Genomic DNA, 139,040 nt, shown 5'->3' with positions numbered 1-139,040 from the left:
GGGCCAGTCTCAATAACAGCATGGCTAATTTTAAAGAATGTAAAATGTTAACCCTTTTTTTCTTATTTTTCTTTTCTGCCTCTCTTTTTCTCTTTTATTCCAATTCTTTTTCCCCTCTCTCCATTTCTCTTTCTATAAATGAATTGACATTCAATTTACTCCTGTAAATTAATTCCTTCTCAGTCCATTTATTTTGTGATTCTTTTATCATTGCTTGCCCTCTTCATTCAGGTCCAAGATGTCCCACTTCCTTTGCTGCTCACACTTTCAGCAACTTTGTGGGCAAAAATGTTTGAGCAAAAGGATGCAGGAGGAGCAAGCCTAATTAATAGCAGATGGTATAAAATGCCCCACTATAGCAAATTTTGACCCAATATTAATTCACGCCAGTGATTTACCTTCTCTGGGTTGTTTCCTTTCACCAGTTTTTTTTTAAATACAGGCTTATGAAGTGATAGAGAAAAGATTTTCACCAGCAGAAACAGTGTTATCTTGGACTAAGTTCCTACAAAAGAGCTTTAATCTGTTGAATTTGCTTGACATCCTTTTGATGTGATCAGCTGCTTGTGTGGATCAGAAGATTAAGAGATTAGATCTGACTCAAAGAATTTGTGTTGATCCTTAAAAATTAAAATTAGAGCAGTGCGAGGGCTAAGTTGCAGCATTTACTGAAGATGTCACTGACAACGGAACATTCTGTCATGCTCACACTCACTTTCTGGAAGGTCTTCCTCTTTACTCATTCTCTTTACGCTGAATTCCAGGCCAAATATGTAGATCAGGAAGACTCAGCCCTTCTGGAGGGGTCTAAGATCCAAGCTCATTGAATGGAAATGGGTGAAATGGCATTTTCGGGATGGCAACCTGTAACTAGTAGAGTGCCACAAGGATGAGTGATGGGGCCACAATTATCTAAAATATATATTAATGACTTAAATGAGGGAAGTGGATGAGCTGTCGCCAAGTTTGCGGATGACACAAAAATAGGTAGGAAGGCAAGCGGTGAAGATGACACAAGGAGTCTACAGAGGGATATAAACAGGTTAAGTGAGTGGGCAAAAACTTGGCAGCTGGAATATAATGTGGGAAAATGTGAGGTTATGCACTTTGGCAGGAAGAATAGAGGAGCTGAATATTATTTAAATGGAGAAAGTCTGCAGAAGGCTGCAGCACAAAGGGATTTGGGAGCATTGTGCATGAATCCCAAAAAGCTAACATGCAAGTTCAACAAGTAATAGGGAAGGCAAATGGAATGTTGGCCTTCATTTCTAAGGGAAAAGAGTATAAAAATAGAGAAGTCCTGCTAAAACTGTACAAGCCACTAGTTAGATCGCATCTAGAATAATGTGAACAATTTTGGTTCCCTTATCTAAGGAAAGATATAATGGCATTGCAGGCAGTCCAGAGAAGGTTCACTAGGTTGATCCTGAGTATGAAGGATTTTCTTATGAGGAGAGGTTGAGTAGGTTGGGCCTGTACTTATTGGAGTTTAGAAGAATGAGAGGTGACCTTATTGAAACATATAAGATTCTTAGGGGGCTTGACAGGGTAGATGCTGAGAGGTTGTTTCCCCTTGTGGGAGAGTCTAGGACAAGAGGGTATAATCTCAGAGTAAGGGGGCACCCATTTAAGACAGAGATGAGAAGGAATTTCTTCTCTCAAAGGGTTGTTAATCTGTGGAATTCTTTACCGCAGAGGGCTGTAGAGGCTGGGTCATTAAGTATATTCAAGGCTGAGATGGACAGGTTTTTAACCAGTAAGAGAATCAAGGGTTATGAGGAAAAGGCAGGAAAGTGGAGTTGAGGGTTATCAGATCAGCCATGATCTCATTGAATGGCAGAGCAGACCAAATGGTCCAAATGGACTACTTCTGTTCCCACAGCTTATGGTCATTTGAAAACAAAGTCCATCAAATTACTTCCCCAAGTTGGGTCAGGTTGGCAAATTCCTCCAACCACAAGAGCATGCTAGTGCAGCTGGGAAAAAAAATGTCACGAACGGTTGACAGAAAATGGTCTCATTGAATCACATCACAACAGGGAACCATCCTTCATTTTATTCACATATAAAAGAGGCTTTTTTTTTGCAAAAATATACTTTATTCATAAGTCTTCAAAAACATTTCAAACATTTTAAATCACCATTACAAAAATACAAACAGGTTCAACTTTTACAAACTGAAACACAAGGTGTATCAGGAAAAAAAAATGAATATTTCAATCATTGGCAGACATACATTTTAATCTGTACAGACTGAGGGGCTCTTTACAGTTCCCAGTCCCCCAGTGAACTGTGGCAGAAAGGTCTTACGCAGCGACCCTTCCCCATTGCGCCTTTGTGGCTGCTGCCCCAAGCTTAACTGTGTCCCTCAGCACGTAGTCCTGGACCTTGGAAAGTGCTAGTCTGCTACACTCGGTCGGGGACAACTCTTTGCGCTGGAAAACCAACAAGTTTCGGACAGACCAAAGAGCGTCTTTCACCGAGTTGATGATCCTCCAGCTGCAGTTGATGTTTGTCTGGTGTGTGTCCCTGGGAACAGCCCATAGAGCACAGAGTCCTCTGTCACAGAACTGCTTGGGATGAACCTCGACAGAAACCACTGCATCCCTCTCCAGACCTTCTTTGCAAAGACACAATCTACAAGGAGGTGAACAACGGTCTCTTCCCCACCACAGCCTCCTCGAGGGCAACGTGCAGAGGGGGTGAGACTCCTGGCATGTAGGAAGGATCTTACAGGGAGGGCCTTTCTCACAACCAGCCAAGCTACATCTTGGTGTTGGAAAGTTCTGGTGATGAGGCATTCTGCCAAATTACTTTGTCAGTCTGCTCAGGGAACCATCCCACAGGATCCACCCTCTCCTTTTCCCTCAGGGCCTTTAAGATGTTACATGCCGACCACTGCCTGACGGACTTGTGGTCGAAGGTGTTTCTCTGCATAAATTTTCCCACGAGGGACAAGTGGTACGGCACGGTCCAACTACTTGGAGTGTTCCGCGGCATCGTGGCCAGACCCATCCTTCGCAACACCGGGGACAGGTAGAACCTCAGCATGTAGTGACACTTGGTGTTTGCATACTGAGGGTCTACGCACCGCTTGATGCAACCGCACACAAAGGTGGCCATCCGTATGAGGGCGATGTTGGTCACGATCCATTTTCGACCTCCAGATAAAGCGGAAGATGGCTCGGGTGATCGCCACCACACAGGAGTGTGGAATGGGCCAGACCTGCGCCACGTACAGCAACAGCGAGAGTGCCTCACACCTGATGGCCAGGTTCTTACCCACAATGGAGAAGGAGCGTCGCTCCCACATGCCCAGTTTCCTTTTCACCATAGACACTCGCTCCTTCCAGTTTCTAACGCGTGCCCTGGTCCCTCCGAACCATATCCCCAGCACCTTCAGGCCATCAGCCCTGACAGTGAAGGGGACAAAGGATCGGTCAGCCCAGTTCCCAAAGAACATGGCCTCGCCCTTCCCACGATTTACCTTGGCTCCCGAGGCCAGTTCGAAACGGTCGCAGATGTGGATGAGTCTGTGCACCGACAACGGATCAGAGCAGAAGGTGGCGACATCGTCCATGTACAGGGAGACTTTGATCTGAGTGCCTCCACTACCTGGGATCGTCACTCCTCTTATGCCCGGATCCTTCCTGATGGACTCAGCAAAGGGTTCTATGCAACACACGAAAAGAACAGGCGAGAGAGGGCAGCCCTGCCTGACTCCAGATTTAATAGGAAAGCTATCTGATTCCCACCCATTGATTGAGACTGCACTACTGATGTTAGTGTAGAGCAGTTGGATCCAATTGCGAATTCCCTCCCCAAACCCCATTTTGGAGAGCACATCCACCATATAGGTGTGCGATATTCTGTCAAAGGCCTTCTCCTGATCCAGGCTGATGAGGCAGGTATCCACACCCCTGTCCTGTACGTAGGCAATCGTATCCCTGAGCAGCACGAGGCTGTCAGAGATCTTCCTGCCCAGCACAGTGCAGGTCTGGTCAGTGTGGATCACCAATTCCAGAGCGGATTTGACCCGATTGGCGATGACCTTGGACAGAATTTTATAGTCCACATTCAACAGTGAAATGGGTCGCCAATTTCTAATTTCCTCCCTTTCCCCCTTGTGCTTGTAGATGAGGGTGATAATGCCTTTCCTCATGGATTCTGACATACTGCCAGCCAGGAGCATACTCTCGTACACTTCTAGCAGGTCTGGGCCGATCCAGTCCCACAGAGCCGAATACAACTCCGCCGGCAAGCCGTCGCTTCCGGGAGTTTTACTCTTCTCGAAGGACTCAAGGGCCTCAGTCAGTTCGTCAGGAGTTAGCGCTTTGTCCAGACTCTCCCGTGTACTGTCATCTAAGACCTCCGTGATAGAGGACAGGAAGGACTGGGAAGCTGTGCTGTCTGTGGGCTTTACGTCATACAATCCGGCATAGAAGGATTTGCTAAGCCTCAAAATGTCAGATTGCAATGACTTAACTGAGCCGTCTTCTTCCTTCAGGCTGCTGATCACAGAGCTCTCTCTGTGTACATTTTGGAAGAAGAAATGTGAGCACGTCTCATCCTGCTCTACAGAGCGGACTCTGGAACGGAAGATGATCTTGGAGGCCTCCGAGGCAAAAAGCGAGGCTTGCTGGCTCTTCACCTCTTGGAGTTCCTCCTTGATATCGACCCCCATCGACCGCAGCCAGAGCAGATTCTGCATGTTTTTCTGGAGTCGGGACATTTCCCTCTGTTCCTTTCTAGCTCTCTGGGTGCCTTTGAGGATGAAAAACCTCTTGATGTTTCCCTTGATCGTTTCCCACCAGTGTGTCAGGGACTCAAAGTGGGGTTTCATGGTTCTCCAACCTTTGTAATCCCTCTTGAGCTCCTCAATGTTCTCTGGGGTCAGCAGTTGCACGTTTAGCTTCCATACTCCCCTGCCAACCCTCTGGTCCTTCTCTAAGTGGCAGTCAGCCAGTAGGAGGCAGTGGTCAGAGAAGAACACCGGATTGACGTCGGTGGATCTGACTGCAAATGCGCGGGACACAAACAGGAAGTCGATCCTGGAACAGACGGACCCATCAGGCCGCGACCAGGTGTATCTACGCTGCGCTCCATCTGCAGGGTTGCTGAAGACATCATGCAGCTTGGCATCCTTTACTGTTTCCATCAGGGATCTGGATGTAGCGTCCAATCTGCTGTCGGCCCTGCCGGATCGTCCAGCCGCATTGGTGATGCAGTTGAAGTCATCGCCCAGAATGACCAGCCTGGAGGTTGCCAGCAGCTGTGGGAGGCCTGTAAATCAACATGTTGTACAGCACAAACACTTGCACCACAACTTTCCCAATGATGAACCCTATCGCCGATGAGTATTTTTAAACATGAATTGACCTGTCGTTCACATGGGCAGGCTCAGATTAAGTGAAAAAATTTCATTGAGCACCAGTGAGATTTTATGTGTATAATTGAGAAATACAGTCAAATCAGGTTACAGTTATTTAAAGTTTTAGTTCATTTATAGAAATGGTCAGTAACATATAACCATAAATTTTCCAGACAGGCCACTTATATCACATAAAATTGTTCAAATTGTATCAAATGCCTCAGTCAAAAGGTTTTTGTAATTCGCTGATGAGAGGTGTCAACAATGAGGAAACAAAAAATATAAGGTTAGAAACAAAAAACTGCAGATGCTGGAAATCCAAAACAAAAACAGAATTACCTGGAAAAACTCAACAGGTCTGGCAGCATCAGCGGAGAAGAAAAGAGTTGACGTTTCGAGTCCTCATGACGCTTCAGCAGAACTGATTTTTCTTTACAATGAGAGGGGTGAAATATAAGCTGGTTTAAGGTGGTGGGGGGAGCGGGGGAGAGAAGTGGAGGGGGGGTGTTGTTGTAGGGACAAGCAAGCAGTGATAGGAGCAGATAATCAAAAGATGTCACAGACAAAGGAACAAAAGAACACAGAGGTGTTGAAGTTGGTGATATTATCTAAACGAATGTGCTAATTAAGAATGGATGGTAGGGCACTCAAAGTATAGCTCTAGTGGGGGTGGGGGGCATAAAAGATTTAAAAATAATGGAAATAGGTGGGAAAAGAAAAATCTATATAAATTAATGGAAAAAAAAAACTAAAGGAAGGGGGAAGAAACAGAAAGGGGGTGGGGATGGAGGAGGGAGCTCAAGACCTAAAGTTGTTGAATTGAATATTCAGTCCGGAAGGTTGTAAAGTGCCTGGTCGGAAGATGAGGTGCTGTTCCTCCAGTTTGCGTTGGGCTTCACTGGAACAATGCAGCAGGCCAAGGACAGACATGTGGGCAAGAGAGCAGGGTGGAGTGTTAAAATGGCAAGCGACAGGGAGGTTTGGGTCATTCTTGCGGACAGACTGCAGGTGTTCTGCAAAGCGGTCACCCAGTTTACGTTTGGTCTCTCCAATGTAGAGGAGACCGCATTGGGAGCAACGAATGCAGTAGACTAAGTTAGGGGAAATGCAAGTGAAATGCTGCTTCACTTGAAAGGTGTGTTTGGGACCTTGGATGGTGAGGAGAGAGGAAGTGAAGGGGCAGGTGTTACATCTTTTGCGTGGGCATGGGGAGGTGCCATAGGTGGGGGTTGAGGAGTAGGGGGTGATGGAGGAGTGGACCAGGGTGTCCCGGAGGGAACGATCCCTATGGAATGCCAACAGGGGGGGTGAAGGGAAGATGTGTTTGGTGGTGGCATCATTCTGGAGTTGGCGGAAATGGCGGAGGATGATCCTTTGAATGCGGAGGCTGGTGGGGTGATAAGTGAGGACAAGGGGAACCCTATCATGTTTCTGGGAGGGAGGAGAAGGCTTGAGGGCGAATGCGCAGGAGATGGGCCGGACATGGTTGAGGGCCCTGTCAACGACCGTGGGTGGAAAACCTCGGTTAAGGATGAAGGAGGACATGTCAGAGGAACTGTTTTTGAAGGTGGCATCATCGGAACAGATGCAACGGAGGCGAAGCAACTGAGAGAATGGGATGCAGTCCTTACAGGAAGCGGGGCGTGAGGAGTTGTAGTTGAGGTAGCTGTGGGAGTCAGTAGGCTTGTAATGGATATTAGTGGACAGTCTATCACCAGAGATTGAGACAGAGAGGTCAAGGAAGGAAAGGGAAGTGTCAGAGATGGACCACGTGAAAATGAAAATGATGGAGGGGTGGAGATTGGAAGCAAAATTAATAAATTTTTCCAAGTCCCAACGAGAGCATGAAGCAGCACCGAAGTAATCATCGATGTACCAGAGAAAGAGTTGTGGGAGGGGGCCGGAGTAGGATTGCAACAAGGAATGTTCCACATACCCCATAAAGAGACAGGCATAGCTGGGACCCATGCGGGTACCTATAGCCACACCTTTTATTTGGAGGAAGTGAGAGGAGTTGAAGGAGAAATTGTTCAGTGTGAGAACAAGTTCAGCCAGACGGAGGAGAGTAGTGGTGGATGGGGATTGTTCAGGCGTCTGTTCGAGGAAGAAGCTAAGGGCCCTCAGACCATCCTGGCGGGGAATGGAGGTGTAGAGGGATTGGACGTCCATGATGAAGGAGAAGTGGTTGGGGCCAGGGAACTGGAAATTGTTGATGTGACGTAAGGTGTCAGAGGAATCACAGATGTAGGTGGGAAGGGACTGGACAAGGGGAGAGAGAAGGGAGTCAAGATAACGAAAAATGAGTTCCGTGGGGCAGGAGCAAGCTGACACGATTGTTCTACCGGGGCAGTTCTGTTTGTGGATTTTGGATAGGAGGTAGAAGTGGGCGGTCCGAGGTTGGGAGACTATCAGGTTGGAAGCTGTGGGAGGAAGATCCCCAGAGGAGATGAGGTCAGTGACAGTCCTGGAAACAATGGCTTGATGTTCAGTGGTGGGGTCATGGTCCAGGGAGAGGTAGGAGGAAGTGTCTGCGAGTTGACGCTCAGCCTCCGCGAGGTAGAGGTCAGTGCGCCAGACAACAACAGCACCACCCTTGTCAGCGGGTTTGATGACAATATCAGGGTTGGACCTGAGAGAACAGAGTGCAGTAAGTTCAGAGAGAGACAGATTAGAATGGGTGAGAGGAGCAGAGAAATTGAGACAACTAATGTCGCGCCGACAATTCTCAATGAAAAGTTCAAGAGAAGGTAAGAATCCAGAGGGAGGGGTCCAAGTGGAGGGAGAATATTGGAGGTGGTTAAAAGGATCCGTTGAATGGGGAGAGGACTCCTGCCCAAAGAAGTAAGCCCGGAGACGAAGACGGCGGAAGAAAAGTTCAGCATCATGCCGAGCCCGAAATTCATTGAGATGAGGGCGTAAGGGTATGAAACTAAGTCCTTTGCTAAGCACTGAATGTTCAGCGTCGGAGAGGGGAAGGTCAGGGGGTATGGTGAATACACGGCTGGGGTTGGGATTGGAAGATGGGGTGGGGACGGAGGGACAGGCAGGGATGGAGGGTCCTAGATGGGTGTTGGTGTCGATGAGTTGTTGGAGCTTGCGTTCCTTAGCACTTGAGAGAAAGAGAAAAAGTTTCTTGTTGAGGCGTCGGATGAGACAAAGAATAAAATGAAACTGGGGGCTCGCGCAGCTTTGAAAAAGGGTACGGCGGTGCTGCTGGAGGGAGAGGTCGAGTGTGTTCATATGGCGGCGCATGGCAATGAGTGTGGATCTCAGAATGTGACAGGAACAGCAGTCCGAGAAACGTTTTATGTCCCGGAGATACCTGTAATCCTGGGTGGGTTCAAAATATGAGGGGTGGAATTTCAGCTGAAATCCATGTGGGGTAAGTTAGAGACGGAGACAGTCACTGAGAAAAGAGATATGGCTGTGAAAGCGGGTTTTAGTAAACACCTTGTCAAACACCAGGAGAGAAATGGAAAGCAATGAAGGTCAACAAGGCAAAAGAGAGATACGGAAATCTTGTCGCAGAGACGAACAGAACTTCTTCGAGGTAGGCATTTCTTGAAGACCAGTGGCAGTCAATTAAACACAGAGATAGAAACAAAAAACTGTGGATGCTGGAAATCCAAAACAAAAACAAAAAAAAAAAATTACCTGGAAAAACTCAGCAGGTCTGGCAGCATCGGCGGAGAAGAAAAGAGTTGACGTTTCGAGTCCTCATGACCCTTCTACAGAACGGATTCATGCCCATGCCCACGCAAAAGATGTAACACCTGCCCCTTCACTTCCTCTCTCCTCACCGTCCAAGGGCCCAAACACTCCTTTCAAGTGAAGCAGCATTTCAATTGCATTTCCCCCAACTTAGTCTACTGTATTCGTTGCTCCCAATGCGGTCTCCTCTACATTGGAGAGACCAAACGTAAACTGGGTGACCGCTTTGCAGAACACCTGCGGTCTGTCTGCAAGAATGGCCCAAACCTCCCTGTCGCTTGCCATTTTAACACTCCAGCCTGCTCTCTTGCCCACATGTCTGTCCTTGGCCTGCTGCATTGTTCCAGTGAAGCCCAACGCAAACTGGAGGAACAGCACCTCATCTTCCGACTAGGCACTTTACAGCCTTCCGGACTGAATACTGAATTCAACAACTTTAGGTCTTGAGCTCCCTCCTCCATCCCCATCCCCTTTCTGTTTCTTCCCCCTTCGTTTTGTTTTTTTTTTCCAATAATTTATATAGATTTTTCTTTTCCCACCTATTTCCATTATTTTTAAATCTTTTATGCCCCCCCACCCCCACTAGAGCTATACTTTGAGTGCCCTACCATCCATTCTTAATTAGCACATTCGTTTAGATAATATCACCAACTTCAACACCTCTGTGTTCTTTTGTTCCTTTGTCTGTGACATCTTTTGATTATCTGCTCCTATCACTGCTTGCTTGTCCCTACAACAACACTGCCCCTCCACTCCCCCCACCCCCCGCCCCCCACCTTAAACCAGCTTTTATTTCACTCCTCTCAATGTAAAGAAAAATCACTTCTGTTGAAGGGTCATGAGGACTCGAAACGTCATATCTTTTCTTCTCCGCCGATGCTGCCAGACGTGCTGAGGTCAGGTAATTCTGTTTTTGAATAAGGTGTCTGGCCAGCTGCCAGGTCTTTGAGTGTGCTCACCTCTGATTACTGCAGAGAGATTCTCTGTTTATGTGTTCGGCGGAAGTGGCTGACCCTGTCTCAAGTCTTCACAGACTTATTCAGTATGATTCAAGCTATTGTTTTCATTTGGGACTCTGCCCAAGCCCAACTCTCTTGCAGAGATCAGCACAAAATGAGACAGTAGCTTGCCAAAAATAAACAAAAGGAGCTCATGTCCAAACGTTCACAATAAACACTAATAAGACAGACAGCACTTGTGAGGGTGGACCGAAGCCCACAGGAGCTGCTTTTCCATTTCCTACTCGAGGTAGAAATCTGATGGCTCTGACATGAAAGATCGCTTTTTCAGGTATTTGAGCAGAGTAGCCACATCCGGCTCCAGCCTTAGTTCTCATAAGGCTGAAGGGCTAGCAGCTGAATTGAGGAAAATGGTTTATATTCCCTGCCAGTTGATCTTCAGCATTAAAATGTATGGGGTTTGTGTGTCTGGTTTGTACTTCTTAACTGGCTGCGACCTGGAAGATGGGCCTATCACAGGCAGATGCTTTGCAAACTTCCCGCCCATCCTTTGTGCATTTAACTGACCTCTGCCAGCACATCTGATTGAAAGAACATCTGGCACAACTTTCATTCTAGCTTGCTAACAGAGTGCTCAAATTTATTCTCTGAAGTGCAACTGGCTGAGTTTTACTGGTGAGCTGTGAGGACAGCAAAACTCAGCAACTGCTGCTTTGCAATGCCAAGGAAGTTTTCTTACAGGAAGTGGAATCTGAACAATCATCCTCTGATAGCCTGAATGGAGAAAAGGAGCCCTGATGCATCCACTTCTTCCCTTTGAGGTTTCTTCCAGATGCCTGCTGGCAATGGCTATGCCCTCATAATGGAGGATACAAACCACCACAAACATGGAGACACATTCTGGTGTGTACTGGAGGATCATGTGTGTGCTGTTGATGGCTCCTTGCATCATCAGGAATCCTGCTATCTTGGCAGAGCCACATGCCATCTCCCCTGCTTCTCCCTGCTTCAAGATAATACGATACAACTGCCTCTTTTTGTATATAGGATCTCTGTCAACTCACGGACGCAGCAAGGACCAACATACTAGGGGATGTTGAATATGTCACTCCCTCCCTCCTGGAATAATTGGGTTGTGTGAAAGTTTAACACTACATTTACTGCCACCAGTAATGCCATCAAAGCCCTGGTGTGAGGCTCCAGGTCCTATGGAGGGAGATGACAAGTTGAGTCAGAGTCGCCTCAGGCATTGCTCCTGGGTGAGGCTGAAGCATGAAAAGTGCTTTCTGAACACACATGCTAGGTATGGCTTTCTGCGGAGAGTACCCCTCCTCCTTGTTCTTTGTGGAGCTTCCCTCTCTGTAGCCTCTGCTCCATTTCTTAGTCATGTTGAAGACTCAGAGAAACTGCAACTCTAACTCCCTAATCTCTTTCAGGCTTGGAGGGGGGTGCGGGTGGTGGGCAAATCCACTGCCCTCCCTGATTCACCAGCTCACCAACAGACCTCCAAAAACACGCCTCAGTACTTCCACAAACTTCTCCATTGCAGAATTAAGTCACAAGCATCTCACCTGCAAGTCAGATGATTAAACTAGTCTCTTAAATAATGCTAGCACATTTGGGGCAGAGATGGGGAGGTGGTGCAGGTGTCCCTTATGTAGCTGAATGCATATTCAGCAGTGAGTGATTTGTGCAGGCATTCAATGGATCACCATGGTCCAAGTTTGAAAGATGGAAAGCTGGAAAATTGACATGCTCCAGACGAAGCTGACAAGGTACGTCCATACACCCCTTCCAGTATGGGCAATTGCGCAAGCCACATCACGAGTGGCCAGAAGCATAACCTGTGTCATTTCATGCCTTCAGCTTTAGTGGCCTCAATCTTCAGATGTCTGCAGAGTCATCACTCAAGAACAGTTATGCTTCAGTTGAGTGGAAATATAACAATCCACAGTAAACAGCAACAGCTGACTCATTATTTCTCTTGCAAATACATGGCTGTTTTAATAAATCCTTGTTTTTACTTGGATATATTTCTTTGAAAACAAAAACCCTGCCTCCCCATAGCCACTACTCTACCTGTTGGTTTCTCCCTCTGCTTCTCGTTGAATTTTTTCGAGGAGACAGTCCCACCCCTGTCAATTACCCTCTGGCATCTCACCCACATCATCATGATTCATGTGTGAGCTAGACCAGTAAAGTCCAGATTTAGTGATGTGTAATCAGGCAGATTTGATAAGGGAGCTTAATGTGAAGGAACCCTTAGGAGGAAGTGACCATAATAGGATAGAATTTACCCTGCAATTTGAGAGGAAAAAGGTGGAATCAGATGTAACGGTATTACAGTTGAATAAAGGCAACTACATAAGCATGAGGGAGGAGCTGGCCAGAATTGACTGGGAGATGAGCCTAGCAGGAAAGACAGTAGGACAGCAATGGCAGGAGTTTCTGGGAGTAATTTGGAAGACACAGCAAAAATTCATCCCCAGGAAGAATAAGCCTACTAAAGGGAGGATGAGGCAACCATGGCTGACAAGGGAAGTCAGGGACAGCATAAAAGCTAAAGAGAAAGCATACAATGCGGCGAAGAGCAGTGGGAAGCCAGAGGATTGGGAAGCCTACAAAGACCAACAGAGACAACTAAAAAAGAAATAAGGAGGGAGAAGATTAAATATGAGGGTAAACTGGCCAGTAATATAAAAGAAGATTGCAAGAGTTTTTTTAGATATATAAAGGGTAAGCGAGAGGCATAAGTGGACACTGGGCCGCTGGAAAATGACGCTGGAGAAGTAGTAGTGGGGAAAAAAGAATTGGCAGAGGAACTGAATAGGTACTTTGCATCAGTCTTCACGGTGGAAGACACGAGTAGCATCCCCAAAGTTCAAGAGAGTTGGGGGGCAGAGGTGAGTATGGTGGCCATTACCAAGGAGAAGGTGCTAGGAAAACTGTAAGGTCTGAAGGTGGATAATTCACCTGGACCAGATGGATTACACTCCAGAGTTCTGAAGGAGATAGCTGAAGAGATAGTGGAGACCTTAGTGGTGATCTTTCAGGAATCACTCGAGTCAGGGAGGGTCCCAGAGGACTGGAAAATCGCTAATGTAACCTCCATGTTTAAGAAGGGAGTGAGGCAAAAGACTGGAAATTACAGGCCGATTAGCCTGAACTCGGTCGTTGGTAAGATTTTAGAGTCCATTATTAAGGATGAGATTTCAGAATACTTGGAAGTGCATGATAAAATAGGGCAAAGTCAGCATGGTTCCATCAAGGGGAGGTCATGCCTGACAAATCTGTTAGAATTCTTTGAGGAGGTAATGAGTAGGTTAGACAAAGGAGAGCCAATGGATGTTATCTACTTGGACTTCCAGAAGGTCTTTGTCAAGGTGCCACACAGGAGGCTGCTCAGTAAGATAAGAGCCCATGGTGTTAGAGGTAAGGTAGAAGATTGAAGATTGGCTGTCTGGCAGGAGGCAGAGAGTGGGGATAAGGGGGTCCATCTCAGGATGGCAGCCGGTGACTAGTGGAATTCCGCAGGGGTCAGTGTTGGGATCACAACTTTTCACTTTATACATGGATGATCTAGATGAAGGAACTGAGGGCATCCTGGCTAAGTTTGCAGAAGATACAAAGATAGGTGGAGGGACAGGTAGTATTGAGGAGGTAGGGAGGCTGCAGAAGGATTTGGACAGGTTAGGAGAATGGGCAAAGAAGTGGCAGATGGAATACAACGTGGGGAAGTGTGAGGTCATGCATTTTGGTAGGAAGATTGGAGGCATGAACTACTTTCTAAATGGGGAGAGAATTCAGAAATCTGGAGTGCAAAGGGACTTGGGAGTCCTAGTCCAGGATTCTCTTAAGGTTAACTTGCAGGTTGAGTTGGTAGTTAGGAAGGCAAATGTAATGTTGGCATTTATTTCAAGAGGACTAGAATATAAAAGCAGGGATGTGCTGCTGAGGCTTTATAAGGCTCTGGTCAGACTACATTTAGAATATTGTGAGCAATTTTGGGCCCCGTACTTCAGGAAGGATGTTCTGGCCCTGGAGAGTGTCCAGAGGAGGTTCACGAGAACGACCCCAGGAATGAAAGTCTTAACATATGAGGAATGTTAATCTGGGTCTATACTCGATGGAGTTTGGAAGGATGAGGGGGGATCTGCTTGAAACTTACAGAATACTGAAAGGCCTGGATAGAGTGGACGTGGGGAAGATGTTTCCATTAGTAGGAGAGACTAGGACCCGAGGGCACAGCCTCAGAGTAAAGGGAAGACCTTTTAGAACAGAGATGAGGAAAAACTTCTTTAACCAGAGAATGGTGAATCTATGGAATTCATTGCCACAGAAAGCTGTGGAGGCCAGATCATTGAGTGTATTTAAGACTGAGATAGATAGGATCTTGATTGATAAGGGGATCAAAGGTTACGGGGAGAAGGCGGGAGAATGGGGTTGAAAAACTTATCAGCTATGATTGAATGGCGGAGCAGACTCAATGGGCCGAATGGCCTAATTTCTGCTCCTATGTTTTGTGGTCTTACGGAGCTATGTGACCACATTGACCAGATGTCATTGGATGGCAATCAAGAACAAGTTACCTTCAACTGTTTTTATCCTTCTGAATGCAACAACAGTGAAGTCAATTGTAACATCATCGCTTAAAATCAGCCAAATTGGCATTGACAGAGGATCTAACATTGAATGTATGACTCAGTACCCACTAATTTAAACAGCAGTGATGGGTGGGGCCCCATTCTTTTATTCTTGATCTCTTCCATAAGTGCTGGTCCAATAAGTCAAGTCTACACAAAAATACCCAGCAGGCAGCATGAAACAACAACTCCTAATTCTTCAATTCGCGGTTAGGAAATCTCAATGAGTGGGCTTCCCTTTAATTAGGACCTCCACAAAGCCTCATTGACATCATCTGATACAAAATGCAGACACCACCTGGTCCTAGACTGATGCTGGACCTTGTATTTCAGTCACTTCTTGGGCGAAGAAGTTGAGAATAAATAGATCATAAAAGGTTTCATCATCCATGGCTCCAGATTTGGATTCAGATCCAAAATAGTAAAGATTCCTCAGTGCCTGTGACCTTTCATTCACATTATCAATCACAAACTGCTGAACATTTCATAAGAATAAACTGATCCTGAAAACAACTTCCATTTTGATGCTGAAATAGTTTAACACATGTCTCTTTGACTGGAATACATATTTGTGGCATTGAAATTAGCTCCACAACATCTGCACAACTCAGCAATTTGTGATTTTTTGATTGTTACCATAAATCATAGCATGGAGTCATTGAATGGCTACAGCACAGGAAGCCATTCTGTCCATTATATCCATGCTAGCTCTCTGCAAAAGCAACTGAGCTAGTCCCGTTTTCCCACATCCCTGCAAATTTTCTGTCTTCACGGGCTGATCCCATTTCTTTCTGAAAGCCGCAGTTGTATCTTTTTCCACCAGAGTCTCAGGTAGTGCATTCCAGATCCTAACCACTCACTGTGTTAAGAAATCTTTCTTCATGTTGGCATTGTTTTTTTGCCAATCACCTTAAATCAGTGTATTCTGGTTCTCGACCCTTCTGCCAAACAGAAAAATTTCTCCCTATATATTCTGACCAGACCTCTCACGATTTTGAACATCTCTGTCAAAGTTTCTCTCAGCCTCCTCTTCAATAAGAAGAACAGCCCCAGCATCTCCAAACTACCCACTAAACTGAAGTCCCTGATCCCTGGAACCACTCTTGGAAATCTTTTCTGCACCCTCTCTAAAGCCTTCATGTCCTTCCTGGTATGTATTGCCCAGAATAGGACACAATACTCTAGTTAAAGCCAAACCAGAGTTTTATTAGGTTCATCATAACTTGCTTGCTTTTGTACTCTAGGGCCTCTCTTTATAAAGCAAAGAGACATATATGTCTTTTAAACCACTTTTTTCAACCTGCCCTGCCACCTTCAATACATTTGTGCACATATACCCCCAGGGCTCTCTGTTTCTGCACCCGCTTTAGAAGTGTACCCCATTATACAACTGTCGTGTTGTCCTCCACAATTCTCAAAAGACTACATATTTGGCACATATTTACCAGAATCAGAAGGACACTTCAGCAATCTGATCAGTTGGAAAATAATCTCTTTTGGAAAACATCTGATAGACTAACTTACTATAGTGCTCTTAATTTACAAGTTAGAACAAGTAGCTTCTTTTCCCTTCTGATTATATTAACTGCAAGTTTACATAAAAGAGAGGTAAATAAAGTTTTGTTCTTTTGTCTCCCCCAGTGAACAAACAATGCCAAAGGTGTTTATTTCACTCCATTTATGAAGAAAACAAATATCTCCGCATGAACCACTTGCAGCTTCAAGAGTTTAGACATGTCAAATTTCTACATATGCTGACATTATTGTTTGAGGCTGAGAGCAATATACAGCTGTGCCCCAGCTTATAGTTGCATAGAATTCACAGCACAGAAACAGCCAAACTTCCTCCCACCCCTATTCATCTAACCTAATTAACATATCCCCACCTTTCGACCTCATAAGAACATAAGAACTAGGAGCAGGAGTAGGCAATTCAGCCCCTCGAGCCTGCCCCACCATTCAATACGATCATGGCTGATCTCATTTCAGCCTCACCTCCAATTTCCCGCCCTCTCCCCATAACTTTTCAACCCGTTACTAATTAAAAATCTGTCTATCTTCTCCTTAAGTTTATTCAGCGTCCCGGCATCCACTGCACTCTGAGGTAGTGAATTCCACAGATTCATGACCCTTTGAGAAAAGTAATTCCTCCTCATCTCTGATTTAAATCTACCACCCCTTAGCCTAAAACTATGGCCTCTCATTCTAGAATGCCCCACAAGGGGAAACATCCGCTCCACATCTACTTTGTCTATCCCCTTTAGCATCTTATATACTTCAATTAGATTCCCTCTCATCCTTCTAAACTCTGGCGAGTATAGGCCTAAACTTCTCAACTTCAACCTCTCCTCATAAGACAAGCCCCACATCTCCGGAATCAATCTAGTGAACCTCCTCCAATGCCACTATATCCTTCCTCAAGTAAGGGGACCAAAATAGTACTCCAGGTGCGGTCTCACCAACGTCTTGTACAGTTGCAACAACACTTCCCTATTTTTATAATCTATTCCTTTAGCAATAAATGCCAAAATCCCATTTGCCTTCCTTATTACCTGCTGTACCTGCATACTAGCTTTCAGCGATTCATGCACAAGGACACCCAGATCCCTCTGCACTGAAGCATTCTGAAGTTTCTCTCTATTTAAATAATAAATCGCCTTTTTATTCTTCTGACCAAAATGAATAACCTCACACTTAACCACCTGCCAAATTTTGGCCCATTCACCTAACTTGTCCTTATCCATTTGTAAATTTCTTATTTCTTCATTGCAACTTACTTTCCCACCTATTTTGGTGTCATCAGCAAATTTAGCTACAGTACCTTCTATTCCTGAATCCAAGTCAGTAACATAGATTGTAAGTATTTAGGACCGAACCCTGTGGCACCCCACTAGTTACAGCTTGTCATCCAGAAAAAGACTCATGTAACCCAACTCTCTGCTTTCTGTTGGTTAGCCAATCCTCTATCCAAGCTAATATATTACCCCTAACTCTGTGTAATCTTATCTTGTGTATTAATCTTTTGTGCGGCACCTTATCAAAGGCCTTCTGGAAGTCCAGATATACTACATCTACAGGGTCCCCATTATCCACTTTGCTTGTCACATCTTCAAAGAACTCTAGCAAGTTAGTCAAGCATGATTCACTCTTCATAAAACCATGCTGACTCTGATGGATTGCATTTTGACTTTCCAAATTCCCCATTACTACTTCCTTAATGGTTTTGTGTAATGAGATGGGATTAGTTAATGACTTGATAGGCCGAATGGCCTAATTTCTGCTCCTATGTCTTATGGTCTTAATAATAGATTTCAACAATTTCCCAATGACAGACGTTAAACTAACTGGTCTATAGTTTCCTACTTTCTGCCTCCCCCCCACTTCTTGAATAAGGGCGTAATATTAGCATTTTTCCAATCGACCTTTCCAACCTTTCCAGAATCTAGGGAAATTTGGAATATTATAGGCAATACATCCACTATCTCCGCTGCGACTTCTTTTAAGACCCTGGGATGTAGGCCATCAGGTCCTGGGGACTTATCACCCTTTAATCCCAATAGTTTGCTCAGTACTTTTTCTCTAGTGATGGAGATTGTTCTGAGTTCCTCCTTCTCGGTATCCTCTGATCTACCTGTTAATATTGGGGTGGTACTAGTGTCCTCCACCATGAAAACTGAGGCAAAATATTAGTTAAGCATCTCTGCCATTTCTGGGCTCCCCACTATTAACTCCCCAGTCTAATCCTCCAAGGGACCAACATTCACTTTAGCTACTCTCCTTTTATATACTTGTAGAAGCTTTTGCTATCAGTTTTTACATTTTGCGCTAGTTTTCTTTCATAATTTACCTTTGCTCTTTTTATTATTTTTTTAGTAACCCTTTGTTGATCTCTAAAAGTTTCCCAATCTTCCAGCCTGCCACTGACCTTTGCAATTTGGTATGCCTTAGTTTTTGCCTTTATGTTATCTTTAACTTCCTTGCTTAGCCGTGGATGCTTTTTACCCCTCTTATCATCTTTCTTCCTCTTTGGAATATATTTTACGTGGGAGGAATTGAATATCTCCTTAAATATCTGCCACTGTTCATCAACTGTCCTACCTTGTAGTATTCCTGCTCAGTCCACTAGGGCCAAATCTGCCCTCAAGCCTACGTAGTTACCTTTGTTTAACTCCAGAACACCTGTGTGGGACTCAAGTTTCTCGCTCGCAAACTGAACTTGAAATTCTAGTGTGCTGTGATCACTCTTCCCTAGAGGATTCTTTACTATGAGATCATTAACTAATCCAATCTCATTACACAAAACCAAATCCAGAATAGACTGCTCCCTGGTTGGTTCCACAACATTTTGCTCCAAGAAACAATCTCTAATACACTCTATGAACTCTCCCTCGAGGCTGCCCTTGCCAATTTGATTAGTCCAGTCTACATGCATATTAAAATCACCCATATTATTGCCATGCCTTTCATATATGCTCCCAGTTTTTTCTGGTTTATACTGTGCCCTACTGCTGAACTACTGTTTGGGGACCTAAATGTTACTCCCATCAGGGACTTCTTTCCCTTGCTATTTCTTATTTCTACCCAGACTGACTCTACGTCTTGCTCTCCAGTGCCTATATCATTCCTCACTATGGCACTGATCTCTTCCATTACTAACAAAGCTACACCATCTCCTTTTCCTTCCTGCCTATCCTTCTGAAACACTGAGTACCCTTAGATATTCAACTCCCAAACCTGTTCTCCTTGTAACCATGTCTCAGTAATTGCCACCAAATCATACCTATTTATCTCTATTTGCATTGTTAACTCATTAATTTTAATCTGAATGCTATGCACATTCAGATACAAAGCCTTAATTTTGCCCTATTGTCAAATTTCCCAACTCTTATATGATTCTTTGGTGCAATATGGCGTTCACACACTCTGTCCCTCCCTTTCACTTTTTGGCAACAACAGCCTCATCACTAACCTGCACTCTTACCCTCTCCTTAAACTTTGATTTTTCATATTTCCATGAAACTGAACCCTAACACCCCCCCCGCCCCCCCCCACTATTTAGTTTAAAGCCCTATCTACAACCGAGTTATGCGATTCGCCAGGACACTGGTCTCAGCATGATTCAAGTGAAGCCCATCCGAATGGAATAGCTTTCTCTTTCCCCAGCACTGGTGCCAATGTCCCATGAATTTGAACTCATTTCTCCCATACCAATCTTAGAGCCATGCAGTTACCTCTTTAATCTTATTGACCCTGTGCGAATTTGCTTATGGCTCAGGTAGTAATCCAGAGATTATTACCTTTTTGGTTCTGCTTTTTAATCTAGCCCCTAGCTGCTCATATTCCCTCAACAGATCTTCTTTCCTCATTCTACTTATACCTTTGGTACCTACGTGGACCATGACAACTGGATCTTTCCCCTCTCGCTCTAAGTTCTTCTGCAGCCCAGGTGAGAGATCCTTAACCCTGGCACCAGGTAGGCAACATAGCCTTCGGGACTCTCGATCCTGGCTACAGAGAACAGTATCTATTCCCCTAACTCTACTATACTCCGATTACAACTACAGTTCTATTTTCTTCCACCATTTGAATGGCTCCCTGTGCCATGGTGCTATAGTCAGTTTGCTCATCCTCCCTACAGTCCCCGCTCTCGTCCACAAAGGGAGCAAGAATCTCCAAACTGTTGGATAAGGGCAAGGACTGAAGTTCCTGAAGTGCTACTTCGCGGATCCCTCTACCTGCCTCACTCATAGTCACACCCTCCTGTCCTGACCACTGGCCGAATTTAAGGTAGTTAATCTAAGGGGTGTGACTGTCTCCTGACACAGTGTCCAGGTAACTCTCTCCCTCCCTGATGCATCGCAGTGTCTGAAGCTCAGACTCCAGCTCATCAACTCTGAGCCAGAGTTCCTTGAGCAACCAACATTTGCTAGATGTGGTCACTAGGAACCATAATGGGGTCCACCAGCTCCCACATCATGCAGCTACAACACGTCAGCCGGCCCTGCATCTCTATTTTATTTGATTAGTTTTTCAATTTGTTTTTAAATTTCCTACTGGTCTTTAGTTTATCAATCTGTAAAATATTTCTCTTATTTACATGTGCTTATCAGGTTCCACTTAAATACATCTATATGCACTTTGGCTCAACTACTTCCTGTAATAGAGTTCCACATTCTAACCACTCCCTGAATAATGTAACTTCTCCGACTGGATTAATTAATGCTTATCTAATAATTATGCCCCCGTAACAGATTAGTTCTTTTGTATCCAAAAAATACAGAGTTAAGGAGATGTGAGAGTTCATGAATTCTTTCTCTTTTAAGTTCTTGCCAACCAACCCCTTTCCTGCCCCAAAACTCCATCCTGAACCCATGTGCCAGACATCATCTCCATTTGATTAGGGTCACTTTTAGGGATCTGGCTACAGCACCTCAACCAGCCAACTCAATCCTCCATAGGCAGTTGGAATTTAGAATTTTTTAGCAGATAAGGGGGAAGCTCATTAATAAAAGCAGCAACTTGAATTTTTGTATATATAACATGATGTTCCAAAGCACTTCATAAGTGGGACAATGTGTCACAGAATAGGGGCAGGCAGAAGAGACCATCAGAGCATAAGACATAGGAGCAGAAATTAGGCTGTTTGGCCCATCGAGTCTGCTCCGCCACTCAATCATGGCTGATAAGCTTCTCAACCCCATTCTCCCGCCATCTCCTCGTAAACTTTTTGATCCCCTTACCAATCAAGAACCTATCTATCTTGGTCTTAAATATACTCAATGACCTGGCCTCCACAGCTTTCTGTGGCAATGAATTCCATAGATTCACCACTCTCTGGCTAAAGAAATTTCTCCTCATCTCTGTTCTAAAAGGCCTTCCCTTTATTCTGAGGCTGTGCCCTCGGTTCCTAGTCTCTCCTACTAATGGAAACATCTTCCCCATGTCCAGTCTATCCAGGCCTTTCAGTATTCTGTAAGTTTCAAGCAGATCCCCCCTCATCCTTTTAAAGTCCATCGAGTATTGACCCAGAGTCCTCAAACGTTCCTCATATGTTAAGCCTTTCATTCCTGGGATCGTTCTTGTGAACCTCCTCTGGATCCTCTCCAGGGCCAGAACATCCTTCCTGAGATACGGGGCCCAAAATTACTCACAATATTCTAAATGTGGTCTGACCAGAGCCTTATAAAGCCTCAGCAGCACATCCCTGCTTTTATATTCTAGTCCTCTCGAAATAAATGCCAACATTACATTTGCCTTCCTAACTACCAACTCAAACTGCAAGTTAACTTTAAGAGAATCCTGGACTGGGACTCCCAAGTCCCTTTGCACTCCAGATTTCTGAATTCCCTCCCCATTTAGAAAATATTCTATGCCTCTATTCTTCCTACCAAAGTGCATGACCTCACACTTCCCCACGTTGTATTCCATCTGCCACTTCTTTGTCCATTCTCCTAACCTGTCCAAATCCTTCTGCAGTCTCCCCACCTCCTCAATACTACCTGTCCCTCCACCTATCTTTGTATCATCTGCAAACTTAGCCAGGATGCCCTCAGTTCCTTCATCTAGATCATTAATGTACAAAGTGAAAAGTTGTGGTCCCAACACTGACCCCTGCGGAATTCCACTAGTCACCGGCTGCCAACCTGAGAAGGATTCCCTTATCCCCACTCTTTGCCTCCTGCCAGACAGCCAATCTTCTATCCATGCTAGTACCTTGCCTCTAACACCATGGGCTCTTATCTTGCTGAGCAGCCTCCTGTGAGGCACCTTGTCAAAGGCCTTCTTGAAGTCCAAGTAGATAACATCCATTGGCTCTCCTCTGTCTAACCTACTCATTACCTCCTCAAAGAACAGATTTGTCAGGCATGACCTCCCCTTGATGAAACTATGCTGACTTTGCCCTACTTTATCATGCACTTCCAAGTATTCTGAAATCTCATCCTTAATAATGGATTCTAAAATCTTACCAACGACCGAGGTCAGGCTAATCGGCCTGTAATTTCCAGTCTTTTGCCTCACTCCCCTTTAAAACAGGGGGATTTTCCAGTCCTCTGGGACTCTCCCTGACTCAAGTGATTCCTGAAAGATCACCACTAAGGCCTCCACTCTATCTCTTCAGCTATCTCCTTCAGAACTCTGGAGTGTAATCCATCTGGTCCAGGTGAATTATCCACCTTCAGACCTTTCAGTTTTCCTAGCACCTTCTCATTGGTAATGGCCACCATACCTACCTCTGCCCCCCTACTCTCTTGAACTTTGGGGATGCTACTCGTGTCTTCCACCGTGAAGACTGATGCAAAGTACCTATTCAGTTCCTCCGCCATTTCTTTGTTCCCCACTACTACTTCTCCAGCATCATTTTCCAGCTTTTGTCTCTCTCTTACCCTTTATATATCTAAAAAAACTCTTGCAATCTTCTTTTATATTACTGGCTAGTTTACCCTCATATTTAATCTTCTCCCTCCTTATTTCTTTTTTAGTTGTCCTCTGTTGGTCTTTGTAGGCTTCCCAATCCCCAGGTTTCCCACTGCTCATCCCCGCATTGTATGCTTTCTCTTTAGCTTTTATGCTGTCCCTGATTTCCCTTGTCAGCCATGGTTGCCTCATCCTCCCTTTAGTAGGCTTATTCTTCCTAAGGATGAATTTTTGCTGTGTCTTCCAAATTACTCCCAGAAACTCCTATCATTGTTGTTCCACTGTCTTTCCTGCTAAGATACACCAAGAGATCTCCCAGTCAATTCTGGCCAGCTCCTCCCTCATGCCTCTGTAGTTGTCTTTATTCAACTGTAATACCATTACATCTGATTCCAGCTTTTTCTTCTCAAATTGCAGGGTAAATTCTATCATATTATGGTCACTTCCTCCTAAGGGTTCCTTCACCTTAAGCTCCCTTATTGAATCTGCCTCATTACACATCACTAGATCTAGAATTGCCTGTTCCCTAGAGTGCTCCACCACAAGCTGCTCCAAAAAGCCATCTTGTAGACATTCCACACATTCCCTTTCTTGGGATCCACTACCAACTTGATTTTCCCAGTCTACCTGCATATTGAAATCCTCCATGATCACTGTAACCTTGCCTTTCTTACATGCCTTTTCTATCTCTTGGTGTATCTTGTGCCCCACATCCTGACTACTGTTCGGAGACCTGTACAAAACTCCCATTATGGTTTTTTTTACCTTTGCGGTTCCTCAACTCTACCCACATAGATTCTACATCATCTGACCCTGCGTCATTTCTTGCTATCGATTTAATTTCATTTCTTACTAACAAAGCAACCCCATCCCCTCTGCCAACCTGCCTACCTTTTCGATAGGATGTATATCCTTGGATATTTAGCTCCCACTCCTGATCCCCTTGCAGCCATGTCTCCGTGATGCCCACCAAATCGTACCTGTCATTTTCAATCTGCGCCACAAGCTCATTTACCTTATTTTGTATACTGCATGCATTCAGATACAACACCTTCAGTCCTGTATTTCCTGTCCTCTTTCTCATTGTCGTCCTTTTATCTGATGGGCTTGAAGTTAGATTCCTAGCCCTTTCCAAACACTCTGTCCTATTTTGTGTTCTGGGGACTTTAATAGCCTCTCCTTTCTTTTCAGTTTTTCATAATTTTTCATGAAGTTGAATCCACCCACACCCCCCACCCCCCCCCCCGCCCAACCCCACCCCCCATCCCAACACACTAACCTGCTGCTTTGTTTCCCATTAGTCATACTTCTTGGAGTTTTACCCTTCCTCCACCCAACTTTCTAGTTTAAATTCCCTATTTACCCTTTTCGCTAGAACATTGGTCCCAGATCAGTTCAGGTGGAGACCGTCCCAACAGTACAGATCCCTCCTGTTCCAATACTGATGCCAATGCCCCACGAAATGGAACCCCTCTTTCCTGCACCACTCCTTTAGCCACGTGTTTACTTCCCTTATTCTTGCGTCCCTATGGCAATTTGCACATGGCTCGGAGGACCTGTTCTTTAATTTAGTTCCTAGTTCCTGATAATCCCCAAACAGGTCCTCTTTCCTAGTCTTACCTATGTTATTTGTCCCGACGTGGACCACAACAACTGGATCCTCCCCCTCCCTCTCCACTATCCTTTCAAGCCGATCAGAGATGTCCCTCACCCTGGCACCGGGCAGGCAACATACCATGCAGGACTCTCAATCCTACTTACAAAGGATGCTATAAATTCCCCTAATTATAGAATCCCCTACAACTACCACTTGTCTTTTTGCACCCCCCCGTCTTGAATGGCCTCCTGTGCCAAAGTGTCGTGGTCAGCTGGCTCAATTTCCCTACAGCCCTGTTCCTCATCCACACAGTACCTCGCACCTGTTGGACAAGGTCAAGAGCTGAAACTCCTCTGTTCCTGAACACAGGATCCATCTACCTGCCTCACTTGCAGTCACACCCTGCTGACCCTGACTACTGACCAAACTTGAGGTACTTAATCCACTGGGTGTGACCGCATCCTGAAACAAAACGTCCAGGTAACTCTCCCCCTCCTGGATGTGCCACAGTGTCCAGAGCTAGGATTCCAGCTCATCAATTCTAAGCCGGAGTTCCTCCAGCAACCAACATTTGATGCAAATGTGGTCACTGCGGCTTGCAGTGGGATCTGCCAGCTCCCACATCATACAGCTACAGCACATCACCTGCCCAGCCATCTCGACTTAGATAATTAATTTATTAATTAGCTTTGCAGTGTTTTTTTTTTCAAATTTGGTGCAGATTTCCTACCAACCAATTAGGTCACAGCATTCCTGTGATGTCACTTTTTCAGTTTTGGCTTCAGTTACACTGTGCCCCGAGGTCACCACTCCAGTGCTCCTCCCTCCAAGTCTGCTCCCTGGAGACAAGGCCGCGAATCCCCGAGGTAAACTAGATTTATACTCACCGCTCCGGTGATCCTCCCTCCGAGTCTGCTCCCAGGATTTATTCACCAATCAGCTGCTTTTTCTTTAAAATCCACTTTCAGAAGAGTGTCCCTCGCAGGTTTGGTGCACTCCTGAAGGCACTTCCTCTCTCTTTTTTTTCATAGGTTTGAGGAGGAGGGAGGGATGGAAACACTACAGCAATGTAATGTTTGGGGCTATACCATTCTTTGACAGTGGGTCCTCCTCAATTCCCTCCCGAGTCACAGTATCTGTGGTGACTTCTCCCAGAATGCTTCAGTCACTTCTCACCAGCACCCTCTGTTGGATGCTCTTCCTCCTGTTGAGTGCAAGAGTCCTTCTCCTCGATTCCCCCCTGAGTCGCGGTGGCTGTGGTGACTTCTCCCAGAATGCTCCAGTCACTTCTCACCAGTGCTCTGTGTTGGATCAAGAGTGCGAGGAGATGACTGAAAGTGAGTCCAACCAGCTAATTTATTAAGAAAACTGCACATTATGTAGAAAAATAGCAAGTGTTATCAGTCTACAGTCATATTTGGCTTCAGAAACTCAAGGCAAATTGGTTTCACATGTTACCAAACTAGGAGAAGGCAGCTCAGAATCTACCACACAAGTTGGACAAAATATCTATGGGCAGAATAATGACTCATGGAATTTGTATAGTCAATATTACACAAAGAACAGGAAATATTGTCACAAGTCAAGTTGAAAGACGGAAAAATGAAGCTGAAGGTGAAAGTGGGACCCCCTCACTACACAACACTGTCACATCCCATGAACAAATTAAAAAGGAGTCATCAAAATATGCAATCAATCTGGAGCAGGAATAATCAAAACCAATGGGATGCTGAACTGTACAGCCAAAACACTGATGTCAGCCAGACCCAACCCACATGTGAAAGGAGTATTCAACTAGCTTTGGATCAGTATCCTTCTCAGTAGAACAGGTTACAATTGGATATGATCAGCTTCCAGTGACTTCAGTACTGGGAAGAAACCTCGGCGATCTAATGGCCCACACGCCAGTTTTCTGATAGGTGAGCAGAGTCAAGATCACCATTATTGTTCCAAATTCTTGCAGTCACTGTTGAGATCGCGACATCTCAACAGCCTCCATTGCCATTGCTACTGCAGTCTGGTTTTACCTAACCCTAAGCTTTCAGCAGATTAGAAAAAATCTCCAAGCCAGTCAATAAATCTTAAATTTCACGTTCTTCGCTTGGTAGAATTAACTGATGTTCTTGTAGATAATGATGCACAACCTGACTGGGTGCTTGAAAATGGGCTATTTCATATGTCAGAGCAGAGATGTCTCACTGTCCATTAAAGACACAAAAAAAGGAAAAGGGCCAGGAGGCAAATAAACGCAGATGTATCAGTCATATCTTTGAAAGCAGGGAAGAAAGTTGAGGAGGTATGCTGAGGGAAGGACAACTGGATGAAGAACAACAGAAATTTACAAAAGTACACCCAACATATGTCAATGCTTGTTTCTGTGTTTAGCACACATCTATTTTATATTTTTTACATGTTCAAATTCCTCCAGCATCTCGCCCCCTTCCTATCTTAATAGCCTCATCCAGCCCTTTCACCTTCCAGGTCTATACGTACCCCCTATTGTGGCCTCTTGTTCAGACTTGAAATTACTGACCCCACCATTGGTGGCTGTGAGTTCAGTCAGCTAGACCTGAACTCTGGAATAAACCTTTTCACCACACTGTCCTTCAAGACCCCCCCCACTTTAAAGCTTTCAATCACCCTGACATGAAATTATGTCACCCTTGAAAATTATATGCTAACAGGATGGACAATTTTCTTAAAATTCATTCTTGGGATGTGGGCATCATTGACAAGGCCAGGATTGTGTATGTGTATGTAAGAAACTGTGCAACACACACACACACACATACACACACACACATACACACACAGTGGGTGAAATTCTCCCGTCCAGACTAAGGCCTGTGGTGGGGGCAGGGACTGGGATTGTTTCTCGCTGCGGAGGCCGCCAGGAAGTCGCACCAAATCACGTGACCTTGGCCTAATCAATTATGCAGTCGGGGGCTTCCCAACGCGTGGTAGGGCGGGCTGCATGGCACGCTCCCGGCTGTCATTTTTAAAGGGCGCACGTCACTTATGTACCAGTGAAGAAAAGAGATGGACCTCCAGGAACACTCTGAAACTGGAAGATAGGCCTCCTCGAAGACATTAAACCTGATAGATGCTTCCCTGACCCACTGCTCCATCTTCCAGGGTCCGTGGTCACTGGAGATCTCCATCCCGAACTCCGGAAGCAGCCCCGGGCCTTCTTCAGGTGTCCCCATATGTACATACCAGACGTGCTCTGGGCCGGCATGATTTCCCGCTGGCAGTGCGGATGATTGGATATTGGTGGGGAGATTCTTCTGCATCCCATTAGCGGGATTTTCAAATTGGTTTCATGCCACCCTCTGTGGGATTTGTAGCAAAAAATCATGCTGTCATTTTATGCTGGCATGGAACTGATTTTTGGACCTCCCATCACATTCTCCCCACTGCCCGCCATGAAACTCATCATGGGGAGGTGCATGGGAGAATTCCACACTGTATTTATAATATAGATACTTAGATGTGCTCTTTGGGAAAAACAATCATCATAGGTCCCTATTATCGATTAACAATCATCATAGATCCCTAGTATAAATTTTTGTGCATTTCCTTTTCTCAATGAGAATATTCGTTCTGAACGCACAATAAGGTCAGTGAGATGGTCAATCTGACTTAAAGAATGGTTGTTTGCTGAGACAATGATGGGGGGAGGAAAGTCACTTGCAGTCACCAAGCGGTTCAAGAAGGTAGCTCACCACTTTTTTTTCAAGGGCATTTAGGAATAGGTAATCAATGTTGGCCTTGCTAATGTAGCCCATATCCCAAGAATTAATTTTTAAAAATCGTCCATCCTATCAGTTCCTTCTTTGGGTTTGTTGTCAATTTAGTTTGGTTATGCTCCTGTGAAAAACCTAGGGATATTTTCCTTAATTAAATGAAAGTTGTGATTGTTTTAGTGTGACAGATGTAATGACCCATGCATCATTCTAAACATTCTGTTTGAAATAAAATGCCATCTGAAACCAGAAGAATAACCAATGCAGAGGAGCAGTTACAAAGACAGCAATTAGGGCAGCCATGTGTACAAGTCAGGCAAAGCATCACTGAGATTTCAAATTGCCTTTCATCCATATTCTTGCTGCAAAAAACTGCATTCATATTTGTTCATTTCTTATTTCTTTCCCACTGGCTTTATCCTGGGAACATCCTTCATTGTATGGGAGTACTGCTGCACTGATGTAGTGACCTTGCTCAATGATGTGGCTTTCTGACTGTGATCAATGAGTTGGAGTCTGACCTAAAAACACAGACTGCAGTTTAAGTGCACAGAGTGCCAGATTGAGAGAGATGGAGAGAGTGAGAGAGGGAAGGAAGATACTGAACGACAAACGGATTGCACAGAAAGACAGAGACTGATAAAAATAAAGAATAAGACAGAGGGATGAAGAGAAGAAAGAATGGTGCTGGGTTCGGATTTGGAATGCACTGCCTGATAGGGTGGTGGTTACTGACTGAATAATAGACTTCAAAAGGGAATTGGATAATTACTGGAGGGAAAAATATTGCAGGCATGTGGGAAATAGAGGAGGTGAATAACCATCTGGATTAGTCTTTGAAAGAGGTGGTGCAACCTCAATGGGCCGAATGGTCTCCTTCATTGTTGTACTATATTATGATTCTAAGAATGGAAGGAACTCTTCATTATGTGACTGAGTGAATGGCAAAGAAAATCAAAGAGTCCAAGAGGCTTATATCATATTTTTGTACAAATATTTACACATAAATGGGACTGATACATCCAGGTGAATGAAGTGCAATTGTTTCTTTTGTAAACGTAAAGAGTAACATTGTCTATAAGTTGTAAACGTGAATTAAATTAATAATAAAATTTAGACAGGCAGTTTGTCCATATCATAGATGCCACAAGACTGAGAGCTTGCGAGAAAGAAGGTCTGGAAGCTTTGGGAAGCCCCTTGGGCTGTATATACAACAGAATATTTGACTTGAGATGTAAATGAATACTGTAAATATAACATGCAATTCTAAGTACTGTGAGGCACCTCAGATTGCTACGCACTGTAACTAAAAAAAAGGGACTGCACTTTAGATAATGCCAAATTTTGAACTGTTCTGTCATGTGTTTTTCAATATTGTATGAATAAAGTATATTTTTGAGAAAAATGAAACAAAAGTAAGACAGAGAGCTAGACTCTTACATACACAGAGTTACACAAGTAAACTCCCAGAAGAACCAGCTTCATCTCTGCAGTCTGCACCCCAGTATCTTGATTTCTCATTACTAGTCCAGCTTCTCAAAAGTTTATGTGATCTGCTGCCACCAAGTGGAAAGGCCCTGTCTTAAATGCACAAGGGCAATCATACTGAGATATTGTATAGAATGGGTCTATCCAGTCTGGAGTTTAGAAGAATGAGGAGTGATTTTATTGAAACATCCACAATTCTGAGAGAGCTTGACAGGTTAGATACTGAAAGGATGTTCCCTAGCTGAAGAGTCTAGAAGAGGGGTCGGAGTTTCAGGATAAGGCCATTTAGGACTAATCTGAGGTGAAATGTCTTCACGCAAAAGAGTTGTAAATCTTTACAATTGTCTAATCCAGAGGATTTTAGGATGCTCAGTTGTCAAGATTGAGATTGATAGATTTTAAGGGAATAAAGTGATATGGAATAAGGTGGGAGGGGAGAGTTGAGGCAGGAGATCAGCAATGATCTTATCGAATGACAGAGCAGGCTGGAGAGTCAGTATGAATTAGTCCAATTTCTTCTGTTCTCATATGAATAAGTGTTGTGATGAGCAGCCCAGTCTGTGAAATAGTATGACCAGATTCTAACTGATGAGATGAGAATATTTTCTTTCCATTTAACAACTACAAACTGGTTTTCTTTCATATAAGCATTTACTTAAAAGGCTAAGTTGCACACAGTACAGCAACTCACTCACCAGATATTTCTTTACAGGGAGTCAATGTGAGGACAATATTTGTGCTTAACATTGACATACTTTCACTTAATGACCATCACACTGTATAATGTGTGACCAATTCATCATCTAGTTGTTGACAATAATTTAAAAATATATGGGAGTGGCAATTTAACAGGAAACACAACTAGAAAGTACAGAGTCACCACAACTATATCTGTGTAGTAATTGAATCTCTACTAATATAATGGTATCATGATTGTATTCCAGTAATTCACTACATATGGGTGTAATTTTCTGCTCCCACCAGCGGCAGGAATCGTGGGGGGTGGGGGCACAAAATTTGGCATGATGGCAAAAGTCAGTTTTCCTCTGGCAGGAAATTAGTTTAGAATTTTGTTCTCCCAACTTTAGTGGCAGGTTAATGGTGGGTCAAGTTTCCCGCTGATCTATGCCGGAAACATCTCATGAATGCTCAATAAAAGGCCAACTCATTGGAATCACGTTTCACCTCCAAATTAAGTGCCCCACCAGTGGATAATTAACAAGGTTTCCCGACTGTATATAAGTGGTATGCACCTGGTGGGCTTCAGTTTATCCATGACTTTGAGGTACGTAGACACTGCTTTTACCTATCCTTAACAGCATTGCTGCGAGATTTCGGGTGCTTGGGCCAGAAGCTGCACCAAGGCTGAGCACAAGAGGCAAGGCCAGCGGGTGGGGGGGAGAAGATGGAAGCAGGACTGGGGTAGGCGTGATGGAACACAGGAAGGAACGGGGAAGGTGGAGGCAGGACTGTGGGGAGGTCAAGGAACAGAGTGGAGTAGTGAAAGACTGTCCTGGGGCAAGAGTGATAAGACTGTCCAAGGAGGAGTCAGAGACGGTCCTGGTGTTGAGGCTATGCTGTCTGGGGCATACTGAACAGACTGTCCTGAGACTATGCAGGCCATGTTGGAGGACCCTTCATGGCATGCATGTCTTGGTTTTGGGTGGGGGTAGGCCTCTCTGGACAGTGACGGTTGTGTACAGTTTGATGTGCGGGGTGTGGTCAGTCACCTAAGGAATTTGGTTCGGGATTTAGAGGCATGGTACAGTCACGGTCAGGGGGCATCTGCATCCTGTAAGGTGGGAGCTGAAAAGTCATGGAGGCGTATTCGATGGTCTCATGGTTAAGGATGGGTAGGAGTCCCGGCAAGTAAGAGTGCAAGTGGCCTCGAAAAGGGGAGGGGTCAGGTCGACAAAGGACACGGGGACATCAACAGTAAAGGGTTGTCGGGGAGGATAGGAATATCAACATGGATAATGATGGGTTCAAGGGCAACAAGGGAAGGCCGGATAGTGAAAGGAGGAAGGGGAATTAGGAGGATGGAGAAGGATGGGAGGAAATTGGTGGATGATGGAGGGAAGTTGGAAGCTGAAATCCCATGTGAATGTAAGCAACACTATTTTCGACTCCAGGTTCTCATGCGCAATGAATGAGCTTGATGCCTTTTCCAATTATGCTCATTCAAGTAACAATCCATTAAGATTAGCTGCTGCACTGCATATGGTCTTAACTGGCATCTGATCCTCAAAGTGGCATGTCAGGCTCCAAGGATCAATAGCCACATCTACTTTGCAAAGGTACCATGGGCCCTACAAGCTTACATCTTCCCATGCATTGGTTATGGCATTCAAGGCACCATGCTTGCAGTCAGGACCTAAGTGCAAGGACTGGGTATCCATAGTTGTTGTAAAGGCCACTGGAGGACAACCAACACAAGGCTGAATGTGGCTGTTAGGACTTGGGTCTTTCTACACTAATGAACAAACTCATTGTGAATGCCCATTCATGTCTGAAGGAAAAAAATCAGTTGACTTTTTAAAATTCATTTATAGGATGTTGGTGCTGGTTGTCCTGCAATGGCCTTTACAACCATGAGTACCCAGTTTGCACTTAGGACTTGACTGCAAGCATGGTGCCTTGAATGCCATGACCAATACACTGGAAGATGGAGGCCTGGAGGGACCATGCTGCCTCATGTCAGTCATTCAGTATTTATGAGCAGAATTGTCTGCTCCTGCCGGTAGCAGGAATTGTGGTGGGCGAGGACACAAAATTTGGAGTAATGGCAAAAGTCAGTTTTCTGCCTGCGGGAAATTAGTTTGGAATTTGGTTCTCCCAAGCACAGTGCTTTGAATGCCATAACCAATGCACTGGGAAGATGGAGGCTTGGAGCATTTATTGCCCGTCCCTAACTGCCCTTGAGGAGGTGGTGGTGAGCTGCCTTCTTGAACCCTTGCAGTCCATGTGGTTTAGGCACACCCACAGTGCTGTTAGGAAGTGAGTTCCAGGATTTTGACCCTGCGACAGCGAAGGAACAACGATATATTTCTAAGTCAGGTGAGTGACTTAGAGGGAAACTTCCAGGTGGTGGTGTTCCCATCTGTCTGCTGCCCTTGTCCTTCTAGATGGTAGTGGTCATGGGTTTGGAAGGTGCTATCTAAGAAGACTTGGTGAGTTCTTGTAATGCACCTTGTAGATGGTATATATTGCTTCCACTGTGCGTCAGTGGTGGAGGGAGAGAATGTTTATGGATGTGGTGCCAATCAAGCGGGCTACTTTGTCTTGGATGGTGTCAATCTTCTTGAGTGTTGTTGGAGCGGCATTCATCCAGGCAAGTGGAGAGTATTCCATCTCACTCCTGACTTGTGCCTTATAGATGGTGGACAGGCTTTGGGGAGTCAGATGAGTTATTCACCACAGGATTCCTAGCCTCTGACTTGCTATTGTAGCCATAGTATTTACATGGCTAGTCCAGTTCTTTTTCTGGTCAATGGTAACCCACAGGATGTTGATAGTGGGGAATTCAGCATTGGTAATGCCATTGAATGTCAAGTGGCAATAGTTAGATTTTCTCTTGCAAGAGATGGTCATTGCCTGGCACTTTTGTGGCACAAATCTTACTTGCCACTTGTCAGCCCAAACCAGGATATTGTCCAGGTCTTGCTGCATTTAGACATGGGCTGCTTCGGTATCTGAGGAGTCGCGAATGGTGCTGAACATTGTACAATCATCAGCATACATCCCCAGTTCTGACCTTATGATGGAAGGAATGTCATTGATTAATCAGCTGAAGATGGTTGGGACCAGGACACTATCCTGAGGAACTCCTGCAGTAATCTCCTGGAACTAAGATGATTGACATCCAACAACCACAACCATCATCCTTTGTGTTCAGTATGACTCCAACCAGTGGAGAGTTTTCCCCCTGATTCCCATTGACTCCAGTTTTGCTGGGGCTCCTTGATGTCACACTCAGTCAAATGCTGCCTTGATGTCAAGGGCAATCACTCTCACCTCACTTCTGGAGTTCAGCTCTTCTGTCCATGTTTGAACAAAGGTTGTAATGAGGTCAGGAGCTGAGTGGCCCTGGTGGAACCCAAAATGAGCTTTAGTGAGCTGTCAATGCATAGTGCTCACATGCTCCCTAGGCTATTGTACCTTCCAAAGTTGATCCCATCGTTAGGGTTGAAGTTGACTTATGCTTCCTCCATTATCATTTTGAGCAGGCAATGACATCCAGGATGTGCAACAAAAACAAAAAATGCTGGGAAAACTCAGCAGGTCTGACAGCTTCTGTGGAGAGAAAGGCAAAAAGGCCAAGTGGCCTTTGCATTTTTTAGGAAACCTCATCCACAGGCAGGATGAGGTTTCCTAAAGCAAATAAACATTAAATATAAGTTTTAAAATTTAACTAATAATATATTCATGCTTATGTGACTTCTGTCACATGACGAGACATGTTTTACTACATTTTTCAATTCTTAATTTTTTTCTGAAAATTCTTCATCTCCTTGAGGCAGCTCCATGCCTCAGGGAGATTCTGAAGCATGCACTCACGCACATGCGTGAAATTCGTGCTCGCCCCGCTTGCCCTCCTCCTCCCGCCCTGCAAGGCTGTACAGGATGCAGCAAACAATGATGATGTGGGACACCCTCTGTGGTGAGTATTGGAGAGCCCTGCCTGCTCGGTCCAAACATCTGAAACACATCTCTAAAAGACCAATAGTCTGCTCTATTATGATTGAATTGTATTTCTCCTCATACACATTCTGTGAATGACAAACGGGCACCATCAGCCATGTCTTTATCACCGAGGAACCAACCCTCTAAGCACCGAGGCCCCTGAATTAACCTGTGAGTTATGTTAGCAATGTACTCAGAGTAGTTCAACAGAACCATCGTATGATTATTAACAAACACTGCAGACCCTGCATTCGTCAGAAGCCTGCCAGGTGCCAAGTGACATTTCAAATGTCACCGAGCGCAGCCAATTTCATTGCTCAGTATCATGCATGGTGAGAGTGGGGACTAATAAAGGAGTAAAGTTCAGACTTAAAAGCGGAGACAAAATAGCGCTGCAGGAAGGTAGGAAAGGCTATGGTGCTCAATGATGAATGATACTTTTAGCAAAACCTCACAGTCATAAAATAAAGGCCATTGCAAAGTTCACTTGGGTGAAAACGCTCCAACGTGGGATTCGATAAATGCTTATAATATTCACAAAGGACAGACTTCATTGCAGCAGCATCAGGAGAATCACTGACCATCCATGAACCATTCTCATGAGGTCACATAAATGTGTGCCTGAGATATAAAGATGACGTGTATTGTCCAACCATCATTTTCATGTACAAAGTGCCTTTGTTCATGTCGCTGATGTGGAACTAAAGGCAATTCATGTGATTAGATTGAGTGAAACTTTATGGAACTGAGGGACAAGATGGGAGATAATTGGTTGGGGGGATAGGGGACATCATTTGGCCCCTTTGAATGAATGTGAGAACTTGCAGCACATTCATTAGCCATTCAATTTGTGAGACTTTGAGGTATAAAAGTGAAATATATTAACAACAGTGCAGATTATATACAGTGAAAAAATAACCGTGCCATCACAGTGCATTCAAAACTTTTTAATTTTTCTTATCCTACCACTGCGTTTAGGCGCAGCCCTGACATCCGCAGCAGAAGTGGAGGCAGCCTGCTGACTGCTTTGCCTTGTACTCTGGGATGACTTTGGCGAGTGTCCTCTGGTGGCCTGAGGCCTGGAGGGCCTAGCCTGCTAAGGGTCTCCTGCTTAGGGGCGGGTATACCCTCCTCGGTCTGACCTGCCGAAGTTGATGGGGGTCACAGGCAGGAATTTGGAATGGCAGAGCACCCTTGAAGATTCCTTGGTGCATGCTACTGGCTGGCACCCCTCCTCTCTTTGGGTGCCTGAGGGTCCCTCCCTGTGTCCTTGACGATAAGGGTCACCTGGAGGGAGGTTAAGTTGCCCTATCCCCTTCTTGCATAGCCACTGCTGGAATGCACCCATGGCTAGAGTAATGTAGTTCAGGTCTGAGTGCAAATCCAGCAGAAACTGTGTATTCTGCTGGAGCTGGGTCTCCAAAGCGGCCGCTACCCTTCCCATGATTTCAATATGCTCGCATGTTGGTCCCATGACATCAGACAGACTGTGGACAGACTCCTCCATCCTTCATTCCAGTCTGTTGACAGCCTCTGGCAACCGTGCCTGATGTTCCCCTGCCTGTCTCTGCACCCCCAACAGTTCTCTCAGGGCCAATTGCAGAGGTTCATCATTGGTCACGGACGCTGCAGGGGCCTCGTCTCTAGTAGTCCTCCAAGTGTCAGAGACTTCGGCTGTCACTGCCTCCGCCTGTTGTGGACACATGTCCATGAGGTGATCACCAGATTGTGAACCCATGCCGTCTCTAGAATGACGACCTACTGAGGTGCATGTTTCTGCACTGGTGGAGTTTGCAGATGAATGCAGTGACGTATCATTATCAGCTGGGTCTTCAGCGTCCTCATCTGAGGTGGTCTAGGGGCTGCACTGAGATGCTTGCTGAAGGTCTCCCTCTGCCTTTTCAAGTTGGTAGCTGGAATAGAGTGAAGGGATAATTAGCGACTGATTGGGCAGGCACCTACACTGTAGGTCACTCACAGTCACGTTGTCGATAAAGTCAGATGGATTGACCGTGAGCACTACGGATGAAAGAACAGTTCAGAAGCATGCATGCCTGCTGTGTGTGTGTGCTGAGCCCTCCCCAGTAAGGGATGAAGATGCCATTTGTGCAGGTCATAACATGAGATGATGAGCTTAATGTGGCTGGCAGACAATCAGTGCTAATGACCCATCTGTTGGTCGTGTGTGACCTCCCTGTTGACTCTAACCCTTAGACTGATGAGAGTGTGAGTTTGGAGTGAGCAGGAGGCTCACTTACCCTGACAGAGCACATCAGATCATTCATTCTTTCTCTGTACTGCAGGGCGAATGTTTTTGTTTCCCACAGGTGCTGACCTGCCTGGCAGCCTCCTATCAGGCTTGTGTGGTCAGGTGTGTGGACCTCCTGCTCCTGTCCCACAGAAAGAGGACCTCCCATCTTTCTTGCACAGCTTAGAGGAGAATCCCCAGGGTGGCCTTGCAGAGATTTTGTTTCTTTTCAGAGCCATTGCTTTACTCGCCACAACAACATCTGGCATGCAGTGAATGAATTGCTGTCCGGGTGCCATTTAAATATGATGCCAGGACCTTCAGCCTCATGAGGTAACAGCGGGGTGGATGAATCACTGCCCACCATGCCACGAGATTCGACGAGCTCCTCACTGATGCATAATTAATGAGCTGAAAAGTGGAAGATCTGGTGCAAAATTCCACCTCGCCACTCAATGGGAATCGTGCCAACCTTAACACCCACCATGCACTTGGGCTCAAGAATGGAATATTCTGCCCTATAATATCATATAGATCTCTCAATCAAATTTTAAAGACCAACTCCCAGATATATTTTATTGATATAATTTCTCAACACAGTCACAATTCTCTGTTACATATTCACACCAGCACCGCACACTCAATACAACATTCAAATCCCTTTATTACCTTTTAATCTGTGACCCCTTGACAATAATTTAATCTCCTGTCATATTTTTGCTGTCTATTATTCTTGATATGTGTGTGTCTATGTGAAACTGTGCAATACACATACTCTATCTGTAATATAGACACTTAGATGTGCCATTTAGAAAAAAACAATCATCAGATTGCTATTATAGATTAACAATCATCATAGATCCCTGTTATAAACTTTCATGCATATCCTCTACTCAATGAGAATATTTGTTCCAAATTCACAGTAAGGTCAGTGAGATGGACAACCTGAATAAAAGCAATTGGGCAAGATGATAGTTTACTGAGACAGTGATGGCGGGAGGAAAGTCACACAACCTTGCGTTGTTGGTAGACATCCAGGTATATTCACATCACGTTGATCTCTTGATTATGTTTTAAACTGGGCTGTTCAAAAGTAGACAGATCCTTGCATGCTTTCTGGATTTGTAATATTAAGTGCCCATAGGGAAGCTTAAAAGGAGAAAATAAAAGCAGACTATAAAGTAACTAAGAGCAGCCCATTTCTTATCAACTCTGTTACACATAGTGTAAGTATCAGCTCATAAAGAAACCTTCACCAAAGCATCGCTGTCAGACAGCAGAGTCAAGAAATGGAGCACGTTTCCTCTAAGTGGAAATTCTCCATGAGGTACAAGTTCTGCCACATTAAATGACTGAAACTCACTCATGGAGCAACAAACATTGTAAATACTCACAACAACCCTGGATTAACACAATCAAAAAGTTGATGCACATCTCATTTCCATTTCAACACAAATTTATGCTGATCACATTAACGAATATGGCAAGATTCTGAAATGCACAATTGATTGTACAATTTTTAAAATTTATCCTTTGATCAGTTAGTTTTTCTTCTGACTTTCAGTCCAGGCAGTTTGGGCTTCTTGCCTTGGCCCCACACACTGCATGGTGGGTGATAACCTGCTCATTTTCCTTCCTTCCTAATGCAAGAAGTTAGCAGCACTCTGCTTCAGTAGAACTTTTACAGTACAAGTTATTAAGTTTTATAATTGGACAAAAATGACAAAACAATGAGAATGCAACAATGCTGTGAGCATCTGGAACAAATCTATAGATTCAATTCAGTAAACTGGGTAAAAGTTCAATCAAAAGATAAATCTACAGTCCGTACTGCATCTAGAACTTGGTGTTCTACAAGAAGTATTACCAGGAATGCGATACGCCAGCTCATGTGACAGTGGTATCAATGCTGCATGGAACACATGGAACTCAAGAGATAAGTAGAGCTTGTCACTGAACACTTGCATCACATGAACCATTGGACTGGACCCCACACTGCAAACTTTACTGGGAAAATCTGCTGCAATCGGACACATTTTTGGCTCCTTTTCAGTGCAGATTTTGGTCGTTGGTTTGGCTGCCTTCCGCTGGTAAGTGCACAATGGTGGAGTGTGGGTGTAGCGAGTTGAGAGTTAAGTACATGGCTATTGCAGCAGTGCAATGCTGTCAAATGAGCAGGCAAAGGTCTCCTGGAGAGTGCCAGGATTATTTAGGGAAACTGAAGCTTCTCCTTCTCATTTTCTTTCCTTCTACTAGTCCTGGAGGTACAACTTCACAGATGAGCATTGCAGTCCTGCTATCTGATCAAGTAGCAATTATTCAGGTGTCTGTCTTGTCTGCAACATTATCAAATTTAAAAGTGCTCAGAAAAAACACAATGTTTCAACTGACGTTTGAAAGTTGCATTTGGTAAAATAATGCAGTTGGGGATCAGTGACAAAGCCTTGTAAGGGTATCCAAAATGAGTTTGCTCCCTTTTGATCCTACTGTCCAAGGGGACCTGAGCTCTACCATGCAGAAAGGGACAAAAAGAAATTAGTTGGATCATTTTCCCAGGTCACCAATGATCATCTTTTTCTAGCTAGCTGAACAGCAGCATTTGCAGGAATCGGGGGCAGGGGTCGGGGGGCAGGATGGCTCGGACCAAGGAGTGACGAAAGTAGAGGAGGGAAAACAAAGCAAAATTACAGTAAGATAAAAGCAAAATACTGTGGATGCTGGAAATCTGAAATAAAAACAAAAATTGCTGGAAAAGCTCAGCAGGTATGACACCATCTGTGGAGAGAAAGACAGAGTTAACATTTTGAATCCGTATGATTCTTCTTCAGAACTGAAGAATAGTCATACGGACTTGAAATATTAACTCTGTCTTTCTCTCCACAGATGTTGTCAGACCTGCTGAGTTTTTCCAGTAATTTTTGTTTTTGTTGTGAAAGCAAAATTACATTTGTCTTTTAGCAATTCAAGGTGGGCAAAAGAAAGATGTAGAGAAAATCTGTTAATATTTCAAATTCCACATGATATTTCAGTTCTAAAGGGGTTAACATTGCTATCTTTACTGAACACAAGCTGATCATCACCAGGCAAGTTACATAACAGTGACACGTAAATCTAGTTCAAACTGGATGAGCTTTACCGTCCTGCACTATTTTCTTTTCCTGTGAATATTATATGAACAGTTCTTCAGGGCTGTTAAAAACATATCTGTTCAATTCCATCTGCTTGTATTTAGTAGATTCTCAATTTTTACAGCTCAGCAGGGCATTTAGCTCATCATTCAGCCAGCTCCATGTGACCATTTCCTGCATGAAACAGTGACAACATTTCTCAAGTACTTCTTCGGTTGTGAAGTCTTTTGGGATGACCTGTGGTCATGAAAGGTACTGCATAAATATCAAGTCCTCTTTTTCTTGCTCTCTTAAAGAGCTTAGTGCTTAGTTCCATTCCCCTCCCTTTGGTGATGATCTTCAACTTATACCCTTGTGACCAGTTTTCTCTCTACTTTAACCGAATCACAGCTGTGTTGGTAGCACTCTCGCATCCGAATCAGAGAGCAGACCTTTGAATGACCTCAAGTTTATGGAGAGTAAAATGTGGCAGACCAGCCAGGAGTGTGTGAGAATCATTCAAAGTAAGAGTTAATAAAAGCATGGATCAGGGTTTCAGCAGCAAAAGAGTTGAGGCAGGCTTGGAACAGGGTGATTTTATAGGGGTGAAAATAGGAAGTCTTAGTGATGGTGCGGATATGTGGGCAGAAGCTCATTTTGGAATCAAATATGACATCGAGAATATGAACAATCTGGTTTAGTCTCAGACTGTTGCCAGGGAGAAGGATGGAGCTAGTGGCTAGGGAACAGAGTTTGTAGTGGTGCCAAAGACGTCCGTCCTCTCAATGTTTAATTGCATAAAATTTCTGTTCATCCAGTACTGGATGTCAGAAAAGCAGCCTGATAGTTTAGAGACAGTGCAGGAGTTCAGAGCGATGGTGGTAAGGTAGAGCTGGGTGTTGCGAGCATTTAACTAAAAACTCACACAGCGTTTTCAGATGTTGTTGCTGAGGGGCAGCATGTAGATAATGAGGAGAAGGATAGATTCTTGGGGGAACAACAAAGATGATGGTAAGGGAACAGGAAGAGAAGCTAATACAGGTGATTCTCTGGTTATGGTTAGATAGATAAGAATGGAACCAGGTGGGTGCAGTCCCACCCAGCTGGATGACAATAGAGAGAGAGGATGGTGTGGTCAGCTATGAAAGGTTGAGAAGGAAGAAGAAGGATAGTTTATTTTTGTCACAGTATATAGGATGTCATTTATGACTTTGATAAGTCTCGTTTTGTTGCCGAGGCAGAACTGGAAACCAGTAGAGAAACACCTGTTTTGCAACTAATTGTACTTCCTTGCTTCCTAAATTGCTTCAGGTTTTGTCAAAATATCATATAAAACTAAGGACTGAATCTATGACTTTAAATGAGGCCTGAGTTATATTTACGGTGGTTTAATTATGCTCCGTCCTCTAATCCTCTTTCATCTGAAGTTTGTCCTAGATCTTCACTCCCCAAATGCAAAGCTCTTGGAGATTAACTCATGCTCTGAGAACAGTGGTGCGACAGCAATTTGCTATTCTCAGGATCTGGATGGCACCAGTCAGATCCACTCTCCAGCTCAGCTTCACTATGTGGGAACAGCAGGACTGTGCTATGCAGTGCCTCACATCACCAAACTTCCAATCTAACCTATATGTGCAACCACCTTTCTGGGTGATCAGAAGTGATAATTGAAAAATGAGTCAACCTACGTTCTTCTTACTCACCTGCTTATCACAAAGCAGTCAGCACAGCCACAATTAATTGAAATATTATGGAGCTACATTTACTTTTCAAAGTTGCATAATTCAAAATTTATTCATTGAAGAAAAAAGCCAAATTGCGTATCATTCCCTTTAAATGAAACTTGGCAAATCTGTAACGACGAGTTACGGAAAAGAATGTGCAAAGGCCAGAAGGAGGTTATCCACAAATTCTTCATGAACCACAAAACAGGGGAGAGTAATTGATTTGTTCTGCATTTTTGAACTGAAAATAATTGGTTAAACAGAGCATTTAGGAAAGAAAAAAACATGTTTGCGGCTCAAAGCCAAACTCAAGTACAGCTGGTTTATTGTGACACTACAGTTACCATCTCAACAAGGGAGTGCAAAACAGGATGCAGATAAGATTCATATTTAAAGCACTCAGCCGAAGCCATTCAAGGACAAAAACAGGAACAGCCGGCCACCTTTACCACTGTGTGGTTGAACCTATGCATGACTCTAGTCCTACATTAACCACACGGTTGATTCTCAAGTCATTCAATTGTCAGGGCAGCACGAGATGGGAACTAAATGTTGGCTTGCCAGCATCATCTGCACCCTGAGATTAAAACAAAAAAACAAACCAAGAAAGAAATAGAAATAGGATATACTGATAATGCAAACACATCAGCTGACATCTGTAAAGACGAAGGACAGGTTCTTGAAATGGTAAACAAATAGATCAGTAATACTTTTGGTTACACACCCCCAACATCAATAAACTATCTTCTTGCTTTATAATTGCTGATTGATCTGCTGTATATTTATAGCAGGTTTTGTTTGTAGAGGAACAAATTACCTGGCAAAATCCCAGAAGCAAGTTGCCAAAACACTGGCATTAAATAAACATTCTCCATGAGTTCACAATGGCAAGCGTACAGCCAGATAGCTGAGCCATTGGTACTCCCCGAGATGCTGAAACTGAACACAGCATAAATATGATACATTATCTCCAAGCAAAGTGTCTTTTGATACAGATGCTGTCTATAGCCCTCACCGATGTCCAGTGTTCCACCTGTGTTACATAATCCGTCTGCACCCTCTATGGGCTCTCCAGTGCTGTCCGACTGTGAACTCCCATTGCCTCCCCACAGCAGTCTGTTCTGAAACAATTTATGTATTTATTATGTAACGTCTTTAATGTGTAAAAACGTCCAAAGGTGCTTCACAGAAGCCCTATCAAATTTAATACCAAGTCAGACAGGGAAATATTAGGACAGATGACCAAAAGCTTGGTCATCGTTTAAGGATGTATTACAGTATGAGATGGGTGGGAATACCAGAGCTTAGGGCTTTGGCCGCTGAAGGGACAGTCACCATGATGGTGCAATTAAAATTGGCGATTTCCCACACTGCACTGCTGCCCTCCAAGTGCTGCTTCTTTTATGTCCCAACACTGCTCCAACACCGCACCCCTTGCCTTGTCAGTGATGCTCCGACACTGCATGCTTCCATTGCTGCCCTCCTAACACTGCTCCAAAGCTGTATGCTGTCATTGTCTCTCTGGAGCTGCTTCTCCATTGTAACAATAAGAACAAATTGAATTTATGTAGCAACTTTAGCATAGTGAAACATCCCAAGGGGAATCACAGGAACATTGTCAAACAAAATAGAACACCGAGCCATGTAACAAGGTATTTGGACATATGATCATAGCTTGGTCAAAGAGGTGGGCTCACAGAACCTTGGAATAATTACAGCAGAAAAGGATGCCACAATCAGCCTATCAAGCCTATGCCAACTCTCTGCAAGAACAGCTCAGCTAATCCAACCCTTTCACCGTAGCCCTGCAAATTTTCTCTCTTTAAGTGCTTATGTAACTCCCTTTTGAAAGCCACACTTGTATCTGTCTCCACCAAACTCTCAGGCAGTGCATTCCAAATCCTAACCATTCGCTGGGTAAAAATGATTTTCCTCATGTCGCCGCTAGTCTCTTTTGTCTCTCACCTTAAACTGGTTCTCAACCCTTCTGCCAATGGGAGCGAACACCTTCTCTCCACATCCTCTATCTAGACCCCTCATGTTTTTGAACACCTTTATCAAATCTCATTTAAGGACAATAATCCCAGTTCTCAAATCTATTTATGTAACTGAAGGCTCCCTGCCTTGAAACCATTCTATTTAATCTTTCCTCTCTAAAGCCTTCACATCCTTCAGAATGTGCGGTGTCCAGAATGAGGCTGAGCTATAGTTCTATAAAGTTACATCATAACTTTCTTGCTTTTGTACTCAACAACTATATTTATAAATCCCAGGATCCTGTCTCTGCCTTTTTGTATTCAAGTTTTGTGTCATCTAAATTTTGAAACTAAGCAGTCTTGGGATCAAATAGAGCAAAGGTTACATGCAGTCCGGTTCAGCTTCAAGCCAGGAGGAGCGATAGAATCAGAGGTTCAGGAACATAGTTGGTGGTGGAGACTGAAACAATGGTTTCAGCCTTCTGAATGTTTGCAATATTGGCACTGTATTTGATCCCGTGATCAGCTTCTGACAAGATATCCCTTCCATCGACAAAATGGCTCACTTGAAACTCCAGAACATCGCCCAACTCCAGCTCATCCCAAAACATACCTGGAGAAATTAGGGGCACTGGGAGGGAGGAGTGGTGGCCGAGAGCAGGGTGCCATTGGGGTAATAGAAACAGAAAACGCTGGAAAAACTCAGCAGGCCTGACAGCATCTGCGGAGAGAGAAACAGAGTTAACGTTTCTGGTCCGTATGACCCTTCTTCAGATCCAAGTCATCACGGACTCGAAATGTTAGCTCTGTTTCTCTCTCCACAGAGGCTGCCAGGCTGGCTGAGTTTTTTTTCCAGCACTTTGTGTTTTTATTTCAGGCTTCCAACACCGGCAGTATTTTGCTTTTATTTCGGCGGTCACTGGGGTGTGCGTGCGGACCTCGCCAGGCCGTGCTTTCGGGCGATGTTGTCGAGTGGCAGCAGGGGGGCAGGGCCAAGGATCAATCATCGGCCACCAGCAAGTGATCCTCTGGTGAAGACTGGATGGAGGCAGATGGGTGCAGGCGATGGAGGAGGTAGCTGTGGGCAGATGGACAGGCAGGCTATATGCTCAAGCAAAAATAGAAAACGCAGGTCCAACAGCATCTGTGGAGTAGGAAACAGAGTTAACGTTTCGAGTCCGTATGACTCTTCTTCAGAGCTGTATGCTTTGTGCTACATTCAGAGCCTTCCACGCTCACTCCTGTTGCTTCCCCTCCTTCCTCCCTGGTGATTTTTTTTTCTAGAGCTGCTAAGGGCGGGGTCGGCATCTGGCCCCACCTCCCCCCCACCCCCTTGCCGCAACGTCACGACGTCTATAAAAGGGGAATGGGCGGGCTTTACCGTTAGATGGCGGACAGCGAGTGGTTGGGAGAGTGACTTTCCTGCAGAGTCGGATAGTCAGCGATCGCAAAACCGAGAAAAAGTCCGGGCTAGCGTGACGTGGGGTGGGGGGGGGAGAGAGCGACACGAGCATCCCTTGTGAGAGGCCCTGTGTGCAGCGCAAATTCTACTTCGACCACCCCCCGCGCAGTGAATCGGATTACTGACCTGAGTGCGCGGCTGGGCCCAGCTGGCCGCGCCTCCGACCCGCTGCAACTGAACTCGCCAACGGTTAGAGTCGTATCGCTTTAGTTGGTGAGTCCGGTGTTGTGGGGATGGCTGCTGGGGTTCGGGTGTGGGGGTGGGGGAGAACACTTTGATTCGTTTCTTGTAATGGGGAGGGGGGGGGGGGGTGCGGTGGGGGAGGGGAGGGGAAGGGGCTGCCGCATGCGGCTGCGGCGTATTCCGGAACAATCCGGCATGCGGCGGCCTCCATTCATTCTGGAGCCGGCCGGTCAGCCGGCGGAAGGGGGAGCTCGCGGGGAGGCGCCGCCGCTGCCGCCTCGCGGCTCGGGCGCTAAAAGCGCGAGATGCGGGCGGGGGTGCGGACTGAGTCTGCGCGGGGGGGGGGGGGGGGGGGGTGGGGTGGGGGTTACTGAGTCTGTGCTGGGCGAGTGAGGAGGGGTCCCCTGTTCTCTGGGGGCAAAGTCGGGGAGGGAGGAATGTTGGCTTAGGAACGTGGTGGTCCTGGTTATCGGGGTACCTATGAATGTGAGAAGGACGCTGTTCATGTTCCACCCACTTTCCCGGTATTCTGCCCATCGGACTGTAGCCTTGCAGGGAATGAATAAGTCTTGAGTGGTGTTGGGGGGCACACATACAGACCTAGGATGTGTGTTTGTCCTGGGTAACCTGTCTGGATCACTGGACTAATTGAGGTTGAAATGGAGAGCAGTGTGTCTGTGTTTCAGCCGGTTTCTGACATAACCTCCCCGCCTCGTTATATGTCTCGGGGAAAATCTGGCAAGAGTTGCCAGTGGGTTGACTGTTGTGAGTCCTTGGGTTCCCTGTTTGGGTCCCTATTTAGATTCAGTGGGCGGGAATTTATTTCCTGTTTACTCTTTCGAAACGTTACAAAGAGGCGCGAAAAGGGTGGCGCTTTAAATTTCAAAGGGGAGATTGTTGAAAACAACCGCGCTGTTGAAATGGATTCCGATTGTAAATTGTGCAATTTCAACTAGATAGTAATTTCTAAATTTTGATCTAAACGTCTAATCAAAGTGTCTGCCAACATAATTAATAGGCACAATTTCGTTTCCACCCTCCAACCTTTAAGTTAAATGAGAAAATCGCAGTCGCGTGAAGCTTTAAAGCCGCCGATTTTCATCAACGATAAGTTGTGATCTAAACCTGACACTGAATTGATATAGGAGCTAAATAGCAGTTTAACGTGTTTATTTTTGAACTTTGATTTCTGGAATGCACAAGCATCTACTATGAGTAAGTAATACTTTTTGACACCAGAGAAATAAATGGGTGTGATCAATCAACGCCCTAAGCCCCTCCATCTCTCCATTAAGATATTTGTGATCAAGTTTTTGCTCGTGCTGCCTGGCGAAATGTTTTTTAAAAAGTGTACGCCTGAGTATTTGAGAGTTCTTTGCATTTTGTAAGAGCTAAATTCAGACAATTTTGTTACTTTTTGAGTTAATTCCAGTAGTAAATATTTTTGAACCCTTGCCCATCTACAACCACACTGAAAAGTTGGTGTCAGAAGATGTTGAGAGAAGATTCTGGCCCCTTGATGTCCACTGTTATAAATGGAAAAACGTTTTTAAGAAGTAGATGCTAAACATAAAGGTCGGTTTGAAGGCTGGACAGGTTTAAGGAGGGACTTCTGGAGTGCTCCTTGATGCCTGAAAAAAAAGCCCTCATATTAGGCAAAGAGCTAGGGATGCACAGCATGCCAGTTGAAGAAAGGAAAGTTGAAGGCCATACAAATATTTTCAGGAAGGATGACAATCTTGACTTTTTGAAGGATCGGAAACTTAACGTACCTCTTCGAAGGCCATAAAGCTGGGTGAATGAGGTTTGATGTGAAATAGATGAAATCTGAATTTTGAGAGCTGTATCTTTTTGTTGAAGGGTGAGGGTCTCTGATTTAGTTTGTAGTTGCGCTCAGGTTATGTCCAGAACACACTAACAGGTTTACAGCTGTTCAGGATGTCATGTATTCTTTTTGCTGTTTCATGCTGTAGTCTAGTTAGTTACATGTATGTTGGCTGCCTTGTGGTACCTTAGCCTGGCAGGCATTTTTCAGTGGACTGTTGTATTGTGGAAGTTAACAGTGAAACCCCATATTGTTTGCACTTGGCATTTAAAATCCTGTATTGCCTGCTGAAGTAACTGTGATTTACGTCTTGGAAATCAATGGGAACTTCATACCACTACCTCGAGTAGACTGATAAATAGTTTGTGGACAATATCAATTTCAACAAATTTGATGCCCAGATTTCTCAGGTTTTTTTTATCTCTATTAATTGATGCTGCTGCTATAGAGGTGAACTGTTGCTGTACTAAAGTTGACTATAAGCCTTTCATAGTGCTTAATAATCTGTAACCTCATGGCCAAGCATATCAACGCAATTTGTGACTCCTCAGCTACTGAAGCAGTCCATGTTCAAATGCAGCAAGGCCTGGACAATATCCAGGCTTGGGCTGACAAGTGACAATTAACATTCATGCCACAGAAGTGTCAGGCAATGACCATCTCCAACAAGAGAGAATCCAACCATCGCCCCTTCATGTTCAATGGCATTACCATCACTGAATCCCCCCACTGTCAATATCCTGGGGGTTACCATGGACCAGAAACTTAAATGGACTACCTGTATAAATACTGTGGCTACAAGAGCAGGTCAGAGGCTAGGAATCATGTAACTCATCTCCTAACTCCCCAAAGCCTGTCCATCATCTACAAGGCACAGGTCAGGAGTGTGATGGATACTCCCCACTTAGCTGGATGAGTACAGCTCCCACAACACTTTAAGCTTGACACCATCCAGGACAAAGCCCGCTTGATTGGCACCACATCCACAAACATTCACTCCCTCCACCACCAACGCACAGTAGCAGCAGTGTGTACCATCTACAAGATGCACTGCAGGAATTCACCAAGATTCCTTCGACAGCACCTTCCATACCCACGACCAGTAGCACCTAGAAGGACAAGGGTAACAGATAGGTGAGAACAGCACCACCTGGAAGTTTCCCTCTAAGTCACTCACCATCCTGACTTGAAAATATATCGCCGTTCCTTCACTGTTGCTGGGTCAAAAGCCTGGAACTCCCTAACAGCACTGTGGGTATACCTACACCACATGGACTGCAGTGATTCAAGAAGGCAGCTCACCACCCACCACCTTCTCAAGGGCAACTCGGGATTGTCAATAAATGCTGGCCCAGCCAGCGAAGCCGACATCTCATGAATGAATTTTTAAAAAATATCTGATTGTCGTCTTGGTGGTGGGAACGCATTGATAGGAGTTGAGGGATTTATTGACATGCTGTTGAGTTTTTTGCCTATATGGCAAACATTGATTAATATTCACACATTACTGATATTTATAGTATGTCCCCTTCTGCTTTTCCCACAGGATGAAGAACATCCCAAATCTGCTGTGTCCACAATGGATTTCGCTTCAATCCTTCTAATTGTTGACTGTTGTAAAAACTGTGTAAGACAAATGATTAAGCACAGTGGATAGCAATTACTGCTGCACAATACTTGAGTGTAGTGCATATTAATCTTCATAGTCTATTTAATCCAGTTATTTATTACATATCCAAATATTTTGTTACCTTATTTTGTATATTTAAGTCAATAGTATTTTTTTAAAACTCAGTACCTCTAAAAAGCATTACAAGCCCGAGTGACCATGGCACTAGATGAGTACGTGTGGATGGTTGTAGTTGGTTTCATCATTGCATTTATTCTGGCGTTTTCGGTGGGGGCCAATGACGTTGCCAATTCATTTGGGACGGCGGTTGGTTCGGGAGTACTGACACTCAGGAAGGCCTGTGTCTTGGCAACCATCTTCGAGACAGTGGGTTCTGTGCTGTTGGGTGCCAGAGTCAGTGAGACCATCCGCAAAGGAATAATTGATGTGGAGGTGTTCAACTCGAGTCAGCAAGTGCTAATGGCTGGATCAGTCAGTTCCATGTTTGGTAAGTAGCAAATGGTGGACTTAAATTTATCTTGAGCTGTAACTTTGTGTAAAAACAAAAGATAGTTATGCCTAGGAACTTTGAACGAGATCATGGTTTATCTAGAACCATCTTGATTGATAACACACAGTACCGTGAAATTACTACAAGTATTACTCTTACATTTGATTGATATTCTGGAAATGAACCAGCTGAGATTCAGTATCTCTGTTCTTTGTGGGATAATATGACATGTAATCTTGTTTTTCTACAGGTTCTGCTGTCTGGCAGTTACTGGCTTCATTTTTGAAGCTCCCTATATCTGGTACCCATTGCATTGTGGGTGCTACCATTGGTTTCTGTTTGGTGGCTACAGGTGCCCATGGTGTCAAGTGGTTGGAGCTGCTCAAGATAGGTGAGTTTATAGCTTGGGCTGAGATATGGCTTTTGGTGCATTTTAAATCTGCAGCATGACTGATTAATTTTTACTTGAAAAACAAAATTGTAAAACATCAAGAATGATTCTGTCTCCTTTGAGACCAAGATCATGGCCTGGATAACTTTATACAATTGTTTACAATCCATTGCAAATGAGAATGCCATGTCTATTGCAAGTCCACTGATAGTGTTGCAAGAGTTTCAAGTTAGTAGTAAACATTTCCTTTTGTTGTTGTGAAAGAGTACTTTGTACTTTTTTTAAAGCCACATTATGGTGAGTCCCTTGAGTTCCTGTGCTAAGGTTTCTATGTAATTCTAGTGCTGATTATTAAAAAAGAAAAACTCATTTGGCACTGAAATGGTTGTAAAAAAAATTAATTTTGGAGCATTTGTGGACACAAGCCTTTGTTTAAGCACAAAATATAAGTACATGATGTTACAAGGATACCACTACATTTGTTAAAGTCTCAAAATATGCAGATTGAAATGTGGACAACATTTAACGGTTAATGCTGTTTAATGTGACCACAACACTGATGTCACAATGAATACCAAGAAGCTAAAACAAAATTTGAGATTGCACTGCACTTTTATGACTAATAGATCTGTGTGCATTCTAAGATTCTTCTTTTTGCAATTTACACAGTGGCTTCTTGGTTCATCTCACCACTGCTGTCTGGAATCATGTCTGCTGCTGTCTTTTACTTTGTCCGTTTCTTCATCTTACATAAGGTAGGGAAATCTGACCATTTCTGATTCTGACTAAGGTAGCACGCATTGCTGAAGTTGGTGCTTAGAAAAAGATAAATTTGTGCTTGGGGATGTGCAGTCAGCAATGTTTCATGCCCCTCTAGTGGCTTAGTTATTGGTGGCTAGTGTGGAATTAAGCTGAACCTTCATCTCTATCAAAAGTCTAAACAGAACAATCTTAGTACAGCTCGGGTGTGATAATGTACATGTCACAATTTGCTTCATACTTCAGATACTTGTTCCTGAAGGCATCCACTGAGGCTTGGCGGGGGTGCTTGGTTTGTAGCGACGGTGAGGACAGGGGTTTGGTATGTGAGGTGAACAGATGAGGCCTTTAAGTTGAACGCACTTGTCAGGGATGTTGTTGCATGAAACATGATAAAGTAAAAAGGTGTGGGTGTTCATCTTCAGGAGAGGAGAAGCTGGTAGAAAAAATGAAGTTAGTGATTTGTCTTTTTTTCTCAATTAAATTACTACTTTCTTGTAAAAAAACGATTGCATAGTCATGGAAAATGACAGCCATCTGAGTAATGAGAGACAGTTAAGTAATAACGAATCCATTTTTGTCAGGGTTTAGTTTTTCCTGCTGGTGAGATGCCAGGGAAAAGTAATATGCTGAGATATTGCCTGCTACACAATGGTCAGCTGAACAGTTACATTGTGATCAATTTAGGATATTGCTGCAGTTGCATAACATTGATTTTGGAGGGGTGGTGGTGGTGGAAGTAATGCACAGATTTCAAATTTGACTAAAGCAGTCTGTGTTCCATGTTGCAAGGTCAGTTCATAGATTTTAAGTTGCTAGTGACCTTGCATCTTTGTTCATTCTTTGGGAATTCAGCTTCTTTGTCTAGTTATTTTTAACATATTAGTACACTGGCACAGAGCCAGAAACATGACAACACATTGCTGAGATCAGGCGTTCACTGGGCAGCAGAGAGTTCCTACCACAGGTCTCCGCCTCAGGCTAGAAAAAGAACAATGGGCTCCAGTTTCTTGTTTATAATTGGTGCTTGGTCTAGTGATTGGCTAGGAACAGTAATTAATTTAGATTTGTGAGGCACCTGCTTGCACAGGGAGCTGAGGCTTTCATTTAGTGACCTGGTGAAATGATGAGCTAGCATCAAACAGTCATTTGGTTATCAATATTGTTTTTAAATTGAGATGGTTCGGTGCAGCTATTCTGTGGGGATACTGGTGACTGAGGAAGCTGCAACTCAAAATGTCGGTCACTCAGTTGTGCTAAGCCAGTGTCTGTCTGCTTTGAACCAAACAGACTGTGTGTCTGTTTCTCGGCCCTGCATGCAGTTGCCACCTTTATAATTAAGGGAAGAGCTCTGTGATCACCTTAATTAGCAAGACCGTGGCCTTGCCCCTCCTTTTCTGGACCCTCCTCTAGTCCTATGACCTGCCAAGATTTATGCTCCTCTATATCTGGCCTCTTGTGGGAACCCTATTAATGATCCCACCATTGGGATCCATGAAGCATCATTGTACCACCTCCAAGATGAGCATAGCCTTCCTTGGAGATGATAACGGTGCAGTTTTCCAGGTTACTTTCATCAAAGCCCTATAGAATTGTAGCAGGACTGTCTTGTTCTTGTGCTCCAAGTCCCCCTTGCAATAAAAGCCAAGGTGCAATTTGCCTGCCTAAATGCTTGTTGAGCATGCATGCTGAGTTTGTTCCTTTGCATGAGTGCACCCAAACCTCTCTGAACATCAACATTTAAAATTTGCTCAGATGCTGCTTGTTTCTAAAAAGCTTAGATTGGATTGTGGTTGGAACTAATATGCTAGGTTTTTAATTTTTGTTCTTGGTCTTGAACTTGTTGTATTGCAGGCTGACCCAGTGCCAAACGGTCTCCGAGCCCTGCCTGTTTTCTATGCCTGTACAATTGCGATAAACCTTTTCTCCATCCTGTACACAGGAGCACCTTGTAAGTACCAAGTGGTGGAAACTGAATTGCAACTCAGTTTAGTAAATATTTGCACAAACTGCACATTGCATTCCCATCAAGGCTTACACTTATATTCACAGGATTTGGTTACATAAGTCTTTTGAATAGCTTACATAATTGTGTGCTTATTCAGTCATGTGTTCCAATCACATCTAATGGTAATCTGTTTCCTTCTGAAGCTTGTCTGTCTTAAAACCTGTTGGCTGACCATTCCTTTGTTCAGTACGCAGTCTTTCTAAGTGAATCTGGGGAGGTGGGCTGTGAGGAGTGTGGTCAACTAAGAAAATTATCAACTTGCACTAAATACTGTAGAAACTCTTTTTTCAATATGGCAATTTTAAGCCTGGATCTGAGCAGTAGATGTGAGGTAAGAACTATTGAAGAATCCTTGGTCAAGTCAGTCTTTCTAAATTTGGTGTGGGGACAGAATATTTAATAGTGGCATGTTTCATGAGTTCAAGAGTATGGCCAGGGGGAAGTGTTTCCTAGCCGTGTAATTCTGTCGAACAATTTATCGATGGACAGCAAATTCAAATTATTTCAAAGGATTAATGAATGGTTATTGTTTTGCTGCTGTCTTCAAAAGGACAGCTTTCTTTCATGTAATCTTGAGTTTTACACAGCCTTAACTGTAGGAATGAATGGTTTTGCCCCAGTGGTTTTAGTTGGTACCTGCGGAAGTTTTCTTGTTTCTTCATGTTTTTCCTTTTCGGGTGGGGTAGAAATGCTGGCGTATTAGACACTGCCTTGTAATTCTAAAGCTTTTGTTTTCTTGTCCTAGTGTTGGGATTTGACCGGATTCCCCTTTGGGGCACAGTGCTGATTACATTGGGGAGTAGTGTCATCTGTGCTCTCTTCATTTGGTTCGTCATCTGTCCCAGAATGAAGAGAAAAATTGAAAGTAAGTGAAATTTACAGACTTCCACAGTGAGCTTTCAAGTGAGTTTATGGGGATATGAGGTGAAGGATAATGAGTATTTTGGTTTATAAACTTAGTTTTTCTATCAGTTTATTGAAATAGGGGAGTCCCAGGATAGTGTCACAATGCAAATAACCTTCTCCCTCTTGTATAATGAATCACAGTATAAATTTGTCGTGAAAATTTTTCTGAGGCAAAATGTCACTTGCCTATAGGAAGGATGGGAACTGTGCACTGGATTTGAACAGTTTTTCTCCTCCAACCCCTCCATGCTTTCCTTGTCACCAAGAAGCTGAGAAATAAAACTATATATTTGGCCATCAATTTCTTTGGGCAATTGCACATGTGAAGTTCTGGTAATGAGTGTATTTTGTGGAAGCTGCTGCAGTTAATATCATGTAATTTGGTTTCTTTCACTATTATTTGTTCTTGAGTTTAGAGTTGTTTACTGTTTTGAGAGGGACGGATAACAAAGGTTGATTGTGGTCTCCCTGACATTTTTTAATAATTGTTCTTTTGTCATTTTGTTAAAACTAGAATGATTAAAGTTGATTGCAAGTGAAGTGAATCAGAGCAGTTCTGACTTCAATTACTGTGATGAGTATGGTCAACCAAGAAAATTTTAACTTGCACTAAATACTGTAGAGACTTGGGAGTTGATGTTCATGTGGATTTAAGTAGCTTGATATCTAGCTATTTGCTTGAAATGATAGCAGCATTGAGGCCAATTATTACTTTGTATTCCTAATGTTATTAGTCAGTTACTCCAAATGGGCCAGTAGCATGTTGTCTGAGATGTCTTTGAGGGAACAAGAATTATATATACAGTACATTCCAACAAGCCGGTTTGTTGTTAATGCTGCAAGCTTGTTCAATGCAGAGTGTTGCTTGCTTCTCATAACCATTTTAATTGGTTGTATATTGTGTGCTGAACTGATGAAAGAAAGTATGTATTCGATAATAGTATGGAGAGACTTTTATCAATCGTTGTCCGCATTAAGCTAATGAATAATTCAAACATTACATTGAGGTCTTAAATAGAAACTGATTCTTGATTTTATAATCTAGGTTTAATGTTATTTGATTAAGGCTCAAGATGATTTTGTGCTCTTTTTCAACATTTGTGCTCAACAGGAGAGGTCAAAGCCCATAAGGCACACAGTGTACTAGATAAGAAGAATGATGATTACTATTCAGTTCCCAAGGATGAACTGGAAGAGACTCATTTGAAGGTTCTGTTGACTGATGCAGCATCTGAAATAAAGACTCCCCTTACAGATGGGGTTTCTGTTCTACCAGCCAAGCAGAGTTTGGAGAAGTCAAGTGGAAGAATTGCTTTCATCGGAGATTCAGCAGAGGATTTAAGGAAAGAAAGTGGAGAGATGAAAGAAACCAATATTGACCATGTGATGAATGGTAAGCTATGAAATTAGTTCTTCAAATGTGAACTCTGAAGATGATCTAGTGGTGCATGCCAAATTTTGGACAATGGACAAAATACTTTGGTGTACTAATGATAAGAGCAATAACAGAGAAAGCTGGCTTCTCTTCAAAACAAAGTTTGAACAATTTTGATCTTAAATAATGTCTCAATGGTGTTTATTAAACCTTTTGGTGGTTGTAAGTCTATTTGCTGACTTGACATCACAATTGGCTATTCTTCCTGCAGTAACTCATGGGACAAAGTAGTGAAATTCAACTATGTGTACTTGCTTCAGAAAGTTAGTTTTCACAATTTCTTGGGTGGTGGGAGTTGGAAAATAAATAATTAAATAAGTGGATACAGAATTTTGAAGCTTGGGTTTAAGTCATGGTATTTCATTGGGAAACAGTCTGACTATTTTCGACCAGTTTTGGGTTGTTATCAGATTTCTGATTGCCAAATGAATTTAGTGGCCATCACTGGCCCCTTCCAAATAAGTCAAACAGACTACTTAATCTTTAGCTTATTGGCCAATATCAGGCTACTGCTCATCGTTTTTGAACTGAGAAGGTGGTGAAATCTTATCTAGTAACTGGCTTACAATAAACTGAAGCCTCATCTGACCAGAAACATGCTTTATCTTGTATTCTAGTTTCTTAAGCTAAGTGTGAGCTTACATGATGCAATAAGCAAAATGCATACTAATGTGGAAGTAGCTTTTCCTGAAGCTTAAATGATTTTATGTTCATAACTGTTCAAGGGACTGTGCAATTTGGAAGCAATCATGTGCAGTTCAACCAGGTTATTGGTGATCAAACAAGTACCAATGGCTACAGTGGTCACTATCACACTGTACACAAGGATTCAGGATTGTACAAAGAACTTCTTCACAAGTTGCACTTAGCCAAAATGATTGACTGTTCTGGGGACTCGAATGAACCAAGCAGCAGGCCACTACGTCGCAACAACAGCTATACGTGTTACACCATGGCAATTTGTGGCATGCCTCTTGATTCCTTCAAGCCCAAAGAAGGGGAAGCAAAAGCTGAGGAAATGGAAAAACTGACATCATCTGGCTTGGAATCGAAAAAACGTATCAGACAGGATAGTTACAGCAGCTACTGTAATGCTATGGCTGATTCCAACAAGAGTACTGAGGATGGAAGCGTGAAGCTTGAAATTGACCTGGGAGACCGTAAATGCAGTGATGGGTCGGTGGAGGAATGGCGTGAGCAGGAAAAACCTGAAGTTGCATTACTGTTTCAATTCCTGCAGATCCTGACTGCCTGCTTTGGCTCCTTTGCTCATGGTGGTAATGATGTCAGGTGAGGAACCTTTTGCATTGCATTTCTGACCAGACTTAACACAATGTGTTTAATTTTTTTTGTTTTTGGTTCTGTTTCAAATGGCTTGTTATTGTGGGTTCAGACTCCTAATTACATGAAGGTTCAGCATGCTTTTTCTAAGTAAGAAGCCAAACATTGCAAGTAATGCATGTGTAAGTTGGTTAGGCCAGGTGAACTTATATCTATTTCATGTCTTTAATGTTGTAAAACATTGTGGCACTTCACACGAGTTTTTATAAAACAGAGTTTTTCACTGAGTCAGCAATTCAGGCAGATGGTCAAAGAGGAGGTAAATTTTGAGAAAAGACATGTTTAGGGAGGCAATTCCAGAGCTTGGAACTTGAACAGCGGAAGGGACTACTGTGATTGCCAAGTGGAGCATAGGCACATTTGTAATGTTGGCAGAATTTTGAAATTTCATGGTGCTGTAAGAATCTGCATTGTCTCAGTACAAATGGTTATTTAGGCAGATGGTATAATATTTTGAAAGGAATTGGATTGAACAATTTGAGAAAGATGGGTGCCAAAAATGGATTTCATGTAGATACCTGTGGAACCAGGATTGTCTTGGCTAGATATGCTATAAATTCTGTATGGGAAGACAAATGGTGACTGAACGAGAAAATACTTGGCTTAGCAGCTTGCATTTATTTCACATGACTCAAAAACTTTTTTTTCCCTCAGCAATGCAATTGGTCCTTTGGTGGCTCTGTGGGTTGTTTACTACACGGGAGATGTTGCCTCAAAAATGGAAACTCCAATCTGGCTGCTTTTGTACGGAGGTGTGGGCATATGTCTTGGTCTGTGGGTCTGGGGGCGGAGAGTTATACAAACTATGGGCAAGGATCTGACACCAATTACTCCCTCAAGGTAAGCATTTCTGTCCTTTAAAGCTTCATGAGTTTCTATGATTTGAGTATGTTGAATATATTAAAGTGTACACGATCCAGGTTTTTGTGCATTGCATTTGGGCTCCAGTCGGCTTGCTGACAGTATCTTTGTGATCTCCATGTTGTACTTCGTTGTATGGAGCTTAGGAAGGTCAAGTTTAAGCAAGTTGTTTTGGTTGAATAACATGATTAAAAATCTGGATAAAATTTACCACGCACTGAGGAATACAATTACTTTTTTCTGATTAACATTTTACGGTAAAACTTGTTTTGCGAGCAGTGAAGAATGTTGAGACTATTTGATGTGAGCTTGAGTAGCTGAGTACAGTAAAGTTATTCTCTTCTAGTTCCAGCAGTTTCTGGCAGAGCATGAAAAATATGCTCCGACATCTAAGTGGCAACTTTTCACAATAGCCAGCCCAGGTGGTTTTGGCTGTTTAATGCTATAGACTCCATGTCCTAAAAAAGGTAGGTTGAAACTGTAGTCATGGAGCATGTTGCCCAGCATATGAATTCCTTCAAGTAAGGTGTTTTTCACCTGCTATCATGCAAGGAATGATGGGCATAATATAATTTTTATCACAATCCCTGGACAAAGATATTCCAGAGAAATAACTTGGGATTTGTTGCAATAGGAAAGACCTTGAGTGAGGTGGTTTGCTTCCTAGTTGAAGCATTTAATTTAATTGTAGTTTCAACCTTTCAGTTACTTAGTAGTACAAAATTCTATTGTAGCAGCATAACTGGTCCCATGGAGTAAGTTAATCCATGTTGTAACACATGATTTACTTTTACAGTGGCTTCAGTATTGAATTGGCCTCTGCTCTTACTGTGGTGATTGCTTCGAATGCTGGTCTTCCTGTCAGTACGACACATTGCAAGGTGCGTGTCATCATGATAGTCAACATAGTTTTATGGCCTCCTTATCTGAAGAGAATTGATGGAAAATGTGTTTTGGAACCATATTCATGATCAAATTAATTAGAATACACTATGCAGGCAATTAAATTATCATGGTACATAAAATGCTCATTTAGAAGGATAGCTGTTAAACTGTTAACAAAACACTAATGTCCTCTTATTTCTGCAGGTAGGGTCAGTTGTAGCTGTTGGCTGGATGCGTGCCAAGAAAGCTGTTGACTGGCGTCTCTTCCGAAACATCTTCATGGCTTGGTTTGTTACAGTCCCAATCTCCGGTCTTATTAGTGCTGCCATCATGGCTTTATTCAAATATGCTATCTTATAAGTGTGCTGAACAACTGCCTAAGCACCATCTACATTCAGGCAGCATTGCTGTGGTTATGGCCCTGTGCTTCAGTAGAGCAGTTTATTCAGATTGTTGTGTGAATCCTGTAATATGGAAGTCAAAGCAATCACTTGAGTCTTCAAAACATCAGTATACATTTAAATAGAGTCCAACTTGGCTGAAATTGTGCTGTACAAAGTAACTTTTAGTTTCTTTTTTTTCTTAGACTTTGTGATGCTGAAGTAATTTGAATGAGAGTCAATTTTTTTGTATAGTGAATTTATTACTGCATGTTTTTAATTAACAAGGCACATTGCTATTTAATACTGTGAACTATGAACTGGAGAAGCTTCTTAATGACATTTAAAAACTTGAAACAAGTATGCATAAAGCACTGGGATTCTAGTTAAGCCACTTGCATGTCCGCTTGAGCCAATATGATGGTACCAAAGAGTGGGGCAATCAAGTGCAAGATTCACATGTGCACAGTTTTTTTCCCCCCAAGTCTTCCATTTAAACCTGACGAACATTAGAAAAACATTCATTTGTAATTGAAGTTAAATGTTCATTAAATATTAGCAAGCCTTGCACTACTCTTGTGTCTTTTATTAAAAAGCTTGTGATAAAATACAAAAGATGTATTGAAATTCTTGTGTTTTGTACAGGTCACCTGTGGAAGCTTGAAGACACTTGTTATGAATTTGTAGTTGCATGTTAAATTACATATCTCAACTTAGTGCTTTTGATGTATCCACCACTTCAGGCTCAAACCTTGTTCTTGCAGCATTAATGGCCAGCTGAACAGGATCTGTGTCAATAGGTTGGACATCCCAGCTATTGGGCATATTCAGTTGAAGTAAAACCAAAGCTCACTACAAGATAGGAAGGGGGTAATACAGGTTTAGTACTAGGACCACTTAATTTGCAGAAATGAACTAAAATCCAAAGTACAACTTGAGAAATTGCAGACAGAGCCAATTTTTTCCCGGGGGGGGGGGGGGGGTTAAAAAAAAAGTTAAGTGCATAGAACCTTGGTTCAATTATATTAGTACAGTGCCTAGTTCCAGTTTGGTAATTTAAAACCTCACTGGGACCAGACTTCCAGTGAATTGTATAACCTGGGATATAGAGGGCTTTAAACTAAATGGTCAGGGGCAGGGCTTGGGTAAGGTGAGTTTTGGGAAGCTTGAGATAGTAAAGATAATGGAGCAGGGTAGCAATATTGGGTAATCATGACCAGTGCGACAGGAAAGCAGTGGATAAACATCAAGTAGGAGAAAATTGTTAAAAAGAAGCAATTTTGTGCTTTTAAGAATGCTGCTTGAATGCAGATAAACAGGGTGGATGAAGTGATAGCACAAATTGGCATAATTGAGCTTCTTGGCCATTAAAAAGTTATGGCTGTAAAGTGACAAGAGCTGGGATCTGAATATTCAAGGGTATTTGCCAGTTCGTGAAAAAGGGGGCGGCTCTCTGGAGGGATGAGTTCAGTATAGGAGTGAAAAATGACCTTGGTTCCAAGGATCAAAAATGTTCAGTCAGTTTGGATGGAGGTGAGATGTAGCAAAGAATGTCATTGGTGGGAGTGTCTTATATGCCCCTGACAGAAGCTAGGACTGTAAACAAGGTACTGCAATAATTGGGGAAGTTTTAATCATGTCATTTGGCTAAGTCACAGTAGCAAAAATAGCCTGGATTTCAAAAGTAAATTTCAAAAGTTTCTTAGAACAATAGATTCTGGAACCAACCAGGCAACAGACTATTTTAGACCAGGTAATGTGTAATGAGACAGGATTGATTAATGATATCATAGCATAGGTAAAAGTGATTATAACATTGAGAAATTCCTTGAGTTTCAGGGTGAGAAATGTGTGTCTGAAACTAGTGTCTTAAACCTACACAGGTATCAAGACTGAGTCGGCCAGAGTGAAATGGGAAAATGAGTTAAATGGTAAGACTACAGACATTTAAGGATATTGAGTACTCATCTAAGATATATTCCACTGAGGCACACTATGACAGGATGTGCCATCCTTCTAAGTAAGTTAAGGATGCTATCAAATTGCAAGAAAATACATACAATGCTGCAGAGGTTAGTGGTAGCTCAAGATGGGGACAATTTTACAAAATGGCATAGGATGGCTTAAAAGAAGAGGGAGAAAATTAGCAAATAAATAAAGAAAGTAAGTTTGTACAAGGATATAAGCAAGAGTGGCTGAAGAAAGCAGTGGTCCCTTGGAGGGTGACGGTCTTTCATAATGGTTGGGGGAGGGGAGCAAACAGCAGAGACTTCGAACAAGTATTTATATCTGTCTTTGTAGAAGCTACAAAAAGCATCTATGGAGAAGTAGGAAATCAAGAGCCAAAAAGGGAGGGGGGCACCTAAAACAATGATCACTTAAGAAAAAGTATCAAGTAATGGGACTTAAGACTGACAAGTGCTGAAGTGACAAGTCATGGCCTGCATCCAAGACTTTAAGGAAGTGGCTGCAGAGACATTAGATGTAATCTTCAAAATTCCCTCAATTCTGCGAAGGCTCTAGCAGATAGTAAAACTGCAAATTATTTGAAGGAAAAATGGAGAAAAAAGGCACAAATATAGGCCAGTTAGGTGAACATATGTCATGGGGTAACTGTTAGAATCCATCAGTGAAGAGTTAATAGGACATTAGGAAAATCATAACACAGCAAGGCTGAGTCAATATGCTATTGTGAAAGGGAAATTTATTCCACATATGGGGTTGGCGAGGATGAAGCAATTAGGGTGGATAAGGGGAACCAGCATATGCAGTGTATTTGAATTCCTGGAAGGCATTCAATACAGTGCCACAAAAGGTAATTGCACAAGTGTCTTGTTATTGGGGTGATATTAGGATTGGCTAACTAATGGGAAGCATTACATAAATGGGTCATTTTTTCATGTTGGCAAACTGACTCATGGAGTGCCACAGGGCTGAGTGCTGTGAGCATGACTAATTATTTATATTTGTGACCTGGCTGAAAGGACTGACAGCATTGTTGCCACATTTGCTGACAATACGAAGGTAGTAAAGTGCCTTGAGGAGGGATGGAGATTGAGTGGGCAAAAGTTTGGTACAAGGCATATGTTTTGGGAAAATGAGGTTGTCCACTGCAGGAAGAATTGAAAAGCAGAAGATAATTTAAAATGAGAGCACCTGCAGAATGCTGCAGTACGGAGGGATTTTATTCATGAATCTAAGTTAGCATTCAGGTAAAGCAAGTAATGAAGGCAGATGAAATATTAGCAGCCTTCATTTCAAGGTGGATGGGGTATGAGGCCACACCCCTACAGTACCATCTATAGTTTTGGTTTCCTTGGTTAGAGGAATATACTTGCATAGACAGCAATTCATTGCAGGTTCACTGGGCTGATTGCTGGGGTCGACTGAGGAAAAGTTGAGCAAATTGGGCCTGTATTAGCTGGACATGAGAAGAATGAAGTGATCTCATTGCAACATAAGATTCTGAGGGGGCTTGCCCAGGTAGATGCTGAATTTTCCCCCTCGTTGCGAAATCTACACCTGGGGCACAGTTTAAAAATAAGGTCTTTCTAATTTAAGACTAGGAGAAATTAATTTTTTTCTGAACCAATAGTTTTTGGCATTCTCTTCCACAGCAAGGAATCGCAGCTGGGTCATTGAATATATGAGGCTGAGTTAAAGAGAGTTTTGATCAAACTGGCAGAGCAGGCTTAAAGGGCTAAATGGCTGACTGCTCAAAGAGTTTCTAAAATTTAAAAAAGGCACAGGAGCAGATGCAAAAGCAGATTTACAAGGATGATTGCACCAATCACATCTATGATAGGGTTTATAAGTCGAAGATGGGGTTATAAATACAAGATAATTACTAATAAATCTGGTCAGAAATTTTTTTGACTTATTTAATCCATTTAACTCTAGGACAACTGGAGCCATTATCTAACCCTTAGCAGAAACACCATGCCCTTACAACTTATTCCATCTTTTCCTGAACTCTGCTGTTATGTCTGTACTTTTATTGTCATATTTGACCTGAAACAGTACTTCTGCCCCCTTCTCTTCCTGTGTGGGGGTAGAGGATGAGGGTCTCAGCTAGTTATTTGTGACTGGGAACTGTGGTTGGTATATGAAGTGTGAACATCAAGAATCAATTTCCTTTGATAGCTTACATAAATGCTTTGTAACATCTGGTTTTGTACTTACGATTAGGTTACCCCTTGTCTGTTCTCCTTCATCTTCCCAAAAACACAGTTAATCTGAATTTGCAAGAGGAAAAATATTATCTTGGGTTTGAGGTCCTAACTGTTATCCACTAGCTCTTGAAGAACATGGTACAGGGATGTTCAGTAAAAACATAAAATTAATATTTTGATATTCATTGACAACTAATTAAAAACCAGCTCACATGAGGGAAAATAACAAACAGCCTTAATTTATTAAAATGTCCACAGCACTTCACAGAACTTTTGAACAGAAATTGACATCAAGTCACAGATAGTGTAACATGTAACCAAAAGCTTTATCAAGAGATAGTAAAAATGCATAATTCTGAGATAATAGCTGAAGAAGATCAGAGGTGGGGAAGGGAGAGTGATGAGAATGAGTGTGATCAAAGCAGTTAATGAGAGAGAACTTCATAGGAAGCATCGAGTAGAAAAGCAAGCTTACACAGGACTTTTGGGCAAACTGCCTTAGGAAAGATATTCTGGATTATAAGTATAAACGTAGATCACAGAGATCATTCCATTTTCCCTTCCCAACTGCCTCTTGAATGAGTTCAGACGTTTTGTCACTGTTAATCTCTTCTGAGACCTAAGCACTGATTTTTACCAATTTATACTCATTTCCTTTGTTCTGTAGTTGTGATTTAACTTGAAATCGTACTCCGGATAAACCATTTCTACTAGATTTAGTACTGGTACGAGATATACTTGCGGTATTAAAGTGACAAACTGGATGGCTTTCAAGATGGGTGTGAACTTCAGGATTACTCAGATAAAAGGACTGCTGTTGCTACTGATAGAAGTTTTGAGCCAATGGCTTATTTGTTTTTCTGTTGCTTAGCAATGGACTTAGACATCTGCACACCCATGACCACAAATATTGTCTGGCAGAAACAGATAATTGAGGAGTATTCCATCAAACATAAATACTAGCATAAGCTTTAGTCATTACTGCTGAAGTTATTTTAACATCAGAAGGCACAAGTCACATAACTTCCTCCGTAAAGTTTGTGATGTGTTGTGCTTGTAGGAAGATGCATTCAAGATTTTCATCATTTTACCTATCATACATGCTATGGACTCGACAGCAATAGTTAAATTGTACAATCATAAGTTTATCAATACTTCAGTACTCTCTGTAGCTGGACAAATTTGTGTGTTTTGTGATAGACTAGATTTTAGGCAAACTTGATAGTGACTGGATAATCGAACACACTGCAGTTTATCAAGGAAAATGAACTATACTTCTGCCAGTGTATCACATGCTAGAAAATTGATTCAATTACGGCTTCACTCTAACAAAAATATCTTTATTCTGAAACTTTCCACTCATAAAAGCTACTGGCACACAGTACGTGAAATTGTCTTAGATATGGTTAAACAATAGTAGAACAATAGATTTCTTGGTATGAGGGAAAATCATGTCATACACCTCAATGGCTCTAATGAGCAATTTATTGCTCATTTTCTGGAATCGAGATCAGCAAATATCCAAGTGAAAAACTACTTCCAAACCTAACTTCAACCATGTTGCAGCATTCATTTTTTCCAAAATATAGTTTCAGCCACTTTGTGTTCAAGACTCAGTTTAATATTTCTGTAGCTAATACTATCAAATCCATAATTTTAACATACACATTCAAAGACTGAGTTATTCATATATTACACTTTCATGTGGCTAACTACCAGAAGCCATATAGCTCAGGTGGTCTCATTTCCTCTTAAACTGCAGTTTGAATTTAAATACACCCAAATATTTCCCCATTCTTTTACCCTACTTAGGACTAATCATAATAGCCACATCTTGGGATACGTGTACAACTTCCCATTGCAAAGAAGATGATTTCTATATTTCTCCCTATTTTATGCTTAATAAACATGCAATATTTTCACTCAACAACAACTCAGAAATTTCCTTATTCTTTCATGGGGTGTCAGCGTTGCTGGAAAGGCCACTATTTGCTCATCCAATCTGCAAGTTTTGCCCCAATCCACACACCATCCTGGCTTGGAACTATATTACTGCTCCTTCACTGTTGTAGGATCAAAATCCTGGAACTCCCTTCCCAGCAGTTTTCTGCATGTATCTGCGCCAGGTGGACAGCAGCAGTTCAAGAAGGTAACTCACCATCACCTTAAGGGCAATTATGGTTGGGCAACGAAAGCTGGCCTTGCCAATGATACTGATACCCTTTGAAAAAAATCATGGCACAATGAGTAAGGCACTTAACCAAAAAGTCAACAGAGTTTAATGCAAAACCACATGTATAGATTAAGAGAAATTAGGTTTTAAGGAGGTTCTTTAGGGATCAGAGAGATGATTTAGATCAGAGTTTAGGGTGTAGGCATTTGAAGGCATATCTGCCATTGATGGACAGATTCAAACTGGGGATGTGCAAGAGGTTAGAATTGGAGGTGTACTGAGATCTTGGATGGTTGTCGAACTGGAGGGGCTTTAAAAAGACATGGTCGTGGAAAGATTTGAAGGCATAAGTGAGAATTTTAAAATTAAGATGCTGCTAGACCTGGAGCCAGTGCAAGTCAGCAAGCTCAGGAGTATAAGAAACATTAAGAAATAGGAGTGGATGTAGATCAAAAGGCCCTTCATTATTCAATGCTTCACTATTCTCTGCAATCATGGCCGATTTTCAGCCTCAACTTCATCTTCCCGGGGGCTTCCCTTTTCACTCGTTTTCCTGAGACACCAAAACTTTGTATTTCTCGGCCTTAAATAGAGCATCCACAACTTTCTGGGGTAGAGAATTCCAAAGATTCACAACCCTTTGAAGAAATTTCTCCTCATCTCAGTCACAAACAATCATCCCCTTAACTTTGACATTGCCCTATGTTCTTAATGCCCCAACCAGGGGAAATAAGCTGTCAGTCTACCCTGCCAAGCCCTTCAGAATCTTGTGTAGTTTCAATGAGATCACTTCTCATTCTGTGAAACTCCAGGCAGTAATTTTTTTTTTCACGGGATGTGAGTGTTGCTGGCTCGGCCAGCATTTATTGCCCATTCCTAAGTGCCCTTGAGAAGGTGGTGGTGAGCTACCTTCCTGAACTGCTGCAGTCCATGTGGTCAAATGCCCAATTTACTCAGTCTCTCATTCGATAACTCAGTCCAGGAACCAATCTAGTGAACCTGAAACCTGGAGGCAGTCTTCATGATGGAGAGAATATGGAGTCAGAAGTTCAACTCGGGCAGATAGACAAAAAAGCTGTAAACGGTCTGGTTGAGCCTCAGGCAATTGCCAGGGACAGCAATGAAGTTTATGGCTTGGAGACTGAGTTCATGGCAGGGACTGAAGATAATGCTTCAGTGTTCCAACGTTTACATGGAGGGAATTTTTGTTCGTCTAAAAGTGGATGTCGACAAGCAGTGTGACAATCAGAGACAGCAGAGAGGTCGAGGGTGATGATGAGGTGGAGCTTGTTAGTGCTTGTATGGGACCCAGTGTTTTTTCAAAATGTTATAGTTGTGGGGGGTGGTGGGCAAGGGACTAGATAACTCCATGGGGGACTGCAGAACTTTTATCACGTTACAAGAATGCGTTCTCTTGCATTTTCCATCCTTCAGTAATGCCATATTTGTAGAATATTTGTGACTATCTCACTTTAAATGATTAATAAAGTAACTTTGTAGCATCAGTTTCCTGTTGGATGAATGGTGCATTATATTGCTGCAGTCAAACTTGAATATGTGCTTTGTATTTCTCCAAAATGTTAGTTCTTTCTTCTTTCCATTCAAACACAAGATAAAGGAATACTATAGAAAACAGATTACAACTATAACAGGAATCAATGGCATTTTAATGTGAAGTGCAGATCAAAACACTTTACAACAGATAAGCAAATCAAGATATAAAAACAAAAAACTGCAGATGCAGGAAATCCAAAACAAAAACAGAATTACCTGGAAAAACTCAGCAGGTCTGGCAGTATCGGTGGAGAAGAGTTGACGTTTCGAGTCCTCATAACCCTTCAACAGAACTGAGTGAATCTAAGGAGAGAGGTTAAATATAAGCTGGTTTAAGTTGGGGGGGGTGGTGTGGTTGTAGGGACAAGCAAGCAGTGATAGGAGCAGATAATCAAAAGATGTCACAGACAAAAGAACACAGGCATTGAAGGTGGTGATATTATCTAAACAAATGTGCTAATTAAGAAAGGCTGGTAGGGCACTCAAGGTACAGCTCTAGTGGGGGTGGGGTGGAAAGGCTAGCAGGGCATAAAAGATTTAAAAATAATGGAAAGAGGTGGGAAAAGAAAAATCTATATAAATTATTGGAAAAAACAGAAGGAAGGGGGTGGGGATGGAGAAGGGAAGTCAAGATCTAAAGTTGTTGAATTCGATATTCAGTCCAGAAGGCTGTAAAGTGCCTAGTCGGAAGATGAGGTGCTGTTCCTCCAGTTTGCGTTGGGCTTCACTGGAACAATGCAGCAAGCCAAGAACAGACATGTGGGCAAGAGTGCAGGGTGGAGTGTTAAAATGGCAAGCGACAGAGAGGTTTGGGTCATTCTTGTGGACAGACCTCAGGTGTTCTGCAAAGCCCGGTTTACGTTTGGTCTCTCCAATGTAGAGGAGACCGCATTGGGAGCAACGAATGCAGTAGACTACATTGGGGGAAATACAAGTGAAATGCCGCTTCACTTGAAAGGAGTGTTTGGGCCCTTGGACGGTGAGGAGAGAGGAAGTGAAGGGGCAGGTGTTGCATCTTTTGCGTGGGCATGGGGAGGTGCCATAGGTGGGGGTTGAGGAGTAGGGGGTGATGGAGGAGTGGACCAGGGTGTCCCAGAGGGAACGATCCCTACGGAATGCCGCCAGGGAGGGTGAAGGGAAGATGTGTTTGGTGGTGGCATCATGCTGGAGTTGGTGTAAATGGCGGAGGATGATCCTTTGAATGCGGAGGCTGGTGGGGTGATAAGTGAGGACAAGGGGGACCCATTCATGTTTCTGGGAGGGAGAAGAAGGTGTGAGGGCCAGTAAGCGAGAGATGGGCCAGACACGGTTGAGGGCCCTGTCAACCACCGTGGGTGGAAAACCTCGGTTAAGGAAGAAGGAGGACATCTCAGAGGAACTGTTGTTGAAAGTGGCATCATCAGAACAGATACGACGGAGGCGAAGGAACTGAGAGATTGGGATGGAGTCCTTACAGGAAGCGGGCTGTGAGGAGCTGTAGTCGAGGTAGCTGTGGGAGTTGGTAGGCTTGTAATGGATATTGGTGGACAGTCTATCACCAGAGATTGAGACAGAGAGGTCAAGGAAGGGAAAGGAAGGGTCAGAGATGGACCATGTGAAGATGATGGAGGGGTGGCAATTGGAAGCAAAATTAATAAATTTTTCCAAGTCCCGACGAGAGCATGAAACAGCACCAAAGTAATCATCGATGTACCGGAGAAAGAGTTGTGGAAGAGGGCCGGAGGAGGACTGGAACAACAAATGTTCCACATACCCCATAAAGAGACAGGCATAGCTGGGGCCCATGCAGGTACCGATAGCCACACCTTTTATTTGGAGGAAGTGAGAGCAGTTGAAGGAGAAATTGTTCAGCGTGAGAACAAGTTCAGCCAGATGGAGGAGAGTAGTAGTGGATGGGGATTGTTCAGGCCTCTGTTCGAGGAAGAAGCTAAGGGCCCTCAGACCATCCTAGTGGGGGATGGAGGTTTAGAGGGATTGGACGTCCATGGTGAAGGGGAAGCGATTGGGGCCAGGGAACTGGAAATTGCTGATGTGATGTAAGGTGTCAGAGGAATCATGGATGTAGGTGGGAAGGGACTAGACAAGGGGAGAGAGAAGGGAGTCAAGATAACAAGAAATGAGTTCCGTGGGGCAGGAGCAAGCTGACACGATCGGTCTACAGGGACAGCTCTGTTTGTGGATTTTGGATAGGAGGTAGAAGCGGGCCGTCCGAGGTTGGGCGACTATCAGGTTGGAAGCTGTGGGAGGAAGATCTCCAGAGGAGATGAGGTCAGTGACAGTCCTGGAAACAATGGCTTGATGTTCAGTGGTGGGGTCATGGTCCAGGGGGAGGTAGGAGGAAGTGTCTGCATGTTGACGCTGAGCCTCCTCGAGGTAGAGGTCAGTGCGCCAGACAACAACAGCACCACCCTTGTCAGCGGGTTTGATGACAATGTTGGGGTTGGACCTGAGAGAACAGAGTGCAGTAAGTTCAGAGAGACAGATTAGAATGGGTGAGAGGAGCAGAGAAATTAGACGACTAATGTCGCGCCGACAGTTCTCAATAAAAAGATCAAGAGAAGGTAAGAATCCAGAGGGAATGGTCCAGGTGGAGGGAGAATATTGGTGGTGGGTAAAAGGATCCGTTGAACGGGGAGAGGACTTCTGCCCAAAGAAGTGAGCACGGAGATGAAGACGGCGGAAGAAGAGTCGAGCATCTGCCGAACCCGAAATTCATTGAGATGAGGGTGTAAGGGTATGAAACTAAGTCCTTTGCTGAGCACTGAACGTTCAGCATCGGAGAAGGAAAGGTCAGGGTTTTAGTAAACACCTTGTCAAACCTTGTTTACTAAAACCCGCTTTCACAGCCACATCTCCTTTCTCAGCGACTGTACCTGTCTCCGACTTACCTCACGTGGATTTCAACTGAAATTCCACCCCTCTTGTTTCGAACCCACCCAGGATTACAGGTATCTCCAGGACATAAACCGTTTCTCGGACTGCTGTTCCCGTCACATTCTGAGATCCACACTCATTGCCATGCGCCGCCATATGAACACACTCGGCCTCTCCCTCCAGCAGCACCACCACACCCTTTCTCGAAGCTGCGCGTGCCGCCAGTTTCATTTTATTCTTCGTCTCATCCAATGCCTCAACAAGAAACTTTCTCTTTCTCTCAAGTGCTAAGGAACGCAAGCTCCAACAACTCATCGACACCAACACCCATCTAGGACCCTCCACCCCTGCCTGTCCCTCCGTCCCCACCCCATCTTCCAATCCCAGCCCCGGCAGTATATTCACTATACCCCCTGACCTTCCCCTCTCCGACGCTGAATGTTCAGTGCTCAGCAAAGGACTTAGTTTCATACATTTACACCCTCATCTCAATGAATTTCGGGCTCGGCACGATGCTGAACTCTTCTTCCGCCATCTTCGTCTCCGGGCTCACTTCTTTGGGCAGGAGACCTCTCACCGTTCAATGGATCCTTTTACACACCTACAATATTCTCCCTCCACCTGGACCCCTCCCTCTGGATTCTTACCTTCTCTTGATCTTTTCATTGAGAAATGTCGGCGCGACGTTAGTCGTCTCAATTTCTCTGCTCCTCTCACCCATTTTAATCTGTCTCTCTCTCTGAACTTACTGCACTCCGTTCTCTCAGGTCCAACCCCAACATTGTCATCAAACCCACTGACAAGGGTGGTGCTATTGTTGTCTGGCGCACTGACCTCTACCTTGCAGAGGCTGAGTGTCAACTCACAGATACTTCCTCCTACCTCTCCCTGGACCATGTCCCCACCATCTTCCTCCCACAGCTTCCAACCTGACAGTCACCCAACCTCGGACGGCCAACTTTTACCTCCTACCCAAAATCCACAAACAGAACTGTCCCGGTAGACCGATCATGTCAGCTTGCTCCTGCCCCACGGAACTCATTTCTCATTATCTTGACTCCCTTCTCTCTCCCCTTGTCCAGTCCCTTCCCACCTACATCCGTGATTCCTCTGACACCTTATGTCACATCAACAATTTCCAGTTCCTTGGCCCCAACCGCTTCCTCTTCACCATGGACGTCCAATCCCTCTACACCTCCATCCCCCAACAGGATGGTCTGAGGGCCCTTAGCTTCTTCCTTGAACAGAGGCCCGAACAATCCCCATCCACCACTACTCTCCTCCGTCTGGCTGAACTTGTTCTCACACTGAACAATTTCTCCTTCAACTCCTCTCACTTCCTCCAAATAAAAGGTGTGGCTATCGGTACCTGCATGGGCCCCAGCTATGCCTGTCTCTTTATGGGGTATGTGGAACATTCCTTGTTCCAGTCCTACTCCGGCCCCCTTCCACAACTCTTTCTCTGGTACATCGATGATTACTTCGGTGCTGCTTCATGCTCTCATCGGGACTTGGAAAAATTTTATTAATTTTGCTTCCAATAGCCACCCCTCCATCATTTTCACGTGGTCCATGTCTGACACTTCCCTTCCCTTCCTTGACCTCCCTGTCTCAATCTCTGGTGATAGACTGCCCACCAATATCCATTACAAGCCTACCCACTCCCACAGCTACCTCGACTACAGCTCCTCACACCCCGCTTCCTGTGAGGACTCCATCCCATTCTCTCAGTTCCTTCGCCTCCATTGCAACTGTTCCGATGATGCTACCTTTAAAAACAGTTCCTCTGACATGTCCTCCTTCTTCCTTAACCGAGTTTTCCACCCACAGTCGTTGACAGGGCTCTCAACCGTGTCCGGCCCATCTCCCACGCATCCGCCCTCACGCCGTCTCCTCCCTCCCAGAAACATGATAGGGTCCCCGTTGTCCTCACTTATAACCCCACCAGTCTCTGCATTCAAAGGATCATCCTCCGCCATTTCCGCCAACTCCAGAATGATGCCACCACCAAACACATCTTCCCTTCACCCTCCCTGGCGGCATTCCGTAGGGATCGTTTCCTCCGGGACCTCCTGGTCCACTCCTCCATCACCCCCTACTCCTCAACCCCTACCTATGGCACCTCCCCATACCCACGCAAAAGATGCAACACCTGCCCCTTCACTTCCTCTCTCCTCACCGTCCAAGGGCCCAAACACTCCTTTCAAGTGAAGCAGCATTTCACTTGCATTTCCCCCAACGTAGTCTACTGCATTCGTTGCTCCTAATGTGGTCTCCTCTCCATTGGAGAGACCAAACGTAAACTGGGCAACCGCTTTGCAGAACAGCGGTCTGTCCACAAGAATGACCCAAACCTCCCTGTCGCTTGCCATTTTAACACTCCACCCTTCTCTCTTGCCCACATGTCTGTCCTTGGCTTGCTGCATTGTTCCAGTGAAGCCCAACGCAAACTGGAGGAACAGCACCTCATCTTCCGACTAGGCACTTGACAGCCTTCCGGACTGAATATTGAATTCAACAACTTTAGATCTTGAATTCCCTCCTCCATCCCACACCCTGTTTCTTCCCCCTTCCTTTTGTTTTTTCCAATAATTTATATAGATTTTTCTTTTCCCACCTCTTTCCATTATTTTTAAATCTTTTATGCCCTGTTAGCCTTTCCACCCTACCCCCACTAGAGCCGTACCTTGAGTACCCTACCATCCTTTCTTAATTAACACATTTGTTTAGATAATATCACCACCTTCAATGCCTCTGTGTTGTTTTGTCTGTGACATCTTTTGATTATCTGCTCCTATCACTGCTTGCTTGTCCCTACCAACCACCCCCCCCCCCCCCCAACCCAACCCACCCCCTTAAATCAACTTATATTTCACCCCTCTCCTTAGATTCACTCATTTCTGTTGAAGGCTCATGAGGACTCGAAACGTCAACTCTTTTCTTCTCCGCCGATGCTGCCAGTTTTTCCAGGTAATTCTGTTTTTGTTAAGCAAATCAGGATTGTGGACACATAAACTATGTTCCTCAGCTTTATTCATGTTGATTGTCATATTTTGGACTGACATGTATCTGTGTGCATACAGCTTTCATCAGATACATGTGCATAGCAGTTTGCTTTATTTGATATTATCAACATACACATTTAAGACCAGTTTGGGGCAACTCCAGGGTAAAGTAGCCATCGGTTAACTTGTTTAATTTGTACCAGTAACTTGATTGCATGTATCTCATCAAAGTATATGTGATATAAACATAGGAGATGGGGTGGTATGGCAAGTTGAAGACATCGTTGTGCCACTCCAGCCCAAGTTGATGGGAGAATCTTAGGTTCAACTGGCTTTAATGGTTACATGTGAAAATGTCAGATTAATCTAGCTAGTTCCCAGTGCCAATGATTTTCAAAACATAAGCCTGACAGCAGTGCAGCCTGATTTGTGAACAAGTCATTTTACTTGTGTAAAGGAAAGATCTTTTTTCCCCCCATATTACTGTGGGATACTTTAAAGCAAGCTTGTGGGGGCTACGTTGTGTGTGTTTGTGCGTCCAGTTTAATTAAACTGCAGACAGTCAGGCTGCAAGGTTTGAATCATCAAAAGGTATTAGGTGTAAAACAAGAATTTGGAAGAGAGATAGATAAACGAGGATGATACAGTAGATACAGTGTGAATAGAATTTGCATTTTTAGATAAATTGAGAGGTTGTTTGATTTTCAAAGAAATATAAGATGTTCACAACTGGCAAGATAAATAGGTGAAGTTACGAAGTTTATTTTTCCAGAAAGTGCTGACCATAATTACAACATGAAAGATTTTTATATTCTGGGAAAGGTAACTTCCAAAGACAGGTTGAAACAATGAGATTTACAGATCAAAAGGGAGAAAATGTATTTAAAGAAAGAAGGAAAGCTGTGTGGGAAGTATGAGATCTTGAAAGGTGCCCTGTATGAAACAGACCTGTGGGGAAAAGCCTTTTGCCACCCCCCTGGAGAAGTTTGCTGTTCCAGTAACCGAGGTTGTGTTAACTTTGGAGATCCATTGTCGAGTGAGAGGAAGAGAGTGGGTGCTTGTGGTAATTTTGCTGGATGTTTTATAGATTAAGAGTCTATTTGGAGTGTTGCCTGAAAGGGGTGTGTAGTTGAAAGTAGTTAAGTCGAAATCTGGTGAGAACTATTATAAAACTAAATGTAACCAGTCTTGTGTGTTTACTTTTTCTTTTCTTTTGTTATTAAATGTTTTAATTTAATCTTAAAATCTCTAAAAGTGGTAGTGGACTCATTACTCCTGACTTTAGTGCACAGATCTTTTCATAATAAATACAAATTGCAAAATCGTTGTACTAGCGTGGCCAAGTTTCCCTTTGGGATTTGGTCAGCCTGGTAAATACCACCTGCCATATCATTGGTAAGTGTGAAGAAATAAGTTTAGCCACGATTGGTAATTTGTTCAAAAATTATAAAACATTGTCCAGAAAGACTTCAAACTCAATGCAACAAAACACGGATGAAGTAATCTCAAGGTACTTGGATTTCCAACAGTTCTCTCATTGGAGGCGGCAACAAACATGATAGCGGAGCAAAAAAAGTACTTTAAAACTTAGAACTCAAAGAATGATTGAAGAGGTTAAAAGACGGGAAACTTCGTACTTGCAGATTGAATGTAAAAAGAATATGGAAGACCACCTACTATTTACTGATCCTACATATGCTAAGAACTCCTAGTTAAAGTGCGAGGATCATATTGCAAGATAGCAAAGGTGGAAAACAGACGGGGAGAAGCCAAAAAACAGAGGTCTTCCAAAATACTTCACAGCCAACGAAGTACAACAGGAAATAACTGCAGAGCAGACATCAGAGAAGTACCAATGAAATATCGAAAAGTTATAAACAAAAAAAGCTGGAAGCTAAATTCCCTTATCAATTAAGCTTTTATGCAGCCTTCCCATTACACCACCCACACTCCCAATCCAGATTTGAGTGTATTGGACTACTGGATGGTTTTAGACTTAAGGAAATTAAACATTATAGGGGGAAGGTGTTTGACAAAATAAACGAAGGCTCTTGAAATGACTTTTGTCATTGAAAAATTAATATAATGAGAAACAATGCTGATCCCAACAACATCAACAAATAAAAATGGGTAAAAAAAAAAAATGGACCAAAAGGCTCGATTTGCAATCCATGAGTAAGGTGAAAATCACTGAGATTTTCAATGCCCCATGAAGGGAATGAAGACAAAAGACGGCGATCAGCGACTCCGCTGAGTAGAACTGATTTTGCATACTCTGAAGTTGACAGCTGCACATGATAAACATCAGAAGGGGTTAGAAAAGGAGTAGAGATCACGGGAGACTGCCCCCCCGAAGTAGAGATCTGGAGATATTATCCCAGCCCATTCCACAACTTTGCCACCAAGATCAGAGCACAGTAGAGTTTTGCGCCCGGATGCAAATGAGATGAGCAGTTTTGGCAGCTTTAAGTCAAAGTCCGTGTCGGACAGGGAGCCGGACAGGAAAGATTGGTCAAGACACGAGGTCAGACAGCGGGATGGCAAAAGGTGAATCGCATCCAACTTGACTTTGTGTCTCGTGCCTGAAGTTGCACTCACGACAAGTCTCCAGCTGATCCGGGACAAGCAGTGTCACTCAGATAGTTTAATTCGTGTTATTCACAATGAACTGGAGGCAGAATAAAACAATCGAAGTCCAACTTAATTTCTAATAACCCCCCCCCCCCGCCCCCTTTCTCCTCTCCCCGGGGGTCCCGCAAATGGTGGGACGGCGTCTAAAATGGCGGTCGAGCGAGCGGTAACAACCTGTTCATATTTTAGTCAGCAGCGGGGCCATTATTCTGCCCACAGAACGAAATAAAAAAAAAAAAAATCTTGGCCACGCAAACCCTCCTCATTCATCAACGGGGGAGGAGGGGTAAAGGACTCACGAATGTGAAATGATGTCGGTCCAGACGGCAGGTTTTTCCTCCTCCTTTGATAGGCCCGTTGCCATGGAGACCGCCCCCCCCCCCACCCGTGCTCACCCGGAAGCGGAAGCTGTCGCCGCTGCCGCCGGAGGTCAGGGGTTCCAGCGCCATCGGGCTGAAACAGAGCTGCAGTCATGGCGGATGTTACTGCTCGGAGCCTGCAGTACGAGTACAAAGCGGTGAGTGAGGCCGGTGCCGGTGGGATGCTTGCGCCGGGTTTGAAGCCGGGGTCTGGCTGGCTGGGGGAATTGGGTGCTGGTTCGCTCTGCCTGATCGAAATCGGGCGAGCAGGATAGTCGGGGTTCAACGAGAGTGCAGGGCTGAGGCCTAGGCGTTGAGTTGGTGCTGAGGTTCGCTGGGAAATTTGGTGTGGGATGCCTGTCCCAGTATACTCACTCGCAAATGTTAACAAGGAAAGAACCATGTTGTAATTGCAGGAAATCGAGTTGTATTTCCTGGAAGTTAGATGGTTAAGAGGTGATTTGATCCACGTTTTGAAGATAATAAGGGGACCTGGCAGGGTCGCTGGAGAAAAACTATTTCTACTGGTTGAGGAATACTAAAAAATTAGAGCCAGACCTTTCAGGAGTGAGGTTAGGAAGCACTTGTATATGCAAAGACTGGTAGAAGTTTGGGACCCTCTGATACAATTCATTGATCGGTTAATTTTAAACCTGAGATCGATAGATTTTTCTCACCCAAAGGCAGGTAGATGGGGTTAGGTTTTGCTTTGAATATTAGTTGTAAAGACAAGATTTATGAGGGGTCAAATTAAACATGAAGAGTTACAAAAAATTATTTATAAAGCCTATGTGCCTTGGATTTGTAGTATTTTGTTTAAATTGTAAGAGAATTCAGGGCAAAAAAAAATTCTTGAAACCATCAAAAAGAACTTTCTTTCTTACTTGTGATCATTCTATTCTGGAATTCTCTCCCACAGGCCTTCTTGGTTCCCTACTTTAATAAGCGCAATATTTATACCCCATCCCCATCCAAAACAAAAACAAGCAGAAAATGCTGGAAAAACGCAGCAAATCTGAAAGCATCTGTGGCAAGAGAAACAGAGTTGATATTTCAAGTCCGTATGACCTTTCTTCATTGGGACTCAAAACATTAGCTCTGTTCCTCGCTCCACAGATGTTGTCAGACCTGCTGAGTTTTTCCAGCATTTTCTGTTCTTGTTTCAGATTTCCAGCATCTGCGGTATTTTGCTTTTATACGAAAACAAGCAGAATTGAGGCCATCTTGAACCTTCAATTCTGTTTCTAAATGATGGATGTAGCTCCTTTTTGAAAATGCTGACACTGAGCCACCTATATTCTCCCAGCGTTTGTTTTATATATTCAGCAGCTTGGGAGGGGCTGAAGGCAAGTTTCAAATAATTCCCAACTTTGCTCGAGGATTGTGAGTTTTGTGCAGCTTTATATATAAATGCAGTTGCTGATATTGGCTGCAGGTTTGTTTAAACTGCTGTATCAAGATAAAATTAGATTTTTGCTTTAATTCCTTGTCTCTTATTGCAGAACTCCAACCTTGTATTGCAAGCAGATCGCTCACTGATCGATCGAACAAGGCGAGATGAACCCACAGGAGAAGTGCTGTCACTGGTTGGAAAACTGGAAGGATCCCGAATGGGAGACAAAGCTCAGAGAACAAAACCACAGTTGCAGGAGGAGAGACGAGCAAAGTAAGGACAACATGTATTGCCAACATCACAGTTTATTTGGAATTAGGAACATTGTTATACCAATAATACAAAAACAAATACATCTTTATATGCTGAAAGCATTGATTCTGAATGGTAAAATGTATCAGATTAAATACTGGAAAATATACTATGAGGATTGTTCAATCTGAATGACTGAAAATATTTTTGCTCAAAGAAATTCAATATTTTTAACGCTTTATAAGTAAAGTTAGGAAACAACCAACTGAATTCTGAGTTTATTAAATTAATAATTACACCTTATCGATCCACCTTACTCAGACACTACATTAAATGGGAGGAAAGATCTGCCTTCGGCACATTCCATGATTTACTGTAGGTAATAATATGGGCATCCACTAGCATTTGAATCGAGACATGTTGTTTCTATCCTATCCCCCACATTCCAGACATTGCACTTTGCTCCAAATGCAAAACAATTTTGGAGGTTATCTGGTCATTCATAGGATAGACAGATTTTTGTTGTCTCAAGGAATCAAAGGATTTTGGGAGCAGACAGGAAAGTGGAGTTGAAGCCCAAGGTGAGCCATGGTGTCATTATCCATTTTCATGTGTTGAATTTTGCTTTCCATAGATTGGTTTTAGTGTAACCATAACAATGATGACATGTTTCAGAAAGTTGCTTGTTGGCATGCTAAGATGCAGTATAAGTGCCACTTTTTCTTTATCTGGCATAATAGCTCTATTTAAATAAAACTGCAATTACCTCTGTACAATGCCATGAGAAATCCATTAACAATAAATGTGGCGTACAATTATGGGAGGTTTGCAGTTGAGCCTGGAAAATTTCAGTATTTTCTAGCTTTCTATTTGGTGCAGAGGAGAACATATCTAATCAGATTATTTGGCCAATTTGCCCTGCCCTGGAAGCTAGATGGTTTTCCGCACAGTATATATTTGTGTTCTGGTTAAGTGTGGATTCCTGTTTTAATTCCTATGCCTGTTGTTAAAATGTTTGAGTTCTTTGTCATGCAGGAGGAGAAAGCGTGACGAAGACCGACATGACATGAATAAAATGAAAGGATATACATTGTTGTCAGAAGGTATTGACGAAATGGTTGGAATTGTGTACAAACCTAAAACGAAGGAGACCAGAGAGACCTATGAGGTGCTGCTCAGCTTCATTCAGGCTGCACTTGGTGATCAGGTAAGAGTTTCCGGGAAATAAAGTGGAATACTGCCAAAAGCTATTAATTTTATTTTCCACTTAGTTTAGTCATTTTAAAATTGATTACATCACACATGGCAGCAAATTATGCTAAGGGACTCACTCCCGTTCCTGTTGAGTACATCCTGGCATGCTCATTTTTCGGTACTTCTACTTGCATTCATTAGTCTTCCTTCAGGTTCTTTTGTTCTTTGCCTGATCTGTACCACATGCTTAAACCAAAGTTAATCACTTCTTTCCCTTAGCTTAATGGCCCTTGCTCTTTAAGCCTAAAACCATAGGCTGATCTGATAATCCTCAACACTTTCCTGCCTTTCCCCATTACCCCTAATTTCCCTTACTGGTTAAAAATCTGTCTATCTCAGCCTATTCCATGTTAATTGACTTGTCTGTCCCACATACCCACGCCAAAAACAGGGGCACGTGGGATGGACAAGTTGAACAATAATCGGTCAATAATGTATGCAGAGGTGGAAGAAGCAAACAAGTAAATTCGTCACAGACAGTGAGGGCTATGTTATATTCACAATGTGTCCAGCTATCGTTCAGGTATACAGTCGGTGCATTTTTTTCTGCATTGATTGGGTTTTCTTTACTAGCCACGTGATATTCTCTGTGGAGCAGCAGATGAGGTCCTTGCCGTGCTGAAAAATGATAAACTGCGTGACAAAGAGCGACGGAAGGAGATAGAAATGCTCCTGGGACAGTTGGAGGATACTCGTTACCACGTGCTGGTAAATCTGGGGAAGAAAATCAGTGACTACGGAGGAGACAAAGAGGTGCAGAATATGGGTATGTAGGACCCAAAATTCGGGATTAAAATGGACAAGGAAGGGACTGCATTTTTAAAAATTGATTGGCACATCAGTAGGTCAATGAAATGCTTTTTAAAGTACTGATTATTTTGGGTGGACCCTTTATTATCTTCACTCCCTGCTACTTCTCCCAACCCTACCTCGGGTATGTTGAAATGTTTTCTCCCTTTCTGTACGTGAAAGAGTTCCTTCCATTTCAGATTTCTATCAACATCACGACACAGATGGCGATTTGAAAAAATGTGAGGCTTATGTTGAGGTGTTTATTTCTTTCTCCTTGTCTGTGAAAAAAAGTCTCACCCACAGTGTGACCTCCCCTCACTGTCCAATTGATTATGTGAGCTGTATCTCAGTGTCTCCTACCAATGCAATATGGCCTTCAGTGCATGTGCACTGGTCCGTGTGCACATCACTCTGCTGTGCCCAAAACATGGGTTTTGAAGGTAGAAAATGTATGTAGGTCTTAATGTCATAAGTTTTAAAAATATTATAACTAAGGTGAATGACAGCAAAATGATTAGATAATTACATTTCCACTAACGATATTCAAACAGCACGGGCACCAAACAGTAGCTGCGCTCTCACCACAACTGTTCAGACTCCCCCTCTCAATATTTTAATTGTGTTGCATAATTGTCAAAGAGCCATCATTAACAATTCATAAAAGAGACAGGTAAAATATTGCTGGTGCTGCAACTAGGAAAAAGGAGATACAATGTGCTCACGGCTGCCTGAGTCTGTAAGCCAGTAGACGTGGCGGAGAAACAGTCGAACTGCACACGCAAGCGCAGCCCTAGATCTATTTGCTATTTTAATGTTTAAAAGTAGCCATTTCTGTCATGTGCTACATGAGCCGCCTTCCCACAGCTGCTTTTGTGAAGTAATTGATGTGCTGTTATTTAAAACTACAGTCTCTAGGTCTTCTGCCCTCAGGGGGTATTTCAGGTCATCTTGTTTTTGTGTTTGTTAACTTAGTAGCATTTAAGTCTTTGGCTGCAAAATCATGTTTTCCTTAATGCTAGTGCTGTTTTCCTTTGAGTAACTAATGCTATATATCTGAAGTTGGCACTTGTGGTCCTTTGGACAGGACCCTTTTTTATAAGTAGTCTTTTCAGCTCACATATAAAGTTTAAATCAGTTTCCTAATAATTTGGATATATCTTAAGTTGCTAGTACTCAGGTGTTAAAGATTTCTCCACTAATGAGACAACAATGCGAAAGCACTTTCCAAATATCAATACCCACGTTAAATATTTCTCTACCTGGGTTTTGACAACCAGATTGTCGTGGTACTGGATCCAAAGATGAGATCAACTTCCCTGTTTGCCACTCAAGCTCCCCTGTTGATTAACTAGGGGCACTGTTGGTATAATGATTTTTCTGTAATATCCGCATATAAAGAAAACTTATCTGTCGCGCGCACTAGTATGATTGCTTGGGTGATATTGAGCTGAAAGTGAGCCGTTATAATAATGAGAGAGACGGCATGAATGTGTTTATAAGTTGCAGTTCTGTAACCAGCAGCAAGGACTGTTCTACCTATATACTCTTTTAGACCCTTTCTGCTATGTCGTGTGTGCTTCCCTCACCCTCATCCCAGTCCCTGTTCCCGAAGTTGCCTTGATAAAACAGAAGCTTCCAAGGGAACTGCTTTGAGATGTTAGAAATTAACAGCATGCCCTCTTTTTCAGATGACAACATTGACGAGACGTATGGAGTGAATGTACAATTTGAGTCTGACGAAGAGGTAAGTGAAGCAGTCTCCCAAATATTTTCAAAGTTGCTGAAACCCACCTGTAGATTACCCTGTCTAGCTTTGTTGCTAAGATTAGCACCTCAGTGCCTTGACAGGAGAGAGCCAAACCATTCATTATGCATTGGAGTTTACACATACTACATCGTTATTGCATGGAAATGCAAGCGTGTTGGTCATGTGGCATCATACTGAAGGGTCCTATCTGCTGCACGTGGGTGGGATGTCTCAGTATGTACTGTCCAGCCATCTTACTCCATCAATTTTCATTATTGTTACTGCAAAATGTCCCCTGCTGTGGTAGGTTCCATGAAGGGGGACATTTATAATGACTGAGGGTACCGGTAAACTGTGTTTAGGGTTTTTTTTTTCCAGATTGTATTGACTATTTTGCTCTGTTTGCTGCTTTGTTTCCAATTCCTATTACAGGAAGGAGATGAGGATGCATTTGGTGAAGTCCGTGAAGAAGCATCAGATGAGGACACAGAAGGCGAGGAAGCAGACATCAGCTGCACACTTTCTGCTAATGTAAGTACCTGGCATAAATATTGGTGTGTTGTGAACATAAAGAGATTGATGACCAGTGGCTGCCTGCCGAGGGAAAGTAGCTCATCTGAGTCAGCGCGATTTCAAATAAAGCAATCAAGTTATGCTGCATTAGTGTGATGAACCAAACAATAATAAACACAAACGGTGGGCACCACTAATAAAGTGGTACGTCCAAACCAAAGTTGTAGATGGCTTAAAATTAAAATTTTGGAGTGGGGTTATTAGTACCTTGTGTTTTGCGAAATGTTTACTGAGCAATTAATTGCAAGAATGCTGGTTTTTTTGTGTTTTAGCTTGGTGCTGCTGGAGATGTGCTGAGTGCAAAGAAGAAAGACCTGCATCCTAGGGACATAGATGCCTTCTGGCTCCAGAGGCAGCTCAGCCGCTTCTATGATGATGCTATCATGTCACAGAAGAAAGCTGATGAAGTGCTGGATATTCTAAAGGTGAGCTGCAAGATGATGGTCGGGTGGCTAGAAGTGGACACCGTATTCTAACTCCAGGCTATCCAATGATTTAATTATATTTTGTCATACAACTTGCCCTCAGTGCCCCTAATTTTTAAAAAAATCTTTATCTGATTTATGTATAAAATGCCACTTTACAGTGTAGCTGAAGTTGCCTGCAATTTCTTTTCCTCATTACATTTAAGCCTTTTTTTTTTCCTCACCAGACAGCTGGTGATGACCGTGAATGTGAAAATCAGCTTGTTTTGCTCCTTGGCTTCAACACTTTTGATTTCATCAAGATCCTAAGGCAGCATCGCATGATGAGTGAGTATCATGATATACATGTGGGTGTATATGAACAATTAGATCTAACACTTACCCCCATTATTTATATCCATTCAGGGCAGGCCTATAGGCATTCTTTTCGACAGCTCATACAGATTGTAACTGATGTTTGGAAACTCACAAGTCTCTTTGGCCTTAATCACCATCTTGGACTGAAGGGGGTGAAAGCATCTTTTGCTGGCTGCATGTGTCTGATAGAAAATGAGCCTGGGCAGCTATAACCCAGCTCCTAATTGACATGAGTCTCAAACACAAAATGGTACTAATTCTATACAAAATGTTAATTTCATCGAAGAACTTGGGCCGGTGTAGTCGTGGATGCTTTTCTGTGGTTGTGTCTGAGGCACAAGGCAGAGTGGAGGAAACCTTTGACTCAGACACTCAGTGCTCCTTCCAGCAGAATAAATATGCCTCCACCTTGAGCTTCAAATTCTTTCTCTCAAAAAAGTGCTCTTCCACCAGCCCATATTCATCACAAGTAGCAGTGTAGTTTAAATGGACATTTTGATCAGTCAGCCATGCGTCACTGGTTTCTCTGACTGGAGTGTTTAATTCTTCACAGGGAAGTCTCATTTGAAATTTCTCCTTCCATGAGAGATTATGTGAAGTATGGGAACTCATGGCAGACCAAGTCGTGAGGTTGACTATTTGAGTGGTGTTTATTTGTTAGCCCAAAATGGAAAAAGGAGAGTTTTCCAGATGTTGTCTATGTTTTTCACAGCTGGCTCTATATCCTCACGTGCTAACTGTTCTGTACTTTATCTTTGAAGTTTTGTACTGCACCCTGTTGGCCAGTGCTCAGAGTGAGGCAGAAAAAGAGAGGATTCAGAATAAGATGGAGGCAGATGCAGAGCTTTCCAAAGTCCTCTATAAACTTCAGGAAACTGAAAAAGAGGATATAATTCGGGTAAGCTGCAGAGGAATCGTAAAACACACCAGTCCTCAAAATCAGCAATTTTACAAAGTGGAAACTGATAGAATTTTCAGTTATAATCATCAAAAGATTTTCTTTTTACCCTCATAGGAGGAAAGATCCCGTAGAGAACGCGTTCGTCAGTCCCGTGTGGATACAGACCTAGAAGCGATGGATATTGATCGGGAAGGAGAGGTTAGTCTGGTCAAAAATCAAATGCTGGTGTCATTTAGAACAAGAGTGATGATGTGACATAGAATGTAAAATGAAGGCAGATAGAGCAAAGATCAGTGATAGGGCACCTTTTGAAGAGAGATCTGTAGCTTGTGAAAGTGGGATGAATTGATTTTAAATTTAGTGTGGAATGCAGTGAATTGCATTAAATCGAAAACATGTTCAGCTGACATCATTCCCAGCTAAGGATGGCACGATTTCTCTGACTGTCTCAAGCCAGAGAGAGGGAGAAAGAACAGTTAATTCGGGTTACTGTTCTTGATTGCTGTTCTGTAATTACTCATACTGCCATGGTAAAGCCCTGATTTCGAATGGGTTTGAGATCAGGCGATGAAGAATGACAATTTTGTGAGATACCAGACTTAATTGGGATGCATGAATATTCAAAATCATCAAGAAGTTTCTCAGCATTAAAAGATTAAACAGGAGAAGTTAATGACCTATATACCTGAGGTGATCTGATTGAAGTGCTCAAGATTATCACAGGCTTAAAAAATAAAATTTCGGAGTATAAAGTGAAATCAAAACGAAGCTTTATTCTACTCGGCAAGTATTCTTGGTTTAAAAAAAGGAGGGCTGTCATTGAATCTGACATCGTAAATGGGTTCAAGGGCCTCATAGAGAGAAATCAAAATAATTTGTATGTACCCTAAAAAAAAGCAGAACGAATGACATGAGTAGCAGAGATACAGGAGGCTTCAGTAAGTCAGCCTAGAGATACACAGAACCTCCGGAGCAGCACTGAGGTTGACACTTAAGGTAGGTTTACAGTAGAAATCATCGCTTCTTTGATGGGCCAGGGCCTGCAGCTTTAAGCAATGTAAATATAATGTTAAGAGTTTACTTTTTTATTCAGATGAACTGTGGATTCGTGTTTGATGATGGTGGAGTTACTGGCCCTTTGCCATACTTGACAACACAGAGCTCTGAGGAAGAACAATGTAAATAGATCACCAATTGCTTAAATTGTTGTAATCAGTATATGATATAAAGTAGAGTCTTGAGATATCTGATGAATGTACAGTTGTCCTGAATATGCAGTAAAACAAAGATTCTGTACAGCCAGTGGAATATTTGATAAAACGTTATCATGTCTTACTTTGAAAATGGAGGACAGCAACGCTGAATGTTTCCTTCGACAAAATTCCGTTTGTAGCTCCTGTTATTTAGACCTTTGTTTTCCCTTTTAGGTTCTAGCCCCCAGACAAGTTCTGGATTTGGAGGATCTGGCCTTTGCACAGGGGAGTCATCTAATGGCAAACAAGCGATGCCAGCTACCAGATGGCTCGTTCCGCAAGCAGCGCAAGGGCTATGAGGAGGTGCATGTGCCAGCCCTTAAACCCAAGCCTTTCAGTTCAGAAGAGGTGAGAGATCATTGTTAGCTCCTAGGTTGATTGTTGTAGCACTTGTGCATAAACATCAGTTCAGAATCAGCAGCTTGAGTTTCATTGCTAACTATGAAACAATCTACAGTCAGCGATTTCTGAAAACAGTGCTGGAAATATAAATTAAAAACTAAAAATGCTGAAGTGCAGACCAGCTCAATCAGCATCCAAAATGGTCACCTGTCTTTTCTCTGCCAGATGTTGGATTTAGTAGTTCCATATGGCACAGCAGATGGTAAATGCTGAGCTGCTCAAATCCCAGAGGGAAACTTGAAACAGCTGCCACAACTGTTTTTCAATTTGTATTTTATTGCCAGATGCTTGCCTTGAATTCAGTAGTAATAAGTACATTGAGACGGACAGGTTTTTTTTTACAAAACTAAATTAAACATTTATTAATAGAAGAAAAGATTTTAAGCACATACATAGGTCTACAAATAACTACTAAATCCCCTAATTAATCTGACTCCCAGTTACATCTCTGTTAAGGCAACATTAAAAACAAATAAATTTCAACAGACCCATGCAAAGCACACAATACCCTGAATAGTAATATTCAGAGTGTATTTTCTTAACTTTGGTTCCTGTAGAAAACAGCTTGATGCATAGAGGCTGGAGGCTTTTCACACTTGTTAGATCTTAGAATGCCTTCTTCCTTACACATAAACTCATCTCCTTTATACATATTTCTCCCTTTTTAATGTAAATTCCATTGTTCCCGTATGTTTTTGCAATTTCTCTCAAATCTTTCATAGTACTCATATAATTAGTAACCTTTGGGAAAAATAAGCGCACACTTTGGCTAGGCCAAATGCAAATGCAAATTTTCCTCATGTTCTAAAACTTCTGCTATCTTTACATATTTAGCATTTCAAACCTAGCTTCCCTTTTGAAAACTCAAGAGCTTCAGACCAGCTGCCCCCGATTCAATTAAATCCTCCACACATACATCCACACAGAGAAACTAATCCAAACCCCACTATCAACCTACCTTTACAATAAATCAAAATAATATTATGAAAATTATTATATTTTAATTTTCAAAAGTAACACATGGATTGTCTCCTAAATAATTTAAAAGCTTCTGCATGCTATTTCCCATCTTTGTGTAGAGCTATGTTCTCATACTGGGTCCCATGCCAACATTGGCTTGGTGGAAAGACTAAGAGCTTTTCTTGGTAATTTCCCTCTGGCTGAGGTGTTTCCTCACAGTTGCCTTAATTATAGTTTATTGAATGAGACGGTTCAATTGTATGTCTGATATGTAAAGAAAAAATACTTGAAACAGCGTGGGTTGGGTAGCACCTGTGAAGAGAGGAGTTCACACTTCGAGTTTGGACCCTTTGTCAGCATGGATCCATGCCAAGAATATTAACTTATTTTTATTCATTCACGGGATATGGGCGTCACTGGCTAGGCCAACATTTATTGCCCATGCATAATTGTCCTCGAGAAGGTGGTGGCGAGTTGCCTTCTTGAACTGTTGTAGTTCTTATGGTGTAGATACACCCACAGTGGTGTTAGGGAGGGAGTTTCAGGATTTTGACCCAGCAACAGTGAAGGAACAACAATATATTTCCAAGTCAAGATGGTGAGTGACTTGAAAGGGAACTTCCAGGTTGTGATGTTCCCATGTGTCTGCTGCTCTTGTCCTTCTAGATGGTAGTGGCTGTGGGTTTGGAAGGTGCTGTCTAAGGGGCCTTGGCGAGTTCCTGCAGTGCATCTTGTACACACTGCTGCCACTGTGCATCGGTGGTGGAGGGAATGAATGTTTGTGGATGCAGTGCCAAACTTCTCCCATCCCTCCACAGGGATTTTCTTCTTTGTTTTGAATTTTCAGCATCTTCAGTTCCTTGCATTCAAATATATGTTAAACTGAGCTGGGCAGCATAGTATTCACTATCATGCTGAGATAGAGAATGAGTGCATTTTGGCTAAGTGTATGTTTGACCTAGATATGACAGAGAATGCTCAGAAACCAGTGAGACTGTGATGTTGGTGTTGCTGTGTTTATATCTTTAATTATTCTAAATATTATTTCTTACTCTGTAGCAACTGATATCTGTAGAGAAGATGCCTAAATACACACAAGCAGCATTTGAAGGCTTTAAGACACTGAATCGGATCCAAAGTAAGCTTTGTAAAGCAGCCATGGAAACCGATGAAAATCTGCTACTATGTGCTCCCACTGTGAGTATATGCTAAGTTATACCATAAATCCACCACAGTACATCCCTGTGGTAAGTGTAACAAATACCTTGAATTTGCAATTTGCACCTCGCTGGGAACACCTGTTTTTAATTCTGAATCTAAATTTTTTTTTGTACACTTATAGGGTGCTGGCAAGACAAACGTAGCTCTGATGTGCATGCTGCGTGAGATTGGGAAACACATTAACATGGATGGAACCATCAACGTCGATGACTTCAAGATTATTTACATTGCACCCATGAGGTCACTGGTTCAGGAGATGGTGGGCAGTTTCAGTAAGGTAAGGATGGGCATACAAACAGCATACACCTGACATAGTCTTAAAAACAAAGTAATTTGGTTGCAGCAACATTAGATGTGCTTGTGACTAAAATGAAGTTCTGCTTTGCATCATGTGTTGTTCTGGGTATGGTAGCATTGTAGTCATGTTACTGAGCTAGTAATCCAGAGGCCAGAGCTAATAGTAATCTGCAGTTCAATGATGAGTCACTCCAGTGTATCAAACCTGCTACAAAATAAACACACAGTTGCAGCAGTTCAAGAAAGTGGCTCACCACCAGCACCACCACCATCATCTTGAGGGCAGTTGGGAATGATCAGTAAATGTGGGCCTTGTCAGTGATGCCTACAAGCTGTGAATGAATGAATCAAAACAAATACCGTCTATTTTCTTGGTCCTAAGCCTGTAGTTATAGAATCATGTAGCTGCAATGAGTACAGTAAAATTGGCGCGACAGAGTACATGGCCGTAATGGAGCCCGTCTGTTTTTTCTCTCTGTTTAAATTAATAGACAAAATATCAAGTGGGCCCTCTTAGAATTGTTTTCTCATATTGGTCTGATTTTCTTGTTTTCATTGTTTATGGACGATTCATTAGTCCCCGCACAAGACCTGAGGAATGAAGGACATGAGCTCAGATAAAAGACTACAAGAAACTGGAGAGGCGCTGGCTAAGGTCATAGTGGTATTCGCAAAAAAGTGAAGAGGATTTCCAGTTCATTGAGTTGAGGGAACAGGAAATCAGCACGGTTGAGGTTGAAGATGATAGTTCAGTAGTATTGGGCAGGATAAGATGCAGGCTGTGAAGCTTAATAGGCCAGCGATGAGTACAGTTGGAAAGTCAAGTTTAGAGGTAATAAGTGCAGATAATGGATTTTAGTGGCAATTGGAGGCTAAATGAGAGATATTCTGGTGAACAGTATATGGAATTTCATATTAATGCAGTTATGAGACTGTGTAATGTCTGGTTCAGCCTTAGAAAGTACCTGAGGAGGGACGGAGTTGTGGCAAAGACATATTCTACCAGCAGCAATTTTTCATATGAAGTGCAAGACTGTGAATGTCAGTTAGTTTACCAATAGGGCAAATTAAAGCCAGCTCATCTTGTTGTAGTTTTAACCTTGGCTCTGTTGTAACACTCATGCTGGGTTTAAGTCCCAAACATGTACTCTTAAGGTGACACTCCAGTACAATACTCAGGGAGTGCCGCATTCTAATAGGTGCCACCCCCTGACAAGATCCTGACTGCCTGCTCACATAGATGTATAATAAACCATTTCACTGTTTGAAGAAGAACATTGAAGCCCGATGTCTGAACCAGCATTTATTCTTCAACCAACACAAGCACAAATAAACTGGTCACCATTTCATTTCTCACTGTGGAATCCTGCTGTGCAAAATTTGGCTGCTGCACTTCTCTGAGGAGCAAAATTATTAACCTTAGAAAGGTGAAATGCTTTGGGACGTCCTGAGGATGCAAGATCCTTGCTCACCACAACACTCAGTTTTTGTGCTCTATAGCACATGTTGCAAATAATCATTGGCAGTCGGAACCATGGATTTTTTTTTTGTCTCTCTCTCTCTCTCTCTCTCTCTGAAACCCTGGACACTAGGGTTCAAGTTTCCCTGGTATGTAGGGCTAAGCTACTTAAAGGGTACAAAACAGAACATGCTGGAAAAGCTCAGCGGGTCCGACAGCATCTGTGGAGAGAGAAACAGTTGACGTTTTGAGTCTGTATGACTCTTTTATTCTTAAACAGTACGTTGGCTGGGCTATTGAGACAGTCCCTGCAAAATGATGTGCCTGCTTTGTACGTTTAAACATTGTATATGAAGGGAGAGTCACTTTAGTTATCCTTGAAAAGGCTATGATATTCTCAATTTAGTTACCAACCTTTCTGACCTGATGATGTCACTCTGTTTTGTATAGCGATTAGCTAGTTATGGGATCAGTGTCGCAGAACTGACAGGGGACCATCAACTGTGCAAAGAGGAGATCACAGCAACCCAGGTGATCGTGTGCACCCCAGAGAAATGGGACATCATCACTCGCAAGGGAGGAGAGCGCACCTACACGCAGATAGTGCGACTCATGATAATTGTGAGTAACAACTCAGTGCAGGATTTTCTGATCTTTTCGTTCAACATTGTTATATATTCCGCTTCTTGATTGGCATGAATTGCAGCAGTTACTGCCCTTAATTGATAATCCAGCTCATAGGTCATAGGATACCAAGTCACAAATTTCACTATTGGTGCTGCTCCTCTAAAAATGAAGGCAGAAGTATGTTGGTAGAGCAAAGTAAAAAAAGCTTTTCTCTGCAGATAACTTCCATTCATGAACAGAAAGTTCTTGATGCTACATTAGACACGTGAAATAAAAGATGTGACCCTGCTTGATATTATTTTATAAACTTGCCACAAGCTTGTTATTCTCTGGCCTTTCTACCTCAGGACGAGATTCACCTCCTGCATGATGATCGTGGTCCAGTACTAGAAGCATTGGTTGCCAGGACAATTAGGAACATCGAGATGACTCAGGAAGATGTGCGATTGGTTGGGTTGAGTGCCACATTGCCCAACTATGAGGATGTTGCTACTCTTCTGCGAGTTGATCCAGCCAAAGGTCTTTTCTACTTTGACAATAGGTAATTCACATCAGGATCCAGTTGTGCCTTGTGATTACGCAGTGATATCATTAATATGTAGTAACAGCAGTTAGTGGAATAAGTAATTAGAAACTGGATACTTTATAACTGTCTAAATTGCATTTGGGATATGTGAAGCTGTAACTGATGTGGGTTATTTGTGGCTCAGTGCGTATTATTTTGCTAAATACTATCCAATTAGTCCTGCACTTCTTACAAAGAGTTTAGGTTTGTGGTGGGGAGTCAGACTACTGATGCAAAACACCACTCCTGTCAGTTGGAGGGAAAAATGGAAAGCATGGTCTTCACGTAAGCAGGATGTGAATCACCCAGGTGAAGTGTTGATCCCATCCTGTGTGTTTCATCCCAGTTTCCGTCCCGTTCCACTGGAGCAGACGTATGTTGGAATCACAGAAAAGAAAGCCATTAAACGTTTCCAGATTATGAATGAGATTGTGTATGAGAAGGTGATGGAGCATGCTGGAAAGAATCAGGTGAGTGACCTCATCGGGAAACAAGAATTGCACCCCCACTCCATCACTGCCCACCCTTCCCCTCTCCATACTGCTGCCACACTTAGATTATCACTCACAGACTAGGTAGGGCTGTGAAATGCTACTCTTCAGTTTAGCTGAATTCGCATACCCTATATAGACCTGGTTTCTGTGTCTAACTAAAGCAAAGCTGTTTGCTTGATCTTTAATTTGATGCCACCAACAATGGGTCAGTTGCCACCATTGCTGTTATTGTGATCCCAGTTGATGTTACTGCTGGACAAGTCAGATCCCTAGGTGTAACCTGGCTTGATAGATCCTAACTTTTACGACTTGTTTAGAAACGTGGAAGGCAGTGACTGAACAGAGTCTGCTGATGTACTTTTAACAAAAGAATAAACCATTTATTAAACAAGAAAACGATTAACTATATTATACCATCCCTTAACCTCCAAACACATCTTTACAGATAGGTACAGATTCGTAAGAATAACACAAGTTTAAAAAAATCTATCTTAAACTCTAATGTTCACAATAAGTATACAATCCATGTAAACCAATTAATGAGTTGTGTCAGACGCACCACACACTCCAAGATGAAGTGACAGATGCCACCCAAAGCAGATGCTATGGATCTCTCATCAACTCCCCCATACACTTGTCATACTGTGAGCCAATTGATCTCATGGAAACTCTGTCTTTCACACTCTTGAGGAACTCACCTTGGAGTATTCTCCCAAATTACACTTTTTCCCGGACGTCTTCAACAAGGTCCCACCTCCAGGGTTTCGACCTCCCCTTCCGATGTTCCTCTCCCCTGGATTGGCATGTGCATTCAAGCATCGCCTTCTACGCACTTTTTCAGATACTCAGCCGTGCCAACAGAACACCACTGCTTCACAGGCCCGTAGAAAGGTGTCACCAACCTTGGCTGTCTCCTCGCATCTTCTGGCTTCTCATAAGCCCACTTTGCCTTGGTTCTGCTCCCTGCAGCTTTCTGTCTTTAATGCGAAGCCTTTTCATCTGCTTCTTGCTTTAACTTCGCTGAACAGGATCTTGTTCTAGACTTCTGTCCTTGTCTTTTGCCTTAGCTTCAAGGTCTTCTTGGGACCTTTCTCCTTTTCCTTGAGGAGATCCAGAACTAAATTGACTTTCACTGTTACTTTAACTTTAGAGCAACTCATCTAAGATTCTTAGAGTTATTTTGCTCTGTAATCTGCTAAGATGTCCAACTGTACAGAGACATAATCACCAACTGAACGCAAACTGCTCTCTGTTTCTCTGTCTCTGCAGGTCCCCGCATTGCTCGGCAACAGCAGTTTTCCCTACTTTGTTTTAACTTCCCTAAACCACTTCAAGGTCCTAAAATGTCATTAAAATGCAGAAATACAAACAAACCCAAAGACTTGCTGACTCCATTCTAAAATGAAACCAAAACTCCAGGCTCCACCTTTCTAGCACACAGATAAAAAAAACTATAAATTAAACTTGGGAATAAGCTACAGCTTTAAGTTTAAGACCCACTAATAAAAACTTAACTCACTTAAAACTAACACTAGTTCCTAACGCGGTTCACTCATAATTTTGTCATGGCCAAGTAGCATAGACCTTCCAGTGCCACCACCTTCCAACCTGTGCTTGAATCCTCAAGGATGTCGTGGCCACTTATCCACCCTTAGACCTTTTAGATGAAAGTCAGGAAGGCTCCCAGAAACAGTTTGAGCCTTATTATGACCCAAAATGTTTCTCCAGGCAATATCTGGCCTGTTTTCAGAGTGGTGAAAAGTTGCATTCCACTGATATGATACAAATTGACACTTGCACCCCCCTCCCCTCTCCCACCTGCCCATCCTGCCTCCCACCTCAGTAATAGATGTGGTAAGATGGTTATGCTAAAGCAAGTGGTGCATGTGATTTAGGTGTTTTGAGATGATAAGCTAAAACAGAGAGACAAGAAACAGACTGTTTTCAATGTCCTTTTGTTCCCATTAATCCCTGTATGTGATGGAGACTGTTTGGGACTGCCAACTCGCCTGGATTGTCTGCCAGCTTTATTCTCTAGGGAGAATATCACCTGCATCTCTCTCATAATGTAACCAGCCCTTTCTGTGTCTCCTGATTATCTCCTGCCCCAAAACTCCTACACAGAGTGTCTCCTAACCCTTTCTTCCAGGAGTGACCCTTCCTTAGGTTCCCCCCTTCCGTGTTTGGTTCTCTTTCCGGCCTCTGTTCAACAAGTCTAATGTGATTGCTTTGTTTCAGGTGTTGGTGTTTGTTCACTCCCGTAAGGAGACTGGAAAGACAGCACGTGCAATTCGAGATATGTGCCTGGAGAAAGACACATTGGGTTTGTTCCTGCGAGAGGGCTCAGCCTCCACTGAGGTGCTGCGCACGGAGGCAGAGCAATGTAAGGTACAGAGCTATGTTCTTTACCAATCTTTGTGGAATTTATACTAGAGTTCAGAGAGAATGTTCCTTTTAGTGCGCTGCAGCACATCCATCTTGTCCTGTATTCAAGAAATACTGCAAGTGAGTTTCCATGGGAGTTCTGCTCATCAAGTGCAACTTCAGAACAAGGGCTTATATTTATATTGTGTCTTGAACATAATGAAACTTGCCATGGTGCTATATAAACGGATCCACGAAATCCCTGGAAAAGCAGAGCAAACGACGGTCTTCTGGGCTTTCGGTGTCTCACCTGCCGAAGCTACAGCAGGCAAACTGAAGAACCGCAGTGAAAAAACACCTCACTGTGTCTGAAACAGAAAGGAAACTTGCAACTTAGAATTTTATCACTTCAGATACTGACAAACCTTGTGCACATTTCCTGCCTTTGTTTCAGATTTTTTGCACTGGCTGTATTTTGTATAAAATCTCTTCTCTGCCTCTCTTGTAGAATCTGGAGTTGAAGGACCTGCTTCCATACAGTTTTGCCATTCACCATGCTGGTATGACCAGAGTGGATCGAACGCTGGTGGAGGATTTGTTTGCTGACAGACACATTCAAGTAATGAGTTCTTGCATGGTTCCTGGGAGCTTTGTTTCCCTTTATTTTTGTTGGCATTGTGTGTAGTTTGTGTCAATTCTTTTTGTGTAAATGGTTCCATGATTGGAAACACAGAAAAGTTTTGGAGCAGTGCCTTGTTGCTCTTTGCCAGTGCCTCGTCTCAGCACTTGATTTCTTCCCAAAAACAGTGACCTTTGGTTGTGATGAGCTCTAATCATTGTTTACCATTCACATTCCTATTGGATCAGCATCCTTTGTCCTGTGTACCATCCATAGCTGAGTCACAAACAATCTGCTGCCTGATCTTTGCCAATCGAGTTTGCTCTGTTCTGTGCACTGGAGTACCAGTGAGAACAATGCAGGTACAACATGAAGAAGGAAGCAAAGAAATTGCATTATACAATGCCATTCACATTTTCGGCTTGTTCCAAAGGACATTAGCGTCAATGAAATGCTTTTAAAGTACAATCACCTTTGTAGAGTAGGCAAATGTGACACTAAGATAGTAGGCAAATGTGACACTAAGATAAAAGCAAAATACTGCAGATGCTGGAAACCTGTAATAAAAACAAAAAATGCTGGAAAAACTCAGCAGGTCTGACAGCATCTGTGGAGAGAGAAGCAGAGTTAATGTTTAGAGTCTGTGTGACCCTTCAGAGCTGCCCGCGCACACAGTGAAGAAGGGTCACACAGACTTGGAACATTAACCCTGTTTCCCTCTCCTCAGGTACTGTCAGGACCTGCTGAGTTTTTGCAGCATTTTCTGCTTTTATTTTGGGCCAATGTGACAGTTGAATGTACCCAACATGTTCCATGTAATGGCAATTGGACAGCTGTCCAGTGCAATACCTCCAGTGGAGAAGCACTTGCATCTACACTGCGAATCTCTTCCCCTGACCTTTGATATTTTCCTTATCCACAGGATCCAAAACAACTACTTTAAATGAGCTCTAGTTCTCTACAAACTGGCCTGTGTCTGTAGCTTCTCAGTGTTTTGGTCATTGTACTCGGCCCAGCTATTGAACACTGTTGCTGTGTTTGACTTGCTGGTTAGGTTACTTCTTTGAGTGAACTTAACCTTGAGGGTAACAGGGTGAAAAAAGGAGACCAAACGAATGCTATCATGGACAAAACTTTGCATTGGGAGAGAATTAATCTAAATTTCCCTCTATGCCATTATGCACTGCTTTATTCACTACTCTCTTTACACTTAGCAAAGTGCAGTCCCATGTCTCCTGTTATCCAGAACTTTCTGTATTGAATGTAAATAGTGTGCTACAGAAGTAACGATTACTCTTTTATTATGGATTTTTACCTCTTAACATTGAGTTGAATGTATAATCCAAGTTTCACTTATTGTGCTTTGTTTTAGGTGCTGGTTTCCACAGCAACTCTGGCTTGGGGTGTGAATCTGCCTGCACACACAGTTATTATCAAAGGGACACAGGTGTACAGCCCGGAGAAGGGGCGTTGGACTGAGCTGGGTGCACTGGATGTCCTTCAGGTGATGTGACTTCGATCATTTTTTTAATGATGTCTTCTCTTAACAAATACCTGTGAATCCATTTGTACAACATCCAGAAATCATGGATGGGCCTGGCACAATCTTCTGGTTCTGAATACTTAGTTTCCACTGATAGCTCGGTTCTGATTTGTTCACTCTTAAATTTGTATGGTAATGTTTTTACAGATGTTGGGCCGTGCAGGGCGACCGCAGTACGATACGAAAGGTGAGGGTATCCTGATCACATCACACGGCGAGCTGCAGTACTACCTGTCCCTTCTCAACCAGCAGCTGCCCATTGAGAGCCAGATGATCACCAGACTTCCTGACATGCTCAATGCTGAGATTGTCCTTGGAAATGTCCAGACTGCCAAGGTGAGAAACTGATGTATAATTGTAGTTGCGGTCTTGAGTTACCCTGGATATTATACTTCAAGTCCAAGGCATCAGGATATAAAGTTCCACCCTGCCACGTTGAATGCTGTCCTTTCTGGGTTGACCAGGGCCCGAGAGGTGAATGTTAAGGGACTGCTCATAGAATCTGAACTTTCTAACTTTATGATTTTGCAGGATGCCATTAACTGGTTGGGGTACACTTATCTCTACATCCGAATGTTGCGAACCCCAACTCTTTACGGAATATCACACGATGAGCTGAAGAGCGACCCCTTGCTGGAACAGCGCAGACTGGACCTCATCCACACCGCTGCCATCATCCTCGACAAAAACAACCTTGTGAAGTACGATAAAAAGGGTGGCAATTTCCAGGTAAGAGGGGATCTAACTTCCAACAGAAACCATCAATCTTTTGCCAGCTTCTAAAATAGCACTTGGCGTAAAGTAAGGTTAAGAGAAACTTCAGAAATCTGATATTATTTCATCAACATGCATCCTCAACATTTATTTTTAGGTTTTTTTTAGTTTCTTATTTAAATAAGCAGTTTCTTTTGTTGTGAAGCTGATGGGCAAGTAAATACCAGACAGTGTACAGTGCTGACATTCATTCTGATCAGACACTTCGTCCCTTCAGTGCTCTAACTTGTAAATCATCTTGTGTGCAGGTGACTGACCTAGGGCGGATTGCGAGTCACTATTACATCACACATGAAAGCATGGCCACTTACAATCAGCTTTTGAAACCCACCCTCAGTGAGATCGAGCTCTTCAGAGTCTTTTCACTGTCCTCAGAGTTCAAGAACATCAGCGTGAGAGAGGTAAGTAGTTTGAACGTTCTTCAAGCACTGCAGGATTACTGTGCCCAGAATGACCATTTCTGACTGAATGGTATTAACAATGAATATGTTTTGATGAACTCCCAAAATCCCACCAAAGTTTTAAATTCAATCAAGCTGCGAGTAAATATTGTCATGATTAATACAACAGATAAATAATGCAGCATAAATGTTATCCTAATACTTAAGGGATGATTGTGTTGGCAGCCCCCAATTCAAGGATGATGTCCATTCTCAAGTTTATTCTATGGGTCCTCGTGTGACTGAGCAGGCAAATTTTTGAACTGCAGATCTTTCGGCACATGGGGCAGGAGGTCCCAAAAGGTAATGGGATCCAAAGTGCAGGAACCCACTACGTTGTGGGATCTTAACTAAGGGTCATTGCCCTACATTTTTAAGACTATAAGTTGATAGGTGTATGCTACCATATTACCACAGGAACTCCATATACAGAAACACACTGAGAATGTGTATTGTATGTATTGACTCAGAATCTGGAAAACCGAGACTGTTTTGCTTAGTATTGCCCTGAGGAAGTCCTAATGGCTCGGCTTAATGCATCATTATCTCATTCTCCTGATGTTTCACCTCTTATCCATCCTTCAGGAGGAGAAACTTGAGCTGCAGAAGTTGTTGGAACGTGTTCCTATCCCTGTCAAAGAGAGTATTGAAGAGCCTAGTGCAAAGGTAATCTGGCTATCTTAACCTGGCTCTTTGTGGATGTCTTATCTATACCCTGTATGAGCTAACTTGCTGAAAGTGGTAACAGACTGTCTGGTATTTAGAGGTTGGTGTGATGGAAATCACGCCATTCGGACATTTGAAATGTACTCAATACCTGTCCACCACATACACTAAAGGCCTCAGGTCGCTAAGAAAATCACTGATAACTGGTCTGAACAGTGTTTAGAGGAGGAAAAGATGAGGGTCAGTGGCAGGTGTGTGTATGAAGTACCCTGTGACCATATATTGGTAGTGTTGTTGTGACTTGGTAGAGTTTGCTGAGAGGTACTGTTATTGTGTCTATATAGGGGTGCAATAACCATATATATGGGGGGGTTATTGTAACTACATGCCATGCCACAGGCAAAATTATTATTTTCAGAGGTTCTGTGACTGTATATTGATGCTATGATTATAGGGAAGAGGTGGGTTGCTATGGCTACATATTGAGGTTGTGACTCTATGTGGGGCTGGGGGTGCAGCTGGGCTAGTGGCTGATTTGACTATACATTCAAGGCTGCTGGCATGGTTGATTGTATATGACACCTGATAACTTTGTACGTATTGTGTTTCAGATCAATGTGCTGCTCCAAGCCTACATCTCCCAGCTGAAGCTGGAAGGGTTTGCACTGATGGCAGATATGGTCTACGTGACTCAGGTAAGTGCAATAAAGCAGAATGGATTCAGTTCACTAATCAGCTTAAATATTTTTGTTGTACAGTGATATAGGAAAGTAGTGGTTTAAGTCTAATTGTCTCCTGTATTATTGTGTACTGGAGAAGGAGTAAAATTGATGCATTGTACATTTTCTTAAAAAATTAGCTGAGGGCTGTTCACTGAGGCCATCTGTATTGAGAGGATTTGTTAATTATCTTTTCATCTTATGTTTCAGTCTGCAGGCCGTCTGATGCGTTGTATATTTGAGATCGTCTTAAATCGGGGCTGGGCCCAGCTAACAGACAAGACTGTCAATCTCTGCAAAATGATTGATAAACGAATGTAAGAAACTTGCACTAAGTCATGTCCTTTTCTCAAATAATTGCAGAAAAACAACGTAGCTGGATTATTCTATCCATCTATGGCCACTACAAAATTCTTCAAACAAGGGCTGTTCATGCTGGGAAATAAAACACTTTTCTCCATCATCAAGCCTCCCCCAGTTTGTACAATATATGGGTCGGATGTGAAGCCAAGCTGCCTCTGTAGTGTCATCATAGTAGCTGTCTCTTTGAATCAAAATATTGAAAGTTCAAGCCCACTCTGGACTTGATCCTGTATTAATAGATTCATATTGGACAGAGAGGCCATTCAGCCCATCATGCTGTTCCAGGTTGACATTACAGTGCTGCATTCCTTTCATGCTGCATTGTCAAATGCCATCCTTTTGATGTAACAAGATCCCTTCACTTCACCTATAGTTTGAAATACAGTTACTTACAGAGCCAGCGGTCAGTCACTACTATGATGAAATATTCTGGAGGGAGAGGTCCAATGACTGGTACAAAGAACATCACCAAATGCTCATCTTGAGCATATTTTGCCTTCAACAGGAAGTACTCATGGTGTAGGATAACTTCACTGTCTACATCCTCAACCAGGATCCAGAATGCCTTAAGATCCATGTATCTGTGGCAACAGACAGGAGAGAAATCAAACATTACCAACTCAATCCTTCCACACAGAAAGAAAAAAATTATCACTATGCTCTAGTGGATGTTGAAGATCTTGTAGACCTGTTGCTGTGTGCAAATTGGCAACCAGTTAGTTTCCCTATGTACCATAAATTATTGCACCAAAAAAAGAGTAACTAGCTGTGGAATGTTCTGAGAACCTGACAAATGCAAGCTCTTTGCCCGACAATGTGCTTCAGTATCAGGAGAGAAGCCTCTACAGACCAGTATGGCATTTTCTCATAGCAACCATTTGTGGTCTCCCTGTGAGATTCCCACATAAGCTGACTGTTGTTGTGGGCCTGTGATCCCTAGGAACTGCATCTCAAACTCACTTAAAGCTGGTACACATACTTGCGTCTCCTCCAGATGTGAACCCAGATCCAAAAGGTTCAGCAGGTGTTTGACCAACGGAGGTCCGTGTGAAGCTCCAAGTATCTGATCAATGCTGCCTTTAGCCATTGGAATTTAAGCTGTTACTTATCACTGCTATAAGAGTATGATAGGTATTCTAGAACATGTATCAGTGAAATCCAACAACTGATGGTCTTGTATTTATAATAGGTGGCAGTCAATGTCGCCTCTGCGACAGTTCAGGAAGCTGCCAGAGGAAGTCATCAAGAAGATAGAGAAGAAGAACTTTCCATTTGAGCGACTGTACGACTTGAATCATAACGAAATAGGTAAGAACTGTGTATTGCACCACACCCAAAGGAGATTCCGATATATGTGCTGACAAAATTTAGGAGTTTGCTGGCTGGTTTGTTTGATTGTATGTTGCTGATGGGAAATCCTTTGTCAAAGGGGAAGGATGTCATGGCTGAGGTTGCACTGGGGGCAGGTTGAAGATTTTGCATTTGTTTTGTAACTTGTGACGCGGCCACTGCAGTGTTATACAGCCTTTCTGGTGAATTTAAAGCAGCTGCAGGAAACTGTTGGGAGTTGCTGTTTGACTTGGGCTAACAAATTGTTTGCACCTTTTTTCCAACCAGGAGAGTTGATCCGAATGCCAAAGATGGGCAAGACAATCCACAAGTACATTCACCAGTTCCCAAAACTTGAACTCTCTGTTCACATCCAGCCCATCACACGCTCAACACTGAAAGTGGAACTGACCATCACACCCGACTTCCAATGGGATGAGAAGGTAGAATGGAACAGGGCTCATCTCTGCAGCTAATTGTTTGAAGAAAATTCAGTTACAAGATATATGATTCCCAGAATTTTTATATGCAGCTGAGTGTTTACCTCAGGATCATTAATTATAGCTTGTTATTGAAAAGTCCCAATTGAGCAGACCAGTCTTATGGTGATAAATTTGTTCTTTCTGTGCTGAAGGATTGAGTTGGTAATGTTTGATTTCTTTCCTGTCTGTTTCCACAGATACATGGATCTTCTGAGGCATTCTGGATCCTGGTTGAGGATGTAGACAGTGAAGTTATACTACATCATGAGTACTTCCTGTTGAAGGCAAAATATGCTCAAGATGAGCATTTGGTGATGTTCTTTGTACCGGTCTTTGAACCTCTCCCTCCACAGTATTTCATCAGAGTGGTGTCAGACCGCTGGCTGTGTGAGTAACTGTGTGTTTCAAACTATAGGTGACATGAAGGGAAAATTATTGCTTTACTGTCATTCCATCTGCAGCGAGATCTAATTTTCTTCTATGTTCACATAGTCTGTTTGGCACCGATTAAAGATAACAGTCTTTTAGTGAGTCTGAGTTTAATAATTGAGCCCATTTGAGAATTTATTACCACTGAGGTGATCCGAGAGTCACGCTGATTAGTTTTGCTGTAATTTCTATAATGCTGTTTCACTTAATTTCACAGTGTGCATTTTCTATGTGTCATTCTCATTATGCTTGTTTTCATAATTCCTGGTCACAGAGCATCCTGTTACTGTTTTTCTTGCAGCTTGTGAGACTCAGCTCCCAGTTTCATTCCGACACCTGATTCTTCCAGAAAAATATCCTCCGCCAACAGAATTGCTGGACTTGCAGCCACTGCCTGTGTCAGCTTTGCGTAACAGTGCCTTCGAACACCTCTACCAGGATAAATTCCCTTTCTTCAACCCAATCCAGACACAAGGTAACAGCTCCATTTCTAATGCTTCATCCTCTTGCATTCTCACTGGACTCTTAATCATGGTTCGAAAAGATTTATTATTGGTTAGTTGATAAGCCAAGAAAACATGGAAACCTATGATTGACAATGATTATAATTCAGTTTAAAAATAAAAGTGACACTTGATAAAGAAATGCAAGGTGATAAATTTTGGGGAATTATGAAGGAGAGGACATCAACAGTAAACTTCAAAGGAAGCAAAGGTGCAGAGAGCCAGTGAGATTCGGGTATACAAATCTTAAAAGTCGAAGAACAAGCTGATCAAGATATTTTTCAAAAATATGTTGGAGGTTATTTAAGCAGGGGTGCAGAATACAAAAAATGATAAACGTTGGATGGGGAAGTTAGAAAATTGTCCTATGTTGGACCCCCTGCTTTAGGAAGGATGCCAAGGCGATCAGGAACTCGACTTCAAAAGTACTTAATTGGCTGTGAAGCACTTTGGGACTTTCTGTGGCTGTTAAAGGCACTATATGAATGCAAGTCTGTCTTTTTTACTAAGGAGATCAGTCCATCCCTTATCAACGAACGGAATGCTCACCTCTTGTATCCCTGTTCTTGTCATGTTTTCCCCTCCCTCCCAGTGAGCTGTGCGACATGCCGTTGCATTGTAGGTGGTGCAGCCAGGTAGTTGTCAGTGCTACTCTGTAATGTGCCATCAGGGAATTTGTACAGCTGTCCAAGTTGAAGCCTCCTGATTTTCTTGGAAAGTTGCAACTCTGTCAGTTGCAACTGAGCTAAACTGGGAATAGTGAGAATCTGCCTCCACCATGTATTGCACATTTATGCTTCAGTTGATGGCTGCGAGTTTGGCTTTAACTGGACATGATGAGCCTATTTACACTTGTTGCATTGCTTAATCTTGTCTCATAGTCCGTAGTTATGCACCAGGTGACTGAAGCCACAATTCTATAATTTTCATCTTCTATTTTCAGTTTTCAACGCGGTTTATAACAGTGACGACAATGTGTTTGTGGGAGCTCCCACAGGCAGTGGGAAGACTATCTGTGCGGAGTTCGCAATCCTGCGAATGCTCCTGCAGAACTCTGAAGGGCGCTGTGTGTACATTACTCCGATGGAGGCCCTGGCTGAGCAGGTGAGGCCATGTGCTGCACGTTATCAGAAATGCAACCAAGTCACTGGAAATGAAGACTGACTGGACAATCATGTTCATAAAAATCTTCTGACCTGTTCTTGAATCCTATTCAAAAGGCTTCATTTTTGAACTATTTTCATTTTTTTTTAAAAATTCAGAGCATGGGCTTCAGCAGTTTATCCATTGAGTAACTGAGCTAAGCAGGTCAGGAAGGCCAAAAGTGCTGACTGAATTATCTGATCTTAACCAGGGCTGGGATTAGTTTTCTACGAATCCACTCAGCGGCCTAGGTTAATAAGAAGTTAATTAGCCAAATCTCCTGTAGCTGTGTCACAATGGTTGAATGTCATTCTGACTTTGTCCAAGCCAGGCTTGTGCGACCTTTTCACATGGCGGGGGGGGCCACATTTCAATTTTTCTCACACTCGGGAGGTGTTGGCGGGGCTGGTGCAATGAGCAAGTTTTGGAAAGATAAAGTTTAACACAACATGAAAGATGAATTTTGAAACAAAAAGCTGACATATGAAAAGAAACAACTTGCTGAGCAAAAAACAAGTCATAACAGTAAATTTACAGTTAAAAAGATGAGCAACAAATAATGACAACCGTGAGTGTGTGTGTGTGTGTGTGTGTGTGGTCCAGCTCACTTCCAGTCTCAGGGTGCTCACTCTCCCTCACCCGCTGTGAGAGTGGATGAGAGTGTCTGCTGTTGGTGTGCGAGGGTGAGGGTGAATGAGAACTCTGAGATTGGGGGGGGTGATCGAGACACACACATGCATACACAGCCCTCCCCCTCACCCCACTCTCTCTCTCTCTCTCTCTCTCTCTCTCTCTCTCACACACACTCAAACCTCCCGCAACACACACAGACACACCCTGACTCACCCACTCAGCCACACTCTTGCACACCCACTCAACCACCTGCCCAGCCAGCCACCCTCACACTCACTCACTCACTCACCCAGACAGCCACTCTGACACACACCCAGCCACCCCCTCACTCACCCAGCCACTCTCAATAAATCTGCTGTTGGGGGATGAGGGGGGGGAAGGAGCGGAAGAGAACCTGGACCAAGGCCTGAGGCCTAATGGCATCCAAAAGGGGCTGCCCACCAAGCGGAGCACCAAGAACCAGGGGAATGTGGTCAGAGCCCGAACAAAGCACTGCCGAGCCAGAGCACTGGGTCCAGGTGGAAAATGGCCAGAACCATGCCAGAGTACTGGGAGCATGGGGCAAATGGCTGGAACCAGGCCAGAGTACTGGGAGCAGGGGAAAGCGGTCAGAACAGAGCCAGAGTATTAGGAGTGGGTGAAAGTCGCCGGAGCCACGGGAAGGCATGGAGTGGAGGCCCTGCACGCTCCAGAGTTGCCGGTTGCCGGTGTTCTCTGCTCTTCCAATCACTGCCTGCTTCTCTCCCGTGTTTGCTGCTGATGGCTCAGTAGTGAGTCTTTCAGCAGCAAACACGAGAGCAAAACAGAAGGATCAGTCCCCTGCAGAAACCTTCAAACTCACTGACCCGTCTTAACAGCATTTTCAACAATTGCTTCATGGGCTACGTGGAGCTGCTCAGTGGCCCGTAGGTTAGACAAGATCTGAGCCCTACATGTGAATTAGCCACTTGGTGATATACTGGAGGAAAGTCAACATTTGAGAATGTTGCCCAGCAAAGAGTGATGAGAGGAGATAAAATTGGTGAAAATTTATTTCCATATTAAATTTGCACCAAAATTTTTTGCATCGAGCACTTGAGTGGAGGAGACACTTGATAGTTACGCTATAAAATGCTGCCATTGTCATGACTGTGTTACAGGAGGATGATGAGCACTTGCACTGAATTTGTTTCACATTTTGGAATACTGGTGTATATGGAGCTATGATAGTGGAAGTCAGTGCAGATGCTGGTGGGGAACTAACCTGGTAAACACAACACAGGAAATGCTGCCCTCCTCACCACTCTGCTCTCAATTTGAATGATGCTTAATATTTAGAGGGATTAGTTATTGTGGGCATTGCTGCTGCAGGTATTCCCTGTGAATTGAAAGATTAAGCTCCTTTACTGAGCTGTGACATTCCAGTTACTAGCCTGCTCCTGCTGATAACTCTGCTGCATTTCTCTTTGATATTGTTGACTGGGTTTAGGCAGATACTTAACAGAGGTTACTCCTGGATGTGGTACCCAGATGCTTGGCGTTCTAACCAGTCCAATTGTTCCCACAGGTTTATGCAGACTGGTACGAGAAGTTTCAGCAGAAGCTGGGCAAGAAAGTTGTGTTGCTGACTGGTGAGACGAGCACAGATCTCAAACTGCTCGGTAAAGGAAACATCATCATCAGCACCCCGGAGAAATGGGACATCTTGTCCCGACGATGGAAGCAGAGGAAAAATGTCCAGAATGTAAACCTGTTTGTTGTAGATGAAGTTCACCTGATTGGTGGAGAGAATGGGGTAAGAGAAAAGAGATAGTCGGCATGTGTCTAATCAAAACAATCAAAAATGTACAGGATTCACAAGGGCAGTTATTAATTAACATGTTAAAATCACACTTATAGCATCCAGATTGAGGAATGGATACAGTGATGTATCATGCTTATAATTTGTGTGGAAATTCCACTCTTCAATAGCTCAATTTCTGATTGTTATCTTTTGATTTCTTGTCACAATTTTAAGCCCGTTCTGGAAGTTATCTGTTCCCGAATGCGATACATCTCCTCTCAGATTGAGCGGCCAATTAGGATTGTGGCTTTAAGTTCATCGCTGTCTAATGCAAAGGATGTGGCACACTGGCTTGGCTGCAGCACCACGGCAACCTTCAACTTCCACCCCAATGTGCGCCCAGTCCCCTTGGAGCTACACATTCAGGTATGATGGTACAGGAATAGGAAGCTGAGCCAGCTTTGATAACGAGGCTCTGAATTTGTCTGAAGCTCAAATCACAGCTTCAAAGACATTAAATAATATAGTTCTAAAATTGCAGATATTCATCTGAATTTATTTGGCTAAACAGAGGAAATTAATAAAATTCCCCTTGAGCAACTTGAGCAGAATTTCCCCAGCAATCATTTAGACAGCACTGGAGGAAAAATTATTGCATGGCTCTCTTGGTTAAGGCAGTGAGTAAATTGCACAAAGTAGACATTCCCCTACAAAAATAAGAGTGGTACTGCCAAACCTAGATCCCCCTGGTTGTCTAGAGGAATACAGGGGAAGACAAACAGAAAAAGAAAGCGTACGATAGGCTCAAAGAGCTAAGCACTGCAGATAGCCTAGACGAATATAGGAAGTGCAGGGACAAAGTAAAAAAGGAAATAGGGAAATCAAAGAGAGGGCATTTTAAAAGGTTAGTTAAGGAAAAAGTGGGACCTATCAGAGATGAAGATGGAAACTTGTGTGTAGATGCAGAGGCTGTGGGAAGGGTTTTGAATGAATATTTTGCCTCCGTGTTTACAAAGGAAAGGGAGGATGTAGATATAGTAGTCCAGGAGGAACACTGCAAGATATTGGACAGGATAGTCATAAAGAGAGAGGAAGTACTCAAAGGGTTGAACTCCTTGAAAGTTGTTAATTCACCAAGGCCAGATGGATTGTTTCCGAGGCTGCTGAAGGAAGTCAGGGAGGAGATAGCAGATGCTCTGAGGATGATTTTCCAATCTTCACCAGATATAGGGGAGGTACCGGAGGACTGGAGAAATGCAAACATAGTTCCATTGTTCAATTATAGCCAGTTAGTCTTACATCAGTGGTGAACAAATTAGTAGAATCAATCCTGAGAGAAAGGATTAACTGTCATGTGGAAAGGCATGGACTAGTCAGGGATGGTCAGCATGGATTTGTTAAAGGAAGGTCTTGCCTCACAAATTTGATTGAATTCTTTGAGGAAGTGACAAGAAGTCAGAAGATGAAGGTAATGCAGTGGATGTTGTGTACATGGATTTTAGCAAGGCATTTGACAAGGTCCCACAGGAAAGTAAAAACCCATGGGATTCAGGGTAATGTGGCAAACTGGATAAAAGGTTGGCTTTGTAACAGGAAACAAAGGGTAATGTTCGATGGATGCCCTTGCGAATGGAAAGTTGTCTCTAGTGGTGTTCCACACGGCTTGGTGTTGGGATCCTTGCTGTTTGTGTTACATATTAACGTATTAACGATTTGGATGTGAAGGTGGGGGGGGCACGATTGGGAAATGTGCAGATGACACAAAGATTGGCCGAGTAGTGGATAGTGTAGAGGAAAGCCATAATCTCCAAAACGATATAGATGGGTTGGTGGAGTGGGCAGTAAAGTGGCAGATGGATTTTAACATAGAGAAGTGTGTGGCCATACATTTAGGGAGGTCAAACAGTTACAGGGATTACAAAATAAATGGGAATATACTAAGAGGGGTAGATGAAGTGAGAGATCTTGGCGTACTAGTACACAGGTCCCTGAAGGCAGCAGTTCAAGTAGACAAGGTTGTAAAGAAGGCATATGGAATGCTCTCCTTCATTGGCTGAGGTATAGAATATAAAAGTAATGATATAATGTTAGAATTGTATAAAACACTGGTGAGGCCACAACTGGAGTATTGTGTGCAGTTCTGGTCGCCACATTACAGGAAGGATGTAATAGCTCTGGAGAGAGTGCAGAGGAGGTTTACAAGAATGTTGCCAGGGTTAGAAAAGTGTAGCTACGAGGAGAGATTGGATAGGTTGGGGTTATTTTCCATAGAACAAAGAGGGCTGAGAGGTGACTTGATTGAGGTGTACAAAATTGTGAGGGGAATAGATAGAGTGAACAGGATAAAATTGTTTTCCTTGGCAGAGAATTCTAGAACCAGGGCACATAGATTCAAGATAACTGGCAGAAGGTGTAGGGGGGACATGAGGAAGAACTTTTTTACGTAGAGGGTAGTGGGTGTCTGGAAATCACTGCCCAAGTTGGTGGTAGAGGCAGAAACTCTAAACTCTTTTTAAAAAGTACCTGGATCTGCACCTTAATTGCTGTAAGCTGCAGGGCTATGGGCCAGGTGCAGGAAGGTGGGATTAAAAAGGGTACCTGGGTGTCCTCAGGCTGGCATGGACAAGATGGGCCAAATGGCCTCCTTCTGTGCTGTAACTTTTCCAAGGTTCTATGGTTCTAACTGAACCACACAGACCTAGTTCAATCCCCAGTTTGTGCTAAGTTAGTTCACAGTTGCTGAAGCATTGGGAGTGCTGCTCAGTGGTTTCAGTGTCTCAGGAAGGAGCCAATCAACCAGAATTCCAGCACCCAAGCGCGATCCAATGACCTCTGCTATAAAGTACCCATGTAAGGGGCTGGGCGAGATTTGGCTTCACTCAGACAGCCTGCTGAATTGCACTGTGCATTGATTCGTAAGTAAAGAAGGAGGACCTGGACATGGTACAAGAAAGTGATCGTCCCTATTGATTTGTATCTCCTGAGGGTTAACATGCTCAGGACACATGGGGAGAAAATTGGTGCTCAGAGTAGCAGGGAAAGTAAAGAAAATGCTTGATTGTCAATATTTTAATTTGAATACAGGGCTTCAATATCAGCCACACTCAGACTCGCCTGCTGTCCATGTCTAAACCTGTCTACCATGCCATAATGAAGCACTCCCCTAAGAAACCGGTCATTGTCTTTGTGCCCTCTCGTAAGCAAACCAGGCTGACAGCCATTGACATCCTTACATTCTGCGCTGCTGACGTCCAGCCACAAAGGTGAGTTATATTAAATCCGTAAGAATGTGAAAATAAACAGTCAAGTTGTCTTTCGAAGTTTTGATAGTTGAATTCCATTTGTTGTGAAACATTTCACCTTGTTCCTAAATTTCTAAACTGCAGCGAGCCAAGTTTCAACATTCTCAAAAACAGAATTAACTGGAAAAACTCAGCAGGTCTGGCAGCATCGGCGGAGAAGAAAAGAGTTGACGTTTCAAGTCCTCATACAGTTCTGCTGAAGAGTCATGAGGACTCGAAACATCAACTCTTTTCTTCTCCACCGATGCTGCCAGACCTGCTGAGTTTTTCCAGGTAATTCTGTTTTTGTTTTCAACATTCTCAATTTCTTGTTTATTGAAGTACTACAATTCCTGGAAGGAGTCTGGATTTCCGATATGTGAACTGGTGTCACTGATCTGATTGATAACTAACTGATTCTCACTCTGTCTTCCCCCCAACCCCGTTTTACAGGTTCCTGCACTGTACAGAAAAAGATTTGGTCCCATACCTTGATAAGCTGAATGATAACACTCTAAAGGAAACCCTTGCTAATGGAGTTGGTTATCTGCATGAGGGGCTCAACCTGACTGAGCGCAGAATTGTGGAACAACTCTTCCGCTCTGGTAAGAATTCTTACAATTCTTATTAACTACAAGGACAGCTATGGTAGTGGCTTTTGTCAAATTCAGTTTCCGAGGACTTGCTGCAAGGTTTTTAGCAATGAAATATGAAATTACTGTTTGGCTTAGGTGAGTGAATGTTCATCTGTCCCACTAAGCACTGATTTCCCTTGAGGAGTAACTTTTGATGGCTTTAACAGTGCCATTCTCTCTGTCAGCACACTTCTGTCTCTCTCCTTCTCTTTCTCCAGGGAATTTAGATCAGGATTGTACAGACGAAGTACAAAACTCAGTTGCATTCTATAAGGGGAACAAATGTTACATGTCTGGATGCTTTGAATCATGATCAGGTGCATAAAAATGATAAATGCATGTGATTGCACTTAAAACAATTCTCCTCCATGCAGGCGCAGTACAAGTGGTGGTGGCCTCCCGGAGTCTCTGTTGGGGAATGAATATCTCCTCTCACCTTGTTACCATCATGGATACTCAATACTATAATGGCAAAATCCATGCGTGAGTATTTTACAACATTACTTTTGATTGCATGTGCATACTCTCCTTGTATAGTTTTAAAAGAATGGACAGTAAAAAGAAATAAGAAACTGTCATTTCAAGACATAAACTGTGCCACCAAGAGAGGACCCATCTGACTTTCGCTACTCAATAAGCCCCTCACTTTCCCTGCTGCGTCAGTACTTTTCCATCTCCAAGCATGCAAAATGTCTATAACATCAATGGGATTCATGCTGGGAATTTCTGATTTGTTTTCACCTGATCTGGACCCATTGATTTAGTTTTGTTATTTTAATTCATTATGTTTTATTCAGCTTCAGACTGAATGAGCTGACTGCATTCTGAAATCTTAGTTTTGACAATTTAAAGGGGGAGACATATGATCATATCCTTATGTAGCTGGGTTCTCCTAACTCGAGTCATTGCCTATTTAAAACAGGACCCTTTCACGTTATGCATGTTTATAGTTTCCTCTTCTATGTCTGACCTAATATTTACTCTCATTTAGAATCAATAAACCATATATACTAATTGATCCAAGTCTCCCTGAAGATGGACAATACTCATCCCTGCCTACTGTGCCTTATCAGCAAATTTAATAATACCACTAAAAACATCCTGTTCCCTATTGTTCAAAATTATTGTAAATAGCAGAAGGTTCTCAGAATAAATCTGTGGTGAACACCATGTGTTGCCCAGCAATTCTCAATCTGCCTGGACAACTTGTCAGCGATTCCTAAACATCCCTATTAGCTTTGCATGACCACTTTATTTGATTTACTTCAGTTACCCCATCAAAGAATTCCAGCAGGGATGTACAATACATCCTTGATTGAAGACATGAACACTCTGAGGCAGATTGCCTTATTTCTAAGGTATTAGCTGTTGTGCGCTTCCCAGTTCACTCATCACAAACTGTAATTCAACTTGTGTTGAGTAAACATTCATCAGAATGCTGTACTTAAAATTTGGAGGCTCATTGACACTTTTGTTTCAGGTATGTGGATTACCCTATTTATGACGTTCTGCAGATGGTTGGGCGAGCTAATCGTCCCTTACAAGATGATGAGGGAAGATGTGTCATTATGTGCCAAGGGTCAAAAAAGGTGAGGATGATAGGCCGGTTCACACTGTGCACCATAGGATTTGCTCTGTGTGTTTGTACCCAAATTTACTACTTGCAGTGTGTCAGTGCTTGTTTGCCAAGAACTGCACCACATCTATGCTGTTACTGAAGCTCAGACTGATCCTTTGTTTCAGGATTTCTTCAAGAAGTTCCTCTATGAGCCACTGCCAGTGGAGTCCCATCTTGACCACTGCCTACATGATCATTTCAATGCTGAGATCGTCACCAAAACCATAGAGAACAAGCAGGACGCTGTGGATTACCTGACCTGGACCTTCCTTTACCGCAGGATGACCCAAAATCCAAATTACTACAATTTGCAGGGTGTGTATTTGCATCATTCATTTGCAAGGAGAAATTTGAACCATTTAGGTGTCAGAATTGGCTCAATGGTAGCACTTTGACTTCTTGGTGAAAATGTTATAAGTTCAAATCCCACCCTATAATTTAGTCTGATGCTTGAGGGCAATACTGAGAGAATGCTGCACTGTCAGAGGTGCCATCTTTCAGATGAGACATTAAATCGAGGCCTCATCTGTCTTTGAGGTGTATGTAAATGATCTCATGACACTATTTGAATTATAGTAAGGAAGTTCTCCGTAGTGTCCTGGCCAATATTTATCACTCAACCAACATCACTAAAACAGATTATCTGGTCATCTATTACATTGCTGTTTTTGGGAGCTTGCTGTGAGCAACTTAGTTGCTGTGTTTCCTGCATTGACGCCTTTCCCAAAATACTTCATTGCCTGTAAAGCACTTTGGGGCGTCCAGAAATTGTTAAAGGCGCTAAATAAATGATTTGCTCCCTTTAGCCTCCTAATGTAAAATGTTTGTGCAATACCCATTGAAAATCTGAGCGTTTAAATCACTGAGACCACTCACAATTGATCCCAATCTATATCTTAAATAGGTGGTTAATTTTGAAGGTGAGCAGAGTTCTGTTATTTAGAGGGTGCTACCTCTTGACATGACTGAGCACTGCTATGAAATGAGAGTTCTTGTGCCTATAATTCAGGTTTGCAACTGTACCATTTCAAATTGCAAAGCTGTTGCCTCAAGTTCAATTGAGTAAGGTAATTTGCTTAGGACTAATATTTTGGACAATGTGGTAAATTTACATTGAAAAATTATTTACTGGCAGTGTTTATCTGAACCTGCTCAACTTGTCCAGTGTAGGCAGAGTAGGATGTGATAGCCTTGATCAGTTTTTTTACAGGACACTCCAGTTCAGCAGTGAATGGTGTACCCTGTTTTGTGTTCCAGGCGTGTCCCACAGACACCTTTCAGATCATCTCTCTCAGTTAGTGGAAAATACCCTGAATGACCTTGAACAGTCCAAGTGCATCAGCATTGAGGATGAGATGGATGTGGCACCGTTGAATTTAGGAATGATTGCAGCTTACTATTACATTAATTACACCACCATTGGTAAGTGCTGCTATTATCACAGAGATTCAGTGGGGGATGCCATCTCACAATGAAGTTCCAGTGAGGCAGGTTGAGTCTGTCATCTCCAACATCTCTTACAGTAGCCGACTCAAGTGGAAGGCTCCAGTGTAACAATCTGTTGCAATTTGCCTGGACTGAACAGTAGTAGGGGTGGCTAAGAGCAGAAGCATGTCATTCACATTGCAGCAATGAAACTGGAAACTGAGTTTTGTGTTTTGATTTCAGAGCTGTTCAGTATGTCTTTGAATGCCAAAACAAAGATCCGAGGCCTGATTGAGATCATCTCCAATGCTGCAGAGTATGAAAATATTCCCATCAGGCACCATGAAGATAACCTGCTGCGACAGGTCAGTGGCAGGATGCAAGGGCTGTTGAAGGCCAGTGGGGGGTGGGAGGTCAGGTTCTAACACAATGTAGGTCAGTGGTCATGTAGTTGCTTAAAAGCTATTTCTGTTTATTGATTTTTACAGCTGTATCAGAAGGTTCCTCACAAACTGAACAACCCAAAATTCAACGACCCTCATGTGAAGACAAACTTGCTTCTGCAGGCACATCTTTCCCGTATGCAGCTGAGCGCTGAATTGCAGTCTGACACAGAGGAGATCCTTAGTAAGGTGAGGAGCAAAAATGGAAGTTTGAGTAGACAAATGTTCTGGGTATTAATTTCAGCTGCTGTTGCTAGGTCCTGAAACCTTAAGCAACAGTGTTGACCTGTTGTCTTGTTTTCCACTAGGCAATTCGTTTAATCCAAGCTTGTGTGGATGTACTGTCTAGCAATGGCTGGCTCAGTCCAGCTCTGGCTGCAATGGAACTGGCCCAGATGGTGACACAGGCAATGTGGTCCAAGGACTCATACTTGAAGCAGCTTCCACATTTCACTTCGGAGCACGTCAAACGCTGTACTGACAGGGTAAGGACAGGGATTCATGCTGAATGTTTCAACAGGGTAGATGTGGGACCAGTCAGCACGAGAGTTGTACTGACAGGAAGTGGCAGGCATTGAGTGGTGTGCAGACAGTGTAAAGACACCAGTTCAATGCACAGTTGTGCTGCTACAGTAACAGTGGAGCTAGGCACTGAGGACTGTACTAACAGAGGAAGTGTGGAGTCAGACTGGTATACAGTGGCTATCAATAATTTAGTGTTGACTTTACAGTGTTGGGGAAGAATGATTCAGTATAGTTGAGCAAACCTTAAAATTTAATGCATATTAAGTAAAATCTTTTATAAGGTTTTGCCTCAGAGTATGATTTTTTTTTTCAGAAAAAGCACCTGTTTGCTCTGCACAGGAAGTAACTAGTGTCTGAACTAGTTGAGAGGTGGACTGAGCTGCAGCCCTGTATTTGTTCAGTAATGTAATGTATTTTTTTTCAGGGGACTGACAGTATTTTCGATATCATGGAGATGGAGGATGATGAGCGCAATGCGCTGCTGCAGCTCTCCGATGCACAGATGATGGACGTTGCCCGATTCTGTAACCGGTACCCCAACATTGAGCTCTCCTATGAGGTGATCGAAAAGGAAAACATCAAAAGGTGAGAGCAATTAAATAAAACAGACCTCGGCCAGTAGAACAGCAAAGACCGAGACTTTTAAGGTGGGACCTGGATTTTAATCCAGCTTGGGTGCAGAGGAGAGAAGTTGTTGTTTGACCTCTGATATCCAGTTCAATTGACTGGATGTTGCCAATGATAAATGACCAGCATTGAAGTAATTGGGTACTCTGGGAACTACAAATTATCAGGTGCCAGAGAGATGAGGGTGAAATTTTATTGTTCACTTTTAAAGCAAGTCTGAGTGCAAACAATTCAGCATCAAAATTGAGCTGGCTGAAAGCTACGTGAAATGTAAGGTCTCTGCTGAATTTCTCAGTGACAGACAGTTCCTTCGGGAGGTAACTGAAAGTTGGCTGAAGCATAGGAGCTGGAGGGCAAGGCACAAGCTTGCCACATGGTGCCTTGATCGAATTGGGTCATAGCAAATTGAAGAGTAAAGTACCCCCAACTGACTGGAAAAACCAGTTGCTTGGATGGTTGTTTTTGTTAAGAGAAAAGTCAAGACTTTGTGACATAGCTGACAATGTGCAATTTTGTGCAGTGGGTCCTCGGTTGTGGTGATGGTACAGCTGGAGCGTGAGGAAGAGGTGACTGGACCTGTCATTGCACCTCTGTTCCCTCAGGTGAGTCCATATACCAAGAAGGAAATTCTTTCCAAACATTAGTATTTTCTCCTGACTTCTTTCTACTTTTCTCACAAAATGCTGTTATATCTCCTTCAGAAACGTGAGGAAGGTTGGTGGGTTGTGGTCGGGGACCCCAAGACAAACAGCCTAATATCCATCAAGAGGCTGACCCTACAACAGAAGGCCAAGGTTAGTGTCATCTCTTTGCCTCAGGAAGGAAGATATTCATTCATTAAATGTTAGGTAATGAGTGGCAGTGACTTAAGCTACTAAATACCTGGCAACAAAGGATATATTTGTTCAGTTTGGACTTGAAAGGCAGTGTGGGCTACGAATCGAATTGGGGACAGAGAGTGAAAAAAAGAAACATTTTTATGTATAAAAGGTGGTACGAGTTTGGAACTCTACTCTGCAAGCAGCAATTGATGCCCAGTCAGTTGTTACTTTTGGATAAAGTTTAGTTAATCCCAAGGTATTGAGGGATTTGGGTAAAATATAGAGATAATTTGCAGATTAGCCATGATCTCTTTAGTGGAACAGAGGGGAGTAATGACCTACTATTCATAAAATTTTAATACCAGACTCATTTAAAAATCTGTTACCATATGAACAAAGGCAGGATGCCAAGGCTGAGGCCCACTCAGTCAATGCTGTTAAGACCCACTGATGTGTCAAAGTAACATGACCAAAGAGTTGCGAGCGACTTACTGACTTAGATGTTTACCAGGAACCGCCTCTCTGTGTGTATATATAGTTGCAAGTGAATGATTTCAGACTGAGAATATAGGTTGAAGGTTGGTGGTGGTAAACTCAGATGTATTCATTTTGCATTTCAGGTGAAACTAGATTTTCTTGCACCAGCTCCTAGTACCCAACACTACACACTGTACTTCATGAGTGATGCGTATATGGGCTGTGATCAGGAGTACAAATTCAACATTGATGTCAAAGAAGCTGATAGCGAAGGCGAAAGTGACTCTGATTAAACATCCAGATACAAATCTGTGGTTCTGCAAAGACTACCGTTATTAAGATCTCCCAAAATCCACATGCACATTGTATCTCATTTCAGAAATGTGGCATTGAACTACTGCACTATTTAACTCATGTGCATAGTAAAGAACCTTGACGATTTTAATGTAGATTTTCTTTCGCAATTAATGTTACATCTTTGTTCAAATGTGGCATTGGAGAAACAAAAGTGATGAGTAACTGACTGTATTTGGCTACTGCAGTTTAGACTGTGAATTTTAGATTACTTTAGTAAAGTGTGTAAAATGTGTTTCAAGAATTTCAGTTGAACCAAGATTTAGCCAGATGCTTTTTTTGCTGCAAAAAGTCCTTTCATAATTTGTACAGTTTATATAGTGAAGTTTTATTAAGTGTAAGATTGAGCTGTGAGAGGTCTGTACCCCGTGTGTAAGCTTGCACATTCCTACTCTGTCAATGAGAAGTTCACACAAATAAAATATTAAATGTTTAAGTTTAAGTCCATTTGCTTCTCTCATTTGAACAAATGAGTGCCTTGTGCCACAGTTACAGTTCCCAAACTCCAGGATCTCGGAATTGCCGGGAAAGTTGTTAAGCTATTACTTTTCTCTTGTATTCAGTTCCTTCACATTTATTCACAGGAAAAAGATTAGCATTATTGTTGTCAATCTGTTGGGCACCATTCAGTCATACAGATTACAAAACTTAATGCAAACCAGACATTTAAGTTTTTCCCAAGATAAAAGCAAAATACTGCAGATGCTGGAAATATGATATAAAAACAATAAATGTTAGAAAGACTCAGCAGGTCTGACAACATCTGTGGAGAGAGAAGCAAAGTTAAAGTTTCGAGGCCACACAACTCTTCAGAGCTCCACCATTTTCTGTTTTTAAGTTTCCCAACTGAGCTCCAGACTTGAAATTCAGTATCAATGACCATCAGTTGGTAACGACAGTTTCTGATCCTTGCATCCAAATTGAATGACTTTGCTCCCTTTCTCCATTTCCCCCCACCTCACTCGTTCAATGCCATCTGCCACAGTTTTGTCCGGCTCTGCCCCCTCCCCACCTTTCAGTAACGCAGGTTCACCTCTGGTAGTAAATGTGATTTGGATTTCAGTCATATTGCCACTGTAAGATGTAATGTGATTTCTCTCCAATAAATATTCCTTCTCGTCCCACTCACAACAGACTTGGTGTTTTGAAGAAAATGAACCACTTAATCTTAAATGGACCCCATAACCAGCTATCAACCATTTAAGTGGAAATGAGTATGATGAGCATGCTCATCGAATGCTCAGTTTGGGTTCTGCCAGTGACTTAACTTTTACACTTTTGGTCCAAACATGGACAAGAGACGAACTGGTGAGGTGAATGTGCTAGTCCTTGACATCAAGACAGCATTTGATTGAATGTGGAATCAGAGCCTGAGCAAAATTGAAGTCAATGGGAATTAGGGGAAACTCTTTGGATGGTAGTCATACCAAGCACACAGATGATGGTTATGGTTCTTGGGGGTCAATCATCTCAGTCCTCAAACATTGCTACAGCAAATTCTCATGGTCGTGTCCTCAGCCCAACCGTCTTCAACTGTTTCATCAATAACTTTCCCTCCATCATAAGATCAGAGTGGGGATGTTCGCACAATGTTCAGCATCGTTCACAACTCCCAGTCTGTGCTTATATGAATCAAGACCGAGACAACATTCAGGCTTGGACTGAATGAGATTTGTGCCACACAATGACCATCTCCAACAAGAGAGAATCCAGCCATCTGTTGACATTCAATGGCATTACCATCGCTGAGTCCCCACTATCAACATCCTTGTGGGTACTATTGACCCAAAACAACTTGATCAGCCAAGAAAATACTGTGGCTGCAAAAGCAGGATAAAGGCGCACAATACTGTGGAGTAACTCGGTTCCTGACTCCCCAAAGCCTGTCCAAGATCTACAAGACAAATAGGAGTGTAACAGAATTCTCACCCACTTGTCCCCATGAACTCAGCTGCAGCTTGATACATGCAGGACAAAGCAAGTCTTTTGCTTGGCACCCCATTTACCAACTTCAAAAATGAACTTTCTCCACCATAGACACAGTGACAGTATTGTGTACCATCTACAATATGCACTGTAGAAATTCAAATGGTTCCTTAAAGTGATCCTTCACAACGCGCAACCTCTTACCATCAAGGACAAGGGTAGCAGATGCATGGAAACATCACCACCTACAAGTTGTCCTCCAAGGCACACACCATTCTGACTGGGAACAAGATCACTGTTCTCTGACTGTCGCTAGGTCAAAATCCTGGAACTCCCTAACAGCACTGTGGGTGTACCTACATTTGGTGGACTGGAGCATTTCAACAAAGGTGGCTCACCATCCACCTCAGGGGTTGTCAATTAGAGATGGGCTTGCCTGCGACACATCCTGTGGAAGAATAAAAACTAATAAGGGGCAATTAATAACTGCCTCTTAACCTCCTGTTGTATTATTAATGTGCAAACTAAAATGGCAGGGGGATGGGAACCTATGCAAGGAGTCAGAGGAGGGGGAATCAAGGACAAGAATAAAAGACAGGGGAATAACAAAAGTGATAGGCAGAGAAATCAAGGGCAAGAATCAAACAGGGCCTCAGTGAAAAATAGTGGGAACGGGACAAGTAATGTTAAAAAGACAAGCTTTAAGGCTTTGTGCCTTGCTGCGAGGAGCATTCGCAATAAAGTGGATGAATTAACCACGCAAATAGATGTAAACAGGTGTGATATAGTCAGGATTATGGAGACATGGCTGCAGGATGACCAGGGATAGTAACTGAACATCCACGGGTATTCAATATTTCAGAAGAATAGACAAAAAGGAAAAAGCGGTGGAGTTGCATTGTTGGTTAAAGAGGAAATTAACGCAATAGTGAGGAAGGATATTAGCTCCAACGATGTGGAACCTGTATGGATAGAGCTGAGAAACACTAAGAGGCAAAAAAACATTAGTGGGAGTTGGAAATATACCCCCAAACTGTAGTAATGTTGGGAATAGCATTAAATAAGAAATTAGAGACGCATGCAATAAAGGAACTTATGTAATTATGGGTGACTTTAATACATTGTATATAGATTGGGCAAACGAAACTAGTAACAATACCGTAGAGGAGTGTATATGGGATGGTTTTCTGGACCAATACATTGAGGAACCAGCTGGAGAACAGGCCATCCTAGACTGCGTATTGTGTAATGAAAAAGGAATACTTGGCAATCTAGTTGTGCGAGGCCCCTTGGGGATGAGCGACCATAGTATGATAGAATTCTTCTTCAAGATAGAGAGTAACATAATTGATTCTGAGACTAGGGTCCTGGATCTTAATAAAGGAAACTATGAAGGTATGAGACGTGAGTTGTCTATAATGGATTGGGAAACGTTACTTAAAGGGATGACGGTGGATAGGCAATGGCAAACATTCAAAGAGCGCATGGGTGAACTGCAACAATTGTTCATTTCTATCTGGCGCAAAAGTAAAATAGTAAAGGTGGCCAAACCATGGCTTACAAGGGAAATTAGAGATAGTATTAGATCCAAGGAAGAGGTATACAAATTGGCCAGAAAAAAACAACAGACCTGAGGATTGGGAGCACTTTAGAATTCAGCAAAGGAGGACCAATCAGCGAAGGGAAAATAGAGTACGAGAATAAACTTGTGGGGAACATAAAAACTGACTGTAAAAGTTTCTATAGGTATGTGAAAAGAAAAAGATTGGTGAAGACAAATGTAGGTCCCTTACAGTCAGAAACAGGGGAATTTATAATGGGGAACAAAAAGATGGCTGACCAACTAAATACATACTTTGGTTCTGTCTTCACAAAGGAGGACACAAATAACATACCAGAAATTTTGGAGAACACAGGGTTTAGTGAGAGGGAGGAACTGAAAGAAATCAGTATTCGTAGGGAAATGCTGTTGCAGAAATTGATGGGATTGAAGGCCGATAAATCCCCACGGCCTGATAATCTACATCCCAGAGTACTTAAGGAAGTAGCCTTAGAAATAGTGGATGCATTGGTGGCCATCTTTTGAGATTCTATAGACTCTGGAACAGTTCCTACAGATTGGAGAGTAGCTAATGTAATCCCACTATTTAAAAATGTAGGTAGAGAGAAAAAAGGGAATTATAGACCAGTCAGCCTGACATGGGTAGTGGGGAAAACTCTAGAGTCCATTATAAAAGATTTAATAGCTGAGCACTTGGAAAACAGTGGCAGAAACAGACAGAGTCAGCATGGATTTACAAAAGGGAAATCATGCTTGACAAATCTACTAGAATTTTTCAAGAATTAACTAGTAGAGTTGACGAGGGGGAGCCAGTGGATGTGGTTCATTTGGACTTTCAGAAGACTTTCAACAAAGTCCCACATAAGATTAGCGTGTAAAATTAAAGCACATGGGATTGGGGGTAGTGTATTGAGATGGATAGAAAACTGGTTGGCAGACAGGAAACACAGTAGGAATAAACAAAAACAAAAATACCTGGAAAAATTCAGCAGATCTGGCAGCATCTACGGAGAGGAGCATAGTTAACGTTTTGCGTCTCAATGACCCTTCAACAGAACTAAGCAAAAATGGAAGAGAGGTGAAATATAAGCTTGTGGGGGGGGGGGTTGGTGGGACAAGTAGAGCTGGATGGGGAGCCAGTGATAGGTGGAGATAGCCAAAAGATGTCACAGACAAAAGAACAAAGAGGTGTTGAAGGTGGTGATATTATCTAAGGAATGTGCTAATTAAGGGTAGAAAGCAGGACAAGCAAGGTACAGATAGCCCTAGTGGGGGTGGGGGATCGAAACAGGCTGAAAGGTAGAGATAAAACAAGATGGAAATACATTTAAAAATAATGGAAGTGGGTGGGAAAAGAAAAATCTATATAAATTATTGGGAAAAAAAGAGGGGGAGGGAATTGGAAAGAGGGTGGGGATGGAGGAGAGAGTTCATGATCTAAAATTGTTGAACTCAATATTCAGTCCGGAAAGCTGTAAAGTGCATAGTCGGAAGATGAGGTTCCTCCAGTTTGCGTTGAGCTTCACTGGAACAATGCAGCAGGCCAAGGACGGACTTGTGGGCATGAGAGCAGGGTGGAGTATTGAAATGGCAAGTGACAGGGAGGTCTGGGTAATGCTTGCGGACAGACCAAAGGTGTTCTGCAAAGCGGTCACCCAGTCTGCGTTGGGTTTCTCCAGTGTAGAGGAAACCACATTGGGAGCAACGAATGCAGTAGACTAAATTGAGGGAAGTGCAAGTGAAATGCTGTTTCACATGAAAGGAGTGTTTGGGCCCTTGGACGGTGAGGAGAGGGGATGTAAAGGGGCAGGTGTTGCACCTTCTGCAGTTACATGGGAAGGTGCCGTGGGAGGGGGTTGAGGTGTAGGGGGTGATGGAGGAGTGGACCAGGGTCCCGGAGGGAACGATCCCTGCGGAATGCCGCCGGGGGGGGGGGCGGTGAAGGGAAGATGTGTTTGTTGGTGGCATCATGCTGGAGTTGGCAGAAATGGCGGAGGATGATCTTTTGAATGCGGAGGCTGGTGGGGTAATAAGTGAGGACAGGGGCGACCCTATCATGTTTCCGGGAGGGAGAAGAAGGTGTGAGGGCGGATGCACGGGAGATGGGCCAGACACGGTTGAGGGCCCTGTCAACCACCGTGGGTGGAAAACCTTGGTTAAGGAAGAAGGAGGACATGTCAGAGGAACTGTTTTTGAAAGTGGCATCATCAGAACAGATGTGACAGAGGCAAAGGAACTGAGAGAATGGGATGGAGTCCTTACAGGAAGTGGGGTGTGAGAAGCTGTAGTCAAGGTAGCTGTGGGAGTCGGTAGGCTTGTAATGGATATTGGTGGACAGTCTATCACCAGAGATTGAGACAGAGAGGTCAAGAAATGGAAGTGTCAGAGATGGACCATGGAAAATGATAGAAGGGTGGAAATTGGAAGCAAAATTAATAAATTTTTCCAGGTCCAGACAAGAGCATAAAGCAGAACCGAAGTAATCATCGATGTACCGGAGAAAGAGTTGTGGGTGGGGGCCGGAGTAGGACTGGAACAAGGAATGTTCCACATACCCCATAAAGAGACAGGCATAGCTGGGGCCCATGCCGGTACCCATAGCCACACCTTTTATTTGGAAGAAGTGAGAGGAGTTTAAGGAGAAATTGTTCAGTGCGAGAACAAGTTCAGCCAGACGGAGGAGGGTAGTGGTGGATGGGGATTGTACAGGCCTCTGTTCGAGGAAGAAGCGGAGAGCCATCAGACCATCCCGGTGGGGAATAGAGGTGTAGGGGGATTGGACGTCCATGATGAAGAGGAGGCGGTTGGGGCCAGGGAACTGGAAATTGTTGATATGATGTAGGGTGTCAGAGGAATCATGGATGTAGATGGGAAGGGACTGGACAAGGGGAGAGAGAATGGAGTCAAGATAGCAAGAAATGAGTTCCATGGAGCAGGAACAGGCTGACACGATCGGTCTGCTGGGACAGTCCTGTTTGTGGATCTTGGGTAGGAGGTAGAACCGGGCTGTCCGAGGTTGGGAGACTATCAGGTTAGAAGCTGTGGAAGGAAGATCTCCAGAGATCAGTAACAGTCCTGGAAACAATGGCTTGATGTTCAGTGGTGGGGTCATTGTCCAGGGGGAGGTAGGAGGAAGTGTCTGCGAGTTGACGCTCAGCCTCTGCGAGGTACAGATCTTTTTTCGAATGGCAGGCAGTGACTAATGGGGTACCACAGGGATCAGTGCTGGGGCCCCAGCTCTACACAATATATATTAATGATTTAGATAAGGGAACTAATTGTAATATCTCAAATTTGTAGATGACACAAAGCTGGGTGGGAGGGTGAGCTGTGAGGAGGACGCAGAGATGCTTCAGTGTGATTTAGACAAGCTGAGTGAGTGGCCAAATGCATGGCAGAGGCAGTATAATGTGGATAAATGTGAGGTTATCCACTTTGGTAGCAAAAACAGGAAGGCAGATTATCTGAATGGCTATAAATTGAGAGAGGGGAATGTGCAACGAGACCTGGATGGCCTCGTACACCAGTCGAAGGTAAGCATGCAGGTGCAGCAGGCAGTAAGGAAGCAAATTATATGTTGTCCTTCATAGCCAGAGGATTCGAACACAGCAGGGATGTCTTGCTACAATTAGCCCTTGGTGAGACCACACCTGAAATATTGTGTGCAGTTTTGGTCCCCCTATCTGAGGAAGGATGTTCTTGCTATAGAGGGAGTGCAGTGAAGGTTTACCAGACTGATTCCTGGGATGCCAGGACTGACATATGAGGAGAAATTGAGTCGGTTAGGATTATATTCGCTGGAGTTCAGAAGAGAAACCTATAAAATTCTAACAGGACTATACAGGGGAGATGCAGGAAGGATGTTCCCAATGGTGGGGGAGTCCAGAGCCAGTGGTCACAGTCTGAGGATATGGGGTAGACCATTTAGGACTGAGATGAGGAGAAATTTCTTCACCCAGAGTGGTGAACCTGTGGAATTCACTACCACAGAATATAGTTGAGGCCAAAACATTGTGTTTCCAAGGAGTTAGATATAGCTCTCAGGGCGAAAGGGATCAAAGGATATGGGGAGAAAGCGGGAGCAGGCTATTGAGTTGGATGATCAGCCATGATCATGATGAATGGTGGAGCAGGCTCGAATAGCCTGCTCCTGCTCCTATTTTCTATGTTTTTATGCAGCCTTACTGTTAAGTGGGAAAACCTATGATACAAACTACCAACAGTCCGAGTAAACGTCTCTCTCAATTAGAGTAATATTATAAAGACTTTATTCGCAGTTCCTTTAGAATGCACACATACCACAAAATGGAGAGGAAGAATTCCTGGCTTATGATTGAGAGCTTCAAGAATCTATCACATTTAAGCGCACACAATTTTCTCCAAAGTAATAGATGCATGAATGAATAATGTATTTGCAATTTACTGTAATTGCTCCAATGGCCCCTGTTTAAATGCAGGCCTAAATCTATTGCCAAGTAGTTCTAAGCTGAGCAGTACTTTTAATTGCCTTTCAAAAAAAAAGTACAAACAAATCGATGTTTATTGAACTGTTATGCACCAAACAGCATTTACTAGCAGGCAGACCATAACCACAAAGTGGTAAGATAATTAGTGCAAATGTGAAAATGGTTACATGAAGTAGTCATGGTGATTAATTCCAAGACTGGACAGTTAGTGTGCAATGCAATGCAGTTGTTGAGAATGCCCGCATTGTCTTGTAGAACAACTCAGTGGTTGTTTGTACTAATCTTCAAACTCATATCTCCAGATAGTTATGTCTCCATCATCACTGCACGATGCCAACAACCCTGCTTGCTTTGGGTTCCACGCCACGCAATTGACATCCTGAGTGTGTGCCTTTGGAACGTGTGCCGTGAGTGAAAACGTGGGTTGGTGTGGGTCCGAGCCAGGATCCTCCTCAAATATCCTGATTGCATCATCACCGCATGCAGTTGCAATAGCATCAGTCTTGTGACACCTGAAATAGATGAGGGAATGTCAACAGATTAGAGAAGCTGGGGTTATTCATAAGATGGTCTAACAAGATTTGATGGGGGTGTTCAAAATGAAGGGTTTCAATAGAGTAAATACAGACCAACTGTTTTCAGTGGCAGATCGGTCAGAGGACATAGATTTAAGGTGATTGATGAACGAGGCGACATAAAGGGACTTTTTTTTTCTTACACTGAGTTGTCATCTGCCAGCAGCAGATTCAATAGTATCAACTGGATAAATCTTTGAAGGAAGGAAAAAAAATTACAGGGTCTGGGGAAAGAACAGGGAAGTGCAATTAAGTGGACAGCTCTACCAAAGAGAGCCAGGACACATACCACGGCCCAAATGGCATCCTCCTGTGCTGTATCATTTTACGAGCGTACCAGTCAAAGGAGGGTGGCACTCGTGTCATAATCTTTCCAACGGAATGATGACTTTGAACTTACCACGATATGTCATAGATGGGGCGTGTGTGAAACCCAGATAGGGTGCAGATGCACTTCCAGGCCAGATCTGATCCACTGCATACCACACCTGCACAAAAAAGAAAATTGCATCGAACCTCATTGAAGCTGTCACTGCACAAGGCATCAACACGTAGTGAAATTCTTTTTTTAAAGGCAAACAGCAGAAACAATTTTCAGTGGTTCTGATTGAAATTTTATGTACCTGAAACAAAATATGGTATTTGTCCCACTACATTTCAGCATCATTAATCACACTGAATGCTATTTCAATACTAAACAGGATGACACTTGCATGACGAATGATACCAAAATATTTCAGCAGTAATCCGCTCCTAATGCTGCGACATAATTCAGTGAAGTGCTGTAATGCTTTGATCTTCTGAATATTGACTCAAAAACTATCTTAACTGTGACCAGTTTCTTTGCAGCAGAACTATTTTAAGTTTTAATGTCCAGGCTCCTGTTTATCAGCCATTTGCTTTTTTTGCAAAAGTGATTACGTTTTACTTAAGAACTGAAAAGGAGCAGGAGCTGATGGTAGGTTTAATGGCAGCAGGGTGGCAATACAAATATATCAGTTTGTGTGACAGCACATTTGCAAACAGGTTCAGATAGCAGAAGGCCATCTGGGCTACTGGGATTAGATCAATCAAATGGGTCACACTTCATCCTTTTGAAGGATCAACTGAATAATACAAAAGGGCCACACTGTGCCCGGTTCAGCTTCTTTACCTTGTTCATTGCCAGGCCTGTATGCTTTCCAGATTTTCAGAGTTTTGTCATCACTGCAAGATACCAAGCACTCCCCTGTTTTATCAAAAGCAATACTCCAAACTGTTGACTCATGACCTTCAAGAGTGTTGACACAGACCCAGTCATCATCTTCCTCCTTGTACAGCTTAATGCTGTTATCGTAGCTTCCAGAAGCCAGGAGCTAGTGTTGAATTCAGAAATATGCATTTAAGCTTACATAATAATTTAGAGTTATAAAGTCCTGACTACAATGCATCAAATGAAAAGGTCCATCTGACTCTGGCTCATTGCCAACATAATACACTACAATATCCCAACCCACATTAATATTCCACCCCACATCAAAAGGCATGGATACTGCAAATAGGAAAGTAAGGCAGTGTGAAATGTAGGCGTGGTGGTCCTTGGAAACTCTTACCTCTCCATTTGGGTGCCAGATTACATGTTTGACATCCTGTGTATGAGCATTCAGTACGCTCACACACTCATAATCATCTTCCTCATCCACTAAAATGCAAAGTAGAAAAGTCAGCAACAGTTTCTGATGCAGAGACCTCACTCCACTGGACTGAGCTGTAATGCTGCAGCCCAGCAGCTATTAATTTTGGAATGTCAGGGTACATAACAAGCACACAGTTTACAAGATATACATGGCAATTTGGTTTATTACTAGTCTTTAATGAGAGGATATGTAGGAATACATCAAACCAAGGATAGGTCATGCAGTCCCTTGATCTTGGAGTGCCATTTAATCAGATCATGGTTGATTGGTGTGCGACTCCAGTGACCTGCCTGCATCATTATTCCTCAATATCTTTACCTAACAAAAATCTATTAATCTCGAATATACGAATTAGGAACAGGTGTTGGCCACTCGGCCCTTCGAGTCTGCTCTGCCATCAGTAAGACCATGGCTGATCTGATTTTAACCTCCTGCCTGCCCCCAATAATCTTTCATCCCCTTGCTTATCAATATTTACTTCTGCCTTAACAATATTCAAAGCCTCTGCTTCCACTGCCTTTTGAGGAAGAGAGTTCCAAAGATTCACGACCCTCAGAGGAAAAATTTCTCATCGTCTCGATCTTAAATGAGTGACCCACTTATTTTTAAAACGTGACCCCTAGTTTTAGATTCTCCCACAAAAGGAAACATCCTTTTCACATCCATCCTGTCAAGACCTGTCAGGATCTTCTATGTTTCAATCAAGTCTTCTCATACGCTTCTAAACTCCAGCGGATACAAGTCGAGCCTATCCAGCCTTTCATCATACGACAACATGCCCGTTCCAGGTATTAGTCTAGTAAACCTCTGAACTGCTTCCAACATATTTACATCCTTCATTAAATAAAGAGATCTCTGTCTGGAACATTCCAATTGACTCAACGTCCACACCTTTTAGGGGAAAAGAAAGTTACACATTTATACTACGCTGTATGCGGCTAAGTGCTTCCTGGTCTTACTCCAAAATGACTTGATTCTAGCATAACTTGCTCATATTTCAGTCCTGGAGGATAAATGTCAAAATCCCATTAGCTTCTCTGATACTTTTTGGACCTGCATTGGAACTTTGAGTGATTGGTGTGCACCAGGCTTGTCCAACCTTTCACTTGGGTTGGGAGGCGCAGTTTCATTTTTTTCGTACCCAATGGGCAATTGAGCAAATTTCAAAAAGATAAGGTTTGGCACAACATCAATCAGGAATTTCAAAATAAAGTTGAGGTATGAAGCAAAGAAACAACTTGCTGAGCATAAATAAAGCATTGTCAGAGCAATAAATTTATAATTAAAAAAGAACAATTAATAAAGATGAACATTAGAGTGTGAGAGGGACAGAATCTGTTCGTCTGGCTCACTCCCAATCTCTTGATACTCACCGGTTTGTGTATGGGGGTGAAAGAAAGTGGGAATCCTGACATTGCGAGCAAGCCACACACACACTCACCCCCCCCCCCACCCCCCCCAACCCACCCTCTCCCCCCCCCCCAACACCCCAAACAACCCCCCTCCACCTCTCCCACGCCGCCCCCCCATCCCCCCCACCGCTCCCACACCACCCCCCCCTCCTCCACTCCCACCTCCTCCGCTCCCAAACACCACCCAACGCGCCCCCCCCACCTCTCCCACACCCAACGTGCCCCCCCACCTCTCCCACAACCAACGCGCCCCCCCACCTCTCCCACAGCCAATGCGCACCCCCACCTCTCTCACACCCAACGCGCCCACCTCTCCCACACCCAACCCGCCCCCCCCACCTCTCCCACACCCAACCCGCCCCCCCACCTCTCCCACACCCAACCCGCCCCCCCCACCTCTCTCACACCAAACACGCCCACCTCTCCCACACCAAACGCGCCCCCCAACTCTCCCACACTGCCCTCCTCTCCCACACACCCCCCTCGCCCTCTCTCCCCGACACACTCTGCCATACCACTGGGCAGACAATCTCTTAACCCTTACCATTCCTGCCTGCACCACCACTTCCAGCTCTTCCGGGCCAGCATCCTTTCTTTCTCTTTCTCAACCCCTGCCAATATCTCTTTTTCCGAAGCACACTCGCTGCCGCAGTGTTGCTGCTCCTCCAATCACATATTGCTTCTCTCCCATATTTATGAGCAGCAAACAAGGGAGAGAATTACTCTGTGATTGGAGGATCAGTTTCTTTCAGAATCCTCCACTCCACTTACCAGCATTTTGAAAACTGCCTCCGAGGGCCACATTGCAGGGCTTCGCAAGCCACGTCCGGTGCTTGGGCCGTGGTTTGGACAAGGCTGGTGTACACGGCTACACAAATTCCTTTGCTTCGCACAACTTGAGGCCTCTCACGGTTTAGAAAGTCATCTGTTTTGTAATTCTTGGACCCAAACTGTTTGACCTTGTACTTCCCAGCATAATTAATCCATTGGCCAGTTCTTTACACTCATAACCTGCCTTTGTCGCTATGTAACTTTCTTCTCCCATCTACAAATTTATTTTCTTACTTGGTGTCACATGTAGATTATACAACCCTTTACCCAAATCATTGATACATATGGCGATTTCCAAGGCTCACCAGCACTGACAGAAAAATCTCACCACTGTATTGCATAGAATTATAGAAATTTACATCATGCAAAGAGGCCATCTGGCCTATCTGCAGCAGATGATAAGGAGCTATCTCACCCAATGCCACTTCAGGGGATTAGGCTACATCTTTAGCTCCTTCTTAGTCACTTCAAGTGCATAACCATGAACTTTGAAATGGTATGAGAGTTTCTGCCTCTGCCACTCTTTCAGACAGATGTTGCAGGTTCTTTACAGGCAGTCTTTTAGAAGAGGGATTACTTGACTAAATATTCTCTCACCTTCCCAAACCCACACACTTTTATCCCGGCTGCACGTTGCCAGGAGACTGCCAGATGGAGCCCAGGCGACAGACTTCACTTCGTTCTCATGTCCTTCCAGAGTTGTCAAAAGCTGTCAAAAGAAAACACTCGGCCTGAGCATCGAGCAATCAAGAGCCCATACAGGATCCATCGCAGCGACCAGTTTAACAGTTAAACCAACACGAATGACATGGCAATAAACCCATTCGGCTAAAATGCTTCAACCATGCTTGGTGCCAAATTGATCGGTCAAGGAAAGGTTGAACAAGGTGGGACCAAATCCACTGGAGGTTAGAGGAACCGAAGAGGTGATCTTACTGAAACACATAAGATCCTGAGGGTGGATAGCGGGAGGACGTTTCCGCTTTGGGGGTGGGGGTCGGGGTGGGGACACTAGAGACGCAGTTTTTGCAGGGCACAATGCGAGTACTCAGCCTAGCTCAGGGTCCTGGCTGCAAGGCATCAAATTAGGGGTGCGCTACCTCAAAGCCATCCTCCTTCTTCCTCCAGATGCAGGTGGTCGCATCGAAGCTGACCGAAGCCAGGTAGTTGCCGCAGGGCGACCAGGCGACCTTCCGCACGGTCCGTTGGTGCCCATCCTCCAGCAGACACTTGCACAGCCAGGACGGCCCTGGAAAAAGAAAGTGAGAGAGACGGGATAATTAAATGGGTCCAGGCCCCGTATGACCCGACCCGGCCCCGCACACTGGTTTGATCCTCCTCCTCCTCCACCACAACCCACCCCACCCCCCCGCCCCGAACTCGCTCGCACCTTCTCTGGCCCAAATGCGCACAGCCCGATCGCCTCCACACGAAGCCAGCAGCGTCCCACTCGGGCTCCAAGCCACATACCAGGCCCGGGAATCAGGATGCGCCGAAAAGCGCAACTCGAACGCCAACCGCCGCTTCATCACCGCGCGCGGGTTCGAAGCCCGCCTCCGTCCCCTGCGATTGATTGGAGGACCGACCCGGAGCCGATTGCTATTGGCGGATATCTACGCCAATCAGACAACAAGGCGGCCAATCGGGAACCCGCGGTGGCCGCACCCTCACCGACGTCACATCCGATGTGAGTGGCGTCGTTTCGTCGGAAACAGGACGTTGCGCCCGGCTGGGAGGCCGATTTGGTTTTGTTTTAGACCATCGGTCGGTTTCCTCCTCCCCCACCCCGCCCCCCCCTCCACCCCCCCCCCCCCCCCCCCCCCCCCCCGCCGAGGCTTGAGCGATTCGTCGTTTGTTCGTGGGCCGGGACGGGAGGTAGAATGTACGGACCCGCGGGAGCCGGTCTGTCAGGATCGCGCAGGCGGCCCGGCGCCGGTGGCGCGCTCCCTAAACACACCGAGCGGAGCCTGGCGTCGGCGGTGCCGGGCGCGCTGTCGGTGACAGCGCTGTGCACGGCGCTGGCGGAACCGGCCTGGCTGCGCGCCCACGGGGGTACGTGCCCGAGGCAGGAGCTTGGGGTCGCGGATGTGCTGGGACGCCTGGACTCGGCTGTGCTGGAAGGTAATGGCAGTGGCGGTGGTGGGGTTGCGGTAGTATCAAGGGAGGGCTTGGTTTGGCCTTCGTGCCGCCCGCTGGGCAAGGAATGTAGTCAGAGATCCTTCTTCTGATACATGGGTAATGAATCAGGATAAAAACTGTCTTAGTGATGGAGCTTGCAGCTTGCTCATGGTGCTCATCCTCATCTGTTATGATAATAGCAGTTGGTAAAGGCTGAGTTATTAAAAAATCCCAGAGAAAAACTTTAAACAACTGTCATAAGCTATATTTTCAATTTGTATAAACGCAAAATACTGCAGATGCTGGAAATCTGAAACAAAAACAGAAAATGCTGGATTAACTGAGCAGGTCTAACAGCATTTGTGGAGAGAAAAACAGAGTTGTTTTGAGTCGTATGACTTCTTCCGGAATTGAAACTTTAACTCTGTTTTTCTCTCCGCAGGTGCTATTAGACCTGCTGAGTTAATCCAGTATTTCCTGCTTTTGTTTTCAATTTGTATGTTTGAGATGCAGCTTTGAGTTCAGGCATAAAAACCACATATCCTCAAGTGTTTTTTTTAATATAAGTTAAATTGAACATTTATCAATTTTACAAGGAATTAAACACATAGACATGTCTACAAATTACTGCCATAATAACTATTAAACAAATCCCCAAATTAATCACTCCCGGGTAATCTTCCGCAAGACAACAGTAACCCATAAACTTAAACAGACACCAGGCAAAGCACATTTTATCTTACAAATTGAAAAAGAGGTTCCTTTCAATTTGTTACTTCGCAGACACAGCGGTAGGCTTAGATCTTCCATGCCTCTGACTTGCTCACACAAAACTCTTGTGTGTATACCTGGCCTTCTCTTTGAATGTAAATTCTCATTGTCTCACCAGGCCCTTTTGAACTCCACCTCTTCTAACAATAAAACCCCTTTCATAGTACCAATTTTATTAGTAATATAAACATATTGCTTGGTGTCTCCTAGCTAGGTGCAAGATTCACCTCCAATCTTTGAATGGTTTATTCAACAAATTGCAATTATACTCTTTCCCTTACTGTTAACATCTCAAAACTATTGTACATAAAGCACCCAGACTAGCTGGCTTTAATCCAATTAAGACGCAGACCCTCCAACAAGGCCAATTTAAAATAATTTCCAATAACATGATATACATTAATATCTTCATAACACCTCTTTCTCTGTTAAATACCCTGCCCACATTCGTGATTCAGGCTCCAGATGAGGAATGGACAATTGGGAACTCCTTCACTTGTCCAGTTTGTTAAAAGAAAACCTTGCATTTATTTGATGACAACAGGTCGTCCCAAAGCACTTTACAGCTAATGTAGGTTTTTTTTTTGTGTTCTCACATAAAATATGAAGTGCAGCGACCAATTTTCGCAGCAATGTGGTGGTGACCAGAGAACCAGTTTTTGTGATTTGATTACGTTACAACTATTGGCCAGGACACTGGCAATTACTCCTTTTTGTCCAGAATTGTGCTATGGGATCTTTTACATCACCAGAGAGGGCCTCTTTAACATCTAATCTGAAATGTGGCATTTCTGACTGTGTAGCGCTCCCTCAGCACTCCACTGGAGAGTGGGCCTTGTTTTTTCTTGTGTGCTCAAGTCTTGGAGTTGATTTCGACCCACATTATTTAAGCTTCAGAGGCAAGAATGCTACCAACAGAGCCATAGCTGACATTCAATTCATGTTGCCCCACAAACCTCTATTTTCAGAAGTGGAGGGGAGTAAATAATTCTGAGATTCATAATCACCCCAGATGCTTAATTTGGAAAGTTAATACTGATGTAAAAACTTAGACAGTTCATTGTTTTAATTGCTTCCATGGTATTTTGAATTTGCTTTCATATTTTCTTTGTTGTCTAATGTGTGAAAAAGTCTGATATTTAACCCATCATCGCTCTTTGCAGATTATTGTATGAACCCTCAGACTGTGCTATTGCTACGGGTCATTGGTGCCTTCTGTTTCCTGGGGATCCTTTGTAGTTTGTCTGCTTTTCTACTTGATGTGTTTGGACCAAAGCATCCAGCATTGAAGATAACCCGTAGATATGCTTTTGCTCATATTCTCACAGGTATGTCAAAGTGAAACTACATGCCAAAATCTGTTTGGAAACTGGGTGTGGCTTTATTTTTAATTCTTACAGAAAACCATTTCGAAAGTGACTTTTGAAACGATGAGTACAGCTCATCTCAACCTAGACTATATGACAGAAAGACGTTTTGAATTCAACAAACAGGTTGATACAACATTAACATGTAGCAAAGGGCACAGATTTCCCATTCACTCACTTCAGTTATGCTGTTGGGAGGACATGCAAGAGCAGAAGGCTCCTTACATTACCACATTAAAACTTCTTTGTTCTGCTCTTGCATGCATATTGAGGGTGCTCCCTGTGTCTCTTACAATTGTGATTGTGCTGCTATCAAGTTGTGTAGAGACTGATTTTAGGAATATTCGTCAAAATCCTGAAACTCCCTCCCTATCAGCACTGTGGATTTATCTACACCACAGGGACTGCAGCAGGTCAAGAAGGCAGATCACCACCACCTTCTGAAGGGCAGTTAGGGATGGGCAATAAATGCTGGCCTAGCTAGTGACACCCACATCCTGTATTTCAATTAAAACATGTTATGGGAGTTTGTCCTGGCACATATCCTGTTGCTCCACTCATTGTTTTTCTTTATTATTAACAGTTCTCCAATGTGCCACAGTGATTGGGTTCTGTTACTGGGCATCAGAGTTGATCCTTGCACTTCAGCAGCAGCATAAGAAATACCATGGATCCCGTGTCTACGTGACCTTTGCAGTTAGCTTTTATTTGGTGGCGGGAGCTGGAGGAGCATCCATCTTGGCGACGGCTGCTAATCTTCTGCGGCACTACCCGACAGAGGAAGAGGAACAAGCACTGGAACTGCTGTCAGAAATGGAAGAGAATGAACCGTACCCAGTGGAATATGAGATTGTCAACCAGTTCCAGCCTCCCCCTGCATACACACCCTGAGTATCAGGACACATCACTCTTTTCTCATCTTAAATCTCACTTCACTTGACTCTTGGAACTTGTCCCTTCTGTTCAGTGAAATTCTTCATCTCGAACAGCTGCCTCCAACCCCTGGTCATCCTTGCAGTTCTGCTCGTACTTGGGGCCAGAAACTATGGTTATCCCAAAGCTACAGGTCTGTTGGTTGCTGTGCTCACTTGCTCCTTCCTGATGGATGACAAGAGACCTTCTTGCAGGGGTTGGAGTTCTCAACTGTGTTATCATACTTCAGAGGCAGTATCTTTTTAACTTGGATAGGCTGAATTTTAACATTTGTAAAAGTTAAACATTTTATATACCTTTTTTTAACCTTTTCTCTTTTACAGTGCTTTAAATAAACTAGAATCATGCGGTGCTTTTGTTATTCCATTATTTACTACACTTGACAAGTACTTTATAAATTCCTCAACTTTTACAAGTCTGTATTATTTAACATTCTTTTAAAGAATTGTATGTAAATATTTTCTGCCCATGATTCTCTATGGCAAGTTGCATGCCAGTCAAAAGGATACTGTCTCTGACACTTTCTCTTTTTCACTGAGCTCCAGCTCACTGTGACACCTGTGTTCACTCACTCACTACTGCATTTCTCTCCTTCCTGATTTAACTCCAGAGAATACCTTCCATTGATTCAGTCAGATAAGTGCCATCACTAAGTTGATGGGAACCTATTAGCAGTTTGTGGGGATTAGGGTTTACAACTATTCACAATATGGACTTATCGAATTTTTCAGTGAGCATCAAGCTGTTGAGCTGAGCAGTTGGCAATAATTACTACTTAAAATTTGACTACTGGCATTGCTGCAAGTGTCTATTACCCTTCCCTACTCCCATTTTGGATAAGAGGAAGAAAGCACTTTATCAGATTTAAGGTAATATTGTGGTTAGAATAATACAACAAAGCAACATGAATTCATGGAGCAGCTTTAATGTTGTGAATCATCATAAGCTGCTTCTGAGGAGTGTTATCAGGCAAAACTTTACACCAAGCCATTTCGGGATATATTATAACAGGTAAGCGACAGCTTGGTCAAAGAGGTAGATTTTAAAAGAAAACGGATGGCAAATGTTGAGGGAGGGAATTCTAGACTTTCCCTTGAGAGCACATTATAAACCTGTTACTTACATAAATGAAAACATCAGTTAGTGTAAAGGAATATCAACACTATACAAGGTGATATCACTTCAGTAGTTTATCAAATGCGATGTGTTGATACATAACAGGGCCTTTGGAAGCAAATCAGCATCAGGGACTCTACCGTATTTTACTGACTAGAGTGACTGGTGTATCAACTGAAGTTGGAGCTTCTTATGTGTTGTACTGGTTCAGAGTATACAAGGTGAAAATTTTATCATGAAGCTACGACAGACCGACACTAGCTGGTCATGTCATTGTAATTGTTTTACACTGTGGTTGAGTCTCATCTTAGTAAAATTGGATATGTGAAGTTGGCCCTGTGAATTCCTCTTTGGATCTGGAAAACAATGTGTTATCGGCAGTGTATCCATTCAAGTGCAACACCCTCACTCCCTTAATACAAATGAACTGTAGATTTTGGTAGACACTCTGCCCTGTCACTGCAAAATTGGACTGGTTGCATGGACAGGTCAGTGCTGTGATGTGCCTCACTGGTTGATGTACCAGATCAGACCTGTTTGTCAATCAAAAATGAGTGTGCCCATGACAAATACATTTTTTGTACAGCCAGCCTGTCACTGGAGAATGATCTGTTAACCTCACAGTTCCTTCCAAAAATATTTTGTCATTACTTCCTGACATTCTTGCTGCCTAACCAGTGACTGGAAGTAAATGACAGATATTGAAATGGAAAAGGGCAGGCTTTATGCAGCTAAGCTCCATTATGTTACTCCCAAACAGTCCCTACAGGCACTTTAAATGAAGGAAATTGGGAGGGTGAACATTAAGGTATAACAGTGAGGAAAATTGGATTTAAAAAAATGAAGCCAACATACATACATACAGAATGCTTCAGTTGTGTGGAACAAAACTCTGAACAATCACTGACAGGATAAATACAATTAGACATACGAACTGAAGGTTGTTGAGTAAATTTCTATCACAGCATCAATTTTCCAGATAGCAACAACACCCTCTATCCCTGACTCGAGGAGAAAGTTTATCTACCATTTCCCACAACTTTGTAAAGAGAAAAGTACTCAGTCTTCTCATTGAAGAATCGCTTTGATTGACAGCAGTCAGAAAAAAAGTAGTCACAGTGCCAAATCCTTTGCATGCTGTCTACTAAATCAATGCATCAGAGACAAAAGAAAATTCAAGATGAATTGTGCTGTGGAAAGTTTGTCTGAAGTCTGTGTCTGTACAGCTGATCACTTTTAATAAATGTTTTACCAGCCAAAAATGAGCAACATTTGTCAGTACCAATTCGTGTTGATTATTGACATCTTTAGAAATAATCCATTTGAAGTAGCAATTAGGTGGGTTTCTTTAATCGTTTCATTTGCAAGCTAGTGGTCACGAGCCCTCTTCTGCAGGTCCAGTTTGGACACTGCCTGTGGCAGTGGTTCCTCCACTTGTTTCTCTTCTGTAGCATTGTCTGTCTGGACCAAGTGTCTGCTGGGACCCTGGAGATATTTGCAACCACTGGCCACTGAGAAGTGGACTGGAAGACATACTGGATACAGGTGACAACATTATAGGATTTGAGAAGGTTCCTTCATTTTTTATGATTTGAGTTTCTACTCTGCCATTTATGGGCATCTAAAGAAAAGGCCCATTTAAAATCTGAATAGTTTGAATTAAACTGCTAGTTTTCTAGTGAAATGATATTTTATACCATTAACTGGAAATGTCATTTTATGAACTTGTAACTGAACTAAGTACAAAGGTGAAGGATCCTGTGAAAATGCCACCTCCAAGAGAAGCACACATGAAGGAACAAACACATTTATATAAGACCCTTCACAGCCTGAGGAAGTTCCCAAGCACTTTATCAGTAACATACTTTTTAAACTTTGATCATTATTGTCGTACATGGGAATGCAGCAGCCAATTTGCACATAGGAAAAGAAAATAATTGGATCATGATTGTAGTATTGTGGGTTGAAGTCTAACTATTGACCAGGACACTGGGGAGAACTCTTGTTCTTAGGGAAGTGCCATCTTTCATGTGCACCTCATTGGGCAGATGAGACCTTGATCAATGACCTTTTGAGTTTTAATTTTACACCAAAATTATTCATTTTAAATCCTTAACTCCATTAGATAAGGTACAGCACTCAATGTGAATATACTTATAATCCATCAGCCTGGACTCCTGATCCAGAGATATAAGTTCATTAAATAAATCTGAAATAAAAAGCTATTATCAGTAAAGGTGATTGTCAAGCTACTGTATCATCATAAAAGCCCAACTGATTCACTAATGTATTTAAGGGAAGGAATTCTATTGTCATCACCCAGTCTAGCCTGTATGTGATTGCAGATCCACAGTTCTGTGGTAGACTCTTTGGCTTCAGAGGGAAGTTTTCAGTTATCAAGAAAGCAGTTGAAAGAGCAATTAAGTATGGACAATGAATACTTGCCTTGACCGCAATGCCTACACGCTGTGTATGAGTAAAAAAAAACTTTATTCAATTTGTTTGGCAAATACACCACCTATAGTCTTCAAATGACAGTGGGATAGATAATAGGTGCAAATACTTAATGTAATTATCCAAAAGTCCTCTGCAATATTAGCAAGAGTATTCATTATTTTTTAAAAAATCTCAAGCATAATTTCAAGGCTGATAAGTTGTCGACAGGTTTTCGAAATACATTTACACAGAGAAATTATGCCTGAGAAGAGCATCTATGAGGTGAGGCAACAGCCACAATGCAAGGCTTACTGTCAAAGAAAATATTTACAACTATGTACAGTCCATTCAACCAATCTTCTACAGCTATGTACATTAAAGATGTCTTCAGATTCCTTGTTTGATAACAACATCAGACAAATCTTCCTTTCCTTCAACTTCAAGATTCTGTAAGATAATAAAATGCTTTTAAACATGCAGCTTAAACATCTCAACTACTCCAGCCCTCATGATCCTAATTGTGATCAGCCTCAAAGGTATCAAGGGCTAAACTATGCTGCTTAACTTTTAGTTGTAAGATGTTCATTCACTTATTAAACATTTGGTGAAATGATACATACCTTTTCATTGGCTAAATGCAGCAAACAGGCAAATGCCATGGGAACAGACAGATTCTTTGCCATTGTGCTGGGCAATCTGTAGACATAATAAAGTAGTAGTAATTAGACACAACCATCATGAAGACTACATTGTTACAATTAAATGTACAGAAACAGGAACTGTAGCATAGTGGTAATATTACAGATAATCCAGAAGCCCAGACTAATACTCTGGAGACATGATTTCAAATCATACCATAGCAGCTAGAGAAATTTAACTTCAATTAATAAATCTGGAATGAAAAGCTGGTCTCAACAATTATGGTCGTGAAAATATCAGATTGTCTTACAAATACATCTGATTCACAGATGTCCTTCAGGAAGGAAATCTTCTGTCCTTACCCAGTCTCTCCTATATGTGACTCCAGACCCACAGCACTGTGGCTGATTCTTAACTTCCCTCTGAAATAGCCTAGCAATCCACTCGAGTGTATCAAAATTCTGTAAGAAAATCCCGGGGAAAAATAACCTAACATGCCACCTGACACGACCATAGGCACTGCCTACAACAAAGACACAACCTACCCAGTTGACTCTGCAAAGTGCTCCTCACGAACATCTGGGGACTTGTGATGTCTATCACCAAGAAGATCAAGGGCAGCAGGCACATGGAAACGCCAACACCTACAAGCTTCTTCCAAGTCACACACCATGCCGATTTGGAAATATGTGGTTGTTCGTTCACTGTCAATGGGTCAAAAACCTGGAATTCCCTTCCCAACAGCACTGTGGGTCTCTACACTACATGACTTCAGGGGTTCAAGGTAGTGGCAGCTCACCACACCTACCATGATAGGTTTCTGGATTCTGAAGGCATCAAGGGGTATGGGGAGAGCACAGAAGTATGGCACTTATATAGAGGATCAGCCATGATCATATTGAATGGCAGAGCAGACTCAAAAGGCCAAATGACCTACTCCTGCTCCTATTTTCTATGTTTCTATGTTTAAGGGTAATGAGGGAGGGACAATAAATGCAGGTCTTACTCCCAATGTCCACATCCCATAAATAAATGAAAAAATATGAAGCTGGCTGGTCTCTATACCTTCCAGACTCCCAGTTCTGCTCTGTTGAGCGTTATGTCCCTAAACTTACCAGCCGGATCATTTATTATCAATACTTGAAGGAAAAAAATTTGCTGGGATTTGGGCAAAAAGAGTAGGGGAGTGGGACTAAAAGAATTGCTCTTTCAAAGAGCCAGTGTAGACTTGAGGGCGAGTGGGCTCCTTCTATGTTGTACCATTCTATGATTCTAATCATTTGAAGAACTATTTCTAAAATAAATTAGAATTCTTAATTCAAGTACAAAATGATGGCCAATTGAACAGACACAGCACACTTATCAGTAGGGCTGTCCACACAAGTTTAAAAAAAAAACAAACCTTTCAAACAGATTCTTGGTGACAGTTGTGAAGCTTTGCTGTCCTTTCACTGTCATTACATCGATTTCCAACTCGTCAGTCACTCCATTCTGTTTAATTGAAAAGAAAACTACTTGCTTTTATATTGGACCTTTGTCAATTTGGGGACATCCCACAACACTTAACAGCCACTAAAGTACTTTTGTAACATAAGGAAAATTTTTCAGAAGGTGGGGCTGAAAAAGCCAGCAGGAAACGCACCTACTGATCTTGGCAGCCAATAACTGACTGGAGGCAGGACTTCTACCCCTCACTCTGGATGAAGTCCTGCCTCAGAGAGCCAGCAGGCAATCTGATTGACCAGGACCCTCTGTAGTTCCAGTCGCATCACCAGGAGCAGTGGCCAGTGCTACAACTACAGCTAATCGCCAGATTCTAAGTGCCAGGAGTCCCAGGACCAGTTAAATGTGGGGATCTCGGGGAAGAGTGAGGGCAATGAGTACCTGAGGAAAATGGCAAGGAACCAAACCAAATCAGGAAAGGGGACCCGTAATGTAGACACTTACCCCCTTCTCCCTGTTGAATCCTGAGCAGGCTAACCTGCTGGCCTTCGGCCCCAACCCTGACCTCCTCCCGCCAACCTCAAAATTGCAGCTGGGGGGGAAGCATTGCTTATGTGGCCTTTAATAGGGCACTTCAGGGCCTCAAATACGGTAAGATCAGGCAGGCCAACCTTAGCCTTGCTCACCCTAGCCTTCCCTCCCACCCACAGGAAATGTGGCAGCTAATTTACACATATCAAACTCCCACAAACTATATTAAGACAATGACCAGATAACCTGTTTTAGTGATGGTGTTCCTGGGGTAAATGGTGGTCAGGAGACATGGGAGAACTCCTTGGCTGTTTTCAAAATGGTCCCATGATATTCTTTATATCTGCCAGAGAGCGGACAGGACCTCAGTTTAACCTTTCATCCAAAACACAACACCTCATAAAACTCCATCAATGCTGCACAGGTTGTCGACCTGGATTATGTATTCAAGTCTCTGCAGAGGACCTTGAACTCACAACCTATGAGCACTGAAGATGGGAGTATATTTTAAACAGGTTTCCAATATTAAGTTTGTTTGGTGAGCTGGTTGCAGCTTCTCAGGGTAACTGCACTGGCAGCAACACAGCTTCTTATAGGAGTACCCAGACTATAATAAATTGGGAAGTTTTTCAACATTTGCTAATCCTATTCAGCACTCTTTTCACCTTTCCATCTGGGATGCGTGCATTTTCAGTAAGAAGATCCCACATGTTCTGCTTCAATCTTTTCACATCCATCTTTTTTGCTATCTTTGAATAATTCAACAGGATTTTGTTGACCTATAATCAGAATTTAGGATTAGAATTGTAAACTTTCAAATTCATTGCCATCCGTCACATTTCTTATTCTATTTAACTAACACGGAAGTCCAGATTAAGTATGTACAACAGTAATCCTTTGCACAGACAACATTCAAGTAAGAGACTTGAGTGATCAAATTTGTTTTTTTTTCCCCGCGTAGTCCTCTATTCTTCACCATCTGTTACAAGTGAGTCAAGCTGGCACATGGTGACACAAGAAAAACATTTGCCAGTACCACATATTCCAGTGCAAGGGCTGTTGAAACATCAAGAACAAGTATTCCTGCTCTGCTCATGAACAGAAGAGCTTGTCCCCTACCCTGCCTGAAATACAGAGAAGTAGCTTTGTAATCTCGATTATAGCTTGCAATCCACTTACTTTCTGAGGCTCTGCCACTAAGTTTTCTCCTCCATAGGTTGTGATATCCAACTCCTTGCCATTTAGCTCCAAGCCATTCTCATCTTGCTCCAATGCAGCATCGAAGGAGTCATTTGCAGCA

The 139,040-nt window shown here is 43.1% G+C and overlaps 5 protein-coding genes and 1 long non-coding RNA gene across 7 annotated transcripts in view; 3 read left to right on the top strand and 3 right to left on the bottom strand.

Moving 5' to 3' along the window:
- Window positions 1-48,765: 48,765 nt before the first annotated feature.
- On the top strand, window positions 48,766-58,794 carry LOC121289517 (sodium-dependent phosphate transporter 1-like). The gene is made up of 10 exons (XM_041208993.1): window positions 48,766-49,255; window positions 49,509-49,649; window positions 50,319-50,404; window positions 52,263-52,359; window positions 53,162-53,281; window positions 54,434-54,715; window positions 55,483-56,047; window positions 56,753-56,938; window positions 57,756-57,840; window positions 58,049-58,794. Exons 1-10 carry the CDS (start codon window positions 48,967-48,969, stop codon window positions 58,202-58,204), a joined length of 2,007 nt encoding a protein of 668 aa, XP_041064927.1. The 5' UTR covers window positions 48,766-48,966; the 3' UTR covers window positions 58,205-58,794.
- LOC121289518 lies at window positions 48,849-74,981 on the bottom strand. The gene is made up of 3 exons (XR_005945600.1): window positions 74,933-74,981; window positions 62,407-62,459; window positions 48,849-49,297 (listed from the first exon to the last, which is right to left on the bottom strand). It is a non-coding gene; the product is annotated as an uncharacterized LOC121289518 (long non-coding RNA).
- On the top strand, window positions 60,138-114,381 carry snrnp200 (small nuclear ribonucleoprotein 200 (U5)). Of its 2 annotated transcripts, none has more exons than XM_041208992.1 (45): window positions 60,138-60,155; window positions 76,495-76,658; window positions 77,673-77,844; window positions 78,465-78,657; window positions 80,372-80,427; window positions 80,863-80,961; window positions 81,276-81,428; window positions 81,656-81,755; window positions 82,547-82,683; window positions 82,801-82,884; window positions 84,114-84,287; window positions 86,361-86,498; window positions 86,644-86,799; window positions 88,729-88,899; window positions 89,253-89,446; window positions 89,817-89,940; window positions 92,203-92,352; window positions 92,837-92,947; window positions 94,320-94,451; window positions 94,638-94,826; window positions 95,022-95,219; window positions 95,513-95,665; window positions 96,290-96,370; window positions 96,982-97,065; window positions 97,300-97,406; window positions 98,642-98,760; window positions 99,070-99,224; window positions 99,461-99,650; window positions 99,994-100,167; window positions 101,139-101,299; window positions 103,518-103,745; window positions 103,968-104,159; window positions 106,818-106,996; window positions 107,468-107,619; window positions 108,024-108,132; window positions 109,130-109,238; window positions 109,393-109,582; window positions 110,525-110,689; window positions 110,936-111,057; window positions 111,181-111,324; window positions 111,444-111,620; window positions 112,085-112,245; window positions 112,808-112,889; window positions 112,989-113,081; window positions 113,729-114,381. In XM_041208992.1, the coding sequence occupies exons 1-45, from the start codon at window positions 60,153-60,155 to the stop codon at window positions 113,876-113,878; spliced, it is 6,375 nt and encodes a 2,124-aa protein (XP_041064926.1). In that variant the 5' UTR covers window positions 60,138-60,152; the 3' UTR covers window positions 113,879-114,381. The 2 variants fall into 2 exon arrangements, with proteins under 2 accessions (XP_041064926.1, XP_041064925.1); XM_041208991.1 differs by lacking the exon at window positions 60,138-60,155 and adding an exon at window positions 75,036-75,150.
- A 7,296-nt stretch (window positions 114,382-121,677) lies between these two features.
- On the bottom strand, window positions 121,678-127,954 carry ciao1 (cytosolic iron-sulfur assembly component 1). The gene is made up of 7 exons (XM_041210465.1): window positions 127,777-127,954; window positions 127,487-127,635; window positions 126,984-127,095; window positions 124,060-124,148; window positions 123,621-123,822; window positions 122,868-122,955; window positions 121,678-122,404 (listed from the first exon to the last, which is right to left on the bottom strand). Exons 1-7 carry the CDS (start codon window positions 127,913-127,915, stop codon window positions 122,170-122,172), a joined length of 1,014 nt encoding a protein of 337 aa, XP_041066399.1. The 5' UTR covers window positions 127,916-127,954; the 3' UTR covers window positions 121,678-122,169.
- Window positions 127,955-128,226: 272 nt separating this feature from the next.
- Window positions 128,227-133,953, top strand: tmem127 (transmembrane protein 127). The gene is made up of 3 exons (XM_041209756.1): window positions 128,227-128,507; window positions 130,439-130,603; window positions 131,226-133,953. The coding sequence occupies exons 1-3, from the start codon at window positions 128,267-128,269 to the stop codon at window positions 131,531-131,533; spliced, it is 714 nt and encodes a 237-aa protein (XP_041065690.1). The 5' UTR covers window positions 128,227-128,266; the 3' UTR covers window positions 131,534-133,953.
- A 1,212-nt stretch (window positions 133,954-135,165) lies between these two features.
- Window positions 135,166-139,040, bottom strand: part of ncaph (non-SMC condensin I complex, subunit H) — an 18,240-nt gene continuing 14,365 nt past the window's right edge. Inside the window, exons 14-18 of the mRNA XM_041209755.1 lie at window positions 138,920-139,040; window positions 138,406-138,519; window positions 137,169-137,257; window positions 135,748-135,823; window positions 135,166-135,574 (exon numbers count right to left, since the gene is read on the bottom strand). The exon at window positions 138,920-139,040 is cut by the window's right edge and continues 32 nt beyond it. Coding sequence (XP_041065689.1) covers window positions 135,515-135,574; window positions 135,748-135,823; window positions 137,169-137,257; window positions 138,406-138,519; window positions 138,920-139,040 — 460 coding nt within the window. The 3' untranslated portion in view covers window positions 135,166-135,514. The remainder of the gene's footprint in view (window positions 135,575-135,747; window positions 135,824-137,168; window positions 137,258-138,405; window positions 138,520-138,919) is intronic.

The sequence above is a fragment of the Carcharodon carcharias genome, chromosome 17, assembly GCF_017639515.1.
Source record: "Carcharodon carcharias isolate sCarCar2 chromosome 17, sCarCar2.pri, whole genome shotgun sequence".
NCBI classification, from domain to species: domain Eukaryota; kingdom Metazoa; phylum Chordata; class Chondrichthyes; order Lamniformes; family Lamnidae; genus Carcharodon; species Carcharodon carcharias.
Note: the sequence above shows the minus strand (reverse complement) of the source record. Positions and strands in the feature narration are given on the sequence as shown.

What these genes read in the sequence shown, in the direction of transcription:
- LOC121289517 (XM_041208993.1), top strand. Translation starts at nt 48,967, where the DNA reads ATGGCACTAGATGAGTACGTGTGGATGGTTGTAGTTGGTTTCATCATT. An exon ending in GTTTCTTCATCTTACATAAG is followed by an intron (nt 50,405 to 52,262) that starts GTAGGGAAATCT and finishes GTTGTATTGCAG; the next exon opens with GCTGACCCAGTGCCAAACGG. An exon ending in ACACCAATTACTCCCTCAAG is followed by an intron (nt 56,939 to 57,755) that starts GTAAGCATTTCT and finishes TTACTTTTACAG; the next exon opens with TGGCTTCAGTATTGAATTGG.
- snrnp200 (XM_041208991.1), top strand. Translation starts at nt 75,106, where the DNA reads ATGGCGGATGTTACTGCTCGGAGCCTGCAGTACGAGTACAAAGCG. An exon ending in TGCAGTACGAGTACAAAGCG is followed by an intron (nt 75,151 to 76,494) that starts GTGAGTGAGGCC and finishes CTCTTATTGCAG; the next exon opens with AACTCCAACCTTGTATTGCA. An exon ending in AAGATAACCTGCTGCGACAG is followed by an intron (nt 111,058 to 111,180) that starts GTCAGTGGCAGG and finishes TGATTTTTACAG; the next exon opens with CTGTATCAGAAGGTTCCTCA.
- ciao1 (XM_041210465.1), bottom strand. Translation starts at nt 127,915, where the DNA reads ATGAAGCGGCGGTTGGCGTTCGAGTTGCGCTTTTCGGCGCATCCTGAT. An exon ending in GCGCATTTGGGCCAGAGAAG is followed by an intron (nt 127,636 to 127,776) that starts GTGCGAGCGAGT and finishes TTCTTTTTCCAG; the next exon opens with GGCCGTCCTGGCTGTGCAAG. An exon ending in AGAAGGAGGATGGCTTTGAG is followed by an intron (nt 127,096 to 127,486) that starts GTAGCGCACCCC and finishes TTCTTTTGACAG; the next exon opens with CTTTTGACAACTCTGGAAGG.
- tmem127 (XM_041209756.1), top strand. Translation starts at nt 128,267, where the DNA reads ATGTACGGACCCGCGGGAGCCGGTCTGTCAGGATCGCGCAGGCGGCCC. An exon ending in GGACTCGGCTGTGCTGGAAG is followed by an intron (nt 128,508 to 130,438) that starts GTAATGGCAGTG and finishes CGCTCTTTGCAG; the next exon opens with ATTATTGTATGAACCCTCAG. An exon ending in TTTTGCTCATATTCTCACAG is followed by an intron (nt 130,604 to 131,225) that starts GTATGTCAAAGT and finishes TATTATTAACAG; the next exon opens with TTCTCCAATGTGCCACAGTG.